Source organism: Hemitrygon akajei, chromosome 11, assembly GCF_048418815.1.
Source record: "Hemitrygon akajei chromosome 11, sHemAka1.3, whole genome shotgun sequence".
In the NCBI taxonomy this organism is placed as follows: domain Eukaryota; kingdom Metazoa; phylum Chordata; class Chondrichthyes; order Myliobatiformes; family Dasyatidae; genus Hemitrygon; species Hemitrygon akajei.
Window position 1 is genome coordinate 76,056,416 of NC_133134.1, and position 144,179 is coordinate 76,200,594.

Consider the following 144,179-nt stretch of genomic DNA (forward strand, 5'->3'; position numbering starts at 1 on the left):
AAAAGTCGACTGTTCGCTCTTTTCCACAGACGCTGCCTGACCTGCTGAGTCCCTCCAGCATGTCGTGTGCATTGCCCTGGATTTCCAGCATCTGCAGAATCTCTTGTGTCTGCCTGGATTAGAGAGTGTGAGCTACAAGCAGAGGCTGGACAAACTTGGGTTGTTTTCTCTGGAGCCGTGGAGGCTGAGGGGAGACCCGATAGGGGTTTATAAAGTTACGAGAGGTAGAGACAGAGTAGAGAGCCTCTTTCTCCCAGGGCTGGGATGTCTAGTATCAGAGGACATGCACTGAGGTGAGAGGGAGTAAGGTCAAAGGGGATGTACGGTGTCTGGAATATGCTGTCGGCAACGATCCCTCCAATTTTTTTTACGGCTGCAGGAAAGGTTTACGTGGCCTGAAACTGCGCGGTATTTAATAAAACGCAACCCCAGCTGGCGGTAACGAAGGAGCCTTTTGGCTACGGAGTGGCCATGTGCCTGTGTAGCTTAGAGAGGGCAGTGACCGCCGGGGGTGGTGGTGAGCCAGATGCAAGAGAGGCGTTTAAGGGGCACATGGATGTGGTTGGAATGGGGAGACATGGATCACGAGCACTCCGAACGGATTTTGGTTAATTTGCTGGAGAAGGGTGCGAGGTATGGGTTGGCGGGGAGCAAGGATGGTGGATTGAGGTGGGGGAATGGGAAGGAGTGGGAAGGGAGTGTGGGGATTGGGTGTGAAGGGCTACGGGGATGTGATTGTCCCAGTAATATAGGCCGAGGATTCCAGACAGCACCGTGCTGTGAGTAGGGCAACCTAATCAGATCCCTCCAAAGGTAACCCCTTCCAATTACCCTGATCTTGACGTGGGGGACCTGATTATGGGGGCTCGCCGTGCATCAGGACACAGAAAGCCTCTCGTTTTTTGTGAGGGTACTGGGCTGGCCCCGGGAAGGAGAGCAGAAGGATATCAACCCTTGATAGGCGTGTTCTCAGCTGGGCTGCCCCAGAAAACCAGAGGAACATGAGAGATTGCAGAGTGGTGGACCCCGCCACCCCCCCCATCGGTCGTATCTACAGGAGACACTGCCTCAACAAAGCCACGTCCATCATCAAAGATCCCCACCACCATCCGGGCCAGGCCATCTTCTCACAGCTCCCACCGGGCAGGAGGTACAGACGCCTGAAGTCCCACACCACCAGGTTCAGGAACAGTGACTTCCCTTCAACCATTCGGTTCCTGAACCGACCGGCACAACCCCGATCACCACCTCGGTACAGAAACACTGTGACCACTTTGCACTACAACATTCTAATTGTGTTTCCTTGTAAAAATGAGGCTAATTATGCCTTTCGTGAGCACGTTGTGTATCTGATGCGGTCAGCCTGTGGTGCTGCCGCAGGTTCTCCATCGTATCACAGACCTGTGCAGACGACAATAAACTCGACTTTCAGATACTCACAAGTGGCACAGCAGACAAAAACCTTCAGCCTCAGGCATGTCCGTCCATGGTGGTGTGTCGGTGTGGCTGAGGGGGCCGGAGAGGGAGAGGGGAGGGGGAGGGGGAGGAGAGGAAAGGGAGAGAGGGAATGAGAAGAGAGAGGGGAGAGGGGGAAGAGGAGAGAGGGGGAGGAGGGAGAGAGGGGAGGAGAGGAGAAGGAGGAGAGAGAGGAAGGAGGAGAGAAGGGAGGAGGGGAGGGGGTGAAAGGGGGAGAGGGAGAGTGGAGGAGTGTGGGGAGAGAGGGGAGGAAGGGTGAGGGGGTAAGAGGGAGGGGAGAGAGAGGAGGGGAGAGAAGGGGAGGGGAAGAGAGAGGGGAGAGGGAGGGGAAGGGGGAAAGAGAAGGGGAAAAGAGAGGCGGGAAAGAGAGGGGTGAGGGAGAGAGGGAGGGAGGGGGCAGAGAGGGGGAGGAGAGAGGGGGAAAAGACGAGTGGAGAGGGTGGAGAGAGATGAGAGAGGGGGAGAGAAGGGGGAGAGAGAGGGAGATAGCTGTGACCCCCATTAAGTACACAATATACCCTCCAGCTCCCCTTTCATTCTCTCAACCCTGTGCCCCCTCACCAGATCCACATCCCTTCCCTCTCTTTCACCTCACATCCCCTTGACAGCCTCTTCCCTCCCTACCTCCTCAAGCTCTCTGTCCCCCTTCCTGGTCTCCCCCTCCCTCTCAGAACTCTTTCCCTAATCAGCCCTCGACTCTCCACTTCACTTTCCCTCCCCGCTCAAACTCTCACCCCTCCCCGCTCTCATTCCCTCCTCATCTCTCACCCATCCTCACCTTCCTCCTCCCTACTCTCCTCTTACCTCCCCCTCCCTTACTCCCCTTTTCTTCTCACCTCTCCCCTCAATCTGGGCTTCCGTCCCCACTCCTTATTCCCCCACTTCATTCTTCCTCCCTCTCCTCTCATCCCCCCTCGTTCCCTCTCCCCTTCACTCACCCATCATCCCTCTTCCCTCGCTCCCCCTCCTCCTCCCTCCCTTTAACCTCTCCCACCTTCCCCACTGCCCACCGCTCTCCCCTCACTATCCCGTCCCTCTTTCCCCTCTGCACACTCACAGATGTAGTAGTACTCCTGCCCCACGTGAAACTCGTATCCCAGGGAGAAGGCGCTGTAGCGCTGGAATTTCTCGGAGAACTTGATGGGGTTGTGTGGAGAGTGCGACGGACTGCACTCCCAACGCTTGAAGCCCATCTTGTGGTTACAGGTCTTGTAGCCTTCGTAGTTCACCATGTAGAGCACGTAGCTCTCGGACCGGTGGTGGGGCCCGGAGCCATTGTAGTGTGGACAGTAAATGTCCAAGTAATCGTTCACGTTCACCATCACTGTGTACGCTTCAGACTTCAACCTACGCAGGGAGAGAGGGCAGAGACACACTCAGCACGGGCAATAGACCGAAACCCCTCTCCAGAGACCCCTAAAGAGAGGGAGGCAGAGAGAGAAACTGGTAATATACTGACCCTCCCCAGAGACCCTCAAAGGAGAGAGGGCAGAGACACACTCAGCACGGGCAATAGACCAAAACCCCTCCCCAGAGACCCCCAAAGAGAGGGGGCAGAGAGAGACACTGGTAATATACTGACCCTCCCCAGAAACCCCCCCAGAGAGGGGGCAGAGAGAGACACTGGTAATATACTGACCCTCCCCAGAGACCCCCAAAGAGAGAGGGGTAGAAACACACTCAGCACAGGCAATAGACCGAAACCCCTCCCCAGAGACCCCCAAAAGAGAGGGGGCAGAGAGAGGGACACTGGTAATAGACCAAAACCCCTCCCCAGAGACCCCCAAAAAGAGGCTTCCCTCAGAGTTAGCAATGGTCAGACTGGTTCAAGCTGACAGGAAGGGGACAGTAACTCAAATAACCACCCATTATGACAGAGCATCTCTGAACGCTCAACACGTTGAACGTTGAAGTGGACGAGCTACAGCAGCAGAAAACCACACCGGGTTCCTCTCCTGCGCCTAATACAGTGGCCACGAGCGTCCATTTACATGTATTAGGTGGAGTGTTGGCCAGGGTGTGACATGCAACATTTATAACGAATAAAGACTTAAATCAAAATAGCTAAAGTACAGGTATAGAATAAATGCATATGAACAGCAGTATAAAGTTCCAATATCAAACTATATGTGCTGTTTAATGTTGTAAAATCATTGGAGATACAATAAGTTTGTGCCCATGTGACCGATTACCCGGAGAAAACCCATAACGTGGGAGGAGCCCGGAGGCACCCAGAGGAAACCCATAACGTGGGAGGAGCCCGGAGCACCCAGAGGAAACCCATAACGTGGGAGGAGCCCGGAGCACCCAGAGGAAACTCGTGGTCACAGGGAGAACATGCGAACTCCTGACAGACAGCGGCAGGAATTGCTGGTGCTGGGATAGTGTTACGTTGCCATGCTGCAGTCCGCCCCCACCCCCCAGCAGTTTAAAGTGCAGCGAGGGGGCTGTGGGGGTACGGTCAATCAGATTAACTTCCTGGGAAAAGAAACCTTTCAGATGGCGTAAAGTTTCCTTTTGTTTCAATATCCCGGTAGCGCTTTCCCGGAGGGAGCGTTTGGAGGAAGCGGGTGTGCAGGGTGGGTAGTGTCCGCGGTGATTCTTCCTGCCTGTCCGACAGTGACGGTGGATTGCAGCCAGTGACCTTTCCTGCTGACCTGACCGTTCACTGTGGTTTTCAGTGTATTGTTAGAGGATGCTGCACCGGACTAGACGGTGTCGGCTGATGTCAGGGTGCCACTTTGATGGAAAATTGTCGTGGAGTGTCACAGAACAGACACTGGCCATTTGGCCCTTCTAGTGTGTACCTGACTATAACTCTGTCTAGTCTCATCAGCTGGTACCTGGACCACAGACCTACCAACCCCTCCCAACTACGTACAAATCCCTCCCAACTACGCACAAACCCCTCCCAACCACGCACAAACCCCTCCCAACCACGCACAAACCCCTCCCAACTACGTACAAACCCCTCCCAACCACGCACAAACCCCTCCCAACCACTCACCCAACTTCCCTCAAACATTAGAAGAGGGATGAACCAGGGAGGCTGTTTACAGTCAGCTTGGCTGAGACTTGAACTGGATGTCACGGGTTTATGGTGAAAGATGAAATATTTGAGGGTAACTTCCTCACTCAGAAGGGTAGTCAAGTGTGGAATGAACTCCCTCCACACCGTCCCATCACACACTTCCGGGGTCAGACACAGAGTGAAGCTCCCTCCACACCGTCCCATCACACACTCCCGGGGTCAGACACAGAGTGAAGCTCCCTCCACACCGTCCCCATCACACACTCCCGGGGTCAGACACAGAGTGAAACTCCTCCACACTGTCCCATCACACACTCCCGGGGTCAGACACAGAGTGAAGCTCCCTCCACGCCGTCCCATCACACACTCCCGGGGTCAGACACAGGTGAAAATCCCTCCACACTGTCCCATCACACACTCCCGGGGTCAGACACAGAGTGAAACTCCGTCCACACCGTCCCATCACACACTCCCGGGGTCAGACACAGAGTGAATCTCCCTCTACACTGTCTCATCACACACTCCCGGGGTCAGACACAGAGTGAAACTCCCTCCACACCAGTCCCATCACACACTCCCGGGGGTCAGACACAGAGTGAAACTCCCTCTACACTGTCCCATCACACACTCCCGGGGTCAGACACAGAGTGAACCTCCCTCCACGCCGTCCCATCACACACTCCCGGGGTCAGACACAGAGTGAAACTCCCTCCACACTGTCCCATCACACACTCCCGGGGTCAGACACAGAGTGAAACTCCCTCCACACTGTCCCATCACACACTCCCGGGGTCAGACACAGAGTGAAACTCCCTCCACACTGTCCCATCACACACTCCCGGGGTCAGACACAGAGTGAAGCTCCCTCTACACCGTCCCATCACACACTCCCGGGGTCAGACACAGAGTGAATCTCCCTCTACACTGTCCCATCACATACTCCCGGGGTCAGACACAGAGTGAAACTCCCTCCACACCGTCCCATCACACACTCCCGGGGTCAGACACAGAGTGAATCTCCCTCTACACTGTCTCATCACACACTCCCGGGGTCAGACAAGGTGAAACTCCCTCTACCCTAGTGGTTTCCAACCTTGCTTATGCCTGGACCGATACCATTAGCAAGGTTTTTGTAGACCCCAGGTTGGGAACCCCTGTTGTACACTCACAGAGGTGTATACGTGTACAAGTGGCTGTCTCTCTGTGTGCACACGTGTGTGTGTCTATGTGTAGATGTGACTTTGCCTGTGCGTGCTTATCTGTCAGCATGTGACAGAGTGCGTGCGTGTCTGTGTCAAAGTGTATCTGCACATGTGTACGTGTGTTTGTGACGCAAACTTGGTGCAATGCTACACACTGGTTCCACAGTCCACTGGCTTGATTGGACAATTGCCCGCACCGGGGACACTCCTTCCCCAGGTATCAGCTCCACCTCCTGCCCTCTCCCTGAACGTTCTGCTAGGCACGTTCACTCTCTGGGCACTGTCACTCTTGTTGGCATGGCGATCAGGCAGAGTGATCACGAGGAGGGCTGAGGCCAAGGCGGCAAACAGCTGTTGTAATTATCCTAAATTTTGCCCCCTCCCAAATTGTTCTTCTGTGGCCATCTCCCTCTCATCTGAATCCTCTCCCTCCCCTACACCACACATCTCCATCTCTGTATCTCTTTCCAGCCCTTCTCCATAATCCTCTCCCTCCCCTACACCTCTCCCTGACTCTGTAACCCCCTGTGGTCCCTACACCCCTCTCCATCACTGTAATCCTCTCCCTCCCCTAAACCTTTCCCTGTCTCTGTAAGCCCCCTGTGGTCCCGACACTTCTCCCTATCACTGTAATCTTCTTCCTCCCTAAACCTCTCCCTGTCTCTGTAACCCCCTGTGGTCCCGACACCTCCCCCTATCACTGTAATCCTCTCCCTCCCTAAACCTCTCCCTGTCTCTGTAACCCCCTGTGGTCCCGACACCTCTCCCTATCACTGTAATCCTCTCCCTCCCCTACACCTCTCCCTGTCTCTGTAACCCCCCTGTGGTCCCGACACTTCTCCCTATCACTGTAATCTTCTCCCTCCCCTACACCTCTCCCTGTCTCTGTAACCCCCCTGTGGTCCCGACACCTCCCCCTATCACTGTAATCCTCTCCCTCCCCTAAACATCTCCCTGTCTCTGTAAGCCCCCTGTGGTCCCGACACCTCTCCCTATCACTGTAGTCCTCTCCCTCCCCTACACCTCTCCCTATCACTGTAATCCTCTCCCTCCCCTACAACTCTCCCTGTCTCTGTAACCCCACTGTGGTCCCTACACCCCTCTCCCTATCACTGTAATCCTCTCCCTCCCCTACACCTCTCCCTATCACTGTAATCCTCTCCCTCCCCTACACCTCTCCCTATCACTGTAATCCTCTCCCTCCCCTAAAACCTCACCCTATCTCTGTAATCCTCTCCCTCCCCTACACCTCTCCCTATCACTGTAATCCTCTCCCTCCCTAAACCTCTCCCTGTCTCTGTAACCCCCCTGTGGTCCTGACACCCCTCTCCATCTTTGTAACCGCCCCCTCTCCCGGGAACCCTACACCTCTCCATTTCTCTGTATTCCTTTCCCTCCCTAAACCTCTTCCTGTCTCTGGCCCCTACACCCCTCCCTCTCAGAAACTTCTCCCCCTCTCTGTAACCCTCTCAGGTCTCAACACCCCTCCCCTCCACCCCTACACATCCCTGTGTCCCCTCCCCATCTTGGTAACCCTCTCCTGCCCACCATATCCGTCTGTAACCCTCTCTGACTCCCTACAACTTCCCGGTTTCCACGGCCCTGTCCGGCCTCTACGCCCCACCCCACCCCACCTGTGTTACTGTGCAGCACATGGGGGACATTCAGTCTCCTTCAGATCCACGAGATACCATGTACCGTACATGGAAGTTACCATAAACATAAAATCTCTCTCGCCATCCCCTTCTCATCAACCCCAGGAACTGATTTTTCATTAGAAGGTGCAGTCAGAGTGTGTCCGGGAAGAGAAAACTTAGTGCTATCCCCACAAATCAGAAGGTGCATCCCGAAAATCCCTCAAAAATCCCAGGAATTCTGAACGCAGCACTAACACTGCCACCGACTGGTGAATCAGCAGTACAGCAGCAGGAGAGACACAGAATCATAAAAAAAAATGATTAACACTATTTTGTGTTTTGTGCTTTTTGTGTTATGATTAACATTTATTTGCACAGGGAAATTTATTTAATTGAGAGCGGCGTTACATATCCTGACTGTTCCATCACACACTCCCGGGGTCAGACACAGAGTGAAGCTCCCTCCATACCGTCCCATCACACACTCCCGGGGTCAGACACAGAGTGAAACTCCGTCCTCACCGTCGAATCACACACTCCCGGGGTCAGACACAGAGTGAAACTCCCTCCACACCGTCCCATCACACACTCCCGGGGTCAAACACAGAGTGAAGCTCCCTCTACATTGTCCCATCACACACTCCCGGGGTCAGACACAGAGTGAAGATCCCTCTACATTGTCCCATCACACACTCCCGGGGTCAGATACAGAGTGAAACTCCCTCTACACCGTCCCATCAGACACTCCCGGGGTCAGACACAGAGTGAAGCTCCCTCTACACCGTCCCATCACACACTCCCGGGGTCAGACACAGAGTGAAACTCCCTCCACACCGTCCCATCACACACTCCCGGGGTCAGACACAGAGTGAAACTCCTCTACACCGTCCCATCACACACTCCCGGGGTCAGACACAGAGTGAAACTCCGTCCTCACCGTCGAATCACACACTCCCGGGGTCAGACACAGAGTGAAACTCCCTCCACACCGTCCCATCACACACTCCCGGGGTCAAACACAGAGTGAAGCTCCCTCTACATTGTCCCATCACACACTCCCGGGGTCAGACACAGAGTGAAGCTCCTCTACATTGTCCCATCACACACTCCCGGGGTCAGATACAGAGTGAAACTCCCTCTACACCGTCCCATCAGACACTCCCGGGGTCAGACACAGAGTGAAGCTCCCTCTACACCGTCCCATCACACACTCCCGGGGTCAGACACAGAGTGAAACTCCCTCACACCGTCCCATCACACACTCCCGGGGTCAGACACAGAGTGAAACTCCCTCTACACCGTCCCATCACACACTCCCGGGGTCAGACACAGAGTGAAACTCCCTCTACACCGTCCCATCACACACTCCTGGGGTCAGACACAGAGTGAATCTCCCTCTACACTGTCCCATCACACACTCCCGGGGTCAGGACACAGAGTGAAACTCCCTCCACACCGTCCCATCACACACTCCCGGGGTCACACACAGAGTGAAACTCCCCCCACACCGTCCCATCACCCACTCCCGGGGTCAGACACAGAGTGAAACTCCCACCACACCGTCCCATCACACACTCCCGGGGTCAGACACAGAGTGACCCCAACTCCCTCCACACCGTCCCATCACACACTCCCGGGGTCAGACACAGAGTGAAACTCCTCCCACACCGTCCCATCACACACTCCCGGGTCAGACACAGAGTGAAACTCCCTCCACACCGTCCCATCACACACTCCCGGGGTCAGACACAGAGTGAAACTCCCCTCCACACCGTCCCATCACACGCTCCCGGGGTCAGACACAGCGTGGAGCTCCTTTTATGGTGTTAAATAATTGTGTGTGTATGTGTGTGTAGAATTTGTCTGTACTGCGTATTAGTGTGTCAGTGTTTGCGTGCATACGTGTTTGTGTGTGTGAGTGTCCTGAATTCTCCGGAGTAGGGCTGCCCAGTTGGACAATGCCCTCACTGGGACACTCCCTCCCCAGGTATTTGGCTCCTCCTTCAGCCCTCTGCTTGACACTCAGCACGTACTCCCCCTGGGCACCGTCACGCTCGTTGGCATGGCGATATCACCGACTGATCACGAGGAGCGAAAGGCGGGAAAGGGTTACCGTAATTGTCACCCTTCCCCAATCGGGGAAGGAATTGAACCAGGGAGGTTTGCAACCTACACAATATTGCTTTGTTTTCCCTTTTGTTTTCTGACTGAAGTTATTTGTGCTTGCCCAACTGCATTTCTTTAACATCAGATTTTGTACCTCAGGGCCAATGAGGGTCCTTCTTTTCTTTCAGCCCTACTCAAGGCCAACTCCTCTAGGTCCTGCCATAGAAACTCCTGCACCAAGGCCCTCTCCAAATCGTGTACCTGTCCGTATCCCTCTAAACCTTTCCTATCCGTGTCCTGTCCGTATCCCTCTAAACCTTTCCTATCCGTGTACCTGTCCGTATCCCTCTAAAACCTTTCCTATCCGTGTACCTGTCCGTATCCCTCTAAACCTTTCCTATCCGTGTACCTGTCCGTATCCCTCTAAACCTTTCCTATCCGTGTACCTGTCCGTATCCCTCTAAACTTTTCCTATCCGTGTACCTGTCCGTATCCCTCAAAACCTTTCCTATCCGTGTACCTGTCCGTATCCCTCTAAACCTTTCCTATCCGTGTACCTGTCCGTATCCCTCTAAACCTTTCCTATCCGTGTACCTGCCCGTATCCCTCTAAACCTTTCCTATCCGTGTACCTGTCCGTATCACTTTAAACCTTTCCTATCCGTGTACCTGTCCGTATCCCTCTAAACCTTTCCTATCCGTGTACCTGTCCGTATCCCTCTAAACCTTTCCTATCCGTGTACCTCTCCGTATCCCTCTAATCCTTTCCTATCTGTGTACCTGTCCAATTTTCTTTTAAATATTGTTAATGTACCTGCCCCAACCACTTCCTCTGGCAGCTCGTTCCATCTACTGACCACCCTCTGAGTGAAAAACAGGCCCCCTTTTAAAACCTTCCTCTCGTACCTTAATCAGAATCAGGTTTATTATCATTGACGTGTTGTGAAACTTGTTACTCTGCAGTCGTAGAGTTGCCTCTTGTCCCACTCTCCCCTTGTCTACTGAAAAAAGTTACTATAGGTTACGGGAAGAAATATATATAAAAATTACCTCTTTTAAAGGAGAGCAAAATGGTGAGATGGTTACCACAGAATCATGGACCATTCAGAAATTTATTTTCATTATATTTAGGGATTCATCGGCACCACCCAGAAACCCACCTATTTAACCCCAGCCTAATCACAGGACAATTCTCAGTGACCAATTAATCTAACCGGTACGTATTTGGACTGAGGGAGGAAACCGGAGCTCCCGGAGGAAACCCACATGGTCACGGGGAGAACGTACAAACTCCGATGTCAGAATTTTCTGATGCCCCACTGTGCTGTAACAGCATCACGCCAACAGGCTACGCTACCGTGGTGCCCCTAATGGCTGAGGGGAGGAAAGCTGTTCCTAAAACGTTGCGTGTGAGTCTTCAGGCTCCTGGTGGCATCATGGAGAAACTGCCCAAATTTCTCTTACATGTTGGAATCGGACCTGCACACAGCAGTCCCTCTGGTAGCTCGCCCACCCTCTGAGCGAAGGAGTCTTCGTTCAGATTCCTCTTCAATATTTCACCTTTCACCCTCAACCTGTGACCTCAGAGGAAAAACCCTATCTCTACCCCTCATAATTTTGTATCTCTGTGAAATCTCCCCTCATTTTCCCACAAGGGAATAAAGCCCTAATCTTCCCCTCATTACAAATTTAATGTCTTTACCTTACAAATGGGAGACAAAGGGGGCACTAAAATTTGTAGTGAGGAGCTTAAGGGTAATAATACAGCACAGAAACAGACCATTCAGCCCAAACCTCTGCTAGTCCCAGTTGCCCCTGTTCGACAGCAGTGGGAAGAGCACATGTCCTGGATCTCTGGTTTTGAATCGCTTTACCCCGGGAAAAGACCGTGACAATTCACGTTATCTGTGCCCCTCATTAATTTGTAATGGGTCGGCAAAGCTCTACCATACTAGTGAGCCAGGGTTCAATCCCCACTGCCGTCTGTAAGCAGTCAGTGACTGTGTGGGTTTCCTCTCGCAGTCCAAAGACGTACCGGGCAGTGGGTTAATTCGTTATTGTAAATTGTCCTGTGATTAGGCTAGAGTTAAATCGGGGATCGCTGGGCAGCGCAGCTAAAAGGGCCGGAAGGGCCTGCCCTGCTTTGAGCTGTATCTCTAAATAAAATAAATTATCAGGTCACCTCTCAGACTCCAGTAAGAACTCAGCCCATCCACTCATCTCTGCAGAGGGACAAATGAAGGAGTGTACTGCGGTACCAGGGGCTGTCAGGAGGGGGAGCTAGTTGTCCAAGGCAGACTCGAAAATTGAGCGACATCTCCGTATTTCTCCACAATCTCCACAATTAAAAATCCTGCTTATATTCGTGTACTCTATGCGATAACTTCACACCCTCCCCAGGTCATACAGAGTGAAGTTCCCTCCACCAAATCCATCACACACTCCCGGGGTCAGATGCAGAGTGAATCTCCCTCCACACTGTCCCATCACACACTCCCAGGGTCAGACACAGAGTGAATCTCCCTCCACACTGTCACATCACACACTCCCAGGGTCAGACACAGAGTGAAGCTCCCTCCACACCGTCCCATCACACACTCCCGGGGTCAGACACAGAGTGAAGCTCCCTCCACACCGTCCCATCACACACTCCCGGGGTCAGACACAGAGTGAAGCTCCCTCCACACTGTCCCATCAGACACTCCCGGGGTCAGACACAGAGTGAAGCTCCCTCCACACTGTCCCATCACACACTCCCGGGGTCAGACACAGAGTGAAGCTCCCTCCACACCGTCCCATCAGACACTCCCGGGGTCAGACACAGAGTGAAGCTCCCTCTACACCGTCCCATCACACACTCCCGGGGTCAGACACAGAGTGAAACTCCCTCCACGCCGTCCCATCACACACTCCCGGGGTCAGACACAGAGTGAAGCTCCCTCCACACCGTCCCATCACACACTCCCGGGGTCAGACACAGAGTGAAACTCCCTCCACACCGTCCCATCACACACTCCCGGGGTCAGACACAGAGTGAAGCTCCCTATACACCATCCCATCACACATTCCCGGGGTCAGACACAGAGTGAAACTCCCTCTACACCGTCCCATCACACACTCCTGGGGTCAGACACAGAGTGAATCTCCCTCTACACTGTCCCATCACACACTCCCGGGGTCAGACACAGAGTGAAACTCCCTCTACACCGTCCCATCACACACTCCCGGGGTCACACACAGAGTGAAACTCCCTCCACAGCGTCCCATCACACACTCCCGGGGTCAGACACAGAGTGAAACTCCCTCCACACTATCCCATCACACACTGCCGGGGTTAGACACAGAGTGAAACTCCCTCCACACCGTCCCATCACACACTCCCGGGGTCAGACACAGAGTGAAGCTCCGTCCACACTGTCCCATCACACACTCCCGGGGTCAGACACAGAGTGAAACTCCCTCCACACCGTCCCATCACACACTCCCGGGGTCACACACAGAGTGAAACTCCCTCCACACCGTCCCATCACACACTCCCGGGGTCAGACACAGAGTGAAACTCCCTCTACACTGTCCCATCACACACTCCCGGGGTCAGACACAGAGTGAAGCTCCCTCCACACCGTCCCATCACACACTCCCGGGGTCAGACACAGAGTGAAACTCCCTCCACACCGTCCCATCACACACTCCCGGGGTCAGACACAGAGTGAAACTCCCTCCACACCGTCCCATCACACACTCCCGGGGTCAGACACAGAGTGAAACTCCCTCCACACCGTCCCATCACACACTCCCGGGGTCAGACACAGAGTGGAGCTCCTTTTATGGTGTTAAATAATTGTGTGTGTATGTGTGTGTAGAATTTGTCTGTACTGCGTATTAGTGTGTCAGTGTTTGCGTGCATACGTGTTTGTGTGTGTGAGTGTCCTGAATTCTCCGGAGTAGGGCTGCCCAGTTGGACAATGCCCTCACTGGGACACTCCCTCCCCAGGTATTTGGCTCCTCCTTCAGCCCTCTGCTTGACACTCAGCACGTACTCCCCCTGGGCACCGTCACGCTCGTTGGCATGGCGATATCACCGACTGATCACGAGGAGCGAAAGGCGGGAAAGGGTTACCGTAATTGTCACCCTTCCCCAATCGGGGGAAGGAATTGAACCAGGGAGGTTTGCAACCTACACAATATTGCTTTGTTTTCCCTTTTGTTTTCTGACTGAAGTTATTTGTGCTTGCCCAACTGCATTTCTTTAACATCAGATTTTGTACCTCAGGGCCAATGAGGGTCCTTCTTTTCTTTCAGCCCTACTCAAGGCCAACTCCTCTAGGTCCTGCCATAGAAACTCCTGCACCAAGGCCCTCTCCAAATCGTGTACCTGTCCGTATCCCTCTAAACCTTTCCTATCCGTGTACCTGTCCGTATCCCTCTAAACTTTTCCTATCCGTGTACCTGTCCGTATCCCTCAAAACCTTTCCTATCCGTGTACCTGTCCGTATCCCTCTAAACCTTTCCTATCCGTGTACCTGTCCGTATCCCTCTAAACCTTTCCTATCCGTGTACCTGTCCGTATCCCTCTAAACTTTTCCTATCCGTATCCCTCAAAACCTTTCCTATCCGTGTACCTGTCCGTATCCCTCTAAACCTTTCCTATCCGTGTACCTGCCCGTATCCCTCTAAACCTTTCCTATCCGTGTCCCTGTCCGTATCCCTCTAAACCTTTCCTATCCGTGTACCTGTCCGTATCCCTCTAAACCTTTCCTATCCGTGTACCTGTCCGTATCCCTCTAAACCTTTCCTATCTGTGTACCTGTCCGTATCCCTCTAAACTTTTCCTATCCGTATCCCTCAAAACCTTTCCTATCCGTGTACCTGTCCGTATCCCTCTAAACCTTTCCTATCCGTGTACCTGCCCGTATCCCTCTAAACCTTTCCTATCCGTGTACCTGTCTGTATCCCTCTAAACCTTTCCTATCCGTGTCCCTGTCCGTATCCCTCTAAACCTTTCCCATCCGTGTACCTGTCCGTATCACTTTAAACCTTTCCTATCCGTGTACCTCTCCGTATCCCTCTAATCCTTTCCTATCTGTGTACCTGTCCAATTTTCTTTTAAATATTGTTAATGTACCTGCCCCAACCACTTCCTCTGGCAGCTCGTTCCATCTACTGACCACCCTCTGAGTGAAAAACAGGCCCCCTTTTAAAACCTTCCTCTCTTACCTTAATCAGAATCAGAATCAGGTTTATTATCATTGACGTGTTGTGAAACTTGTTACTCTGCAGTCGTAGAGTTGCCTCTTGTCCCACTCTCCCCTTGTCTACTGAAAAAAGTTACTATAGGTTACGGGAAGAAATATATATAAAAATTACCTCTTTTAAAGGAGAGCAAAATGGTGAGATGGTTACCACAGAATCATGGACCATTCAGAAATTTATTTTCATTATATTTAGGGATTCATCGGCACCACCCAGAAACCCACCTATTTAACCCCAGCCTAATCACAGGACAATTCTCAGTGACCAATTAATCTAACCGGTACGTATTTGGACTGAGGGAGGAAACCGGAGCTCCCGGAGGAAACCCACATGGTCACGGGGAGAACGTACAAACTCCGATGTCAGAATTTTCTGATGCCCCACTGTGCTGTAACAGCATCACGCCAACAGGCTACGCTACCGTGGTGCCCCTAATGGCTGAGGGGAGGAAAGCTGTTCCTAAAACGTTGCGTGTGAGTCTTCAGGCTCCTGGTGGCATCATGGAGAAACTGCCCAAATTTCTCTTACATGTTGGAATCGGACCTGCACACAGCAGTCCCTCTGGTAGCTCGCCCACCCTCTGAGCGAAGGAGTCTTCGTTCAGATTCCTCTTCAATATTTCACCTTTCACCCTCAACCTGTGACCTCAGAGGAAAAACCCTATCTCTACCCCTCATAATTTTGTATCTCTGTGAAATCTCCCCTCATTTTCCCACAAGGGAATAAAGCCCTAATCTTCCCCTCATTACAAATTTAATGTCTTTACCTTACAAATGGGAGACAAAGGGGGCACTAAAATTTGTAGTGAGGAGCTTAAGGGTAATAATACAGCACAGAAACAGACCATTCAGCCCAAACCTCTGCTAGTCCCAGTTGCCCCTGTTCGACAGCAGTGGGAAGAGCACATGTCCTGGATCTCTGGTTTTGAATCGCTTTACCCCGGGAAAAGACCGTGACAATTCACGTTATCTGTGCCCCTCATTAATTTGTAATGGGTCGGCAAAGCTCTACCATACTAGTGAGCCAGGGTTCAATCCCCACTGCCGTCTGTAAGCAGTCAGTGACTGTGTGGGTTTCCTCTCGCAGTCCAAAGACGTACCGGGCAGTGGGTTAATTCGTTATTGTAAATTGTCCTGTGATTAGGCTAGAGTTAAATCGGGGATCGCTGGGCAGCGCAGCTAAAAGGGCCGGAAGGGCCTGCCCTGCTTTGAGCTGTATCTCTAAATAAAATAAATTATCAGGTCACCTCTCAGACTCCAGTAAGAACTCAGCCCATCCACTCATCTCTGCAGAGGGACAAATGAAGGAGTGTACTGCGGTACCAGGGGCTGTCAGGAGGGGGAGCTAGTTGTCCAAGGCAGACTCGAAAATTGAGCGACATCTCCGTATTTCTCCACAATCTCCACAATTAAAAATCCTGCTTATATTCGTGTACTCTATGCGATAACTTCACACCCTCCCCAGGTCATACAGAGTGAAGTTCCCTCCACCAAATCCATCACACACTCCCGGGGTCAGATGCAGAGTGAATCTCCCTCCACACTGTCCCATCACACACTCCCAGGGTCAGACACAGAGTGAATCTCCCTCCACACTGTCCCATCACACACTCCCAGGGTCAGACACAGAGTGAAGCTCCCTCCACACCGTCCCATCACACACTCCCGGGGTCAGACACAGAGTGAAGCTCCCTCCACAGTGTCCCACCACACACTCCCGGGGTCAGACACAGAGTGAAGCTCCCTCCACACTGTCCCATCACACACTCCCAGGGTCAGACACAGAGTGAAACTCCCTCTACACCGTCCCATCACACACTCCCGGGGTCAGACACAGAGTGAAACTCCCTCCACACTGTCCCATCACACACTCCCGGGGTCAGACACAGAGTGAAGCTCCCTCCACACTGTCCCATCACACACTCCCGGGGTCAGACACAGAGTGAAGCTCCCTCCACACTGTCCCATCACACACTCCCGGGGTCAGACACAGAGTGAAACTCCCTCCACACTGTCCCATCACACACTCCCGGGGTCAGACACAGAGTGAAACTCCCTCTAAACCGTCCCATCACACACTCCCAGGGTCAGACACAGAGTGAAGCTCCCTCCACACCGTCCCATCACACACTCCTGGGGTCAGACACAGAGTGAATCTCCCTCCACACTGTCCCATCGCACACTCCCAGGGTCAGACAGAGAGTGAAGCTCCCTCCACACCGTCCCATCACACACTCCCGGGGTCAGACACAGAGTGGAGCTCCTTTTATGGTGTTAAATAATTGTGTGTGTATGTGTGTGTAGAATTTGTCTGTACTGCGTATTAGTGTGTCAGTGTTTGCGTGCATACGTGTTTGTGTGTGTGTGTGTCCTGAATTCTCCGGAGTAGGGCTGCCCAGTTGGACAATGCCCTCACTGGGACACTCCCTCCCCAGGTATTTGGCTCCTCCTTCAGCCCTCTGCTTGACACTCAGCACGTACTCCCCCTGGGCACCGTCACGCTCGTTGGCATGGCGATATCACCGACTGATCACGAGGAGCGAAAGGCGGGAAAGGGTTACCGTAATTGTCACCCTTCCCCAATCGGGGGAAGGAATTGAACCAGGGAGGTTTGCAACCTACACAATATTGCTTTGTTTTCCCTTTTGTTTTCTGACTGAAGTTATTTGTGCTTGCCCAACTGCATTTCTTTAACATCAGATTTTGTACCTCAGGGCCAATGAGGGTCCCTCTTTTCTTTCAACCCTACTCAAGGCCAACTCCTCTCGGTCCTGCCATAGAAACTCCTGCACCAAGGCCCTCTCCAAATCGTGTACCTGTCCGTATCCCTCTAAACCTTTCCTATCCGTGTACCTGTCCGTATCCCTCTAAACCTTTCCTATCCGTGTCCCTGTCCGTATCCCTCTAAACCTTTCCTATCCGTGTACCTGTCCGTATCCCTCTAAACCTTTCCTATCTGTGTACCTGTCCGTATCCCTCTAAACTTTTCCTATCCGTATCCCTCAAAACCTTTCCTATCCGTGTACCTGTCCGTATCCCTCTAAACCTTTCCTATCCGTGTACCTGCCCGTATCCCTCTAAACCTTTCCTATCCGTGTCCCTGTCCGTATCCCTCTAAACCTTTCCTATCCGTGTACCTGTCCGTATCCCTCTAAACCTTTCCTATCCGTGTACCTGTCCGTATCCCTCTAAACCTTTCCTATCTGTGTACCTGTCCGTATCCCTCTAAACTTTTCCTATCCGTATCCCTCAAAACCTTTCCTATCCGTGTACCTGTCCGTATCCCTCTAAACCTTTCCTATCCGTGTACCTGCCCGTATCCCTCTAAACCTTTCCTATCCGTGTCCCTGTCCGTATCCCTCTAAACCTTTCCTATCCGTGTACCTGTCCGTATCCCTCTAAACCTTTCCTATCCGTGTACCTGTCCGTATCCCTCTAAACCTTTCCTATCTGTGTACCTGTCCGTATCCCTCTAAACTTTTCCTATCCGTATCCCTCAAAACCTTTCCTATCCGTGTACCTGTCCGTATCCCTCTAAACCTTTCCTATCCGTGTACCTGCCCGTATCCCTCTAAACCTTTCCTATCCGTGTACCTGTCTGTATCCCTCTAAACCTTTCCTATCCGTGTCCCTGTCCGTATCCCTCTAAACCTTTCCCATCCGTGTACCTGTCCGTATCACTTTAAACCTTTCCTATCCGTGTACCTCTCCGTATCCCTCTAATCCTTTCCTATCTGTGTACCTGTCCAATTTTCTTTTAAATATTGTTAATGTACCTGCCCCAACCACTTCCTCTGGCAGCTCGTTCCATCTACTGACCACCCTCTGAGTGAAAAACAGGCCCCCTTTTAAAACCTTCCTCTCTTACCTTAATCAGAATCAGAATCAGGTTTATTATCATTGACGTGTTGTGAAACTTGTTACTCTGCAGTCGTAGAGTTGCCTCTTGTCCCACTCTCCCCTTGTCTACTGAAAAAAGTTACTATAGGTTACGGGAAGAAATATATATAAAAATTACCTCTTTTAAAGGAGAGCAAAATGGTGAGATGGTTACCACAGAATCATGGACCATTCAGAAATTTATTTTCATTATATTTAGGGATTCATCGGCACCACCCAGAAACCCACCTATTTAACCCCAGCCTAATCACAGGACAATTCTCAGTGACCAATTAATCTAACCGGTACGTATTTGGACTGAGGGAGGAAACCGGAGCTCCCGGAGGAAACCCACATGGTCACGGGGAGAACGTACAAACTCCGATGTCAGAATTTTCTGATGCCCCACTGTGCTGTAACAGCATCACGCCAACAGGCTACGCTACCGTGGTGCCCCTAATGGCTGAGGGGAGGAAAGCTGTTCCTAAAACGTTGCGTGTGAGTCTTCAGGCTCCTGGTGGCATCATGGAGAAACTGCCCAAATTTCTCTTACATGTTGGAATCGGACCTGCACACAGCAGTCCCTCTGGTAGCTCGCCCACCCTCTGAGCGAAGGAGTCTTCGTTCAGATTCCTCTTCAATATTTCACCTTTCACCCTCAACCTGTGACCTCAGAGGAAAAACCCTATCTCTACCCCTCATAATTTTGTATCTCTGTGAAATCTCCCCTCATTTTCCCACAAGGGAATAAAGCCCTAATCTTCCCCTCATTACAAATTTAATGTCTTTACCTTACAAATGGGAGACAAAGGGGGCACTAAAATTTGTAGTGAGGAGCTTAAGGGTAATAATACAGCACAGAAACAGACCATTCAGCCCAAACCTCTGCTAGTCCCAGTTGCCCCTGTTCGACAGCAGTGGGAAGAGCACATGTCCTGGATCTCTGGTTTTGAATCGCTTTACCCCGGGAAAAGACCGTGACAATTCACGTTATCTGTGCCCCTCATTAATTTGTAATGGGTCGGCAAAGCTCTACCATACTAGTGAGCCAGGGTTCAATCCCCACTGCCGTCAGTAAGCAGTCAGTGACTGTGTGGGTTTCCTCTCGCAGTCCAAAGACGTACCGGGCAGTGGGTTAATTCGTTATTGTAAATTGTCCTGTGATTAGGCTAGAGTTAAATCGGGGATCGCTGGGCAGCGCAGCTCAAAGGGCCGGAAGGGCCTGCCCTGCTTTGAGCTGTATCTCTAAATAAAATAAATTATCAGGTCACCTCTCAGACTCCAGTAAGAACTCAGCCCATCCACTCATCTCTGTAGAGGGACAAATGAAGGAGTGTACTGCGGTACCAGGGGCTGTCAGGAGGGGGAGCTAGTTGTCCAAGGCAGACTCGAAAATTGAGCGACATCTCCGTATTTCTCCACAATCTCCACAATTAAAAATCCTGCTTATATTCGTGTACTCTATGCGATAACTTCACACCCTCCCCAGGTCATACAGAGTGAAGTTCCCTCCACCAAATCCATCACACACTCCCGGGGTCAGATGCAGAGTGAATCTCCCTCCACACTGTCCCATCACACACTCCCGGGGTCAGATGCAGAGTGAATCTCCCTCCACACCGTCCCATCACACACTCCCGGGGTCAGACACAGAGTGAAACTCCCTCCACACCGTCCCATCACACACTCCCGGGGTCAGATGCAGAGTGAATCTCCCTCCACACCGTCCCATCACACACTCCCGGGGTCAGACACAGAGTGAAACTCCCTCCACACCGTCCCATCACACACTCCCGGGGTCAGACACAGAGTGAAGCTCCCTCCACACCGTCCCATCACACACTCCCGGGGTCAGACACAGAGTGAAACTCCCTCTACACCGTCCCATCACACACTCCCGGGGTCAGACACAGAGTGAAACTCCCTCCACACCGTCCCATCACACACTCCCGGGGTCAGACACAGAGTGAAGTTCCCTCTACACCGTCCCATCACACACTCCCGGGGTCAGACACAGAGTGAAGTTCCCTCTACACCGTCCCATCACACACTCCCGGGGGCAGACACAGAGTGAAACTCCCTCCACACTGTCCCATCACACACTCCCGGGGTCAGACACAGAGTGAAGCTCCCTCTACACCGTCCCATCACACACTCCCGGGGTCAGACACAGAGTGAAACTCCCTCCACACCGTCCCATCACACACTCCCGGGGTCAGACACAGAGTGAAACTCCCTCCACACTGTCCCATCACACACTCCCGGGGTCAGACACAGAGTGAAACTCCCTCCACACTGTCTCATCACACTCTCCCGGGGTCAGACACAGAGTGAAACTCCCTCTAAACCGTCCCATCACACACTCCCGGGGTCAGACACAGAGTGAAACTCCCTCCACACCGTCCCATCACACACTCCCGGGGTCAGACACGGAGTGAAACTCCCTCCACACCGTCCCATCACACACTCCCGGGGTCAGACACGGAGTGAAACTCCCTCCACACCGTCCCATCACACACTCCCCGGGGTCAGACACGGAGTGAAACTCCCTCCACACCGTCCCATCACACACTCCCGGGGTCAGACACGGAGTGAAACTCCCTCCACACCGTCCCATCACACACTCCCGGGGTCAGACACGGAGTGAAACTCCCTCCACACCGTCCCATCACACACTCCCGGGGTCAGACACGGAGTGAAACTCCCTCCACACCGTCCCATCACACACTCCCGGGGTCAGACACGGAGTGAAACTCCCTCCACACCGTCTCATCACACACTCCCGGTGTCAGACACAGAGTGAAACTCCCTCCACACCGTCCCATCACACACTCCCGGGGTCAGACACAGAGTGAAACTCCCTCCACACCGTCCCATCACACACTCCCGGGATCAGACACAGAGTGAAACTCCCTCTACACCGTCCCATCACACACTCCCGGGGTCAGACACAGAGTGAAACTCCCTCTACACCGTCCCATCACACACTCCCGGGGTCAGACACAGAGTGAAACTCCCTCTACACCGTCCCATCACACACTCCCGGGGTCAGACACAGAGTGAAACTCCCTCTACACCGTCCCATCACACACTCCCGGGGTCAGACACAGAGTGAAACTCCCTCTACACCGTCCCATCACACACTCCCGGGGTCAGACACAGAGTGAAACTCCCTCTACACCGCCCTGTCCCATCACACACTCCCGGGATTAGACACAGAGTGAAACTCCCTCTACACCGTCCCATCACACACTCCCGGGGTCAGACACAGAGTGAAACTCCCTCCACACCGTCCCATCGCACACTCCCGGGGTCAGACACAGAGTGAAACTCCCTCCACACACTCCCGGGGTCAGACACAGAGTGAATCTCCCTCCACACCGTCCCATCACACACTCCCGGGGTCAGACACAGAGTGAAACTCCCTCCACACCGTCCCATCACACACTCCCGGGGTCAGACACAGAGTGAAACTCCCTCCACACCGTCCCATCACACACTCCCGGGGTCAGACACAGAGTGAAACTCCCTCCACACACTCCCGGGGTCAGACACAGTGTGAATCTCCCTCCACACCGTCCCATCACACACTCCCGGGGTCAGACACAGAGTGAAACTCCCTCCACACCATCCCATCACACACTCCCGGGGTCAGACACAGAGTGAAACTCCCTCCACACCGTCCCATCACACACTCCCGGGGTCAGACACAGAGTGAAACTCCCTCCACACACTCCCGGGGTCAGACACAGAGTGAATCTCCCTCCACACCGTCCCATCACACACTCCCGGGGTCAGACACAGAGTGAAACTCCCTCCACACCGTCCCATCACACACTCCCGGGGTCAGACACAGAGTGAAACTCCCTCCACACACTCCCGGGGTCAGACACAGAGTGAATCTCCCTCCACACCGTCCCATCACACACTCCCGGGGTCAGACACAGAGTGAAGCTCCCTCCACACTGTCCCATCACACACTCCCAGGGTCAGACACAGAGTGAAACTCCCTCTACACCGTCCCATCACACACTCCTGGGGTCAGACACAGAGTGAAACTCCCTCCACACCATCCCATCACACACTCCCGGGGTCAGACACAGAGTGAAACTCCCTCCACACCGTCCCATCACACACTCCCGGGGTCAGACACAGAGTGAAACTCCCTCCACACCGTCCCATCACACACTCCTGGGGTCAGACACAGAGTGAAACTCCCTCTACACCGTCCCATCACACACTCCCGGGGTCAGACACAGAGTGAAACTCCCTCCACACCGTCCCATCACACACTCCCGGGGTCAGACACAGCGTGGAGCTCCTTTTATGGTGTTAAATAATTGTGTGTGTATGTGTGTGTAGAATTTGTCTGTACTGCGTATTAGTGTGTCAGTGTTTGCGTGCATACGTGTTTGTGTGTGTGTGTGTCCTGAATTCTCCGGAGTAGGGCTGCCCAGTTGGACAATGCCCTCACTGGGACACTCCCTCCCCAGGTATTTGGCTCCTCCTTCAGCCCTCTGCTTGACACTCAGCACGTACTCCCCCTGGGCACCGTCACGCTCGTTGGCATGGCGATATCACCGACTGATCACGAGGAGCGAAAGGCGGGAAAGGGTTACCGTAATTGTCACCCTTCCCCAATCGGGGGAAGGAATTGAACCAGGGAGGTTTGCAACCTACACAATATTGCTTTGTTTTCCCTTTTGTTTTCTGACTGAAGTTATTTGTGCTTGCCCAACTGCATTTCTTTAACATCAGATTTTGTACCTCAGGGCCAATGAGGGTCCCTCTTTTCTTTCAACCCTACTCAAGGCCAACTCCTCTCGGTCCTGCCATAGAAACTCCTGCACCAAGGCCCTCTCCAAATCCAATTTGTCTCGTGCACAAATTTGTCATACCAGGCCTCTCCGACTAGGCCTTAATCCAAAAATATGCTGACTTGGGCCAAATTCAAAGACACAAGTAAACACGAGGAAATCTGCAGATGCTGGAAATTCAAGCAACGCACACGAAATGCAGGTGGCCGGCTGCATACCACCAGCATTTTGTGTGTGTTGCTCAGAGACACAAGTGTTGGAAATCTGGAGCAATAGACACAAAACACTGGAAGACTCAGCAGGTCAGGCCACGATTACGGAGGGGAACGGACAGTCAATATTTTGGGCTGAGACCCTTCATCAGGACTAGAAAGGAAAGGGGCAGGGCCAGAATTAGAAGCTGGGTTGCCCATGGACTAGCCACTTCAATTCCATTTCCCATCACCACACCAACATGTCTGTCCCCTCACAGAGTGAAACTCACTCTACATCCTCCCGTCACACACTCCTGGGATCAGAGACCATGGCGACTTGGCCAGGATACACTGACACTTCCGAACCCCGCTCCCTCTCCCACTCAAGGGTACAGAACCATGCACGGGTATCCTCTCTCAGAAGTACGTCAGCTGTTCATTTACCGCCACTTGGTCTGAATCCCAGAACTCGCTCCCCGACGACACCATGGGGGCACCTTCTCCCTATGGACTGAGTGGTTTAACCTCGCCCTCACGAGGGTCGGTGAGATCATACAAACTCCACACACGTGTTACACCAGAGGCCCGTCTCTGCGGCCGGGGAGAGTGGCTCTGTGCACTGTTTCCAGAATCGCAAGTTCCACTCTTTGCAAATGTGTTTCTGGAAGCACTGCGGGGCCAAACGGAACCAACGTGGCTCAGTTATCCGTGGTTTGGGAGTTTCCCCAGGGGACAGCCCAGGTCACCCAGCAGTGAGCGTAGCTGAGACTGGGAGGGGATGGAGGGGATGGGGAGGTTGGAGGGGATGGGAGGGGAAAGGAGGGGTTGGAGGGGCTGGGAGAGGATGGAGGGGATGGAGGGGTTGGAGGGGATGGGAGGGGATCGAGGGGTTGGAAGGGATGGAGGGGGTGGGGAGGTTGGAGGGGATGGGGAGGATGGAGGAGATGGAGGGGATAGAAGGGATGGAGGAGTTGGAGGAGATGGGGATGGAAGGGATGGAGGGAATGGGGTTTGGAGGGGAAGGACGAGATGGAGGGGATGGAGGGGTTGGGAGGGGATGGAGAGGTTGGAGGGGATGGAGAGGTTGGAGGGGATAGGAGCGGTTGAGAGGGGGTGGGAGGAGATGGAGGGGATGGGAGGGGATGGAGAGGATGGGGGAGGGGATGGAGGTGATGGTGGGATGGGGAGGGGGTGGAAGGGATGGGGGAGGGGTGGAGGGGATGGAAGGGATGGGGAGGATGGGGGGGAGAAGTACACTGACTGCTGTGTGCCTGGAGTGCTGTGAACATTTAGAGTTTCGGAGGAATTACAGGTGGATTTGACTCCAGGACAAGTATCTGTTGTGGGGATCCCCCCCCACACCAGCTCCCTTTGAAAGTCTTGTTGTGATGTTACTGCTGTATGAATCTACCCATCTGCACCCACCTACCCCACCAGCATCCCTGCCTCTGCTGGGAGTTGGTGTAGAACACAGGGCCACACACACACACACACGCTCACACACTCACACAGACAGAAACATACACACACACACACAGACAGACACACGCACAGCCAGACACTCACACACACTCAGACACACACTCACTCACACACACTCACACTCAGACACACACACTCACTCACTCACACACACACACACTCACTCACACTCACACACTCACTCACACACACACTCACTCACTCACTCACACACACACACACTCACTCACACTCACTCACACACACACACACACTCACTCACTCACACACACACACTCACTCACTCACAATCACACACACACACACTCACTCTCACACACACACTCACTCACTCACACACACACACACTCACTCACACCCCCCCCCCCCATCACTGGAGTTTATCAACACTATCACAGGTTTGCCCAGCTTGCATTAAAATGGGTGATTTTTTGGTTGCAATGGTATTGTTTCCTATGAGAAAGTGTGTGTGATTCCTGGTGCGAGTTGTGTACCCGATGCTGGATGCCTGTTTCACTGAACCTCTGCAGACGATAAACCTGACTTTGTCTTTGTTTGCAGGGCCCTGGCTTTCGGGAGGATGTCACTGACTTTCACACACACTCATTTTGGATGAGGAGAGAAAGCCAGACAGACTCAGGGAGGCAGTTCTGGAGCACGGGGTCCAAACAGCTAAAGGCACGGCCACCAGTGGTGGAGGGATTTTGGATTGGAGGGCAGAGATTGATGGGGTTACAGAGATGAGGAGGGGCGTAGGGGCTGGAACAGTTCACAGAGACAGTGAGGGGACGTGGGGGACGGTGGGCTTTACAGAGATGAGAGGTAATTTAGGGTCTGGAGGGGGTCACAGAGACAGGAGAGGGTGTAGGGGCCAGAAGGAGTCATAGATATGGAGTCGTAGATAGGGGCCCGAAGGGGGCACAGACAGAGAAGGGTGTTGGAGTCAGAGAGGGTCACAGAGATGGGGAGTGGTATGGGGGCCAGGCAGGGAAGCTTGTCAGGAGAGGGTGGGATCTCTTCCAATAGGAATGACCCATCTATCTCTCCAGCTTTTTCTATCACCCCATCAGGCAGAAGATTTAAAAAAAACTTGATAGCATCATCACAAGCTCAAGGACAGCTTCTGTCTCCCTGTTATCCGAGTCTCTCTCACACTAAAAAATGAACTTCTGATCTCCCAATCTGCCTGAAGGTGGCCCTTGCACCTTATTGTCTGTCTGCATTCCACTCTCTCTGTAACGCCTATTCTGCCTTTCTGGTCCTCGATGTACAGACTGATTTGTCTGGATGGCGCGCAGGCAAAAGCTTCTCGCTCTATCTCGGTACCTGCGACAATAACAAACCAATTCACCGCGTCGATTCATCACGTTATCCGATCTCTGGAGGACGTGACACCCTACCAAACCAAGATCCGTGAAAGTTTATTCTGAAAAATAAATCTCTTCTATGGAAGAAAGGCACATCCAGTCAGTGGCCACTTTATTTAGTACGCCCGCTCGTTAATGCAAATATCCAACCAGCCAATCAGGTGGCGGCAACTCAGTGCAGAAATGCATGCAGACGTGGTCACGAGGTTCCGCTGCTCAGACCAAACAGCAGAATGGAGAAAATTGTGATCTAAGTGACTTTGACTGTGGAATGATAATCCTCACCCTAACCCACTGAATCTCCAGTAACAAAATCTAGAAACACGAGGGATAATTTTCCCAGTGTCCTAGTCCTAATGCCAGACAGAGTTCAGCATTCAACACAATCATTCCTCAGCACCTGACTGCAAAGCCGAGCCTACTGGGCCTGAATACCTCCCTCTGCAACTGGAAGTCTAGGATCACACTGAGCATGGGGGCTCCCCAGGGTTGCGTGCTCAGTCCACTGCTGTTCACTCTGCTGACCCACGACTGTGCTGCAACACACAGCTCGAACCACATCATCAAGTTCGCCGATGACACGACCGTGGTGGGTCTCATCAGCAAGAAGGACGAGTCAGCTTACAGAGAGGAGGTGCAGCGGCTAACGGACTGGTGCAGAGCCAACAACCTGTCTCTTAATGTGAACAAAACAAAAGAGATGGTTGTTGACTTCAGGAGGGCATGGAGCGACCACTCCCCGCTGAACATCGACGGCTCCTCGGTAGAGATCGTAAAGAGCACCAAATTTCTTGGTGTTCACCTGGTGGAGAATCTCACCTGGTCCCTCAACACCAGCTCCATAGCAAAGAAAGCCCAGCAGCGTCTCTACGTTCTGCGAAGGCTGAGGAAAGTCCATCTCCCACCCCCCATCCTCATCACATTCTACAGGGGTTGTATTGAGAGCATCCTGAGCAACTGCATCACTGCCTGGTTCAGGAATTGCACCGTCTCGGATCGCAAGACCCTGCAGCGGATAGTGAGGTCAGCTGAGAAGATCATTGGGGTCTCACTTCTTGCCATTACAGACATTTACACCACATGCTGCACCTGCAAAGCTAACAGTATTGTGAAGGACCCCACGCACCCCTCCCCCCACACAAACTCTTCTCCCTCCTGCCATCTGGCAAAAGGTATCGAAGCATTCGGGCTCTCACAACCAGACTGTGCAACAGTTTCTTCCCCCAATCCATCAGACTCCTCAATACCCAGAGTCTAGACTGACTTCTCCATCATTTATTATTATATTGAAATCTGTCCTCTACTGTGCCTATTGTCTTGTTTATTAATTAATTAATTAATTAATTAATTATTGTACAGCCCTGCAATACAATACTGTTTTGTGCACTTTATGCAGTCCTATGTAGGTCTGTAGTCTAGTGCAGTTTTTGTGTTGTTTTACATAGTCTCGTGTAGCCTTGTGCTGTCTCACATAGTCTAGTGTAGTTCTGTGTTGTTTCATGTAGCACCAGGGTCCTAGAGGAACGTTGTTTCATTTTTACTGTGCACTGTACCAGCAGTTTATGGTCAAAATGACAATAAAAAGAGACTTGACTTGACTTGAGTGGTTTGAGTATCACAGAAACTGCTGATCTCCTGGGATTTTCACGCACAACAGTCTCTAGAATTTACAGAGAATGGTATGAGAAACAAAAAAAATCATCCAGTGGGCATCAGTTCTGTGCATGAGGACATCGTGTTAATGGGAGAGGTCAGACCGTCAGAGTGGTTGAAGCTGAAAGAAAGGTGACAGTAACTCAAATAACCGTGCGTTACGCAATGATGTGCAAGGAAACATCTCCGAACACACATGTTGAAGTGGATAGGCTACACTTCAAGAAGCAGAAGACCACGAACATAGAAAATGGCAGAAGGCCACTTTATTATTTACAGGAGTTACCTAATATGTGGCCACTGGGTGTGCATCCTACGCAAAAGAATTTAGAGAAACCTCGAGACAATATTGGGGGTGGGATTCACCAAGGTGTAAACAGAAACCTCTCCTAAATCTCTAATGATTTGGAGACTGGTGTTAGTATTTAGGATTGTGACGTGACACTCCCCACTTCCCTGGGTGGAGTTAGTCCATGCACTCAACATCCGCCACATTACCTCTCCCCCGTCTACAAGGTCAGGAGTGTGATGGGACACTCTCATAACGTCCCTGGGTGGAGTTAGTCCATGCACTCAACATCCGCCACATTATGTCTATGCACCTATCTACATCCTCTTCCTACTGGGGGCAATAACATCCCCCAAAGGGCAATAAAGAATGAAATATAAATGCTGGTCCTGACTGAAATTGCTTCCATTGAATATCCCCAGCCAGAAGGGGGAGGAGGAGGGTCAATGTATATTGAAACATCGAAGCACACAGTAAAATGTGTTCTTTGCATCAAATCAAATTAGTAAGAATGTGCTAGGGGCAGCCCACAAGTGTCGACACACTTCCGCTGCTGATATAGTACGCCCACAACTCACTAACCCTAACTCGTACGCCTTTGGAATGTGGGGGGATCTGGAGCACCCGCAGGAGAACAGGCAGATGCGGGAATTGAACCCCAACCACACCGGCTCTAATGGCAAAACCACCAGACTGCCCAGGAGGGGACAACAATTCCCTCCTGAAATGATCCATGGAAAAGATACAAGCGATCCAGGAACGGGTTATCAGTCACCTTACTGCTGAACGTTTCCCAGCTGAACTCAAACTCACACAAAGGTCCTGTTGATAAAGCGAAATCAATTCAATGCCTTTGTGCTGTGATTTATAAGAGGGTAAAGGTGCCGGGGTTAATCCTGCATCTGTGAACTTTTTTTAAAATTCTACTCTGGACCTCAACACTCATTATTCTCAATTTTTAACTTTAGCTTTTAATGCTTTCTGACCTTAATCCTTGTGTAAAAAAAACTAGAAATGTGAACGTTCTGTAGCTATGGCAGGCAAATGCGGGTTTTTGATGGGTGGTGAACGGTGTTTAATGTGATAATTGAAATCAAACATGGCTGGGAGAGATCCAGTGAAGTTCCCCAGCTAACCACGTGCAGACGGCGTGAGGGAACGTCTGTCCCTTCCTTCAGCCGGTACAGACGGCGTGACGGAGGCGGTCCCTTCCTTCAATCAGTGCAGACAGCATGAGGGAATGTCTGTCCCTTCCTTCAGCCGGTGCAGACGGGGTGACGGAGACGGTCCCTTCCTTCAGCCGGTGCAGACGGGGTGACGGAGACGGTCCCTTCCTTCAATCAGTGCAGACAGGATGAGGGAATGTCTGTCCCTTCCTTCAGCCGGTGCAGACGGGGTGACAGAGACGGTCCCTTCCTTCAGCCGGTGCAGACGGGGTGACGGAGACGGTCCCTTCCTTCAGCCGGTGCAGACGGGGTGACGGAGACGGTCCCTTCCTTCAGCTGGTGCAGACGGGGTGACGGAGACGGTCCCTTCCTTCAGCCGGTACAGACGGGGTAAGGGAATGTCTGTCCCTTCCTTCAGCCGGTGCAGACGGGGTGACGGAGATGGTCCCTTCCTTCAGCCGGTGCAGACGGGGTGACGGAGACGGTCCCTTCCTTCAGCCGGTACAGACGGGGTAAGGGAACGTCTGTCCCTTCCTTCAGCCGGTGCAGACGGGGTAAGGGAACGTCTGTCCCTTCCTTCAGCCGGTGCAGACGGGGTGACGGAGACGGTCCCTTCCTTCAGCCGGTGCAGACGGGATAAGGGAACGTCTGTCCCTTCCTTCAGCCGGTGCAGACGGGGTAAGGGAACGTCTGTCCCTTCCTTCAGCCGGTGCAGACGGGGTAAGGGAACGTCTGTCCCTTCCTTCAGCCGGTGCAGACGGGGTGACGGAGACGGTCCCTTCCTTCAGCCAGTGCAGACGGGGTAAGGGAACGTCTGTCACTTCCTTCAGCCGGTGCAGATGGGGTGACGGAGACGGTCCCTTCCTTCAGCCGGTGCAGACGGGGTGACGGAGACGGTCCCTTCCTTCAGCCGGTGCAGACGGGGTGACGGAGACGGTCCCTTCCTTCAGCCGGTGCAGACGGGGTAAGGGAACGTCTGTCCCTTCCTTCAGCCGGTGCAGACGGGGTGACGGAGACGGTCCCTTCCTTCAGCCGGTGCAGACGGGGTAAGGGAACGTCTGTCCCTTCCTTCAGCCGGTGCAGACGGGGTAAGGGAACGTCTGTCCCTTCCTTCAGCCGGTGCAGACGGGGTGACGGAGACGGTCCCTTCCTTCAGCCGGTGCAGACGGGGTAAGGGAACGTCTGTCCCTTCCTTCAGCCGGTGCAGACGGGGTGACGGAGACGGTCCCTTCCTTCAGCTGGTGCAGACGGGGTGACGGAGACGGTCCCTTCCTTCAGCCGGTGCAGACGGGGTAAGGGAACGTCTGTCCCTTCCTTCAGCCGGTGCAGACGGGGTGACGGAGACGGTCCCTTCCTTCAGCTGGTGCAGACGGGGTGACGGAGACGGTCCCTTCCTTCAGCCGGTGCAGACGGGGTAAGGGAACGTCTGTCCCTTCCTTCAGCCGGTGACTGCTTCTGTGCTATTCCAAACACGTTTGTTTGTTTATTATGTACCGATACATCACGGATTGCACTGGCCATTCAAGCCATTCTGCCCCAGTTGTCCCCCAAAACTCGACTAACCCCACCCTAATCACAGAGAATTTACAATGACCTATTAACTACCTGGCACAAACTGGGCAACCTGCAGGAAGCCCACACGTTCCACGGGAGGACGTACGGACACTCCTTACAGAATGACACTGTAATTGAACTCTGGACTCTGGGTAACCCCCAGCTATAATAGCGTCAAGCCAACCCCTATGCTACCATGGCGCCCCAATACCCGAGTCTCTCCACATTCCTGCATTCATTTCAAACTAATCCCACCTCCCCCTCTTTCCCCACAGCCCTGGATCAGTCCCTACGCTAATCCCACAGGTTAGGGTTAGTGAGTTGTGAGTGTGTTATGTTCCACTCCTTTTCAATCTCTTTGTGTCTTTCTCCCTCACTTTCACCTTCCCTTGTTCCCTTTCTCACCCTCTCCCTCTCACTTTCTCCTCCCAATCACCATGGTGGTCCCTGACCACTCTCCCCCCTTCTCTCACATACACACAGAAAGACAGACAGACAGACAGACACACACACACTCACACACACACACACACACACAGACACAGACAGACAGACACACAGACACACACAGGCACATACACACATACACACACACACAGACAGACACACACACACACACAGACACAGACACAGACAGACACAGGCACATACACACATACACACACACACAGACACAGACAGACAGACACACAGACACACACAGGCACATACACACATACACAGACACAGACAGACAGACAGACACATACACGGACACACACAGGCACATACACACACAGACGCACACACACACAAACACACGCAGACACACAGACAGACAGACAGACACACACACAGGCACACACGCGTGCGCGCACACACACAGACACACACAAACACATGCAGACACACACACAGACACAAACACAGGCACATACACACACACAAACACACGCAGACACACACACAGACAGACACACACAAGCACACACACACAATCTCACACACACAGGCACACAGACAGACAGACACACAGACACACACACAGGCACATACACACACACACAAACACACGCAGACACACACACTCACACACACCCCCACAGGAAGACACTCACACACACACACACACACATAGACACACACACAGACACAGACACACACACACACACACACACAGAGGCACATACACACACAGACACACACACACACATACACATACATACATACACAAACACAGACAGACAGACAGACACACACACACATGCAGACACACACATAATCTCTCTCACACACACAGAGGCAGACACACACACACAGGCACATACACACACACACAAACACATGCAGACACACAGACAGACACACACACATGCAGACATACACACACACACGCAGACACACACACAGAGGCAGACACACACACAGGCACACAGACAGACAGACACACACACAGGCACATACACACACAAACACACACAGACACACAGACAGACAGACAGACAGACACACACACACACACACACACTCACAGGCACATACACACGGACAGACAGACACACATACACAGACACACCCACCCACACACAGACACATACATACACAAACACAGGCAGACACACACACAGACAGACACACACACACAGAGGCAGACACACACACACACACACACACACACACACACAGAGGCAGACAGACACACAGACAGACAGACAGACAGACACACACACACACAGGCTCATACACACATACACACACACACAGACACACACACGCACACAGACACACACAGACACACATACACACATACACAAACACAGGCAGACACACACACAGGCACACGAACACACACACACAGACACACACACACACACACGTACACAGACACACACAGACACACATACACACACATACACAAACACAGGCAGACACACACACACAGGCACATGAACACACACACAGACACACACACAGGCACATAGACACACACACACAGGCACATAGACACACAGACACAGGCACATACACACACAGACAGACAGACACACACACAGGCACACAGACAGACACACACACAAACACACGCAGACACACAGACAGACACACTCACACCCCCCCCCACAGGAAGACACTCACACACACACACACACACACACACACACACACACACACACACACACACACACACACACACAGGCACATACACACACACACACACACACACACACACACACATACACACACAGACACACATACATACACAAACACAGGCAGACACACACACAGGCACACGAACACACACACAGACACACACAGGCACATAGACACACAGACACAGGCACATACACACACAGACAGACAGACACACACACACAGAGGCACATACACACACGCAGACACACATACACACAATCTGACACACACACACACACAGAGGCAGACACACACACACATACACAGGCACACAGACAGACACACACAGGCACACACACACACACGCAGACACACACACAGGCACATACACACACAAACACACGCAGACACACACAGACAGACAGACAGACAGACACACACACAGTGATGGAGACCCACATGAGGAGAGTAGATGGTTAAATTCACAGGGAATCTCAAAGGCAGCTCACTGAGGAAGTCAGGATAAATAATTCACAGGATCTCCAACTAAATATAGAACATGGTATCGGCGAGTGACTGTGTGTAGAATAGGGGAGCTGTAGATGGGGAAGATGATGGGGGGAGAAATGAGGGGTATGAGACAGGATAGAGACAGAGGGGAAGAGTCAGGAGAGAGATGGGGGGGGGGGGGTGAGGATACGGGGAGAGAGCCAGAGAAAGAGAAAGGGTGAGATGGGTGTGTGGCTGAGGGGACCTGGGGGTAGTTGGGACTAGGGGGACCTGGGGTAGGGGACCTTGGGGAAGATGGGGTAAGGGACCTCGGAAGATCAAGGGGGTGAGACCTGGGGGGTTTTGAAGGGGATTGGGGGAGATGCTGGGGAGGGGATGGGGGGACAGCGGGAGCACAGTGGGGTAGAGACTGGGGCGGGGGGAGACGGGTGAGAGCATTCACAAAGTAAGAAATGGCTAGAACGGATTCTGACCTTACACCCTTCCCCGTCTCTGTAACCCCCTCCGGCCCCTACACCCCTCCCCAGCTCTGTAACCCTCTCCAGTCCCTACACCCCTCCCTGTCTCTGTAACCCCCTCCAGTCCCTACACCCCTCTGTCTCTGTAACCCCCTCCAGTCCCTACACCCTTCCCCGTCTCTGTAACATCCTCCAGCCCTACACCCCTCCCTGTCTCTGTAACCCCCTCCAGCCCCTACACCCCTCCCCATCTCTGTAACCCCCTCCGGCCCCTACACCCCTCCCCGTCTCTGTAACCCCCTCCAGTCCCTACACCCTTCCCCGTCTCTGTAACCCCCTCCAGTCCCTACACCCTTCCTCGTCTCTGTAACCACTCCAGCCGCTACACCCTTCCCTGTCTCTGTAACCCCCTCCAGTCCCTACACCCTTCCCTGTCTCTGTAACCCCCTCCAGTCCCTACACCCTTCCCCATCTCTGTAACCCCCTCCAGTCCCTACACCCTTCCCCGTCTCTGTAACCACTCCAGCCCCTACACCCTCCGTGTCTCTGTAACCCCCACCAGCCCCTACACCCCTCCCCATCTCTGTAACCCCCTCCAGCCCCTACACCCTTCCCCGTCTCTGTAACCACTCCAGCCCCTACACCCCTCCCCGTCTCTATAACCCCCTCCAGCCCCTACACCCCTCCCCATCTCTGTAACCCCCTCCAGCCCCTACACCCCTCCCCGTCTCTGTAACCCTCTCCAGTTCCTACACCCTTCCCCGTCTCTGTAACCACTCCAGCCCCTACACCCCTCCCCATCTCTGTAACCCCCTCCAGCCCCTACACCCCTCCCCATCTCTGTAACCCCCTCCGGCCCCTACACCCCTCTCTGTCTCTGTAACCCCCTCCTCAGCCCCTACACCCCTCCCCATCTCTGTAACCCCCTCCAGCCCCTACACCCCTCCCCGTCTCTATAACTCCCTCCAGCCCCTACACTCCTCCCTGTCTCTGTGACACCCTCCAACCCCTACACCCCTCCCCATCTCTGTAACCCCCTCTGGCCCCTACACCCCTCCCCATCTCTGTAACCCCCTCCAGCCCCTACACCCCTCCCGTCTCTGTAACCCCCTCCAGCCCCTACACCCCTCCCTGTCTCTGTAACCCCCTCCAGCCCCTACACCCCTCCCCGTCTCTGTAACCCCCTCCAGCCCCTACACCCCTCCCGTCTCTGTAACCCCCTCCAGCCCCTACACCCCTCCCGTCTCTGTAACCCCCTCCAGCCCCTACACCCCTCCCCATCTCTGTAACCCCCTCCGGCCCCTACACCCCTCTCCGTCTCTGTAACCCCCTCCTCAGCCCCTACACCCCTCCCCATCTCTGTAACCCCCTCCAGCCCCTACACCCCTCCCCGTCTCTGTAACCCCCTCCAGCCCCTACACCCCTCCCCGTCTCTATAACCCCCTCCAGCCCCTACACTCCTCCCCATCTCTGTAACCCCCTCCAGCCCCTACATCCCTCCCCATCTCTGTAACCCCCTCCGGCCCCTACACCGCTCCCCGTCTCTGTAACCCCCTCCAGCCCCTACACCCCTCCCCGTCTCTGTAACCCCCTCCAGCCCCTACACCCCTCCCCGTCTCTGTAAACCCCTCCAGCCCCTACACATTTCTCCATCTCTGTAACTCTCTCTGGACCCTAAACCCCTTCCCATGTCCACGTTTAACTCCCCACAAACTATCCAATCCCTGCCTCCTTCCAGAGTTTTGCCCTGAAGGTCCCTGACGCCCAGTTCAGGCGTCGCTCACTCTGTTGGAGCGTTACAGTCACATGATTTTTATCACCCTGTACTTATTAGCATCTGAGGTAGGACTTGCCTGTGGGAGATAATTTCAAAGGCAACATGATATCATTACGAGAGTGAGGAAGGGATTGTTCCCTCTATTGCGATGGGATAATCAAATTACTTTCATCTTAATCAACAGAAACGTTTTCTCAACATTATTCACACCCCCATTGCTTGGGTTTTACAATCCAATAGGGGGCGACACAGTGGGCAGAGTCACTGTCTGTCAGCTTGAGTGAGACAGAAGAGTGAGGGGAGGGAGGGAGAGGGAGAGGAGAGAGTGAGGGGGAGAGAGAGAGAGTAAGAGGAAGAGAGCGATGGGGAGAGAGAATGAAAGAGTGGCAGACAGAGAAGAGAGAAAGAAGGAACAGAGAGGGAGAGGGAGAGGAAGAAGGAGAGAGAGAGAATGGGGCAGAGAGAGGGAAGGAGCATGGGAGAGGGGAGAGAAGGAGGGAGAAAGAGAGGGAGAGAGAGCGGGGAGAGAGGGAGGGGAGAGGAAAAGGGAAAGAGAGAAGGGAAAGAGAGAAGGGGAGGAGATGGGAAGAGAGAGTGAGTGAGTAAGAGATTGAGTGAGGGAGAGAGGGAGACAACTGAGTGAAAGAGAGGGAGAGTATGAGAGAAAGAGTGAGTGAGTGATTGGGAGAGTGAGGGAGTGAAGGAGTGAGAGGGTACAGAGAGAGGGAGGGAGGGAGGGAGAGAGTGAGTGAGTGATTGAGTAATCAATTGAATGAGTGAGTGATTCTGTGTGTGTGTGAAGCCCGGATGTTCTGCCTGGGACCGTCTGGGCTCCAGCCCCTCTCCACTCACGGTGCTCCAGTTCCCTCCCACATCCCAACGACATGTGATCCGACACTCCGAACCAGGACGGTGGGCAGCGGCGCCGGACGCAGACCTGGTGGGCTGAGGGCAATAAGAGGGCATTGGGTTAAGGGGGAAAGGAGAGCAAGGGGCAAGATTTGTCGCACAGAGAGCAGAGGTATCTGGGAATGGCAGAGGTGTTAGAATCACTAACAAGTCTGTAGACAGGCAAGGCATAGATGGAAACAGACATAAAGCAGGCCAGTGGGATCAGTACAGATGGACAAGGTCAGCGTGAACACACCTGTTGGATTAGACTGTATAATTGTTAATTTCTTTGCAGTTTAACTTCCCTATTCCCGCTTGTATTTTATATAATTATCTATGCACATGCAATTGTTCAGACTGTCCCCACGTGGTGGCAGTTCTTTGTATTATTCTGGAAGTTTCTTGGGCATCGCATTATTTGAATAGGAGCTATCTGATTGGTTAACTCTTATCTACAGATTTGAATGGAATGTCTGTTATCTTGTTCACATTGGTTCACCATCTTTCCTTCTCTTTGTTCTTTCTTGCTATTCTCCTTCCCCAATTCCTTTGTCCTACTTGTGCTTAATAGAATGATCAACAAGTTTTATGTCTCAGCCGAGACTTCTGAAAAGAACGCAGATCGAGAACATCAGAATCTAAAATAAACAATAACCCTTGGCCAGTCAGTGACCGGTGCAAGAAGGATCTGCAAGGTTAGGAAGACACCATCTCTCTCACACATCAGCTGACACAAACACCCTGCTCTAGGAGACGTGTGATTAAACTGCAAAGAGTGAAGAGGAGATTTAGGAGGATGTTCCCCGAACTTGAGGTCCTGAGATACAGAGAGAGAGGTTGAGCAAGGTGGGACTTCATTCCTTGGAGTCTAGGGGACTGAGTGGACACCATATATGGGTGTATAAAATCATGAGGGGTTTGGATAGGATGGACACATACGGTCTTTTCCCCAGAGCTGGGGAATCAAAAACCAGAGGCCACAGGTTGAAGGTGAGAGGGGAGAGGTTTAATAGGAAACTGAGGGGCAAATTCTTCACCCAGAGGGTGGTCAGTCTGTGGAATGAACTGCCAGAGGAAGTGGTTAGGAAAGGTTAATTAACAACATTTGAAATCACATGTACGTAGATAAGAAAGGTTTAGAGGGATATGGACAGGTACACGGATAGGAAAGGTTTAGAGGGATACGGACAGGTACACGGATAGGAAAGGTTCAGAGGGATACGGACAGGTACACGGATAGGAAAGGTTCAGAGGGATACGGACAGGTACACGGATAGGAAAGGTTCAGAGGGATACGGACAGGTACACGGATAGGAAAGGTTCAGAGGGATACGGACAGGTACACGGATAGGAAAGGTTTAGAGGGATATGGACAGGTACATGGATAGGAAAGGTTCAGAGGGATACGGACAGGGACACGGATAGGAAAGGTTTAGAGGGATACGGACAGGTACACGGATAGGAAAGGTTCAGAGGGATACGGACAGGTACACGGATAGGAAAGGTTTAGAGGGATACGGACAGGTACATGGATAGGAAAGGTTTAGAGGGATATGGACAGGTACACGGATAGGAAAGGTTTAGAGGGATAGGGATAGGTACACGGATAGGAAAGGTTTAGAGGGATAGGGATAGGTACACGGATAGGAAAGGTTTAGAGGGATAGGGATAGGTACATGAATAGGAAAGGTTTAGAGGGATAGGGATAAGTACATGGATAGGAAAGGTTTAGAGGGATATGGACAGGTACACGGATAGGAAAGGTTCAGAGGGATATGGACAGGTACACGGATAGGAAAGGTTTAGAAGGATATGGACAGGTATATGGATAGAAAAGGTTCAGAGGGATACGGACAGGTACACGGATAGGAAAGGTTCAGAGGGATACGGACAGGTACACGGATAGGAAAGGTTTAGAGGGATACGGACAGGTACACGGATAGGCAAGGTTCAGAGGGATACGGACAGGTACACGGATAGGAAAGGTTTAGAGGGATATGGACAGGTACACGGATAGGAAAGGTTCAGAGGGATAGGGACAGGTACACGGATAGGAAAGGTTTAGAGGGATACGGACAGGTACACGGATAGGAAAGGTTTAGAGGGATACGGACAGGTACACGGATAGGAAAGGTTCAGAGGGATACGGACAGGTACACGGATAGGAAAGGTTTAGAGGGATATGGACAGGTACACGGATAGGAAAGGTTTAGAGGGATAGGGACAGGTACACGGATAGGAAAGGTTTAGAGGGATACGGACAGGTACACGGATAGGAAAGGTTTAGAGGGATAGGGATAGGTACACGGATAGGAAAGGTTTAGAGGGATAGGGATAGGTACACGGATAGGAAAGGTTTAGAGGGATAGGGATAGGTACATGAATAGGAAAGGTTTAGAGGGATAGGGATAGGTACATGGATAGGAAAGGTTTAGAGGGATATGGACAGGTACACTGATAGGAAAAGTTCAGAGGGATACGGACAGGTACACGGATAGAAAAGGTTCAGAGGGATACGGACAGGTACACGGATAGGAAAGGTTCAGAGGGATACGGACAGGTACACGGATAGGAAAGGTTCAGAGGGCAAATGGGACAAGCTTAGATGGGAACTGGTCGTCATGGCTAAAATGGGCCGAAGGGTCTGTTTATGCCATGTGTGACTATAATCCAGTTTCCAAGGGCCTGTTCCCGTGATGAATTAGTTTATGATTTATGGTTATTGAGCAATACAGCAGGAGAACAGGCCTTTCAGCCCAACAACTCTGTGCTGACCACAAACCACTCATTTACACCCACCCCTATTTCATTCTCCCCTCATTCCCAACAGCTTCCCCTGGATTCTACACCTCACCCATAATTTACAGCAGCTGATTAACCACTGACCCCGCAAGTGGGAGTACCGGGGTGGGGGTGGGGGGTGGAATCCAGAGGGTCACAGGGCGACTGTGCGAACCACACACACACACACACACACAGACACACAGACACACACACTCACACACACACACACACACACACACACACACACACACCTCACACACACACTCACACACACACACACACACACACAAACACACACACACACACTCACACACAGACACAGACACACACACACACACACACACACTCACACACACACTCACACACACACACACACACACACTCACACACACACTCACACACACACACACACACACTCACACACACACACACACACACACACACACACACACACACACAGAGGTCAGGGTTGGATCTGGGTCTCTGGAGCCACAAGAAGCGACTCTACCCACTGTGCTGCTGTGCCCCCCCCCCCCCCCATTCAGAGAGGGATGTTAAGGTCAGTGTTTGGCTCAAGGACTGGCAAACCATTGTGGGCCAAAGGGCCTGACCGGTGCTGGTCTGTTCTTTGCTGTATGGAAGGGTAGCAGTGATCTGTAAGTATTCTCTTCACGACAGAACTGTGCAAGCAATGAAGCATTGTGTCTGGACGCATCACGGCTTGGTACAGCAACTGCTCCGCCCGTGACTGCAGAGAGTTATGGACAACAGCCTCCCCTCCACGGTCTCTGTCTCCTCTCCTCACTCCATCGGAACGGCAGCCAGTGTAATCGAAGGCCCTTCCCATCCTGGACATTCCCTCTTGTCCCCTCTCACACTGAGCAGAAGATACAAAATCCAGAAACCAGGCTCGAGGACAGCTTTCACCCCGCTGTTATGAGAGCGTAAGACCAAGAAGAGAGGAGTCGGCCATCTGGCCCGTCGAGCCTGCTCCACCATCCAGTAAGATCACACCTGCTCTGGCCTTGGACTCAGCTCAAAAACATCTGTCTTTCCCCTACAACCCTTAATTCCCTACCTGACCGAGTCTGTATGCAGAATATTCTGTGTACTACACTGGAATCCACGGTAATAAGACTATTGTTCCCTTGTGCGATAAGATGGGACACAAGACCTCCCAGTCTACCTCGTCATAACCTTGCACCTTATTGCCTGCCCGTACTGCACTCTCTCTGTAACTGCGACACTCTATTCTGCATTCTGTTGTTGCTTTACCTTTTACAACCTCAATGCTCTCTTGTGATGGAAGGATCTGTAAGGATAAAATCATAAAACATACATAAGAAATAGGATCAGGAGTTGGCCATCTGGGCTCTCGAGCCTGCTCCGCCATTCAGTAAGATCATGGCTGATCTGGCCATGGACTCATCTCCACCTACCTGCCTTTCCCCCAAAACCTTTAGTTCCCCTACTGTGCAAACATCTATCCAACCTTGTCTTCAATATATTTACTGAGGTAGCCTCCACTGCTTCCCTGGGCAGAGAATTCACTCTCTGGGAAAAGCAGTTCCTCCTCATCTCCATCCTAAATCTACTCCCCCGAATCTTGAGGCTACGTCCCCTGGTTCTTGTAACGCAAAACAAAGCTTTTCCACTGTACACGTGACCATAATGAATCGGTCGGGGGAAGAATTTGCTAATAGATCGTGGTGCAGCTGAAAGAGTCCAAATGAGCCACTCCTCATTAGAATAATGGAGGGGGAGGTGGTCAGTGGCTTTAAATTTGAGGTGGTAACATATCGGAGGATTAGTCCTGGGACCAGTGCGTGCCCTCACAAAGGCACAACAGTGCTTCTACATCCTTAGTGGTTTGTGTAGATTCAGCATGTCACAAACACTTTAACAAACTTCTAAAGATGCACAGTGGAGAGTACCCTGACTGGCTGCATCATGGCCTGGCGTGGAAGCACCAATGCCCTGGAACAGAACAGTCCACAGAAAGTGGTGGATCCAGCCCAGACCATCACAGGCACCCCACCACTGAGTACGTTCACATGGAGTGCTGCCACAGGAAAGCAGCGTCCACCGTCAAAGAACCCCACCATCCAGGCCACCCCCTCTTCTCACTTCTACCATCGGGCAGGAGCCACAGGAGCCTCAGGTCCCACAGCACCAGCTTCAGGGACAGTTATTACCCGATAGCCATCAGGCTTCTGAACCAGCATGGGATAACTTAATTCACCACCAATCTAAACTGATTCTGCGACCTACGGACTCCCTTTCAGGGGCTCTCTGACACTCGTGTTCTCAGTATTATTTTTTTATTTGCACAGTTTGTCTTCCTTTGCACACTGGCGGCTTGTCAGCCTTTGTCAGTTTTTTATAAACTCTATTGTATTTCCTTCTCCCTGTAAATTCCTGCAAGAAAACAAACCTCAAGGCAGAACATGGCATCAAAATCCTGTTTATCATCGCTGACACATGTCCAAAAATTTGTTGTTTTGCGGCAGCAACAATGCAATATATTAAATATACTCTCAATTCCAGTGAGAAACATATGTAAATAAAATTGGCTAAGCAAGAAAAGAGAGCCAAGTTAGTGAGGGAGTGTCCATGGGTTCATTGCCAGTTGAGAAATTTGATGGTAGAGGGGAACGAGCTGTTCCTAAAATGCTTAGGTATATATATCTAAGATGAGAGAGAGATAGAGCGAGAGAGAGAGAGAGAGAGAGCAAGAGAGCGAGAGAGAGATTAACATATACCTACTTGGATAATAAATTTAATTTATTATCTAATTTATTAACTCTCTCCTCTTTCAGCTTTACTCCACACAAGGCCTGACCCTCGCCAAGACAGCAATGCTCTGAAGTCAAAAGTCAAAGGGAAGTGAAGGTGGACAGAGCCTTCAGAGTCAATTTATTATCGAAGCACGTATATGTCACCATATACTAACCTGGGATTCACTTTCTTGTAGGCATTCAGGGTAGAACAAAGGATTACAATAGCCTCAATGAAAAACTACACTGACAAAAGAAATAAACTATGCCAATTAAAGAATATATGATACAGTCCATACAGTAAAAAGTATTCACTCTCCTTGGAGGTTTTCAAGTTTTATTGTTTTACAGCACAGAATTAGAGCGGATCTAATTTGGCTTTTTTTTAAACACTGATCAACAGAGAAAAAGACTCATGTCAAATTGAAAGCAGATATCTAGAAAGTGATCTAACTTAATTACAAATATAAAACACAAAATAATTGATTACATAAATATTCACCCCCCCCCCCTTTATTCTGACACCAAATTGTCACTGGTGCAGCCAATTAGTTGTAGAAGTCACATAATTAGTTAAATGGAGATCATCGTGTACAGTCAAGGTGTTTGAATTGATTATAGTAAAAATACATCTGTATTTGGAAGGTCTAACTGCTAGTGAGTCAGAATCCTGGCAAAAACTACAGCATGAACACAAACTCTGTAAAAAAGTTATTGAAAAGCACAAGTCAGGAGATGGATACAGGAAAATTTCCAAGTCACTGAATATCCTTGTACAGTTCAGTCAATCAGCAAGAAATGGAAGGAATATGGCACAGCTGTGAATCTGCCTAGAGCAGGCCATCCTCAAAACCAGAGTGATCGTGCAAGAAGGGGACGAGTGAGGGAGGCCACCAAGAGACCTATGACAACTCTGGAGGAGTGACAAGCTTCAGTGGCTGAGATGGGAGAGACTGCACATACAACAACTGTTGCCCGGGTGCTTCACCAGTCACAGTTTTATGGGAGAGTGGCAAAGAGAAAGCCACTGTTGAAAAAACTCACATGAAATCTCAGCTAGAGTTTGTCAGAAGGCATGTGGGAGACTCTGAAGTCAGCTGGAAAAAGGTTTTATGGTCTGATGAAACCAAAATGACCCCAAGCACAAAGCCAAAGCTACACAGGAGTGGCTTAAAAACAACAAAGTTAATGTCCTGGAGTGGCCAAGTCAGAGCCCAGACCTCAATCCGATTGAGAATTTGTGGCTGGACTTGAAAAGGACTGTTCACTTACAATCCCCATGCAATCTGACAGAGCTTGAGCTGTTTTGCAAAGAAGAATGGGGGGAAATTGCAATGTCCAGATGTGCAAAGCTGATAGAGACCGATCCACACAGACTCAAAGCTGTAATTGCTGTCAAAGGTGCATCTACTAAATACTGACTTGAAGGGGGTGAATATTTATGCAATCAATTATTATGCATTTTATATTTGTAATTAATTTAGATCATTTTGTAGAGTTCTGTTTTCACTTTGACATGAAAGTCCTTTCATGTTGATCAGTGTCAAAAAAGCCAAATTAAATCCACTGTGATTGAATGTTGTAAAACAATAAACCATGAAAACTTCCAGGAGGGGTGAATACCTTTTGCAGGCACTGTATGTCAATAAAAAATATTGAGAAGATGAGTTGTCAAGTCCTTGAAAGTGAGTCCATAGGTTGTGGAGTCAGTTTAGGGTTGAGATGGGGGAAGTCATCCACGCTGGTTCACCTAGTTGCCCAGTGAGATACCACGGCCTAGGTCTTGGAACTTATTGATTAGTTTGGAAAGGATGATAGTGTTAAATCTGAGCTGTAGTCAGTGAAGATGCACCTTCATTGTCCAAATGTTCCAGAGCTGTGTGAAGTGCCTGTGAAATGGCATCTGATGCTGACCTATTGTGACAGTAGGCAAATTCTTAGATTTGCAGACCCTCCGGGCTCTGAGCTCCCTCTTTGCTACAGCTTTTACTCTCCGTGGCCAGTCGGCAGGAAGGAATCCACATGTTTTATTCATAAAACAAACAAACACGCAGTTCCTTCATGTGCCATTGGGCAGAGAGCACTTGCCGGAGCACGGAAGCATCCTGTAACGAGGCGGCTCTCCGGGGAAAATCTATCAGCTGCTCGTGTGCAAGTTGTAGAGCATCTCCCTCTCTCACAGATACACACACACACACACACACACACACACACACACACACACACACACACACACACACACACACACACACACACACACACACACACACACACACACACACACACACACACACACAGAGTCAGAAGCAATCACATTCAGTCTAACAGAGGTCCGGACTGAAATCTCTCACCACCCCATCTCTGTAACCCTCTTCAGCCCCTACATCGATTCCTGTCTCTGGGCCTCTACGCCACTCCCTGTACCTCTCTGGCTCCTATGCCCCTCACTATCTCTGTAACCTCCTCCTGCCCTTACACCCCAACCCAACCCACCCTTCTCACATTCCAGCCTCGTTTCTGTCGTTCTGCCACTTGCCTTGAGCTTCCCAGATTCTGAGCTCTGGAATTTCCTCCGACTCCCTGATCTTCTCCCCCCACTCCTCAGCAAACCTCACCGCAGGGATTTACTTCACCGGAGCCTCCAAGGGGGAGAATATGTTGCCCCAGGCTGGATATGAGCTCAATAGAGAGCTGGGTGATGGGTCCCACCACATGAAGGCACTTGCGACTGAGCAAGTGACCAGCTCGTGCTGAAGCAGAGTTCAGCCAACAGGCAGTCGTGCAGATTAAGGGGTCCGATAAAAGATGAACTCGAGTGGTCCAGTGGTGGAACGCTTTACAGCACCAGCTGTAAGATCAGGGTTCAATTTCTGTGGTTTGTAAGGAGTTTGTATGTTCTCCTGTGACCGTATATGTTTCCTCTGCCTGCTCTGGTTCCCTCCTACAATCCAAGGATGTACAGGTTCGGGTTTGTAAGTTGCGGGCATGCGATGTTGCTGTCAGTAGAATGGCAACAGCACAATCTTCATGGATTTGATTTGACGCAAACAATGCCTTTCACTGTCTCTTCCCACGTACACGTGTAATCATCGAGATCTTTAACATGTACATTAAAACATACATGCGTTGCTTTGCACCAACCTCCCGGGGCCAATATAGCATGTTATGACTTCTTAACCCTAACTGGAATGTGGGAGGAAACCGGAGCCCCTGGAGGAAAACCGTGGGAGAACACACGAGCTCCTTACAGACCGCGATGGGAATTGGCTGCCACTGCAAAGAGCTACACTAACCGGTATGTGAGTGTGCAGGGAACCAGATGTGGGGCAATGGCAACAGCTTAAGGTCAGCGAGGACAGAACAAGGAGCAGGAAGGCTGTGGCATTCCCATCTGTTCTGAGAGAAGATTTATTTTTGAACCCACACACCAACATGATGTGAAATAATTTATTCAGAAAGCTGTGAGACCGGGTGAGGTCTATAGCATTTGACATCATTCCTTCAACTGTGAGTTGCTGAAAAAGACATGTCAGCTATAATTATGAGTTACAGTGTAGACAGTGTGAGACTTGTCCCCACCAGTACTGTACCCCGGTATTACACAGTGACAGACCCGTCCCCACCGGTACCGTACCCCGGTTTTATACAGTGACAGACCCGTCCCCACCGGTACCGTACCCCGGTTTTATACAGTGACAGACCCGTCCCCACCGGTACCGTACCCCGGTGTTATACAGTGACAGACCCGTCCCCACCAGTACTGTACCCCGGTATTACACAGTGACAGACCCGTCCCCACCGGTACCGTACCCCGGTTTTATACAGTGACAGACCCGTCCCCACCGGTACCGTACCCCGGTGTTATACAGTGACAGACCCGTCCCCACCAGTACTGTACCCCGGTATTACACAGTGACAGATCCGTCCCCACCAGTACTGTACCCCGGTGTTACACAGTGACAGACCCGTCCCCACCGGTACCATACCCCGGTTTTATACAGTGACAGACCCGTCCCCACCGGTACCGTACCCCGGTGTTACACAGTGACAGACCCGTCCCCACCGGTACCGTACCCCGGTTTTATACAGTGACAGACCCGTCCCCACCGGTACCGTACCCCGGTGTTATACAGTGACAGACCCATCCCCACCGGTACCGTACCCCGGTGTTATACAGCGACAGATCCGTCCCCACCGGTACTGTACCCCGGTATTACACAGTGACAGACCCGTCCCCACCGGTACCGTACCCCGGTTTTATACAGTGACAGACCCATCCCCACCGGTACCGTACCCCGGTTTTATACAGTGACAGACCCATCCCCACCGGTACCGTACCCCGGTGTTATACAGTGACAGACCCATCCCCACCGGTACCGTACCCCGGTGTTATACAGCGACAGATCCGTCCCCACCGGTACTGTACCCCGGTATTACACAGTGACAGACCCGTCCCCACCGGTACCGTACCCCGGTTTTATACAGTGACAGACCCATCCCCACCGGTACCGTACCCCGGTGTTATACAGCGACAGATCCGTCCCCACCGGTACTGTACCCCGGTATTACACAGTGACAGACCCGTCCCCACCGGTACCGTACCACGGTGTTACACAGTGACAGACCCGTCCCCACCGGTACCGTACCCCAGTATTATACAGTGACAGACCCGTCCCCACCGGTACCGTACCCCGGTGTTATACAGTGACAGACCCGTCCCCACCGGTACTGTACCCCGGTGTTACACAGTGACAGACCCGTCCCCACCGGTACCGTACCCTGGTGTTATACAGCGACAGACCCATCCCCACCAGTACTGTACCCTTGGCTCTACTGTGACTATCCTATCTCCACCGTTAATGTACCCTGGTGTTGTACAATGATAGACTCTCCCCATCTCTTCTATATAAGTCTTTATGATCAAATGTTCCCATGTCTCTCTCTCTCTATAGTGCCATTATTACCTCTGGTGTATGTGTCAGTCCTGGCTTTGCCGACCACTGTTTGTTTTGCTCACCCTCCACCCAGAAGTATAAGATGAGCCTTGCCCTCAGTTCCATTAAATGTCTTCTTTCAGTTGCCCACAGGTGGTGCTGTTTCAAAAGGCTGAATTCTCAACATAGCGTGTTTGCAAGGATTTGCAATAATCTTTCCCTGTACAAGTGAAGCCTCAGGGGAGGAGTAATTTTAGTCCCAGAGCTCAGAACTCTGGGGCAGGCTTGTGCGTTTCCCTAGAAACGGTAGGCCAAGAAGCCTACTACCAACACGCGTTCCAATGCCTGATCAATCTTTCCAACTTTATTTGGGACCCTTTCGGCAAGGATCCCCTTTCAGGAGATTCTGCATGGGCCTGTTTTGGGGCCTTTGCTCACGGAAGGAAAGAACTGTGTCTAATTTCCCTTGCACTGTTTACTGCTTAATCAGGCATTTGTCACCATCGATAGTCACACCCCAGTGGCTTTCCATGAAGAGATTTATACATTTTCCAACACACTGAATCTCTAATTATATCCCAGAGATGTCAAAATGGTTAATGGTACCAGTCATTGGAATAAATCCAGCGATAAATGATTAGGAACCTACTAGGCCGAAGAAGCCTTACTCTATTTTTAAAGTCATCCATATAATCCGTCAGTCCTGACAGGAACATTCTTGGTTGTCTGTTGATCTCAGTTATACTGCCTGCTGCCCCTCTGCTTCCATGGAAACGGATTCAATTACCGAATTCCCATTGGGCCGCGTAGAAGCCGAAACTCTTCTGCTTCCAGGTGCTAATTCGAATGGAGAACTGCTTCCCATTCTGCATTGAGCTACGGCCGTTTCTGGTTTACCGAATCTGCCCAGAGTTTTCACCTTCCCTCTCTGTCTCTGTAAACGCCTCTCGACCCTAAACTCTTCCCCGTCTCTAACTCCATCTGGCTTCTACACATTTCCACTCTCTGTGACACCCTCCCTCCCAAACACCGTCACCCATCTATATAACAACCTTCAGCTCCTACACCCCTCCCCATCTCCGTAATGCTATCAGGCCCCTCCAACCACCCTGTCTCTGTAACTCCTTCTAGTCCCTACACCATTCCCAATCTCTCTAACCCCCTCTGGCCCCTACACTCCACCCCATCTCTATACTCCCTCTGGCCCCTACACCCCTTCCCGTCTCTATACTCCCTCTGGCCCCTACACCCCTCCCTGTCTCTAACTCCCTCTAGCCCCTACACCCCTTCCTGTCTCTATACTCCCTCTGGCCCCTACACCCCTCCCCATCTCTAACTCCCTCTAGCCTCTACACCCCTCCCCGTCTCTATACTCCCTCTGGCCCCTACACTACACCCCTCCCTGTCTCTGTTACCTATGGCTTGCCCCTCCACATTTCTGTAACGCCCTTGGTCCCTATACCTCTCCCAGTCTCTATAAACCCCTCTGGCCCCTAATCCATTCTGTCAGGGTGACCCCCTGCCATCTCCATAAACTGCCTACCCTTCTCTACAGTCCTTCCGACCTCCCTGACTGCCTTTCTCCCCTGCACTCCTCTTTATCAACATGACGTCCTCCTGCCCCTATACTCCTCCCTGTCTCCGTGATCCCTTCTGGCCTCTTAGCTGTTGACTGTCCAGAATTTGCACACATTCTCCCTTTGAGATTAAACTCAAGGTACACGGTCATTTATTCAAAAAAAAATTCCACATTGAGAATGGTTGACCTGAGAGTTGGTTTAGGATCGGCTCCAGGTGAAAGGCTGAAGGTCAATCAGTGACCAATGGCTGATGAGATTTGTTGATGGAAAGTATGTCCTTTCTCCCATGAATGGAAGATGGATTAGCACCATCCAGATCTACAGACTTGGTCAAGGTGCTGGAACGTCATCCAGACAATCTCATTGACCCTTGAAGAGTCTGCTGAAGTGGGGATTCATCAACATTACCTCAAACGTGTTGAGGTCAGGAGGGTTCAGAGCTTCAAGTTCCTGGGGTGTGAACTTCACCAACAGCCTGTCCTGGTCCAACCTTGTGGACACTGTGACCAAGAAATCTCACCAATTCCTCTACTTCTTCAGGAGGCTAAGAAAATCCAACATGTCCCCGTTGACCTTTGCCAATTTTTACAGATTCACCACAGGAACCACAGGTACAGCAACTTGTGGCCACAAGAAACGGCAGAGAGTTGTGGACACGGAAACCAGCCTCCCCTCCATGGACTGCCTCAGTAAAACAGAATCAAAGGCCCCACCCACCAGGCATTCTCTCTTCTCATCCCTCCCATCAGGCAGAAGGTACAAAATCCTGAAAGCTTGCACCACCAGGATCAAGGACAGCATTTACACTGCTGTTACAACCAGAACCAGAATCAGGTTTAATATCACTGGCATATGTTGTGGAATTTGTTAACTTTGTGGCAGTAATACAATGCCATACATGATAATATATGAACAAACTGTGGATTACAGTATGAATATATATATTCAATGGTTAAATTAAGATTCAAAGTGCATTTATTATAATCACATATATAAATTCAACAACCTTCAGATTTGTTCGTTAACAGGCAGTCGCAAAGCAAAGAACCCAGACGAACCCAGTAATAAAAAGGACCAGCTCACAGTGCCCAGAGAGAGAGAGAGAGAAATAACACTAATCACGCAAACAACAGAAGCAAGCAACAACAATGGCATTCCGAACCAAACTGAGCCCTTAGATCCAAATTCCCCGGAGCAGCCCGGAGTAGGCCCAAAGTCTCGGTATTCAGTTTGTCATATTGGTGGGGCAAATCGCTGCAACGCTCACAGACACGAAGCACAGCAGCCGGGGCAGCCTCACAGCTTTAACGTGTGGAGAGAGGGGACCCCAGGACTATCTGCACTAGGAAATAGCGCACACTAGGAACCAGGCCCCTGCCACAGCGAATTGCTCCGGGCCTTGATTTTGCTGCCGGAGAAGCCATTCTCAACCTCTCCAAGTTGTCTCAGTGCCCAGAGTGATCCAGCCTCACACAACTCTGGACACCCAGCCTTTCCAGTCAACCGGCGTTTAGATTGTCCAAAAGGCATATAGTACCTCACATTAGGACCTGGGTCTTGCTGTGGCGAATCATTCCGGGCCTAGAGCTCGCTGCCCAGCGATTCACTTTGGACCGGGATTTAGCTGCTGACAAAGCCGCTCTCGACCTCACCAAATCGGCTCGGCGCTTAGAGCCACACCCACCCTTGCACCCGGGTATGCTGGAAGGGCATTGGAACTCCTCCATCCCACCTTCTCCCCTACAAATCGTCCACTCCAATCAGCACGGCTCCAAGTCCAAGTGGATCGATTTTACAGCACGCAGCAGGGCACATCTCTCGAGTTTGCTTTCCTGTCACTCGCCTTTCATTGCCACGATTTACTCCCAAAGAGTATGATCAGAGATGATTTTAAATCGAATTCATTTGCTTTCAAACTGCCAGTAAGCTGTCGCACATCTTTGGTAGCGCCATCTTAAATAAGTCGTGCAAAAATAAAAATTAAAAGCACAGTGAGGTGGTGTTCACGGGTTCAATGGCCATTCAGAAATCGGATGGCAGAGGGGAAGAAGCTGTTCCTGAGTCATTGAGTGTGTGCTTTCAGGCATCTGCACCTCCCTCCTGGGTGGTGGGGGTCCTTGATGATGGACGCTGCCTTTCTTAGACTTTGCTCCTTGAAGATATCTTGGATACTACAGAAGCTAGTGGCCACGATGGAGCTGATTAATTTTACAGTTCTTTGCAGCTTACTTTGATCCTGTGCAGTAGCCCCCCGCCCCCCCCCCCCCCGATACCAGACGGTGATGCAGCTGGTTAGAATGCTCTCCATAGTACATCTGTAGAAACAGACTATTCCAAAGTCCCTAGTACAACAAGATGGACGCTTGACCTCACAATCTACTTCCTGCAATAAGCTTTCTCTGTAGCTGTAACACTTTATTCTGCATTCTATTACTGTTTTGCGCTCCTTTCCACGATGTACTGATGCAATGAAATGATGTGTTTGGATGGCACGCAAAACAATGTTTTCCACTGTGACGTCAGTACGTGTGACAATAATAAACGAATTCCCCAATCCCCATTGGGGAAATTCCTGTCGCTGCCCAAAACAGTGTCACCAATACTCCAAGACGCAAAACTCACATACCGTTCGACTTTCAGCCACCGATATCGATTTTGGGAGTTCATTAGCATGAACCTCCTGAGAAAGGAAACGCACCTTCCTTACGATTGCAGTCTCACACGACATTAGGACGCGGGAGGGAACTGGAGCACCTCAGGGAAACCCACATGGTCACAGGGAGTACACGTGCAAACTTCACGCACACAGTGCCGGAGGCTGTGATCCAATCCGGAATACTGTGTTCGGTTCTGGTTGCCTCATTATAGGAAGGATGAGGAAGCTTCGGAGAGAGTGCAGAGGAGATTCACCTGGATTGGAGAGCATGTCTTATGAGGTTAGGCTGAGTGAGGTAGGGCTCTTGTCTTTGGAGTGAAGGGGGATGAGAGGTGACTGGATAGAGCAGTACAAGATGGTGAGGCATTGATAGAGCGGACCGCCAGAGATGGTGGCAGTGGCCTGAACGAGAGGACATACTTCTAAGGTGAGCGGAGTAAGGTTTAGAGGGGATGTCAGAGATAGGTGTTTTACATGGAGAGGGGCGGATGCAGGGTTGTTGGACATTTAAGAGACCCTTATATAGGCACAAGGATGAAAGAAAAGTGAGGGTTATGAGAGATTAGATTGATTGTGGATCAGTTGAAAAGGTTGGGATAACATTGTGGGCCATATGCTGTTCTATATTCTATGATTACATCCATGATTTGGGCCAAGACGTTAACACCCACGAGTTTAAAGCTGCCGACACTCTCCACTGCCAACCCTTCAATATAGACTGGTAAATGTTCCCACCCTCCTCCCCCCTTCCTGAAGCCAGCAACTGGCTCTTTCGCTTTGCGAGAGGTTGACGTTGCAGCACCACCCAGCCAGGTATTCTGCCTCACCGTTGGCATTCCTCTCCAGAGGGCACGAATGGAGAGGTAAGGGGTATCCTGCTGAGGCTCTGCAGACTGCATTTGGAATATTTGGGTCCTTGTACCTGAGCAAGGACGTGCTGGTCCTGGAGAGATAGTGAAGGACCCCTCCCATCTGGGCATTCTCTCAACCCTCCCCTCCCTCTGGGTGGAAGATACCACCAGGATCAAAGACACTCCTACTCTACTGTAATAAGACTACTGAACGGTTCCCTGGTACAACGAAGTGGTACTCTGTACATTGATTTCGCCAACTTCCACTAATTTCTCCCCCTCCCTCCTCCTCTCTTTTTCCATTCCCCCGCCCCGTCTGGTTTCTCTCTCACCCCTTCTTCTCTCCTCACCTGCCCATCACCTCCCTCTGGTTCCCCTCCTTCTTCCCTTCCTCTCCTATCGGATTCCTTCTTCTCCAGCCTCTTACCTCTTCCACTTATCACCCCTCCCCACCCATCCACTTCCCCCCTCACCTGGCAGCTTCTACTCCTCCCCCTCCCCCAACTTCTTAATCTGACTTCTTCCCTCTTCCTTTCCAGTACTGAGGAAGGGTCCTGGCCCAAAACATGGACTGTTTATTCTCCTCCATAGATGCTGGCTGACCAGCTGAGCATTTTGTGTGCACTCCTCAAGATGGACTCTGCCTCATCATAGCTCTTACACTTTATTCTCTGCCGATACTGCATCTTCTCTGGAACTGGGTCACTAACTTGCTCTGCCCTGTCCTACCTCAATGCACTGCTGTGACGGCATGGTTCTCACTGGACCTCAGTGGGTGTGAAAAACAGTCTACCAATTTACCTACCTCATTCAGCTTCCACTGCCTTTGGGCAATCGTCTGTTTGTTGCTTACGTGCCATGCCGTATGACGTGGGTGATCATGTCTTGAGCATGACTGCTCCTGGCAAATTTTTCTACAGAAGTGTTCTGCCATTCATTGCCATCCTCTGGGCAGTGTCTTCACAAGTCGGATGACTCCAGCCGTTATCGATTGACTGCCTGGCGTCAGTAGTCACATAACCAGGAATTGTGAGACGCATCGACTGCTTATACGACCATCCCATGACTTCACGTGACCTTGACTGGGGGGTGGGGAGGAGGGGGAGTTCTGAGCAGGGGTTACATCTTGCCCAAGGGTGACCTGCAGGCTAGCGGGGGGAAGGAGCTTCTGACACCTCCCTTGGTAGAGACGTATCTCCACCCTGCCAGTCACTTTGGGGAACTGAGTTCCAAATATTTGGCAAACAGGAAAAACATCTAATTTCTGACTTAATGTGGCCTCACCCTATCATTTTTAAACAGCAATGCCCCCCCCCCCAGTTTTAGATTTACAGGGGAAACGCCCAGCCCTCATGATCTTCAGTCTGTCCCCTCTGACTGCCCGAAACCCCCAGCGGTTAACTCAGACGGTTCTGCTTTTGTGAGGGATTAAGGATGAGCTGTGACAGTTACATGGATTAGAAACTTGCTGTGGTGCGGTGCAATAAACAACAATCTTCAACAAGAATAAAGAATTATATGCAAATATTGAATAAATGTGCAAAAATACACAAATACCAGCATGTATTTACAATGCATTAGAAAAGTGGTTTAAAATGTCTACAGGGCAGTGCATTGACAGGTAATACACCCTGCGGCCACTTTGTTGGATACCCCCTGTACCTAATAAAGTGGCCACCGAGTGTACGTTCATGGTTTTCTGCTGCTGTAGCTCGACCACTCCAATGTTCGACACGTTGTGCATTCAGAGATACTCCTCTGCGTACTGTTGTTGTAACACATTGCTATTTAAGTTACTGTCAGCTTGAACCAGTCTGGCCATTCTCCTCTGACCTCTCTGAGTAACAAAGCGATTTCACCCACAGAACTGTCGCTCACCGGACGATTTTTGTTTCTCACACCATTCTCTGTAAACACTAGAGACTGCTGTGTGTGAAAATCCTAGGAGATCAGCAGTTTCTGAGATACTCAAACCACCCCATCTGGCACCAACAATCATTCCATGGTCAAAGTCACTAAGATCACATTTCTTCCCCATTCTGATGTTTGGTCTGAATGGCAACTGAACCTCTGACTATATCTGCATGCTTTCGTGCACTGACGTTATCAAATCTGGACAATTTTGAGCTGCCTCTGTGTTGGAGGCGGAGGTTAAAAGCAAGAGGGGATTTGAGGGATAAATTTGAAAAGCATGCCCCTCGAATCCCCTGTTACCTTAATCCTGTGCCCCCTAGCTTTAGCCCCCCCCTACTCTGGGGCAAAGGCTGCGACCGTCCACATTGTATACACCCCTCCTAGTTTTACAGGCCTCTAACAGGTCACCCCTCAGCCTCGCCCGCCCTCAGGACAAACAATCTCGAGCCAGTGAAGTCTCTCCGAATAACCTCAGCTATCAGTAAGGCTGTCTTGATCTCGACGATTGCAGTACAGTCATGCACCACACGATAACTGCTGCTATTTATTTCTCTGCCCAGCTCTCCATGAGACAGAATTCCCCAGCCAAATGAATCCCACTGACTGGGTCAGGAATCCGAGCGTCAAGTCGCTAACTGCACCAGACACCACATCAATACAGCAGACACAGGCACACTCACATGCACACAGAGAGAAACACACACACACACACAGAGACACACACTCACACCCACACACACAAACACACACTCACACACATAGACACACTCACACACACACACACACACACAGAGACACTCACACACACAGACACAGACACACACAGAGACACATAGAGACACACACTCACAGACACACACACAGACACACATACAGAGACACACACCCACACACACAGACACACACACACACACAGACACAGACACACTCACACAGTGTAATAGTGAACCCTATTGTACACCCATTGCCAGTGAACATTTGCACCTTACGTCTACCTGTACGTTTTACACTTCTTTCTGCGTTCTGCCATTGTTTTACCCTGTTCTACTGTGTAATGATCTGGTTTGTATGAACAGTATCAGAATCAGGTTTAATATCACTGGCTTATACCATGAAATTTGTTAAATTTGCAGCAGCAGTACAATGCAATACATGATAATAGAGGGATAAAAGTGAATTACAGTATGAATTAAATAAGTAGTGCAAAAATAGAAATAAAAAGCAGTGAGGAGGTGGTGTTCATGGGTTCAACGTCCATTCAGAAATCTGCTGGCAGAGGAGAAGAAGCTGTTCCTGAATCACTGAGCGTGTGCCTTCAGGATCCTGTACCTCCTGCAGTGAGAACAGGAGTGTCCTGGGTGAAGGGGATCCTTAACGACGGACGTCACCTTCTTGAGATATTGCTCCTTGAAAATGTCCTGGATATTATGGAGCCTCGTACCCATGACAGAGCTGACAGAGTTTATAACTCTCTGCAGCTTGTTTTGAACAGTATGCACAAGCTTTTCACTGTATCTTGCTACCTGTGACAAGAGTAAAACAATTTACAAATCTATCAAGGATATCTCACATCATCTTTCTGCCCACCTGATTTCTTTAAGCGTATACCTACATCCTTTAGTCTTCTCAAGGAATGTGCTTGAACCCAGCTGTCTACAACCAGCATACACCTTTTTTCCTGACCAGAGACTCAATATAAACCACTTCCATTATCAATTTCCATTATCAACAGTGAAGTCCTGAAACATCAACATTACGCACGTGCCATTCGACCAGAAACATCCTGGCCCTAAGCTTTCCACATCTCATGTCCAAAAGCCCCCACCTATTTTCCATACTCCCTGCCTCTCCCAACCAGACTTTGCAAGTTCCTGTTTCAGTTTGGGATTAGACCATAAGATAGAGGAGCAGAAGAAGGCCACTTGGCCCATCGAGTCTGCTCCATCATTTCATCATGGCTGATCCATTTCCCTCTCAGACCCAATCTCCTGCCTTCTCAGGTAACCCTTCATTCCCTGACTAATCAAATATCTATTAACATCTGCCTTAAATATCCCCAATGACTTGGCCTCCACAGCCACCTCTGGCAATGAATTCCACAGATTCACCACTCCTGGCTAAAGAGACTCCTCATCATCTCCGTTCTAAGTGGATGTTCCTCTATTCTGAGGCTGTGCCCTCTAGTCCCAGACTCATACACTGTAGGAAACATCCTCTCCACATCCACTCTATCAAGGTCTTTCAATATTCGACAAGCTTCAATGAGAATCCCCTCATTCTTCTGAATTCCAGTGATACAGGCCCAGAAACATCAAAAGCTTTTTAAGCCTTTCAATCTTAGAATCTCCTTTGAACCCTCTCCAACATCAGCATATCCTTTCATAGATAAGGGGCCCAAAACTGCTCACGCTGCCCTGTGAGGCCTCACCAGTGCCTTATAAAACCTCAACATTACATCCTTGATTTTATGCTCTAGTCTTCTCGAAATGAATGCTAACATTGCATTTGTCTTCCTCACCGCTGACTGAAACCTGAAAATTACCCTATAGGGAATCCTGCATGTGTACTCCACATCCCTTTGCAGCTCAGAGTTTTGAATTTTCTCTCTATTTAGAAAATAGCCTACACTTTTATTTCTTCTACCAAAGTGCATGACCATACACTTCCCGACACTGTATTCCTTTGCCCATTTTCCTAATCTGTCTGTCCTACTGTAGCCTCCCTGCTTCCTCAAAACTACCTGCCCCTCCACCTATTTTCCTATCGTCCACAAAGCCATCAATTCTTTCATCCAAATCATTGACATATAACGTTAAAAAAAAATCGGTCCCAATACAGACCCCTGTGGAACACCACTAGTCACCAGCAGCCAGTCAGAAAGCGCTCCCTTTATTCCCTCTCTTTGCCTCCTGCCAGTCAGCCAGGCTAGAATCTTCCCTGTAATACTCCAGCCATTGCTGCTCTTCCGTCATCCCTCTAGTGTCCCCTTCCAATCAACTTTGGCCAACTCCTCTCTCATGCCTCTGTAATTCCCTTTACTCCACTGTAAACATAAAAACATAGAAAACCTACAACAGAATACAGGCCCTTCGTTCCACAAAGTTGTGCTGAACATGTCCCAACCTTAGAAATTACCAGGGTTACCCATAGCCCTCTATTTTTCTAAGCTCCATGTGCGGAGTCTCTTAAAAGACCCTATCATATCCGCCTCCACCACCGTTGCCGGCAGTCCATTCCACGCACTCACCACTCTCTGCGTAAAAAACTTACCCCTGACATCTCCTCTGTACCTACTTCCAAGCACCTTAAACCTGTGCCCTCTCATGCTAGCCATTTCAGCCCTGGGGAAAAAGCCTCTGACTATCCACACGATCAATGCCTCTCATTATCTTATACACCTCTATCAGGTCACCCCTCATCCTCCGTCGCTCCAAGGAGAAAAGGCTGAGTTCACTCAACCTATTCTCATAAGGCATGCTCCCCAATCCAGGCAACATCCTTGTAAATCACCTCTGCACCCTCTCTATGGCTTCCACATCCTTCCTGTCATGAGGTGACTAGAACTGAGCACAATACTCCAAGTGGGGTCTGACCAGGGTCCTATATAGCTGCAACACTACCTAAATTCATTTCCACGAGTGATGAAGGCCAATACACCGTACGCCTTCTTAACCGCAGCTGCTTTGAGTGTCCTATGGACTCGGACCCCAAGATCCCTCTGATCCTCCACACTGCCTTACCACTAATACTATTTTCTGCCATCATATTTGACCTACAATATTTGACCTCACACTTATTTGGGTTGAACTCCATCTGCCACTTCTCAGCCCAGTTTTGTATCCTATCAATGTCCCTCTGTAACCTCTGACAGCCTTCCACACTATCCACAACACCTCCAACCTTTGTGTCATCAGCAAACTTGCTAACCCATCCCTCCACTTCCTCGTCTGGGTCATTTATAAGAATCACGAAGAGTAAGGGTCCCAGTATTACAGTATCTGTAATACTGGTACATCTCACATCAGCATCTTCTTCTCAAATTGCAGGGTAAATTCTATCATATTATGACCACTGACCCCTAAGAGTTCCTTTACCTTAAGCTCTGTAATCAATTCCAGTTCATTGTACACCACCCAATCCACAATAGCTGAATCCCTAGTGGGCTCAACTACAAGCTACTCTGAAAAGCCCTCTTGTAGGCATTCTACAAATTCCCCCTCTTGGGATCCAACACATATCTGATTTTCCCAATCTACCTGCATTTGAAATCCCCCATGACTATTGTAATTTTGCCTGTTTGACATGAATTTTCTGTCTCTCGATGTAATCTGTAGCCCACGTCTTTGCTACTGTTCCGATGTCTGTCTACTCCCATCAGGGCCTTTTGTGATCCTGTGCTTTGGAGCCTCCATAGCGGGCAGTGATGGAAGCAGTCAAAATGCTCTCACCTGTATAGATGTAGAAATTTGCTACAATCTTTGGTGAAATACCGAATCTCCTCAAAATTCCTAATGAGTGTAGCTTCTTCATAAATGCATTAATGTGTTGGGCCCAGGATTGATCCCCTGAGATGCATATGCTCCAAGATTTTGAAGCTGTTCACCATTTCCACTGCTGACCCCACCCCATCAAAGAGGGGGGTCACCTTTAGATATAACTGTAGGGGTCTCAGTACCAGTAACAGAGGTGTTAACTGATCAGGCCAACAAAATGGCTTCTCTGTAATGTTACATAATGCTGTAATGGGTTTCTGTAGCTGGAATGTTTGGGTTATAACTGTAGGCAAGGGGGGAACTAACCAATGGAGAATTGTTATGCTATCTTGTATGTGTAAGCTGAACGGGAACTCATGGTCTTTTTCGGGAGGTGAGCGAGGAGGATGGACGTGTGAGGAGCGGACAGCGGTTCCAGGGCAGTGGATACTGGACATGGGTGGTTCGGACAGTGGCTGAAGGCTCATTGTGGATGGAACTGGAGGTGTGAGCTCCAACGTATTAAAATATGTGCACAAACGGATAAATTTACTGATTTGGCCCCTTCAGGTTATCTGTTTCTACTAACCCATCACTAAGAAATAACTATAAAGTTGTAATTATTTACTTGTTTTTGGGTATTGTCTGATATTTGTATTGTGAGCATGTACTGGGGGGGCATTACACTGTATTTACACTTAAGTATCGCACTATTGGCAGGGCAACGGCGGTTCACCCTAAGCGAACGGGAGTAAATTGGGGGCACAGACGTTACATAACTATTTTGAATTTAACAGAGTTATGGTCAATTGTTTTTGGCCTAAACATGGGCGGTAAGGGGTTGGCATACAGGATTGAAGTAGAACAGCTGGTACACAATACCAACTTCACCCTCAACACCAACAAAACCATTGACATAATCGTTGACTTCAGAAAGGAGCACAGTTAGAAAACCATGTGCCAGTTCACATTGCTGGGTCAGATGCAGAGAGGGGAGCAGTTTTAAGTTCCTGGGTGTTAACATCTGGGATGACCTGTCCTGGGCCCAGCACATAGATGCAATCATGAAGGCACGCCAGTGTCTTTGCTTTCGTAGAAGTCTAAGGAGTTTTGGCTTGTCACCAAACACTCCAACAACCTTCTACAGACGGACTATTGAATGCATCCTGACAGGTTGCATCACGACCTGGGGTGCCGAAGAGGACAGAGGACACAGTCCAGTCCGTCGCAGGCACAGCCCTCCCTACCACTGACAACACTCACAGGAGGCACTGCCTCAAGAAGGCAGCTCTGGGTCTGTACTCGCTGGAGTTCAGAACGGTGAAGGGAGATCTCACTGAAACCTATTGAAAGGGCTAGATAGAGTGGACAGGGAGAGGACATTTCCAATAGTGGGGGAAGTCTAGGACCAGAGGGTACAACCTCAAAATAGAAGAACATCCCTTTAGAACAGAGATGAGGAAGAATTTCTTTAACCGGGGGTGGTGAATCTGTGGAATTCATTGGCACAGACAGCTATGGTGGCCCAGTCATTGGTCATAGTTAAAGTGGAGATTGATAGGTTCTTCATTAGTGAGGGCATCGAAGATTATGGGGAGAAAGCTGGAGAATGGGATTGAGAGGGACAATAAATCAGCCATGATCAAGTGGCAGAGCAGACTCAATGGGCTGAATGGCCTAATTCTGGTCCTATGTCTCATGCCTTTTGGATCACCACCATCCACGCCACACCATCTTCTTGCTGCTCACACCACGCAGGAGGTACAGAAGCCTCAAGTTCCACACCTCCAGGTTCAGAAACAGCGACTTCCCTTCAACATTCAATACTTAAACTGACCTACACAAACATAATCACTGCCTGAGCAACAAAACACCTCTGGCACTGCTGTGGACGTCCCTGATTGCGTGGTTGCTGCCTGCACAGGCATTTTGCTCCAATGTCATGTGTTTGAAGTTTGAAGGCTTCCACCCCTCTCCCCCGCAAGGACAGCTACAAACTGCCTGCAAAAACTTTCTTGGAAACATTTGATCACTTTTAATATCTTAGCACAATGGAAGTCCAACTTGCCCAGAGTTCATAGAAAGATGTGATTTGTTAGTTCACACTTGTCTGATCTTTCTCTACAAGGGAGCCATATGTGAGATCACATCAGGTAGCTGCAACATTGCAGAGGGAGGTTCACTCTGTGTCTGACCCCGGGAGTGTGTGATGGGACGGTGTGGAGGGAGTTTCACTCTGTGTCTGACCCCGGGAGTGTGTGATGGGACGGTGTGGAGGGAGTTTCACTCTGTGTCTGACCCCGGGAGTGTGTGATGGGACGGTGTGGAGGGAGATTCACTCTGTGTCTGTCCCCGGGAGTGTGTGATGGGACGGTGTGGAGGGAGATTCACTCTGTGTCTGACCCCGGGAGTGTGTGATGGGACGGTGTGGAGGGAGTTTCACTCCGTGTCTTACCCCGGGAGTGTGTGATGGGACGGTGTGGAGGGAGTTTCACTCTGTGTCTGACCCCGGGAGTGTGTGATGGGACGGTGTAGAGGTAGTTTCACTCTGTGTCTGACCCCGGGAATGTGTGATGGGACAGTGTGGAGGGAGCTTCACTGTGTCTGACCCCGGGAGTGTGTGATGGGATGGTGTAGAGGGAGTTTCACTCTGTGTCTGACCCCGGGAGTATGTGATGGGACGGTGTAGAGGGAGTTTCACTCTGTGTCTGACCCCGGGAGTGTGTGATGGGACGGTGTGGAGGGAGTTTCACTCTGTGTCTGACCCCGGGAGTGTGTGATGGGACGGTGTAGAGGGAGTTTCACTCTGTGTCTGACCCCGGGAGTGTGTGATGGGACGGTGTGGAGGGAGTTTCACTCTGTGTCTGACCCCGGGAGTGTGTGATGGGACGGTGTAGAGGGAGTTTCACTCTGTGTCTGACCCCGGGAGTGTGTGATGGGACGGTGTAGAGGGAGTTTCACTCTGTGTCTGACCCCGGGGAGTGTGTGATGGGACGGTGTGGAGGGAGTTTCACTCTGTGTCTGACCCCGGGAGTGTGTGATGGGACGGTGTAGAGGGAGTTTCACTCTGTGTCTGACCCCGGGAGTGTGTGATGGGATGGTGTAGAGGGAGTTTCACTCTGTGTCCAACCCCAGGAGTGTGTGATGGGACAGTGTGGAGGGAGCTTCACTCTGTGTCTGACACCGGGAGTGTGTGATGGGACAGTGTGGAGGGAGATTCACTCTGTGTCTGACCCCGGGAATGTGTGATGGGACAGTGTGGAGGGAGCTTCACTTTGTCTGACCCCGGGAGTGTGTGATGGGATGGTGTAGAGGGAGTTTCACTCTGTGTCCGACCCCAGGAGTGTGTGATGGGACAGCGTGGAGGGAGCTTCACTCTGTGTCCGACCCCGGGAGTGTGTGATGGGACAGTGTAGAAGGAGCTTCACTCTGTGTCCGACCCCAGGAGTGTGTGATGGGATGGTGTAGAGGGAGTTTCACTCTGTGTCCAACCCCAGGAGTGTGTGATGGGACAGTGTGGAGGGAGCTTCACTCTGTGTCTGACCCCGGGAGTGTGTGATGGGACAGTGTAGAGGGAGCTTCACTCTGTGTCCGACCCCAGGAGTGTGTGATGGGACAGTGTGGAGGGAGCTTCACTCTGTGTCCGACCCCGGGAGTGTGTGATGGGACAGTGTAGAAGGAGCTTCACTCTGTGTCCGACCCCGGGAGTGTGTGATGGGACAGTGTAGAAGGAGCTTCACTCTGTGTCCGACCCCGGGAGTGTGTGATGGGATGGTGTAGAGGGAGTTTCACTCTGTGTCCGACCCCAGGAGTGTGTGATGGGACAGTGTGGAGGGAGCTTCACTCTGTGTCCGACCCCAGGAGTGTGTGATGGGACAGTGTGGAGGGAGCTTCACTCTGTGTCTGACCCCGGGAGTGTGTGATGGGACAGTGTAGAGGGAGCTTCACTCTGTGTCTGACCCCGGGAATGTGTGATGGGACGGTGTGGAGGGAGTTTCACTCTGTGTCTGACCCCGGGAGTGTGTGATGGGACGGTGTGGAGGGAGCTTCACTCTGTGTCAGACCCCGGGAGTGTGTGATGGGACGGTGTGGAGGGAGTTTCACTCTGTGTCTGACCCCGGGAGTGTGTGATGGGACGGTGTGGAGGGAGCTTCACTCTGTGTCAGACCCCGGGAGTGTGTGATGGGACGGTGTGGAGGGAGCTTCACTCTGTGTCCGACCCCGGGAGTGTGTGATGGGACAATGTAGAGGGAGTTTCACTCTGTGTCTGACCCCGGGAGTGTGTGATGGGACGGTGTAGAGGGAGTTTCACTCTGTATCTGACCCCGGGAGTGTGTGATGGGACGGTGTAGAGGGAGCTTCACTCTGTTTCTGACCCCGGGAGTGTGTGATGGGACGGTGTGGAGGGAACATCACTCTATGTAAGACCCTAGGCCATTTGGAAAATATGTGGGAACGCTTGAAGCTTCCAGAGGGACGTCATAAAGGTTGGAACAGTCCTTGAGGAAGGCCAGGCCTAAACAACTGCAGGCCCTATTCTCGCTTTACAATTAAAATAATTGGCTCGGGGAGAAGGTCTGTGATCCTACTGAGCCATCCATTATAACGTCAGGACGTTTCCCATCCACCATCCCACTTGGAGACCGGTTGCTAGGCAAACCCTAGTAACGGCAGCTCCCGAGACATGGAAAGTGCCTTTGATGGAGGAGACACACACAGTTCTCTTTCAAAAGGCGAAGAAAGTGAGAGAGACAGATTGGCCCGACATTAATTAAAGGAAGCAAAGTCAAAGGTCAAGGGCTTGGGAGCCTTGTTGGAGAGTTCTCCTTATCCGGGGTAACAGGAGCAGTATGGTGAGAGGGGAGCGTCGTGAGAGAGATGGTGAAGGGGGGGTTGCAGTGTGTCAAATCACTGAATAACCTTTGCTTGAACAGCATTGCAAGAGGGTGTTCAGCCTGTCGATCTGCTGTTTTTTTTACCCAAGTTTGCTGTACCCCACAGCTCGTTTTGCCCTTTGGTGTCAGTCTGTAACGCATTCCTGGGGTGCGTTTTACTGTAGAAGGGTGGCACGGCAGCGTAGCGGTCAGTGTAGTGCTTTTTAGCACCAGCTGTGAGACTGGGGGGGTTCAATTCCCACCACTGCCTGTAAGGAGTTTGTACGTTCTCCCCGTGACCGTGTGGGTTTCCTCCTGGTGCTCTGGTTTCCTCCCACAGTCCAAAGACACACAAGTTAGGGATAGTAGGTTCTAGGCATGATACATTGATACCAGGAGCAGGGCAACACTTGATGTCTTCTCCGAGACATCCTCAACTTATGCTGGTCATCAACACAAACGACGCATTTCACTCTCAAGTATGTTTCAATGTACATGTGACAAACGAAGTTAAGCTTCATCTTTATATATAAACCTACCAAACTCCTGGATTAGATCCCAGCCCATAACCCACTCCCAGTGATCTGTTATGCTATATATAAAACCCCGAACCGCTGGATTAGATCCCAGCCCGTATCCCACGCCTGGGGATCTGTTCCACATATACCAAACTAAGAGACAACCCTGCCATATAATTTATTTCCCTGGATGTCAAGTAATGCGATGCGTAAGTGCTGGCCATGTACCAGACTGTGAATACACGGTTGTGTTTCTCCACTGAGACTCAGGATGAGTTCTTCGCTTCAAGCTGCCGAACCGTCCCTGGGGAAAAGTCGTGCTCCTGTTTAAATTCTGCTCTTGCCTTTGCAGGGTTTCTGCTGGGGGAGCTGCAAACCGATGCAATTTCTGCTTCCTGGAGGCTTATTTTTAGATTGCAGGCAATCAGCAGTGCGAGAAGAGCTCTCCCACACGGAGCTGGAGGTGTTGCCTGTCTGTGTGGATGCCTGCCATGAGCAGCACCTCTCTGCTTTCCCTGGGAAACAAGGCCGAATGCCAGGCTAGGCCCTGTTGCCGAGGTAACAGTGGCCATCTTGCCTGAAACCTGGCAACTCTTGTATTGACTTTGACAACAGTATTGGAAGGGATTCCTTGTTTACACTCTTTCCGTCTCCTAATGCATAGTCTCGATGACAACAGGAGTCAACCTTCCGGAACTGGGAGAGGCCCAGGGCATTTGTCAAAGAAATAACACACCCAAAAACACAAGCAAGTGTTGGGTCTGAGGATGGGTTAGAGGGAGAGGAGGGAGAGGTGGAAAGGTCTGGGAAGGGATTATGGATGGTGGAAAGATGCGGGCCAAAGGCAGAAGGCTGGGAATGGACAGAATTTCCAAAGAGGTTTAGAGAAGGGAGGCCATGTCAGAGTGAGACTCTGTGGTAAAGAAGAGAGTGGAGGGCGGAGGGAGCTTCTGTGATTAAAAAGTTACAATGACCTTCTGTCCCCACTGGTACTGAACCCCGGTGTTACACTGTGACAGACCCGTCCCCTCCGGTACTGTACCCCGGTGTTATACAGTGACAGACCCATCCCCACTGGTACCGTACCCCGGTGTTATACAGTGACAGACCCGTCCCCACCGGTACCGTACCCCGGTGTTAAAACAGTGACAGACCCATCCCCACCGGTACCGTACCCCGGTGTTATACAGTGACAGACCCGTCCCCACCGGTACCGTACCCCGGTGTTATACAGTGACAGACCCATCCCCACTGGTACCGTACCCCGGTGTTATACTGTGACGGACCCATCCCCACCGGTACCGTACCCCGGTGTTACACTGTGACAGACCCGTCCCCTCCGGTACTGTACCCCGGTGTTATACAGTGACGGACCCATCCCCACTGGTACCGTACCCCGGTGTTATACTGTGACGGACCCATCCCCACCGGTACCGTACCCCGGTGTTATACTGTGACGGACCCATCCCCACCGGTACCGTACCCCGGTGTTACACTGTGACAGACCCGTCCCCTCCGGTACTGTACCCCGGTGTTATACAGTGACGGACCCATCCCCACTGGTACCGTACCCCGGTGTTATACTGTGACGGACCCATCCCCACCGGTACCGTACCCCGGTGTTACACAGTGACAGACCCGTCCCCACCGGTACCATACCCCGGTGTTATACAGTGACAGACCTGTCCCCACCGGTACCGTACCCCGGTGTTATACAGTGACAGACCCGTCCCCACCGGTACCGTACCCCGGTGTTATACAGTGACAGATCTGTCTCCACTGGTACCGTACCCCGGTGTTATACAGTGACAGACCCGTCCCCACCAATACTCTACAGAGTGTTAGTGGTGAATAAAGTTATCCATCCTGGTTTAGTAGCCTATTGTTTGCAGGGTAATACTGTTCCTGAAGCAGGTGTAAGATCTGAGGCTCCTCTGCTTCCTTCCTGATGGTAGCAGTGAGAGGAGAGCGTGGCCTGGCTGGTGGGGTCCCTGATGACGGATGCTGCTTTCCTGTAGCAGTGCTCTGTGTGGATGTACTCGGTAGTGGTACGCCTGTGACAGACTGGGCTGTATCCACTTTCTGTAGGATTTTTCATTGCCGGACATCGGCGTTTCCATACCAGGTCCTGACGTAACCAGTTTGGAAGAGGGGTGGGAGTGATGTCCCCTCTGCCCCCTCTCAACCACTTCCCCGACCTGCAGCTCAGCCCAGAGTAGGTGGAGGAGGAAAAACAATCAATCAGTGAACAAGCTGCAGAGTGAAATGTTGGTGTTGTGTTTGTACCATGCGACAAATCCTCTTTTCCAGAGGCATTTTATAATCAGGGTCAGGCAGGATTCATGTGTCGTGGGAGATTTGTGTTTGACTAACGCATTAGAGTTGTGCCAGGAGTTAGCAGGCGAGTCTCAATCGGGGGGGGGGGGGGCACGCTTGATGTCATATATCTGGATGCCAATAAAACAGGCCCTTCAGCCCAATACATCCGTACTGGGGAATGGGAGGCAGTGTTTGATGCCTTGCTAAGGGGCCAGTGACTCGCAACCTGGCACATTGCACTCAAAAGGACAAATGTGCGCGTCACGCCTGATTTCACCGCAGTGTTGAGTCAAAGAGTCAGGAAGTTATGTTGCAGCTTTGTAAAACTGGTTCGGCCGCATCACATGCATTTCTGGTTGTCGCATCACAGGAAGGGTGCGGAGGCTCTGGGGAGGGGGCAGAAGAGATTCACCAAGATGCTGCCTGGATTAGATGGCATGAGCAAAAAGGAGAAGTTGGACAAATTTGGGTTGCTTTCTCCAGCGCGTCGTAGGCTGAGAGGAGATGTGATAAAAGTTTAAAAAATTGTGAGAGAAAGAGATAGAGTAGACAGTCAGTCTTATTCCCCAGGGTAGAAATGTCAAGTACTAGAGGACATAGGTTTCTGTTCAGAGGCGAAACTTTGCAAGAGATGAGTTTTATTTTTAGACTGGGCGGTTGTTGCTTGGAACGGAGTGATGGTGGAGACAGATATGATAGTGGGGGTTAGACAAGCTGGGAATGGGGGGCATATGGACCACGTGCAGGCAGATGGGATTAGTATTGTGGGCATGCTGTTGCGTTGGAATGTGTGGCACCACTTGTGGGCTGCCCTCAGCACACCCTTGGGTGTGTTGGTTGTTAACACGTTTCACTGGTGCACATGTGATAAATAAATGATGGGAATCATGGTGCTCACAGACACGGTGGGCCAAATGGCCTGTTCCCTGCTGTACTATTCTGTCCTCCTCAGCAGAACTGAGAGACCAGTGACCTGTGTTGATGAGTGGCTGCGTGTACACGCACACACACAGACAGACAGACAGACACACACATACAGACACACACACACACAGACAGACACACGCACACACACAGACAGACACACACACACAGACACACATACAGACAGACACACACACAGACACACATACAGACACACACAGACAGACAGACACACACACACACACACAGACAGACACACATGCTCAGAGACACACACACACACACACACACACACACACACACACACACACACACACATATATATATACACACACAGACAGACACACACAGACAGACAGACAGACAGACACACACCCCTGTCCTGCTCAAATTCATGAGGAGTTTGAGGAGATTTTAAAACTTTAGCATATTCCTACAGATGAGACGTACGGTGAAGAGCATTCTGACCGGTCTCATCAACAGCTGGTGGGGAGGCTCCGATGCTCAGGGCCAGAAGAGGCTGCAGAGGGCTGTAGACTCAGTCAGTTTCATCAAGGGCACAACCCTCCCCTCCATCGAGCAGGCTGGTGCCTCAAGAGGCGGCATCCATCATTCAAGACCCTCACTCCCTGGGACATGCATCTTGTTGTCACTGCAAGAACAGGAGGCTGAAGATCCACACTCGATCATTTAGAAGCAGTTTCTTTGACTCTGCCGTCAGATTTAGGAACGGTCCACGTACACGAACACCGCCTCGTTAGTCCTCTTTTGCGCTATTTATTTTGTAATTTACAGTAATTCTTCATGCATTGCACGTACTGCTGCCGCCAAACAACAAATTTCACAATGTACTGTCTGTCACTGATAACAAACTGATTGGTTTCCCTCCATAGATGCTGCCCGACCTGCTGAGTTGCTCCAGCATCTTGTGAGTGTTTGATTCACACGATTTATTACAATGAAATACACCCAGTGAACACTTTCTTACTTCCTGTAGCTAATAAAGTGGCCACTGAGTATGCGTTTGTAGTCTGCTGGAGCCCATTCGCTTCAAGGTTCAATGCATAGTGCCCGCAGAGAAGCTCTTCTGCACACCACTGTTGTACGTGCGCGATTATTTGAGTGTCTGTCAGCTTGAACCAGTCTGGCCATTCTCCCCGACCTCTCTCATTAAATCTACTGCGCTGTACTGCAGCCGCAAAACAACGAGTTTCACTACATACGTCGATGCTAGTTTACGTTAGGACGGTGCCGTAGCGCAGTGATTGCCGTAGCAGGCGCCAGCTACCCGGGTCAGACCCTGCCGCTGCCCGGAGGAGGCTGTACGTCCTTCCTGTGACCGCGGGGGTCCCTCCGAGTTTCCGTTTCCTCGCACTGTCCAATGACGTGCCGGTTCATTGATCACATGGTGTGATTGGGAGGTGAAGGGGGAGTGAGACGGAGGGGAGGGAGTAGGGGCGAGATGTGGGAGTGGGGGAGAAAGAGGCAGATTGGGTGAGAGGGGTAAATTGGAGGAGTGGAGGAGAGAAGAGGGGCATGGACAGAGAGGGGGTATGGGGAGAAGAAGGGGAATGTGTTGGGGAAAGAAGAGGGGCCTTAGATAAGAGAAGGGGCGAGTGGAGGAGAAAAGGGGGAATGGGGAAGAGAGGTAGATTGGGGAGGGGGAGTTGGGGAGAGGGGCATAGTGAAGGAGAGGAAAGGGGAGTGCAGGAGAGAGGAGTGATTGGGGAGAGAGGAAGGATTCAAGAGGGAGTGGAGAGTGGGGAGAGAGGAGGGATTGGGGAAGATAGGGGAATGGGACATGGGGAGAGAGGGTGGAGTGGGTTGAGAAGGGGGAGGAGGAGAGACAAGGATTAGGGGAGAGAAGGGGGAGCGGGGAGAGTGGAATGAGTGGGAGAGGGGCTGAGGGGTGAGTTGGGGAGAGAGGGGATAAGTGAGAGAGGGTGTGGGAGAGCAGGGGAGCGGGGAAGAGAGGAGGGAGTGGGGGAGTAGGGGAGATTGGGGTGAGTAGGGGAGAGGCAGGAGTGGGGGAGTGGAGAAGAGAGGGGGAATGCGGGGGAATGTGGGGAGTTGGGGTGAGGGGGAGTGGGGAGAGTGGTGGGCGAGTGCTGGAAGTGGGGGACAGGGGGAGATTGGGGTGAGTGGGAGAGGGGGAGAGAGGGTGGAAGTAGAGGAGAGGTAGATTGGGTAGAGGAGGGGGAGTAGGGGAGAGTGGGGGAGTGGGGGAAGAGAGGAGGGAGTGGAGGAGTGGGGAGAGAGGGTGCGAGAGGAGAAAAGCAAAAGGATGTGAGGCAGCCCTGGGGAGCGGACGTCAGGGCCGGAAATAGCTGCTCCCCCCCCCCCCCCCCCCCCGCCCACTGGCATATTAAACTTTAAGCAGACTGTCGGACTGAATCGAGTCAGGAGCCGATTCCTCCTCCATTAGTGACAGGCAGCAAGGCGTAATGCTGTCCCTGTGGCCCCCACACTCACAGGGTGATTGTCTGTTTTCCTGCATCTGTCTGTGTGAGTGTGTCTGTGTGTGTGTGTGTGTGTGTGTGTGTCTGTCTGTGTCTGTGTGTGGGTGAGTATCTGGGTGTGAGTGAGTGAGTGTGTGTGAGTGTGTCTGTGTCTGTGTGTGTGTGGGTGTCTGGGTGTGAGTGAGTGAGTGTGTGTGAGTGTGTCTGTGTCTGTGTCTGGTTGAGTGTCTGGGTGTGAGTGAGTGAGTGTGTGTGAGTGTGTCTGTGTCTGTGTGTGGTTGAGTGTCTGGGTGTGAGTGAGTGAGTGTGTGTGAGTGTGTCTGTGTCTGTGTGTGTGTGGGTGTCTGTCTGTGTCTGTGTGTGTGTCTCTGTGTGTGTGTGTCTGTGTCTGTGTGTGGGTGAGTGTCTGGGTGTGAGTGAGTGAGTGTGTGTGAGTGTGTCTGTGTCTGTGTGGGTGTCTGTCTGTGTCTGTGTGTGGGTGAGTGTCTGTGTGTGAGTGAGTGTGCGTGTGTGTGTGTGTGAGAGAGAGAGGCAGTGAACGGGTGTGAACGAGGGACTGTGAGAAAGGGAGTGCAAGTCTGCCTCATTGACTCTGTCCCTATTTGTGTGGAAAGAGAGGGAGATGGGGAGCTGCCATCAGCCACTCTCTCCGTTAAGTGCGTGTCAGAGTGAGTGGTGTTGGTCTGAACCACCTGCGATGTGACAGCAGTCTGATTGCCCTCGTCAGGGATTCTCTGACCAAGCCAGCCCAGACTCACACCGCTTCACCCAGTGTCACAGGTGCCTCCAGGGGTGACTGGTCAATCCCCACAGGACCAAGTGCAGGGAGACTGGGGAGGGGCCAGAGATATGCTCTGCATATTTCACCCCAGAGGTAGACAGGATAGGGTCTGGACCCTTGTTGAAGAAATGCTCCAGAAACAGTGTGGGAGAGATGCACTGAGACAATTACTGTAACGACAGGGTTGTTCTATCGCATCACAAACGGCTGAAGAAGTTAGAGCCATAATCTTAATTTGTAATGGGACGGTGTAGAGGGAGCTTCACTCTGTGTCTGACCCCGGGAGTGTGTGATGGGACGGTGTAGAGGGCGTTTCACTCTGTGTCTGACCCTGCAAGTGTGTGATGGGACGGTGTAGAGGGAGCTTCACTCTGTGTCTGATCCCGGGAGTGTGTGATGGGACGGTGTGGAGGGAGTTTCACTCTGTGTCCGACCCCGGGAGTGTGTGACTGGACTGTGAATAGCTGAGTAGGACTTGGAGGGGGGGTGGGAAAGAATTCCTTTTGACCTTGGAATCGAATTAGCAGCTTGTTTAAACAGAGCGGATGCTGAATGTAGAATTTATGTAATCTCTGGCTGGAAAGATTAAATTCGATGAGAAGTTGGCATTTATTAATGTGACACTCCTGAGGGGGCAGACGACTGGCGGAAGGGTTTCTGTGGAAGGTCGGGAAATCAGCACCGCGTTGAAACATCGTTTGCTGCTCAAATCGACAGAGCACACAGCTCCCCCACAACATACATATCAGAAAGCAACTGACAATGAGGGGTGGATGAGCCGGAGAGGGTCACTGCAGCGAGGAGAGTGTAGGGCCTGAAAGGTACCAGAGAGGGACACTGGTGTAGGAGCCAAAGGGGATCACAGACACAGGAGGGGTGTAGGGGCTGGAGGGGGTTACAGAGACAGGGAGGGGTTTAGGGAGTATCTGTCGGACATCAGAATGTTGTTGGAAAACTGTAACCAGTTTACGACAGAGCACACAGCTCCCCCACAACATACATATCAGAAAGCAACTGGTACCCTTATAGAAGTTGAGAGTCAGTTGTTGTCAGAGCAAGGGCCAGAAGACCAATCAGTCACTGGATCAGACAGTTCCCGCAGAGCCGAGCAAAGAGAAACCTGGCAGCAATTTCAGAAACTGGACACAGCTTCACAGACACGACCTTCGGGAGGTTAAAGCTGATATCCACACAAAGATACAGACAACCGTGAATAAACAATTACTTTGTAAAGTAACACAGCAACTCTGTACGGTTACACAGTGAGTGACCCTCACCCTGAATAAACAGTGACTCTGTCCTGTTATACACTGACCCTCACCCTGAATAAACAGTGACTCTGTACAGTTACACAGTGACCCTCACCATGAATAAACAGTGACTCTGTACAGTTACACAGTGACACCCACCCTGAATAAACAGTGACTCTGTACAGTTACACAGTGACACCCACCCTGAATAAACAGTGACTCTGTACGGTTCCACAGTGAGTGACCCTCACCCTGAATAAACAGTGACTCTGTACAGTTACGCAGTGACCCTCACCCTGAATAAACAGTGACTCTGTACAGTTACACAGTGAGTGACCCTCACCCTGAATAAACAGTGACTCTGTACAGTTACGCAGTGACCCTCACCCTGAATAAACAGTGACTCTGTATAGTTACACAGTGAGTGACCCTCACCCTGAATAAACAGTGTCTCTGTACAGTTACACAGTGAGTGACCCTCACCCTGAATAAAGAGTGTCTCTGTACAGTTACACAGTGAGTGACCGTCACCCTGAATAAACAGTCACTCTGTACAGTTACACAGTGAGTGACCCTCACCCTGAATAAACAGTGACTCTGTCCTGTTACACACTGACCCTCACCCTGAATAAACAGTGACTCTGTACAGTTACGCAGTGACCCTCATCCTGAATAAACAGTGACTCTGTACAGTTACACAATGACCCTCACTCTCAAAAAGTCTGTCTCGGTACAGTTAGGCTATGAATGATGCTCACCCTGAAAAAACAGTGACTCTGTACAGTTACACATTGAGTGCGGCTCAACCTGAATAAACAGTTACTCTACAGTTACACACTGACCCTCACCCTGAATAAACAGTGACTCTGTATAGTTACACAGTGAGTGACCCTCACCCTGAATAAACAATGACTCTGTACAGTTACACAGTGACCCTCACCCTGAATAAACAGTGACTCTGTATAGTTACACAGTGAGTGACCCTCACCCTGAATAAACAATGACTCTGTACAGTTACACAGTGACCCTCACCCTGAATAAACAGTCACTCTGTACAGTTACACAGTGAGTGATCCTCACCCTGAATAAACAGTGACTCTGTACAGTTACACAGTGAGTGACCGTCACCCTGAATAAACAGTCACTCTGTACAGTTACACAGTGAGTGACCCTCACCCTGAATAAACAGTGACTCTGTACAGTTACACAGTGAGTGACCGTCACCCTGAATAAACAGTGACACTGTACAGTTACACAGTAAGTGACCCTCACCCTGAATAAACAGTGACTCTACAGTTACACAGTGAGTGACCCTCACCCTGAATAAACAGTGTCTCTGTACAGTTACACAGTGAGTGACCGTCACCCTGAATAAACAGTCACTCTGTATAGTTACACAGTGAGTGACCGTCACCCTGAATAAACAGTGACTCTGTACAGTTACACAGTGAGTGACCCTCACCCTGAACAAACAGTCACTCTGTACAGTTACACAGTGAGTGACCCTCACCCTGAACAAACAGTCACTCTGTATAGTTACACAGTGAGTGACCCTCACCCTGAATAAACAGTGACTCTGTACGGTTACACAGTGAGTGACCCTCACCCTGAATAAACAGTGACTGTGTACAGTTACACAGTGAGTGACCGTCACCCTGAATAAACAGTGACACTATACCCCGGTGTTGTACAGTGACAGACCCCTCCCCTCTGGTATTGTACCCTAGTGTTATACAGTGACAGACCCGTCCCCACCGGTACCGTACCCCGGTGTTACACAGTGACAGACCCGTCCCCACCGGTACCGTACCCCGGTGTTATACAGTGACGGACCCGTCCCCACCGGTACCGTGCCCCAGTGACAGACCCGTCCCCACCGGTACCGTACCCTGGTGTTATACAGTGACAGACCCATCCCTACCAGTACCGTACCCCGGTGTTATACAGTGACAGTCCCGTCCCCACCGGTACTGTACCCCAGTGTTATACAGTGACAGACCCGTCCCCACCGGTACCGTACCCCGGTGTTACATAGTGACGGACCCGTCCCCACCGGTACCGTACCCCGGTGTTATACAGTGTCGGACCCGTCCCCACCGGTACCGTACCCCGGTGTTACACAGTGACAGACCCGTCCCCACCGGTACCGTACCCCGGTGTTACACAGTGACAAACCCGTCCCCACCGGTACTGTACCCCGGTGTTACACAGTGACAGACCCGTCCCCACCGGTACCATACCCCGGTGTTACACAGTGACAGACCCATCCCCACCGGTACCGTACTCCTGTGTTATACAGTGACAGACCCATCCCCACCGGTACCGTACCCCGGTGTTGCACAGCGACAGGCCCATCCCCACCGGTACCGTACCCCGGTGTTATACAGTGACAGTCCCGTCCCCACCGGTACTGTACCCCAGTGTTATACAGTGACAGACCCGTCCCCACCGGTACCGTACCCCGGTGTTACACAGTGACAGACCCATCCCCACCGGTACCGTACCCCGGTGTTACACAGTGACAGACCCGTCCCCACCGGTACCGTACCCCGGTGTTACACAGTGACGGACCCGTCCCCACCGGTACCGTACCCCGGTGTTACACAGTGACAGACCCGTCCCCACAGGTACCGTACCCCAGTGTTATACAGAGACAGACTTGTGCCCACCATTACTGTATATTTTTAAGACCAAAATCCTCTTCCAAATTGCTGAATATTTCAAAATTCATTATCATTTTGATTCAGTAACAAAAAAAGTACTTAAAAGATATAAATACTGAACATTTCATGTAATATTAGTCCATGAATTAACATTAGTGCTTATAAAAGTTACATGCACTTACGCACTTCAACTTTAAACTGATTTATTTTCCAATTTGAAGCTCATTTTACAGGCCTCCTGCTTTATTGGATGTGTTAAGAGTCCACTGGAGGCTGGAGATGGCCGGTCCTGGGGTTGTCGGTTGGTTAGTGTTTGTGTGAGTGGAGGGAGATCAGGCTTTGCTTTACTCCTGTTGCCCGTGTTGTTGTGCTCAGCATTGGGAACATGCTATGTTGGGCGTTGGGATGTGTGTAGCTGCTTCCCCATCCCCTGGTCGTGTTGGTGGTTAACACAAACGACAATTTTCTGTGTGTTCCCATGTCCCTGCATTAAGTAAATAAATCTGATTGTGTAATAGATGCTTAAGGATCACTGCTCGTTATAGAACAGAAATCATGCAACTCGATATATCTTGAGGGATAATTAAGGCCCAGATATCTGTCAAGTCAACTCTCATCATCCTTCACTGCAAACAGAAAAGCCTGAGCTCACTCAACCTTTTCTTATGAGACACGCCCTGTAGTTCTGCTGGTGCTGTTCTGGCAGGCGTTGTGGCCATTCTGACGCTGGTGCCGATATGTGTGGCAACGTTTGCGGGCCGCTGCTGGTCGTTAACGCAAACAGTGCATCTCACTGCGCACCTGATAAATCACTCCCAACCTGAGAGACGAAGGCGTTTGGCATGCTTGCCCTCAAAGGTCACCCCACCAGGTTCAGGAAAAGATACTTCCCTTCAACCGTTCGGTTCCTGAACCAACTGCGCATCCCTCATCACGAGCTCCGCAAGGGAACACTGCGAACCATCTTTTACACCACTGCGGAGTTGCGTCTGACAGGTTGCATCACTGCCTGGTATCGATGCACAGGATCACAAGAGGTTGCAGACTGAGCCAGCTGTGACACAGGTACAAACCTCCCAACCATCAAGCACATCTTCAAAATGCCATACCTCAAGGTGGCAGCATCCTTCAGCACCCGGGACATACCCACTTCTCACTACTACCACCAATCAGGAGGAACAGGACACTCAACAATACTGTGTTCAGTTCTGGTCACCTCATTATAGGAAGGATGTGGAAGCTATGGAGAGGGTGCAGAGGAGATTTACCAGGAGAACAAGTCATATGAAGCAAGGTTTGCAGAGCTGGGACTTTTCTCTTTGGAGCGTAGAAGAATAAGAGGGGACTTGATAGAGGTCTATGAGATTATGAGAGGCGTAGATAGGGTGGATAGTCAGTACCTGTTTCCCAGGGCACCAATAGCAAACACCAGAGTGCATATGTACAAAATTAAGGGAGGGAGGTTTAGGGGAGACATCGGGGTAAGTTTTTTTACATAGAGGGTTGTGAATGCTTCGAATGACTTGCCAGGGATGGTGGTGGAGGCTAAAACATTAGGGGTATTTAAGAGCCTCTTGGACAGGCACACGGATGAAAGAAAAATAGAGGGTTATAGAGTTGTGTGGGTTTAGTACTTTTTTAAAAGGATTATATGGGTCGGCACAACATGGAGGGCTGAAGGGCCTGTACTGTACTGTAGTGTTCTATGGTTCTATGGTTCTAATTCAGTAACATCTTCTTGTCCTCTACCAACAGACTTCAGAAAGGTCCACAAACCCATGAACACCACCTCACTATCCCTCTGTCATCAGATTTCTGACAGTCCATGAACCTATGAACAACACCTCACTATCCCTCTGTCATCAGATTTCTGACAGTCCATGAACACCACCTCACTATCCCTCTGTCATCAGATTTCTGACAGTCCCTGAACACCACCTCACTATCCCTCTGTCATCAGATTTCTGACAGTCCCTGAACACCACCTCACTATCCCTCTGCCATCAGATTTCTGACAGTCCATGAACCCATGAACAACACCTCACTATCCCTCTGTCATCAGATTTCTGACAGTCCATGAACACCACATCACTATCCCTCTGCCATCAGATTTCTGACAGTCCATGAACCCATGAACAACCCCTCACTATCCCTCTGTCATCAGATTTCTGACAGTCCCTGAACACCACCTCACTATCCCTCTGCCATCAGATTTCTGACAGTCCATGAACCCATGAACAACCCCTCACTATCCCTCTGTCATCAGATTTCTGACAGTCCCTGAACACCACCTCACTATCCCTCTGCCATCAGATTTCTGACAGTCCATGAACCCATGAACAACACCTCACTATCCCTCTGTCATCAGATTTCTGACAGTCCATGAACAACCCCTCACTATCCCTCTGTCATCAGATTTCTGACAGTCCATGAACAACACCTCACTATCCCTCTGTCATCAGATTTCTGACAGTCCATGAACAACCCCTCACTATCCCTCTGTCATCAGATTTCTGACAGTCCATGAACAACCCCTCATTATCCCTCTGTCATCAGATTTCTGACAGTCCATGAACACATGAACACCACCTCACTATCCCTCGGTCATCAGGTTTCTGACAGTCCATGAACACCACCTCACTATCCCTCTGTCATCAGATTTCTGACAGTCCATGAACACCACCTCACTATCCCTCTGTCATCAGATTTCTGACAGTCCATGAACAACCCCTCATTATCCATCTGTCATCAGATTTCTGACAGTCCATGAACAACCCCTCACTATCCATCTGTCATCAGATTTCTGACAGTCCATGAACACCACCTCACTATCCCTCTGTCATCAGATTTCTGACAGTCCATGAACACCACCTCACTATCCCTCTGTCATCAGATTTCTGACAGTCCATGAACACCACCTCACTATCCCTCTGTCATCAGATTTCTGACAGTCCATGAACACCACCTCACTATCCCTCTGTCATCAGATTTCTGACAGTCCATGAACACCACCTCACTATCCCTCTGTCATCAGATTTCTGACAGTCCATGAACACCACCTCACTATCCCTCTGTCATCAGATTTCTGTCAGTCCATGAACAACAACTCACTATCCCTCTGTCATCAGATTTCTGACAGTCCATGAACAACCCCTCATTATCCCTCTGTCATCAGATTTCTGACTGTCCATGAACCCATGAACAACACCTCACTATCCCTCTGTCATCAGATTTCTGACAGTCCATGAACCCATGAACAACACCTCACTATCCCTCTGTCATCAGATTTCTGACTGTCCATGAACCCATGAACAACACCTCACTATCCCTCTGTCATCAGATTTCTGACAGTCCATGAACCCGTGAACATCACCTCACTATCCCTCTGTCATCAGATTTCTGACAGTCCATGAACACCACCTCACTATCCCTCTGTCATCAGATTTCTGACAGTCCATGAACCCGTGAACATCACCTCACTATCCCTCTGTCATCAGATTTCTGACAGTCCATGAACACCACCTCACTATCCCTCTGTCATCAGATTTCTGACAGTCCATGAACAACCCCTCATTATCCCTCTGTCATCAGATTTCTGACTGTCCATGAACCCATGAACAACACCTCACTATCCCTCTGTCATCAGATTTCTGACAGTCCATGAACCCATGAACAACACCTCACTATCCCTCTGTCATCAGATTTCTGACTGTCCATGAACCCATGAACAACACCTCACTATCCCTCTGTCATCAGATTTCTGACAGTCCATGAACCCGTGAACATCAGCTCACTATCCCTCTGTCATCAGATTTCTGACAGTCCATGAACACCACCTCACTATCCCTCTGTCATCAGATTTCTGACAGTCCATGAACCTGTGAACATCACCTCACTATCCCTCTGTCATCAGATTTCTGACAGTCCATGAACACCACCTCACTATCCCTCTGTCATCAGATTTCTGACAGTCCATGAACACCACCTCACTATCCCTCTGTCATCAGATTTCTGACAGTCCATGAACCCGTGAACATCACCTCACTATCCCTCTGTCATCAGATTTCTGACAGTCCATGAACCCGTGAACATCACCTCACTATCCCTCTGTCATCAGATTTCTGACAGTCCATGAACACCACCTCACTATCCCTCTGTCATCAGATTTCTGACAGTCCATGAACACCACCTCACTATCCCTCTGTCATCAGATTTCTGTCAGTCCATGAACAACAACTCACTATCCCTCTGTCATCAGATTTCTGACAGTCCATGAACAACCCCTCATTATCCCTCTGTCATCAGATTTCTGACTGTCCATGAACCCATGAACAACACCTCACTATCCCTCTGTCATCAGATTTCTGACAGTCCATGAACCCATGAACAACACCTCACTATCCCTCTGTCATCAGATTTCTGACTGTCCATGAACCCATGAACAACACCTCACTATCCCTCTGTCATCAGATTTCTGACAGTCCATGAACCCGTGAACATCACCTCACTATCCCTCTGTCATCAGATTTCTGACAGTCCATGAACACCACCTCACTATCCCTCTGTCATCAGATTTCTGACAGTCCATGAACACCACCTCACTATCCCTCTGTCATCAGATTTCTGACAGTCCATGAACCCGTGAACATCACCTCACTATCCCTCTGTCATCAGATTTCTGACAGTCCATGAACCCGTGAACATCACCTCACTATCCCTCTGTCATCAGATTTCTGACAGTCCATGAACACCACCTCACTATCCCTCTGTCATCAGATTTCTGACAGTCCATGAACCCATGAACACCACCTCACTATCCCTCTGTCATCAGATTTCTGATGGTCCATGAACCCACGAACACCACCTCACTATCTCTTCTTTACAGCACTTAGTTCTAATTGTAACTTTTGGTATATTTTATGTCTTGTACTGTACTGCTGTCACAAAACCACAACATTCACAACTTATATGAGCGACAAAAAACCTGATTCTGGTGAACGTCTGTATCTACTTGCCTGCGACACCGCTACAAGCTAGTTTCCATTGCAGCTGTACCTACTGTGCACTTAACAAGAAACTTTTCTTGTCTTTCGCCTACTGGTTTAGAAGTGATGTCCACCACCCAACATGTGCTCTGCACGCCAGACTCCTCAGTCCTCTGGGAGAGGTCCCACCATCGCCCCGATTTCCCCGCGCAAGTTCCGTCACAGACAGACGTGTTGGCAAAGGCAGCAGTTGGCACTCTGACCAGGGCACCGACCAGAGGTGATGGGACGCTATGGTGCAGATGTAGGAGATGCTGGCAAGGCTGCACGGGAGGTGCTGTGTATCACCAGGTTATAGCAAAGGCAGCTTTCAGCTGGATGGGGCACTGAGGAGATTTAGAAGGAAATTCTTGGGACTGAGTCGGGGGGAGAGTTTGAACAGGCTGGGACTGAGTGGAGGAGACTGAGGGGCAGACTCATAGCAGTGAATAACATCACAAGGAGCCCAGAGAGGGTGAATACTCACAGTCTTTTCCCCTGGGTTGGAAAATCAAGAACTAGAGGGCTCAGGTTTAAGGTGAGATGGGGAGAGATTTAATAGGAATCTGAGGGGCAACTTCACACAGAAGGTGGTGGTATACAGAAAGAACTGCTTCAGACACTTGGACTCCAGACATCAGGCTCCTTATCCGGGGAAGATATCCTGCCAACACCATCTCCCCAGTAGACAGGATGGTGTAGAAGACATTTGGCCCGCTGGGCACCGAGTACAGGAGTTGGGACGTTCTGTTGCAGTTGTAGAAAACTCTGGCGAGGCTGCATTCGAAGTACTGTGTAGAGTCCTGGTTACCCTGTTATAAGGAAGACTTTACTGAACTGGAAAGAGTGGCAGTGAAGGAGGTCCCAGTGGGGTCCTCCTCCTTCACATTGGGGTCCTGGGATGGAAAGAGATGCATGGAGCAGGATCACAGAACAGTTTAACGAGCCTCAGGAGCTTAGGGCAGCAAGGTAGCACAGGGGTTAGTGCAATGGCCTTGCAGCGGCACCAGCCGGAGAAATCAGGGTTCAATTCCCACCACATTCCGCCTGTGACTGTGTGGGTTTCCTCCGGGTGCTCGAGTTTCCGCCCACAGACCATAGGTGTACTAGTCAGGGCTAGTGAGTTGCGGGCTGTCCCCAGCCCATCCTCAGACTGCGTTGGTTGTTGAAACAAAAAGACGCATTTCACAGTGCTTCGATGTGCATATGAGAGATAAAGCCAGTCTTTTCTTTTTAGTCTTCCCCAGCCTTCTATCATTTCTTTGGCAGGGAGAAGACAGGGTGCCACGTGGATACAGAGGGTGAGAGGCTGCAGCCTCTGCTAGAGGATCTGAAGGAGTTCTGGTTTCACTTCAGTCCTGTGCTCGGTCACCCGATAAGGAGTGAGGTGGGGCACTCGGTGGGGGGGGGGGGGGGGTCCTCTGGGTCAACCTGCAAATGGGCCAGGCCTAACTGTGGCCATTCACAGTCCCAGCTGAGGACTAAAGCCAACCGCCTGCCTCCCTTCCTGGGTTATGTTTGTACTTGGGTGTTCGTGGAGAAGGAGAATGCAGTGTCCACAGTTACAACGGAGGCATTGCTGTGACATGTAGCTATTTGAATGAACTTCTGTATTTGATAAAATTAGTATGACAAAGATTTATAAGGATGTTGCCAGAACTCGGGCTCCTGAGTTCCAGTGAGGGGTTGGACGGGCTGGGGCTGTCTGACTGTAGGAAACTGCGGTGGTTCAAGATGGAGGCTTGCTTCCACACCCCACACCCCCTGCCCACTCAACGGGCAGCGAGGGATGGGAAATAAAAGCTGGCCTTGCTGATGACAACGTAGAGCTAGAAAATTAACTTTAAACGGATAGTCTCTTATAGCATCAAGGATTAGCGATGAGCTTTTTTTTGCCAACTGTGCATTGCAACTTACATTGATAGATGCGCCCGTAAAGTCTGAGGAGGTGCTGCGGGCGGCCTGCAAGTGTCGCCACACTTCTGCTGCCAAGATAGCATGCCTGCAGTTTACTAACCGTATGTTGCTGGAAGGTGGGAGGAAACTGGAGCGCCCGGAGGTCACGGGGAGAATGTACAAACTCCTTATAGACAGCAGCAGGATTCGAACCCCAAACTTAGAACCGGCACTGCGCTGACTGCTGTGTTACCCTATTGCCTGTACTTCCGATGCATTAAAATCTTCCCTTAAGAAGAACAACACTGTGCAGCGTGTTCAGGAAGAGGCGAACGAATACCCCACAGAGAAGTCCCCAGAAAGCCTTGACCTATAAAACGCGACTTTACGGAAATACTCCCAAAAGCGCTTTGTTGGCCTCACAAATAACATTTTATTTTGTGGCATTACTACTGGTAAGAAGGTGACATGATCAGACACAGCAGCTCCCCGGTCTCCAAACAAGTTTGTCCTGGTTACCTTTTTACAATCGCAAGACACAGTTGGATATTAAGAACATCAATGACAGTGGCCTACCCCATTGGCAGGTTGCCCGACAGCAGGGCAGCCAGTCTTGTTGTGCACTGCGTTGCAGCCTGTTTCAGCTGCCTAGACGATGTGCGGCCCTACAAACAGTGGAAAGGATTGGCTTGGGTGTTTTAATTGTGATCGCAAGACCCTGTTGGACATTGGTAATGTAGAATACTGCGAGATCAATTCACTGGCTCATTGGTGAGACCGATGTTACGGGGGGAGATGCGTAGCCTTTGTGGTTGTGCAGACAAAGCCCTTGTGCTTCACAGTTGCCAGTGACGGAGACACTGTGTACCAGTGGATTCTATACCGGGGTGGGGGCTGGCCCCTCCAGTCTTTGCCCCCCCGCCCCCCCCCCGCCGGGAAGACAAGCTGGACTACCTTCGCCTGCGATCGCACAAAATCAGAAACTGCTGCGTGCTTATTCTTGCAGAACCGTGGCTCCAGGACAACATCTCACGCACCATCAATCTACAGGCCATGACGCTCAGGGACTTGGGCTCTATCATTATTAATTTTTAATACATATTTTTGTAACTATGTTTTCCTGCTAACATAATTACATGTGCTATCTGCTGTGTGTGACTGTTGACCCCACAGGAACTCCACTTCATTTGGCTGTATTCCTGGGCTTGTTTGAATGACAAGTCAATTTGAGTTGGATAGAGTATACGCTCAGTGGCCACTTTAATAGGTGTATCTGTTCGTTAATGCGAATATTTAATCAGCCTGGCAACTCGATGCATACAGACGTGCTCGAAAGGTTCAGTTGTTGTTCAGATCAAACATCAGAATGGGGAAGAAATGTGACCTAAGTTTCTTTGACTGTGGAATGATTGTTGGTGCCAGATGGGGTGGTTTGAGTATTTCAGAATCTGCTGATTGCCGGGGATTTTCACGCACAACAGTCTCTAGAGTTTACAGAGAGTGGTGTGAGAAACAAAACATCAAGTGAGTGGTTCAGTGGGTGAAAACACCTTGTTAATGAGAGAGGCTAATGGCCAGACTGGTTCAGGTTGTCAGGAAGGCGACAGTAACTCAAGTAACTGCACATTTACAACAGTGGGGTGCAGGAGAGCATCTCTGAATGCACCACACATCGAACCTTGACATGGACGGGCTACTTGAGTCCTGAAGTGCCCAGTGAGTGTTTAGCCACTTTGAAGAAGCCATGTTTCCTCTGTTTCATCAGCTCTGATAAGGATCCTGCCATTATCAATGGTGTTGGTGCTGATTCTCCCAAAGCACAGTACTGACGGACTGGGTCTGTTCCACCACAGTTGATAATACCAACGAGAACAGGAATTCAGATACCAGAGGTGCAAAGGGACTTTGCGGTCCTTGTGCGGGATTCTCTAAAGGTTAACTTGCAGGTTTAGTTGGTGGTAAGGAAGGCAAATGCCACGTTAGCATTAATTTCAAGAGGATTAGAATGTAAAAAAGCAAGAATATAATGCTGAGACTTTATAAGGCACTAGCCGAACCACACTTGGAGAATAATGAGCAGTTTTGGGCCCCTTATCTGAGAAAGAATAGTCGCACATCGGAGAGGGTCCAGAGCATGTTCATGAGAACGATCCCCAGAATCAAAGGGTTAACATATGAGGAGCGTTTGACGGCTCTAGGCCTATACTCACTGAAAATGGTGGGTGGGTGGCGAATCTCATTGAAACCTATTAAACATTGAAAGGCCTAGATAGAGTAGAGGTGGAGAGAATGTTTCCTACAGCAGAGAAGTCTAGCACCAGAGGGCACAGCCTCAGATTAGAGGGTTGGCCTTTTAGAACAGAGATGAGGAGGACTTCCTTTAGCCCGGGGGCGATGAATCTGTGGAATTCATCGCCACGGACAGCTGTGGAGGACAAGTCACTGGGTATGTTTAAACCTTGATTAGGAAGGACGTCAAAGATTAGGGAGAGAAGGTAGGAGAATGGGGTTGAGAGAGAGATATATTAGATCTGGCATGATGGAATGGTGGAGCAGACTTGATGGGCTGAATGGCCTAATTCTGCACCCATGTCTAATAGTCTTATTCATCCGTTTAATTTAATTATGAGAACACAGAAGATATTCAGTGAAATTAAAGAACGACAGGAGCGATACAAAAGAGAAAACACACAACTGCATCAAGCTCTTGGTCATCAGTATCTTGGAGCATCTATATGGGCCAACACATTGATGCAATCATGAAGAAAGCCACACTTGGTTTAGAGCTGAGGAGATCAGAATCAGGTTTATTATCACTGATATAATATATGTTGTGAAACTTGTTGGTTGTGGCATTGGTACATTACAACACATAAAAAAATTACTTTGAGTTATGAAGAAAATGAATAGTTCAAAAGAGATTTGGTATGTCACTAAAGACTCTTAAAAACTTCTACAGATCTACATGGAGAGCAGAAGAAAATAAACTGTGCAAATACAAATGAAAAAATAATAACAGTAATAAATAAGTAAGCAATAAATATAAAGATATGAGATGAAGAGTTTTTGAAAATGAGTCCATAGGCTGTGGGCACTGCTCAGTGCTGGGATGAGTAAAGTTACCCCTGCTGGTTCAGGTCCCTGATGATTGAGGGGTAATAACTGTTCCTGAACCTGGTGGTGTGAGTCGTGAGGCTCCTGCACCTTCTTCCTGATGGCAGCAACAAGATGAGAACATGTCCTGGTGGTGGAGGGTCCCTGCTGATGGATGCTGCTTTCCTTTGACAACGTTTGATGTGGTGGAGCGGGCTTTACCCGTGTCAGACTGGGACATATCCCCAACTTTTTGTAGGATTTTCCATTCAAGGGCACTGGGGTTTCCATGCCAGGCTGTGGTGCAGCCAGCCAGTATATCTGCACAGCCCTAATTGCTACCTCAGAAATGGAACACGTTGGACCTCCTGGACTACCACATTGGCTCTGTGCTGGTTTTGCACTAATGTTTTGTCTTGTAGGCTTGTATCACAGCCCGGCGTGGAGGCTCCAATGCACGGGGCTACAAGAGGCTGCGGAGGGTTGTGGAGTCAGTCAGCTCCAGCATGGGCACAACCCTCCTCACCATCGAGAAGGTGGCATCCATCATTAAAGACCCTCACAACCTGAGACATGCCCTTATCTTGGAGGAGGAGGTACAGCAGCCACACTCAACACATTCTTCCCATTTCTAAAAGCTCCACGAGCCCGTGACCACCAGCTTGTTATTCCTTTTGTTTTGCACTATTTATTTTGTAATTTATAGTAATTTTATGTCTTTGCTCTGTACAGCTGCTGCGAAACAAGAAATTTCACGTTATCTGTCAGTGATAATAAAGCTGATTCTGATTCTAATCTGCGTGATGAATTACTGTGTGAAAACAAAATTTTACATCAGGCGTGGAGTCACACAGCTCAGAAGCAGGCCCTTCGGCCCAAATCACCTCTGCTCTCCAAGGAATAAACACTGACAATATTCTTTATAATAGAAGATTAATGCCTTTCCCGATCACTCCCGCTGTACACAATCATCTAATCCTGCAGCCCAACTCTACCACGCCAACCTTTTCTTAGTCATAGATTCAAACAGCACGGGAACAGACCCATCAACCCAAAGGCCCATGCCAACCAAGATTCCCACCTAAGCTCATTCCACCTGTCTGCTTGGCCCACATCCCTCTGAACGAGAGGGGTTCCCATCCTGGGCTCCATGGACCCATCAGTTAATGCCATAAAAAAGGTTGGGAACCGCTGCTCTAAACCTTTTCCATGCCTGTACCTGTCCAAGTGCCTTTTAAAAGTTGTTAACGTACCTGTCTCAACCACTTCCTCCGGCAGCTCGTTCCGTACCGACCACCCTCTGGGTGAAGAAGTTGCCCCTCAGGTTCCTGTCCTCTCCCCTTTCACCTTCAACCTGTGCCCTCTGGTTCCAATGTGCACCTTCACTCCAGCTACACTTCATGGTTTTACACAATCTCCTACGCTCCAAGGAATAAAGTCGCAACTTGCTGAACCTCTCTCCATAACTCAGTCCCTCGAGTCCTGGCAACATCCTGGTAAATCTCCTCAGCACTCTTGCCAGCTTAGTAACTATTGCTTATAACAGGGCGAGCACTCTAGGTGCAGACTCACCAGTGCCTTGCAGAGCTGGGAAACCTCCGGCACAGGACCGCCCAGAATGGAGAAGTGTTTGGGGATAGAAACTAGGTGCCTGAGGTTCTAAGTCGATCACGCAGATGGCTGTGTGAAGTGGTGGAAGCTGTGACTGTCTCACCAACTGTCTGAACAATGGCTGATTGCTTGCCAATCGTTGTTTGTGTGTAGTCTTTCATTGATTTTATTATGTTCCTTTGTTCTACTAAGAACGCCTGCAAGAAAATGAATCTCAGGGTAGATTATAGTGACGGATACACACTTTGACAATAAACTTTGAACTTTAAAATCCAGAACAACGTACACAGCTACCTTCTGACCAATCAGTGGAAGAATACGTGCGTCCCAATCACAATCTTTCCCCTGGATATAGGTATCCGTTAGTCTTGTGAGACCATGGATTTGTGCCTTGGAAGGTTTCTAATCTGGGCAGGGTTGTATAGAAGACCGGCAGTTGCCCAAGCTGCAAGCCTTCCCCTCTCCACGCCACCAATGTTGTCCAAGGGAAGGGCACTAGGACCCAAGCAGCTTGGCACCGGTGACATCGCAGAGCAATGTGTTGTTAAGTGCCTTGCTCAAGGACACAACACGCTGCCTCAGCTGAGGCTCGAACCAGTGACCTTCAGATCACTAGATCGATGCCTTATCCACTAGGCCACGCACCAACACCCCCGGATAGCAATGTCTAATACTAGAGGGTAAAATTTAAGACGGCAGGGGGAAGGTTTAAAAGAGATGTGCGGGGGTGAGGACATCCTTTGAGAGTGATCAGACAAAAGTTTAGTGGTGGATGTCAGATACGTTTAGTTACACGGAGTGCGGTGGGAGTCTGCAACTGGGAGCCAGGGGTGGTGGCAGAAACAGATACAATGCAGCCATTTCAGACACTCTTACATGGATGAAAGAAAAATGGAGGCTAAGTGGATTGATCTTGGAATAGATAAGCGTGGCGGTTGGTGCAACGCTATTGTAGCTCGGGTGGTCGGAGCTAGGAGTTCAATCCTGGTGTCCTCTGTAAGGAGTTTGAACATCCTCCCCATGGAACGTGTGGGCTTTCCCTGAGTGCTCTGGTTTCCTCCCGCTGTCCAACATGGTTAACTGGTCATTTTAAATTGTCCCGAGATTAGGTTAGGGTTAAATTGGGGTTATCGGCGGCTGCTGGGCGGTGTGGCTTGAATGTGCAGAATTCTGCGCTGTAAGGTCCAACATTGTGGGCCGAAGGGCCTGTACTGTGCTATATTCTATGCACCATTATCCCACTTCATTCCCCCCCAGCATCTCTCCCCAGGTACGATAGGGCTGTTGTTCAAGGCTCGCAGATAAGCACATCAACGTGCTGGGAAGTGAGGGATATGGACATTGTGCACGGAAATCATGCACCGTGTTCCGTTGGAAAGAGTGCAGAGGGGATTTACGAGGACATTCCCTGAAAGGCCCGTTCCTCTGCCGATAGGCACACAGAACCCGTGGAGTGGAAGGCCTGCTCTTGTACTGAAAGGCACCGTGTTCACGGATACCGTGTTCTAAGCCGGAAAGAGTGCAGAGGGGATTTACGAGGACATTCCCTGAAAGGCACTGTGTTCACGGATACCGTGGGCTGAAAGGCTTGGCCCTCTGCAGCAAGGTGCCGTGTTCCGTCGGAAAGAGTGCAGAGGGGATTTACGAGGACATTCCCTGAAAGGCACTGTGTTCACGGATACCGTGGGCTGAAAGGCTTGGCCCTCTGCAGCAAGGTGCCGTGTTCCGTCGGAAAGAGTGCAGAGGGGATTCATGAGGATACTCCCTGGACCCAGGGGCCTAAGTTCAGGGAGAGGTTGGACAGGCTGAGAGTTTATCCCTTGGAGTGCAGGAGACGAGGGAAGGTGTATAAAATCATGAGGGGTGTTGATAGGATGAACGCATGCAGTCTGTACCAGCAGGGCTGGGGAAATTGAGAACTAAAGGGCACAGATTGAAGGTGAGAGGGGAGAGATTTAACAGGAACCTGAGGGGCAACTTCTTCACCCAGTGGGTAGTCAGTCTATGGAGTGAGCTGCCAGAGGAGGTGGTACATTAACATTATTTAAAGGACACAGGCAGGTATATGGATAGGACAGGTTTGGGATGATGGGAAATGGACAGAATGGACGAGTTTGGCTGAAGGGTCTTTTCCCATGATGCAATGCTGTTCCTTGAACCTCAGGATCCAGGGAAGCAGTGTCTCTGTGACTGGGGGCGGTGGGGGGACCGGACAAAGAGGAGACTAACACTCCAGTGCAGGGATGATTCACAGCTGCGGAGAGAGGATTCATTCTCTCCATAATATGTGACAGTCGGAAAAGCAACAGGATTGCCAAGCATCCCACCATGGACATCTCCTCTTTTCTCCCCTCCCAAACCTGAAAAGCTTTTCACTGCAGCTCGGTATATGTGCCAATTATAAACCGATTTACCATTTGGTTCAGAGTCCATAACTGAACAATTCCCCAACAATTTTCTGCACTCCGACTAGCTCCACACACACACACACACACACACACACTCACACACACACACACACACAGACACACACACACACACACACACACACACACACACACACACACACACACACACACACACACACATCGGGATCACACTTGCTTTCTTACACATGAACACACCAGTCCCTCTCTTTGCTTCTCTCTCACCCACACTTCCTTTCACATATTCTCTCTCTCTCTCTTCCCCTTTTGCTCTCACAACCCCTCTCTCCCTCTCACGCACACCTCCCTCACAGATGTACACACACAGAACCTCTTTCCCTCACAGACAGACAGACACACACACACTTCTCCGTCTTCCCCTCTCTTTTCACACACCTCTCATCTCTACCTCTTTTTCTCTCACACTTCTCCCCTCCTCTTTTTCTCACACAATCATCTCACAAATGTGTGCTCACACACAAACAACACTTCTATCCCCTTCTTTCCTCACACTCACAAACATCATCACTCCCGTTCACACACATACACCTACATCTCTCACAGTCATGTATACACACAGAACATTGAACCCCCGTACACAGCCCTCTCACTCTTCTCCCCTCCCTCACACACAAACAGCATCCCTCTCCCTCACAGATGTGCACACACACACACACACCTCTCTCTCGCACACAAGCACATATCGACAGATCTGATCTCCCCCTCTTTCTCACACACTCACAAACAGCACTTCTCTCCCTCTCACTGACACACACCGCTCTCACACAGACATGTGTGTGGGCGAACACACACACACACATGCCTCTCCCCCCTCTGTCTGTCTCTCCCACGCAACCACACACCCACATGAACGAGCCATGCTGAGGTATCTGCACCCTTGCCCGAGATACCTGCCGCGGGACACCCCTGAAGCAAGTCGAGGCAGAGGCGTCAGACGCTCCAAATGGAACTCAAGATGCCTAGACGGGAGGCTGGAACGTACCAAACCTTCCCTATGAATAACACTCAACAACCCACCCACCCATCACCCCGGAAAAACTCCCTGTGAAAAGGCACTAGACCCAAGACGAGAACCTCACTCCTGATCGGTACCCGTCCCCCTGAGGCTTCTATCTCAAATTCAGCATTGAAGAAACACAGAAATTGACAATAAGCACACTTGGAACAGGATAGCAGAGATGGAGGGGTGGGGGGTGGATGTTCTCTGAGTGACAACATATCAGCAATACGAATGCTCCCTTCTCCTTCACCCCTCCCTGTATGCCTCAGGGATTAGACACATTATGAAATTACATAGTGTAGCTGCAACCGAGACAAAGAAAACTGCTCCGATTTCCCAACCATATTCTGAACCGTCCAATGCAAGGAGCAAAAATGACTATTATTTCTCTGTTAGTACACCAATTTAATGAGATTAAAAAGATTGCTTTAAACAGTCAATGCGAATCTATATGGTATATCTATGAGTGGGAGAGGATTCAGACACGGAATGAGGTGGGGAGGGGGAATCTAACCACGGTAGCTAACATAATTTGCTCGCAATCAGATTGGAAAGAAATTAATACAACAAACACTTGTGTAAAGATGCAATTCACACCCAACATCGGGTCAAACTCTTTGAAGTGTAACTTTTCATAATGACAAACAGACCTTCAAATAATAACACTGATACTGAAATATAGTGTACAAAATGCAGGGATTCAGGGAAGGAGATGGAAAGAATTGGAAAGGGGGGGGGGGAAGAGGAAGGTATAGGGGAATGTGGACAGGAGGATCGGAGGGGATGTGCAGAGGGAGGGATGGAGGGTCGGAGGGGAGGGGGAGAGGGATGGAGAGGGAAGGGAGGAGAGTGCGATGAAGGGGAGGGAGGAGGGGGAAGGATGGGGAGGTGGTGAAGAAAGGATGGAGGGGAAGGGTGAGAGAAGGATGGAGGAGAGGAGTGGGGAAGAGTGGCGACAGAGGAGGAGGGGGACAGAGGAGTGAAGAGGGAGGGACGGAGTGGATGGGAATAGGAAAGGCAGAGGTGAGAAGGAGAGGGAAGGAGGGATAGGAGGGGAGATGGAGGGACAGGGTGGAAGAGGGAAGAATGGAGGGGAGAGGGAGGGAGGGAGGGAGTAAGAGGGAGAGAGAGATGGGTTTGGATGGAAGGATGGCCAAGGGGTAGCGAGGGATAGACTGGGGGGTAGGGACAAATAGAGTGGGGGGTGGGCAAAGGACAGACTGGGGATGTGAAGGGAAAGAGTGGGTGTTGGGGAGGGATAGAGGGGGTAGAGAAAGATAGCAGAGGTGGAGAGGGATAGAATGGGGGTAGGAAGGATAGGGGGAAAGGAGATGAGAGGTCTATTTTATTTTTCCAAATGTCCAACACCACTCCCTCCTCCCCTCCCTCCTTCTCTCCCCAATTTCCTCCCCTCCATCTTCTGCAGCTACCTCACTCCTTACTCCTCATCTCCCTCCCCTTCTTCTCCCCATCTCTCACCCCTCCTTCTCCCCCAGCCACCTTGCTGCCTTCTCCCCTCTCCCTCACTCCTCATCTCCATGCACCTCCTTCTCCCCATCTCCCTCACCCTCCCTCTCTTCCATCTCTCCCCTCATCTCCTTCCTCCCTCTCCTCCTCCATCTTTCTCTCCTCCTCTCCCCATTCCCCTTCCATCACTCTACATCCTTCTCTCCCTCCTCATCCCTCTGCCCCATCACTCTCTTCCCCTCTCCTTCCTCTTTTTTCCTTCTCCTCCCACCCTTTCTTCACCCCTCTTTTCCCCATCCCTCTGTCTGTCCCTCTCCATCTCTTCCCCTCTCCTCTCCCCATCCCTCTGCCTACCTTCCCCCAATCTTCCCCTCTCTACTCCCCACCCTCTGTCTGCCTCCCTCTTCCCCTCTCCTCTCTCTTTCCCTCGGCCCACCTACCTCCCTCTCTTTACCACTATTCTCCCCATCCCTCTGCCTGTCTGCCCCCTCTCTTCCCCTTTTCCCTTCCCATCTCTCTGCCACCCTCTCTCTCCCCCCCCTCCTCTCCCCATCCCTCTGCCTCCGTCCTTCCCCTCTCCTCCCTCCCTCCTCTCCCCATCCCTCTCATCCCCTCACCACTCCCATCCCTCCGCCGGATTCCCCCTCCTCTCCCCTCCCGCACAAACACGGACTTACTGCGCGTTGCTGCTGTTCCAGTGGACGGAGTGCCGGTTGCACCGAATGGACCGGGAGAGAGTTAGGAGGATCCCGCTGACCGCCAGCACTCCAAAGACCAGGGACATGTTGGTGGAGTCCCCGTCCTCCCCTTCCGCCTCTGCCTCCTCCCGCGGCCGGTAAGGAGATCAGCGCACCGGGCTGCTCCCGGACGGAGGGCAGCGATCTGACAGACGGCGCGGGCTCGCAGCGGTTCCAGCTTCCCGGCTGCGGCGCGGCGCGGCGCGGCGCGCTCCTGGCCTGGCGCGTGCACGCCGGAGGCGGGCGGGCGGGCGGACGGGGAGAGGGGCTGCTGCGCGGGCACGGCGTCCGCGCGCTCCACCGCCCACCAGCGTGCACGGAGGCGATGGCTCACGCACATCCATCATGCACAGAACCCCCCGCCCCCCACCAACACACACAGATATACCCCTACACACACATAGCCCCCTACCTACATACACATACACCCCCACAGACACATACACCCCCACACACGCATACACCCCCCCACACACATACACCCCCCACACACGCATACACCCACACACACACACACACCCCACACACGCATACACCCCCACACACACACATACACCCCCCACACACGCATACACCCCCCACACACACATACACCCACACACACACACACCCCACACACACATACACCCCCCACACACACATACACCCCCCCCACACACATACATCCCCCACACACATACCTCTCATACACACATACACCCCCACACACACATACACCCCCCAAACACATATACACTCCCACAGACACATATACAACCCACACACACATACACCCCACACACATATACACACCAACACAAACACATCTACACCCCGACATACACCCCACACAGACACAGATGTTCATCACACACAAGTACATCCCAAACACACCCACATGCAGACACATACTCACACACACATACAACACACCCCACAGACACACGCACACTCAGACACATGCACGCACAGAGACAGTGACACACGCACACACACACACACACACACACACACTCACTCACGAATACACCCACACACACACACACTCACTCACGAATACACACACACACACACACACACACACACACACACACACACACACACACACACACACACACACACACACACACACACACACACACACCAAACCCCGATTCAGTATATCAGCAAAGTGGAAGATGTTTCTCCTTTTCCTGACATCATCTGCCTCTGTACAGAAATGGACACTGATAGTAAGAATTACCCCCGCTGGGCCAACACACCCACTAATCTGTGGCTGGGGTTGTGTAACAGCCTTGATGGTTTGCGGTAATAACCCCTATCAGCTTACCCAGAGGTTGCCTGGGGAATTGCTCCTGGGACCAAGGTGTTAGAGGCACCTGTTAACAACACAGTCTGCCTGAGAGAGGGTGGGGATACTGGCTTAGCATGCAAGGTGTCTATGTATACGACATAAATCATGGTGATCCCTTGTCACCGACCCCAACCCCTCACTCCCTCCTCACAGCCCCTCCCAACGCTCCCTCACCATCACAGCTTCCACAATATGGCGCTCCTTTCTCCTCGCCTCTCCTACAGCGCCAGGGTTCAGGGGGTATATACAATAAACCTGGGAGAGGGTTACAGGCTGGGGCTATTCCAGGGGTTTGGGGACGAGGTACATGGAATAACTGATCGTTAACAGCGTGTGGATTTGGTTACACTCACTGACGACTGTCAGAATCGCTGTAACTACAGAGGTGAGCTTTCGATATACCCCGAGGCTCCGCGCAGAATCTGTCCCTCTTGCCTGCATGGCATTTTCCCATGGAATGGGCCTGACAGGAAATCCCTTCTCACCTTTGGGAATGTGGCAGTATGACAGGAGAGGTAGGAGCCGGGGGGGCGGGGTGGTGCTGTGGTGGGGGAGGGCCTTTGTGTCAAACCGCAGCACATACAGAGATTGGAAATAGAACAGGGGACCGGTAATCGGGAGAATATATGGCATACGAAGGAATGCAGGGGGCAAGACAGCTGGAATTCGGAGTGACTGTAAACACTGAATTCATCCCAAGAAACCCCGAACAGGGAGACGGGACAGACGCATTGTGAGGGTCACTCACTGAATAACTGTACAGAGACAGGATGAAGGTCACTGTGTAACTGTACAGAGTCACTGTTTATTCAGGGTGAGGGTCAGTGTGTAACTGTACAGAGTCACTGTTTATTCAAGGTGAGGGTCACTCACTGTGTAACTGTACAGAGTCACTGTTTATTCAGGGTGAGGGTCACTCTCTGTGTAACTGTACAGAGTCACTGTTTATTCAGGGTGAGGGTCCCTCACTGTGTAACTGTAGAGTCACTGTTTATTCAGGGTGAGGGTCAGTGTGTAACTGTACAGAGTCACTGTTTATTCAAGGTGAGGGTCACTCACTGTGTAACTGTACAGAGTCACTGTTTATTCAGGGTGAGGGTCACTCTCTGTGTAACTGTACAGAGTCACTGTTTATTCAGGGTGAGGGTCACTCACTGTGTAACTGTACAGAGTCACTGTTTATTCAGGGTGAGGGTCAGTGTGTAACTGTACAGACTCACTGTTTATTCAGGATGAAGGTCACTGTGTAACTGTACAGAGTCACTGTTTATTCAGGGTGAGGGTCAGTGTGTAACTGTACAGAGTCACTGTTTATTCAGGGTGAGGGTCACTCACTGTAACTGTACAGAGTCACTTTTATTCAGGGTGAGGGTCAGTGTGTAACTGTACAGAGTCACTGTTTATTCAGGGTGAGGGTCACTCACTGTAAATGTACAGAGTCACTTTTATTCAGGGTGAGGGTCAGTGTGTAACTGTACAGTCACTGTTTATTCAGGGTGACGGTTACAGTTTAACTGTACAGAGTCACTGTTTATTCAGGGTGAGGGTCAGTGTGTAACTGTACAGAGTCACTGTTTATTCAGGGTGAGGGTCACTGTGTAACTATACAGAATCACTGTTGATGCAGGGTGAGGGTCAGTGTGTAACTGTACTGTGTCACTGTTTATTCAGGGTGAGGGTCAGTGTGTAACTGTACTGTGACACTGTTTATTCAAGCTGAGGGTCAGTGTGTAACTGTACAGAGTCACTGTTTATTCAGGGTGACGGTTACTCACTGTGTAACTGTACAGAGTCACTGTTTAATCAGGTAGAAGGTCACTCACTGTATAACTGTACAGAGTCACTGTTTATTCAGGGTTAAGGTCAGTCACTGTGTAACTGTACAGAGTCACTGTTTATTCAGGGTGAGGGTCAGTGTGTAACTGTACAGAGTGACTGTTTATTCAGGGTGAGGGTCAGTGTGTAACTGTACTGTGTCACTGTTTATTCAGGGTGAGGGTCACTCACTGTAACTGTACAGAGTCACTTTTATTCAGGGTGAGGGTCACTCACTGTGTAACTGTACAGAGTCACTGTTTATTCAGTGTGAGGGTCAGTGTGTAACTGTACTGTGTCACTGTTTATTCAGGGTGAGGGTCAGTGTGTAACTGTACAGAGTCACTGTTTATTCAGGGTGTGCGTCACTCTGTGTGCAACTGTACAGAGTCATTGTTTATTCAGGGTGAGGGTTACTCACTGTGTAACTGTACAGAGTCACTGTTTATTCAGGGTGAGGGTCAGTGTGTGACTGTACAGAGTCACTGTTTATTCAGGGTGAGGGTCAGTGTGTAACTGTACAGAGTCACTGTTTATTCAGTGTGAGGGTCAGTGTGTAACTGTACTGTGTCACTGTTTATTCAGGGTGAGGGTCACTGTGTAACTGTACAGAGTCACTGTTTATTCAGTGTGAGGGTCAGTGTGTAACTGTACTGTGTCACTGTTTATTCAGGGTGAGGGTCAGTGTGTAACTGTACAGAGTCACTGTTTATTCAGGGTGTGCGTCACTCTGTGTGCAACAGTACAGAGTCATTGTTTATTCAGGGTCAGGGTTACTCACTGTGTAACTGTACAGAGTCACTGTTTATTCAGGGTGAGGGTTACTCACTGTGTAAGTGTACATAGTCACTGTGTATTCAGGGTGAACTCACTGTGTAACTGTACAGAGTCACTGATTATTGAGGGTGAGGGTCACTCACTGTGTAACTGTACAGAGTCATTGTTTATTCAGGGTGAGGGTTACTCGCAGTGTATCTGTACAGTGTCACTCTTTATTCAGGGTTAAGGTCACTCACTGTGTAACTGTAGAGAGTCACTGTTTATTCAGGGTGAGGGTCACTGTCTAACTACAGAGTCACTGTTTATTCAGGATGAAGGTCACTGTGTAACTGTACAGAGTCACTGGTTATTCAGGGTTAAGGTCACTCACTGTGTAACTGGACAGAGTCTGTTTATTCAGGGTGAGGGTCACTGTATAACTACAGAGTCAATGTTTATTCAGGGTGAAGGTCACTGTCTAACTGTACAGAGTCACTGTTTATTCAGGTTGAGGGTCAGTGTGTAACTGTACAGAGTCACTGTTTATTCAGGGTGAGGGTCACTCACTGTAACTGTACAGAGTCACTGTTTATTCAGGGTGAGTGTCGCTGTGTAACTGTACAGAGTCACTGCTTATTCAGGGTGAGAGTCTCATTGTAACTGTACAGAGTCACTGTTTATTCAGGGTGAAGGTCACTCACTGTAACTGTACAGAGTCACTGTTTATTCAGGGTGAGGGTCAGTGTGTAACTGTACAGAGTCACTATTTATGCAGGGTGATGGTCACTCACTGTGCAACTGTACAGAGTAATTATTTATTCAGTGTTAGGGTCAGTGTGTAACTGTACAGAGTCACTGTTCATTCAGGGTGAGGGTTACAGTTTAACTGTACAGAGTCACTTTTATTCAGGGTGAGGGTCAGTGTGTAACTGTACAGAGTCACTGTTTATTCAGGCTGAGGGTTACAGTTTAACTGCACAGAGTCACTGTTTAGTCAGGGTGAGGGTCACTGTGTGTGTAACTGTACAGAGTCACAGTTTATTCAGGGTGAGGGTCAATGTGTAACTGCACAGAGTCACTCGTTGATTCAGGCTATGGTCTTTGTGTAACTGTAAAGAGTCACTGTTTATACAGGGTGAGAGTCACTGTGTAACTGTACAGAGTCACTGTTTATTCGGGTGAGGGTCAGTGTGTAACTGTACAGAGTCACTGTTTATTCAGTGCGATGATCAGTGTGTAACTGTACAGAGTCACTTTTATTCAGGGTGAGGGTTACTGTGTAACTGTACAGAGTCACTGTTTATTCAGGGTGAGGGTCACTCACTGTAACTGTACAGAGTCACTTTTATTCAGGGTGAGGGTCAGTGTGTAACTGTACAGAGTCACTGTTTATTCAGGGTGAGGGTCAGTGTGTAACTGTACAGACTCACTGTTTATTCAGGATGAAGGTCACTGTGTAACTGTACAGAGTCACTGTTTATTCAGGGTGAGGGTCAGTGTGTAACTGTACAGAGTCACTGTTTATTCAGGGTGAGGGTCACTCACTGTAACTGTACAGAGTCACTTTTATTCAGGGTGAGGGTCAGTGTGTAACTGTACAGAGTCACTGTTTATTCAGGGTGAGGGTCACTCACTGTAAATGTACAGAGTCACTTTTATTCAGGGTGAGGGTCAGTGTGTAACTGTACAGTCACTGTTTATTCAGGGTGACGGTTACAGTTTAACTGTACAGAGTCACTGTTTATTCAGGGTGAGGGTCAGTGTGTAACTGTACAGAGTCACTGTTTATTCAGGGTGAGGGTCACTGTGTAACTATACAGAATCACTGTTGATGCAGGGTGAGGGTCAGTGTGTAACTGTACCGTGTCACTGTTTATTCAGGGTGAGGGTCAGTGTGTAACTGTACTGTGACACTGTTTATTCAAGCTGAGGGTCAGTGTGTAACTGTACAGAGTCACTGTTTATTCAGGGTGACGGTTACTCACTGTGTAACTGTACAGAGTCACTGTTTAATCAGGTAGAAGGTCACTCACTGTATAACTGTACAGAGTCACTGTTTATTCAGGGTTAAGGTCAGTCACTGTGTAACTGTACAGAGTCACTGTTTATTCAGGGTGAGGGTCAGTGTGTAACTGTACAGAGTGACTGTTTATTCAGGGTGAGGGTCAGTGTGTAACTGTACAGAGTCACTTTTATTCAGGGTGAGGGTTACTGTGTAACTGTACAGAGTCACTGTTTATTCAGGGTGAGGGTCACTCACTGTAACTGTACAGAGTCACTTTTATTCAGGGTGAGGGTCACTCACTGTGTAACTGTACAGAGTCACTGTTTATTCAGTGTGAGGGTCAGTGTGTAACTGTACTGTGTCACTGTTTATTCAGGGTGAGGGTCAGTGTGTAACTGTACAGAGTCACTGTTTATTCAGGGTGTGCGTCACTCTGTGTGCAACTGTACAGAGTCATTGTTTATTCAGGGTGAGGGTTACTCACTGTGTAACTGTACAGAGTCACTGTTTATTCAGGGTGAGGGTTACTCACTGTGTAACTGTACAGAGTCACTGTTTATTCAGGGTGATGGTTACTCACTGTGTAAGTGTACATAGTCACTGTGTATTCAGGGTGAACTCACTGTGTAACTGTACAGAGTCACTGTTTATTCAGGGTGAGGGTCAGTGTGTAACTGTACAGAGTGACTGTTTATTCAGGGTGAGGGTCAGTGTGTAACTGTACAGAGTCACTTTTATTCAGGGTGAGGGTTACTGTGTAACTGTACAGAGTCACTGTTTATTCAGGGTGAGGGTCACTCACTGTAACTGTACAGAGTCACTTTTATTCAGGGTGAGGGTCACTCACTGTGTAACTGTACAGAGTCACTGTTTATTCAGTGTGAGGGTCAGTGTGTAACTGTACTGTGTCACTGTTTATTCAGGGTGAGGGTCAGTGTGTAACTGTACAGAGTCACTGTTTATTCAGGGTGTGCGTCACTCTGTGTGCAACTGTACAGAGTCATTGTTTATTCAGGGTGAGGGTTACTCACTGTGTAACTGTACAGAGTCACTGTTTATTCAGGGTGAGGGTTACTCACTGTGTAACTGTACAGAGTCACTGTTTATTCAGGGTGATGGTTACTCACTGTGTAAGTGTACATAGTCACTGTGTATTCAGGGTGAACTCACTGTGTAACTGTACAGAGTCACTGATTATTGAGGGTGAGGGTCACTCACTGTGTAACTGTACAGAGTCATTGTTTATTCAGGGTGAGGGTTACTCGCAGTGTATCTGTACAGTGTCACTGGTTATTCAGGGTTAAGGTCACTCACTGTGTAACTGGACAGAGTCTGTTTATTCAGGGTGAGGGTCACTGTATAACTACAGAGTCAATGTTTATTCAGGGTGAAGGTCACTGTCTAACTGTACAGAGTCACTGTTTATTCAGGTTGAGGGTCAGTGTGTAACTGTACAGAGTCACTGTTTATTCAGGGTGAGGGTCACTCACTGTAACTGTACAGAGTCACTGTTTATTCAGGGTGAGTGTCGCTGTGTAACTGTACAGAGTCACTGTTTATTCAGGGTGAGAGTCTCATTGTAACTGTACAGAGTCACTGTTTATTCAGGGTGAAGGTCACTCACTGTAACTGTACAGAGTCACTGTTTATTCAGGGTGAGGGTCAGTGTGTAACTGTACAGAGTCACTATTTATGCAGGGTGAAGGTCACTCACTGTGCAACTGTACAGAGTAATTATTTATTCAGTGTTAGGGTCAGTGTGTAACTGTACAGAGTCACTGTTCATTCAGGGTGAGGGTTACAGTTTAACTGTACAGAGTCACTTTTATTCAGGGTGAGGGTCAGTGTGTAACTGTACAGAGTCACTGTTTATTCAGGCTGAGGGTTACAGTTTAACTGCACAGAGTCACTGTTTAGTCAGGGTGAGGGTCACTGTGTGTGTAACTGTACAGAGTCACAGTTTATTCAGGGTGAGGGTCAATGTGTAACTGCACAGAGTCACTCGTTGATTCAGGCTATGGTCTTTGTGTAACTGTAAAGAGTCACTGTTTATACAGGGTGAGAGTCACTGTGTAACTGTACAGAGTCACTGTTTATTCGGGTGAGGGTCACTTACTGTAACTGTACAGAGTCTCTCTTTATTCAGGGTGAGGGTTACAGTTTAACTGTACAGAGTCACTTTTATTCAGGGTGAGTGTCACTGTGTAACTGTACAGAGTCACTGTTTATTCAGGGTGAGGGTCAGTGTGTAACTGTACAGAGTCACTGTTTATTCAGGGTGAGGGTCACTCACTGTAACTGTACAGAGTCACTTTTATTCAGGGTGAGGGTCAGTGTGTAACTGTACAGAGTCACTGTTTATTCAGGGTGAGGGTCACTGAGTAACTGTACAGTTACTGTTTATTCAGGGTGAGGGTCAGTGTGCAACTGTACATAGATAGATAGATAGATAGATAGATAGATAGATAGATAGATACTTTATTCATCCCCATGGGGAAATTCAACTTTTTTTCCAATGTCCCATACACTTGTTGTAGCAAAACTAATTACATACAATACTTAACTCAGTAAAAAATATGATATGCATCTAAATGACTATCTCAAAAAGCATTAATAATAGCTTTTAAAAAGTTCTTAAGTCCTGGCGGTTGAATTGTAAAGCCTAATGGCATTGGGGAGTATTGACCTCTTCATCATGTCTGAGGAGCATTGCATCGATAGTAGCCTGTCACTGAAACTGCTTCTCTGTCTCTGGATGGTGCTATGTAGAGGATGTTCAGAGTTTTCCATAATTGACCGTAGCCTACTCAGCGCCCTTCGCTCAGCTACCGATGTTAAACTCTCCAGTACTTTGCCCACGACAGAGCCCGCCTTCCTTACCAGCTTATTAAGACGTGAGGCATCCCTCTTCTTAATGCTTCCTCCCCAACACGCCACCACAAAGAAGAGGGCGCTCTCCACAACTGACCTATAGAACATCTTCAGCATCTCACTACAGACATTGAATGACGCCAACCTTCTAAGGAAGTACAGTCGACTCTGTGCCTTCCTGCACAAGGCATCTGTGTTGGCAGTCCAGTCTAGCTTCTCGTCTAACTGTACTCCCAGATACTTGTAGGTCTTAACCTGCTCCACACATTCTCCATTAATGATCACTGGCTCCATATGAGGCCTAGATCTCCTAAAGTCCAGCACCATCTCTTTGGTCTTGGTGATATTGAGACGCAGGTAGTTTGAGTTGCACCATATCACAAAGTCCTGTATCAGTTTCCTATACTCCTCCTCCTGTCCATTCCTGACACACCCCACTATGGCCGTGTCATCAGCGAACTTCTGCACATGGCAGGACTCCGAGTTATATTGGAAGTCTGATGTGTACAGGGTGAACAGGACCGGAGAGAGTACGGTTCCCTGCGGCGCTCCTGTGCTGCTGACCACCGTGTCAGACCTACAGTCTCCCAACCGCACATACTGAGGTCTATCTGTCAAGTAGTCCACTATCCAATCCACCATGTGAGAGTCTACTCCCATCTCCGTTAGTTTGTGCCTTAAGATCTTGGGCTGGATGGTGTTAAAGGCACTAGAGAAGTCAAGGAATGTAATCCTCACAGCACAACTGACCCCCTCTAGGTGAGAGAGTGATTTGTGCAGCAAATACGTGATAGCATCCTCCACTCCCACCTTCTCCTTATACGCAAACTGAAGAGGATCCTGGGCGTGCCTGGTTTGTGGCCTCAGATTCTGTATTATCAGCCGCTCCATGGTCTTCATCACGTGCGACGTCAAGGCAACAGGTCTGAAGTCATTCAACTCCTTTGGTTGTGGTTTCTTCGGTACCGGGACAATACAGGATGTTTTCCACTGTCTGGGTACTCTTCTCTGCTCCAGGCTCATGTTGAAGATGAGCTGTAGTGGTTCTCCCAGCTCAGTCGCACAGGCCCTCAGTAATCGTGGGGAAACTCCATCCGGTCCCGCCGCCTTGCTGGTACAGATCTTCCTCAGTTGACCTTCCACCTGTGCAGCCGTAATCCTGGACGTGGGCAAGGTCTCCTGTGAGTGGCTATTTTCCTGTGAGGGAAGTAAGCCTGGTGTGGAGTTCTGCGGTGAGGATGAGATTGTGCTGTCGAACCTATTGAAGAAGTTGTTCAGCTGGTTCGCTTTCTCCACATCTCCACTTATGTTTGCCCCCCGCTTTGCACCGCATCCGGTGATGATCTTCATCCCATCCCACACCTCCTTCATGCTTTTTTTCTGCAGCTTTTGTTCTAGCTTCCTCCTATACTGCTCCTTTGCCCCCCTTATCTGTACTCTGAGTTCCTTCTGAACTCTTTTAAGCTCCAACCGATCACCATCTTTAAAGGCCCTCTTCTTCTGGTTTAGGAGGCCTTTGATGTGACTAGTGATCCAGGGCTTATTATTGGGATAGCAGCGAACAGTTCTAACAGGGACAATGGCATCCACACAAAAGTTAATATAGTCCGTTGTGCATTCAGTGACCTCCTCAACGCCCCCACAGAGCCCCCCTTGCAGTACATCCCAGTTAGTAGTACCGAAGCAGTCTCTCAGGGCCTGTTCAGATTCAGGAGTCGACTTCCTAAAAGAGCGTGTGGTAGTGGGATGCCTCATCACAATTGATTTATATCTGGGCTGTAACAAAACCAGGTTGTGATCAGCTTTCCCCAATGAAGGCAGTGGGGATGCACTATATGTTTATTCAGGGTGAGGGTCAGTGTGTAACTGTACAGAGTCACTGTTTATTCAGGGTGAGGGTCAGTGTGTAACTGTACTGTGTCACTGTTAATTCACGGTGAGGGTCAGTGTGTAACTGTACTGTGTCACTGTTTATTCAGGGTGAGGGTCACTCACTGTAACTGTACAGAGTCACTTTTATTCAGGGTGAGGGTCAGTGTGTAACTGTACAGTCACTGTCTATTCAGGGTGAGGGTTACAGTTTAACTGTACAGAGTCACTGTCTATTCAGGGTGAGGGTCTCTGTGTAACTGTACTGTGACACTGTTTATTCAAGCTGAGGGTCAGTGTGTAACTGTACAGAGTCACTGTTTATTCAGGGTGAGGTTCAGTGTGTAACTGTACTGTGTCACTGTTAATTCAGGGTGAGGGTCAGTGTGTAACTGTACTGTGTCACTGTTTATTCAGGGTGAGGGTCACTCACTGTAACTGTACAGAGTCACTTTTATTCAGGGTGAGGGTCAGTGTGTAACTGTACAGAGTCACTGTTTATTCAGGGTGAGGGTCACTGAGTAACTGTACAGTCACTGTTTATTCAGGGTGAGGGTCAGTGGGTAACTGTACAGTCACTGTTTATTCAGGGTGAGGGTTACAGTTTAACTGTACAGAGTCACTGTTTATTCAGGGTGAGGGTCACTCACTGTGTAACAGTAGAGTCACTGTTTATTCAGGGTGAGGGTTACTCTCAGTGTATCTGTACAGTGTCACTGTTTACTCAGGGTTAAGGTCACTCACTGTGTAACTGTACAGAGTCACTGATTATTCAGGGTGAACTCACTGTGTAACTGTACAGAGTCACTGATTATTGAGGGTGAGGGTCACTCACTGTGTAACTGTACAGAGTCACAGTTTATTCAGGGTGAGGGTCACTCACTGTAACTGTACAGAGTCACTGTTTATTCAGGGAGAGGGTCAGTGTGTAACTGTACAGAGTCACTTTTATTCAGGGTGAGGGTCAGTGTGTAACTGCACAGAGTCACTCGTTGATTCAGGCTATGGTCTTTGTGTAACTGTAAAGAGTCACTGTTTATACAGGGTGAGAGTCACTGTGTAACTGTACAGAGTCACTGTTTATTCGGGTGAGGGTTACAGTTTAACTGTACAGAGTCACTTTTATTCAGGGTGAGTGTCACTGTGTAACTGTACAGAGTCACTGTTTATTCAGGGTGAGGGTCAGTGTGTAACTGTACAGAGTCACTGTTTATGCAGGGTGAAGGTCACTCACTGTGTAACTGTACAGAGTAATTGTTTATTCAGGGTGAGGGTCAGTGTGTAACTGTACAGAGTCACTGTTTATTCAGTGCGATGGTCAGTGTGTAACTGTACAGAGTCACTTTTATTCAGGGTGAGGGTTACTGTGTAACTGTACAGAGTCACTGTCTATTCAGGGTGAGGGTCTCTGTGTAACTGTACTGTGACACTGTTTATTCAAGCTGAGGGTCAGTGTGTAACTGTACAGAGTCACTGTTTATTCAGGGTGAGGTTCAGTGTGTAACTGTACTGTGTCACTGTTAATTCAGGGTGAGGGTCAGTGTGTAACTGTACTGTGTCACTGTTTATTCAGGGTGAGGGTCACTCACTGTAACTGTACAGAGTCACTTTTATTCAGGGTGAGGGTCAGTGTGTAACTGTACAGAGTCACTGTTTATTCAGGGTGAGGGTCACTGAGTAACTGTACAGTCACTGTTTATTCAGGGTGAGGGTCAGTGGGTAACTGTACAGTCATTGTTTATTCAGGGTGAGGGTTACAGTTTAACTGTACAGAGTCACTGTTTATTCAGGGTGAGGGTCACTCACTGTGTAACAGTAGAGTCACTGTTTATTCAGGGTGAGGGTTACTCTCAGTGTATCTGTACAGTGTCACTGTTTACTCAGGGTTAAGGTCACTCACTGTGTAACTGTACAGAGTCACTGATTATTCAGGGTGAACTCACTGTGTAACTGTACAGAGTCACTGATTATTGAGGGTGAGGGTCACTCACTGTGTAACTGTACAGAGTCACAGTTTATTCAGGGTGAGGGTCACTCACTGTAACTGTACAGAGTCACTGTTTATTCAGGGAGAGGGTCAGTGTGTAACTGTACAGAGTCACTTTTATTCAGGGTGAGGGTCAGTGTGTAACTGCACAGAGTCACTCGTTGATTCAGGCTATGGTCTTTGTGTAACTGTAAAGAGTCACTGTTTATACAGGGTGAGAGTCACTGTGTAACTGTACAGAGTCACTGTTTATTCGGGTGAGGGTTACAGTTTAACTGTACAGAGTCACTTTTATTCAGGGTGAGTGTCACTGTGTAACTGTACAGAGTCACTGTTTATTCAGGGTGAGGGTCAGTGTGTAACTGTACAGAGTCACTGTTTATGCAGGGTGAAGGTCACTCACTGTGTAACTGTACAGAGTAATTGTTTATTCAGGGTGAGGGTCAGTGTGTAACTGTACAGAGTCACTGTTTATTCAGTGCGATGGTCAGTGTGTAACTGTACAGAGTCACTTTTATTCAGGGTGAGGGTTACTGTGTAACTGTACAGAGTCACTGTCTATTCAGGGTGAGGGTCTCTGTGTAACTGTACTGTGACACTGTTTATTCAAGCTGAGGGTCAGTGTGTAACTGTACAGAGTCACTGTTTATTCAGGGTGAGGTTCAGTGTGTAACTGTACTGTGTCACTGTTAATTCAGGGTGAGGGTCAGTGTGTAACTGTACAGAGTCACTGTTTATTCAGGGTGAGGGTCACTCACTGTAACTGTACAGAGTCACTTTTATTCAGGGTGAGGGTCAGTGTGTAACTGTACAGAGTCACTGTTTATTCAGGGTGAGGTTCAGTGTGTAACTGTACTGTGTCACTGTTAATTCAGGGTGAGGGTCAGTGTGTAACTGTACAGAGTCACTGTTTATTCAGGGTGAGGGTCACTCACTGTAACTGTACAGAGTCACTGTTTATTCAGGTTGAGGGTCAGTGTGTAACTGTACAGAGTCACTGTTTATTCAGGGTGAGGGTCACTCACTGTAACTGTACAGAGTCACTTTTATTCAGGGTGAGGGTCAGTGTGTAACTGTACAGAGTCACTGTTTATTCAGGGTGAGGGTCACTGAGTAACTGTACAGTCACTGTTTATTCAGGGTGAGGGTCAGTGGGTAACTGTACAGTCACTGTTTATTCAGGGTGAGGGTTACAGTTTAACTGTACAGAGTCACTGTTTATTCAGGGTGAGGGTCACTCACTGTGTAACAGTAGAGTCACTGTTTATTCAGGGTGAGGGTTACTCTCAGTGTATCTGTACAGTGTCACTGTTTACTCAGGGTTAAGGTCACTCACTGTGTAACTGTACAGAGTCACTGATTATTCAGGGTGAACTCACTGTGTAACTGTACAGAGTCACTGATTATTGAGGGTGAGGGTCACTCACTGTGTAACTGTACAGAGTCACAGTTTATTCAGGGTGAGGGTCACTCACTGTAACTGTACAGAGTCACTGTTTATTCAGGGAGAGGGTCAGTGTGTAACTGTACAGAGTCACTTTTATTCAGGGTGAGGGTCAGTGTGTAACTGCACAGAGTCACTCGTTGATTCAGGCTATGGTCTTTGTGTAACTGTAAAGAGTCACTGTTTATACAGGGTGAGAGTCACTGTGTAACTGTACAGAGTCACTGTTTATTCGGGTGAGGGTTACAGTTTAACTGTACAGAGTCACTTTTATTCAGGGTGAGTGTCACTGTGTAACTGTACAGAGTCACTGTTTATTCAGGGTGAGGGTCAGTGTGTAACTGTACAGAGTCACTGTTTATGCAGGGTGAAGGTCACTCACTGTGTAACTGTACAGAGTAATTGTTTATTCAGGGTGAGGGTCAGTGTGTAACTGTACAGAGTCACTGTTTATTCAGTGCGATGGTCAGTGTGTAACTGTACAGAGTCACTTTTATTCAGGGTGAGGGTTACTGTGTAACTGTACAGAGTCACTGTTTATTCAGGGTGAGGGTCACTCACTGTAACTGTACAGAGTCACTTTTATTCAGGGTGAGGGTCAGTGTGCAACTGTACATAGATAGATAGATAGATAGATAGATAGATAGATAGATAGATAGATAGATAGATAGATACTTTATTCATCCCCATGGGGAAATTCAACTTTTTTTCCAATGTCCCATACACTTGTTGTAGCAAAACTAATTACATACAATACTTAACTCAGTAAAAAATATGATATGCATCTAAATGACTATCTCAAAAAGCATTAATAATAGCTTTTAAAAAGTTCTTAAGTCCTGGCGGTTGAATTGTAAAGCCTAATGGCATTGGGGAGTATTGACCTCTCCATCATGTCTGAGGAGCATTGCATCGATAGTAGCCTGTCACTGAAACTGCTTCTCTGTCTCTGGATGGTGCTATGTAGAGGATGTTCAGAGTTTTCCATAATTGACCGTAGCCTACTCAGCGCCCTTCGCTCAGCTACCGATGTTAAACTCTCCAGTACTTTGCCCACGACAGAGCCCGCCTTCCTTACCAGCTTATTAAGACGTGAGGCATCCCTCTTCTTAATGCTTCCTCCCCAACACGCCACCACAAAGAAGAGGGCGCTCTCCACAACTGACCTATAGAACATCTTCAGCATCTCACTACAGACATTGAATGACGCCAACCTTCTAAGGAAGTACAGTCGACTCTGTGCCTTCCTGCACAAGGCATCTGTGTTGGCAGTCCAGTCTAGCTTCTCGTCTAACTGTACTCCCAGATACTTGTAGGTCTTAACCTGCTCCACACATTCTCCATTAATGATCACTGGCTCCATATGAGGCCTAGATCTCCTAAAGTCCAGCACCATCTCTTTGGTCTTGGTGATATTGAGACGCAGGTAGTTTGAGTTGCACCATATCACAAAGTCCTGTATCAGTTTCCTATACTCCTCCTCCTGTCCATTCCTGACACACCCCACTATGGCCGTGTCATCAGCGAACTTCTGCACATGGCAGGACTCCGAGTTATATTGGAAGTCTGATGTGTACAGGGTGAACAGGACCGGAGAGAGTACGGTTCCCTGCGGCGCTCCTGTGCTGCTGACCACCGTGTCAGACCTACAGTCTCCCAACCGCACATACTGAGGTCTATCTGTCAAGTAGTCCACTATCCAATCCACCATGTGAGAGTCTACTCCCATCTCCGTTAGTTTGTGCCTTAAGATCTTGGGCTGGATGGTGTTAAAGGCACTAGAGAAGTCAAGGAATGTAATCCTCACAGCACAACTGACCCCCTCTAGGTGAGAGAGTGATTTGTGCAGCAAATACGTGATAGCATCCTCCACTCCCACCTTCTCCTTATACGCAAACTGAAGAGGATCCTGGGCGTGCCTGGTTTGTGGCCTCAGATTCTGTATTATCAGCCGCTCCATGGTCTTCATCACGTGCGACGTCAAGGCAACAGGTCTGAAGTCATTCAACTCCTTTGGTTGTGGTTTCTTCGGTACCGGGACAATACAGGATGTTTTCCACTGTCTGGGTACTCTTCTCTGCTCCAGGCTCATGTTGAAGATGAGCTGTAGTGGTTCTCCCAGCTCAGTCGCACAGGCCCTCAGTAATCGTGGGGAAACTCCATCCGGTCCCGCCGCCTTGCTGGTACAGATCTTCCTCAGTTGACCTTCCACCTGTGCAGCCGTAATCCTGGACGTGGGCAAGGTCTCCTGTGAGTGGCTATTTTCCTGTGAGGGAAGTAAGCCTGGTGTGGAGTTCTGCGGTGAGGATGAGATTGTGCTGTCGAACCTATTGAAGAAGTTGTTCAGCTGGTTCGCTTTCTCCACATCTCCACTTATGTTTGCCCCCCGCTTTGCACCGCATCCGGTGATGATCTTCATCCCATCCCACACCTCCTTCATGCTTTTTTTCTGCAGCTTTTGTTCTAGCTTCCTCCTATACTGCTCCTTTGCCCCCCTTATCTGTACTCTGAGTTCCTTCTGAACTCTTTTAAGCTCCAACCGATCACCATCTTTAAAGGCCCTCTTCTTCTGGTTTAGGAGGCCTTTGATGTGACTAGTGATCCAGGGCTTATTATTGGGATAGCAGCGAACAGTTCTAACAGGGACAATGGCATCCACACAAAAGTTAATATAGTCCGTTGTGCATTCAGTGACCTCCTCAACGCCCCCACAGAGCCCCCCTTGCAGTACATCCCAGTTAGTAGTACCGAAGCAGTCTCTCAGGGCCTGTTCAGATTCAGGAGTCGACTTCCTAAAAGAGCGTGTGGTAGTGGGATGCCTCATCACAATTGATTTATATCTGGGCTGTAACAAATCCAGGTTGTGATCAGCTTTCCCCAATGAAGGCAGTGGGGATGCACTATATGTTTATTCAGGGTGAGGGTCAGTGTGTAACTGTACAGAGTCACTGTTTATTCAGGGTGAGGGTCAGTGTGTAACTGTACTGTGTCACTGTTAATTCACGGTGAGGGTCAGTGTGTAACTGTACTGTGTCACTGTTTATTCAGGGTGAGGGTCACTCACTGTAACTGTACAGAGTCACTTTTATTCAGGGTGAGGGTCAGTGTGTAACTGTACAGAGTCACTGTTTATTCAGGGTGAGGGTCACTGAGTAACTGTACAGTCACTGTTTATTCAGGGTGAGGGTCAGTGTGTAACTGTACAGTCACTGTTTATTCAGGGTGAGGGTCACTGAGTAACTGTACAGTCACTGTTTATTCAGGGTGAGGGTCAGTGTGTAACTGTACAGAGTCACTGTTTATTCAGGGTGAGGGTCAGTGTGTAACTGTACAGAGTCACTGTTTATTCAGTGTGAGGGTCAGTGTGTAACTGTACAGTCACTGTCTATTCAGGGTGAGGGTTACAGTTTAACTGTACAGAGTCACTGTCTATTCAGGGTGAGGGTCTCTGTGTAACTGTACTGTGACACTGTTTATTCAAGCTGAGGGTCAGTGTGTAACTGTACAGAGTCACTGTTTATTCAGGGTGAGGTTCAGTGTGTAACTGTACTGTGTCACTGTTAATTCAGGGTGAGGGTCAGTGTGTAACTGTACTGTGTCACTGTTTATTCAGGGTGAGGGTCACTCACTGTAACTGTACAGAGTCACTTTTATTCAGGGTGAGGGTCAGTGTATAACTGTACAGAGTCACTGTTTATTCAGGGTGAGGGTCACTGAGTAACTGTACAGTCACTGTTTATTCAGGGTGAGGGTCAGTGGGTAACTGTACAGTCACTGTTTATTCAGGGTGAGGGTTACAGTTTAACTGTACAGAGTCACAGTTTATTCAGGGTGAGGGTCACTCACTATAACTGTACAGAGTCACTGTTTATTCAGGGTGAGGGTCACTGTGTAACTGCACGGAGTCACTGTTTATTCAGGGTGAGTGTCGCTGTGTAACTGTACAGGGTCACTTTTATTCAGGGTGAGGGTCAGTGTGTAACTGCACAGAGTCACTGTTTATTCAGGGTGTGCGTCACTCTGTGTGCAACTGTACAGAGTCACTTTTTATTCAGGGTGAGAGTCTCATTGTAACTGTACAGAGTCACTGTTTATTCAGGGTGAGGGTCACTGTGTAACTGTACAGAGTCACTGTTTATTCAGGGTGAGGGTCAGTGTGTAACTGTACAGACTCACTGTTTATTCAGGATGAAGGTCACTGTGTAACTGTAAAGAGTCACTGTTTATTCAGGGTGAGGTTCACTCACTGTGTATCTGCACAGAGTCATTGTTTATTCAGGGTGAGGGTTACTCTCAGTGTATCTGTACAGTGTCACTGTTTACTCAGGGTTAAGGTCACTCACTGTGTAACTGTACAGAGTCACTGATTATTCAGGGTGAACTCACTGTGTAACTGTACAGAGTCACTGATTATTGAGGGTGAGGGTCACTCACTGTGTAACTGTACAGAGTCACAGTTTATTCAGGGTGAGTGTCACTCACTATAACTGTACAGAGTCACTGTTTATTCAGGGTGAGGGTCACTGTGTAACTGTACAGGGTCACTTTTATTCAGGGTGAGGGTCAGTGTGTAACTGCACAGAGTCTGTTTATTCAGGGTGTGCGTCACACTGTGTGCAACTGTACAGAGTCACTTTTTATTCAGGGTGAGACTCTCATTGTAACTGTACAGAGTCACTGTTTATTCAGGGTGAGGGTCACTGTGTAACTGTACAGAGTCACTGTTTATTCAGGGTGAGGGTCAGTGTGTAACTGTACTGTGTCACTGTTTATTCAGGGTGAGGGTCAGTGTGTAACTGTACAGAGTCACTGTTTACTCAGGGTGAGAGTCTCATTGTAACTGTACAGAGTCACTGTTTATTCAGGGTGAGGGTCACTGTGTAACTGTACAGAGTCACTGTTTATTCAGGGTGAGGGTCAGTGTGTAACTGTACAGACTCGCTGTTTATTCAGGATGAAGGTCACTGTGTAACTGTACAGAGTCACTGTTTATTCAGGGTGAGGGTCTCTGTGTAACTGTACTGTGACACTGTTTATTCAAGCTGAGGGTCAGTGTGTAACTGTACAGAGTCACTGTTTATTCAGGGTGAGGTTCAGTGTGTAACTGTACTGTGTCACTGTTTATTCAGGTTGAGGGTCAGTGTGTAACTGTACAGAGTCACTGTTTATTCAGGGTGAGGGTCACTGAGTAACTGTACAGTCACTGTTTATTCAGGGTGAGGGTCAGTGTGTAACTGTACAGTCACTGTTTATTCAGGGTGAGGGTTACAGTTTAACTGTACAGAGTCACTGTTTATTCAGGGTGAGGGTCACTCACTGTGTAACTGCACAGAGTCATTGTTTATTCAGGGTGAGGGTTACTCTCAGTGTATCTGTACAGTGTCACTGTTTACTCAGGGTTAAGTTCACTCACTGTGTAACTGTACAGAGTCACTGATTATTCAGGGTGAACTCACTGTGTAACTGTACAGAGTCACTTTTATTCAGGGTGAGGGTCAGTGTGTAACTGTACAGAGTCATTGTTTATTCAGGGTGAGGGTCACTGTGTAACTGCACGGAGTCACTGTTTATTCAGGGTGAGTGTCGCTGTGTAACTGTACAGGGTCACTTTTATTCAGGGTGAGGGTCAGTGTGTAACTGCACAGAGTCACTGTTTATTCAGGGTGTGCGTCACTCTGTGTGCAACTGTACAGAGTCACTTTTTATTCAGGGTGAGAGTCTCATTGTAACTGTACAGAGTCACTGTTTATTCAGGGTGAGGGTCACTGTGTAACTGTACAGAGTCACTTTTTATTCAGGGTGAGGGTCAGTGTGTAACTGTACAGACTCACTGTTTATTCAGGATGAAGGTCACTGTGTAACTGTACAGAGTCACTGTTTATTCAGGGTGAGGGTCACTCACAGTGTAACTGTACTGTGTCACTGTTTATTCAGGGTGAGGGTCAGTGTGTAACTGTACAGAGTCACTGTTTATTCAGGGTGAGGGTCACTCACTGTGTAACTGTACTGTGTCACTGTTTATTCAGGGTGAGGGTCAGTGTGTAACTGTACAGAGTCACTGTTTATTCAGGGTGAGGGTCAGTGTGTAACTGTACTGTGACACTGTTTATTCAAACTGAGGGTCACTGTGTAACTGTACTGTGTCAGTTTTTATTCAGGGTGAGGGTTACTCACTGTGTAACTGTACTGAGTCACTGTTTATTCAGCGAGAGGGTCACTGTGTAACTGTAGAGTCACTGTTTATTCAGGGTGAGGGTCAGTGTGTAACTGTACTGTGACACTGTTTATTCAAACTGAGGGTCAGTGTGTAACTGTACAGAGTCACTGTTTATTCAGGGTGAGGGTTACTCACTGTGTAACTGTACAGAGTCACTGTTTATTCAGGTAGAAGGTCACTCACTGTATAACTGTACAGAGTCACTGTTTATTCAGGGTCAGGGTTACTCACTGTGTAAGTGTAGATGGTCACTGTTTATTCAGCGTGAACTCACTGTGTAACTGTACAGAGTCATTGTTTATTCAGGGTGAGGGTTACTCGCAGTGTATCTGTACAGTGTCACTCTTTATTCAGGGTTAAGGTCACTCACTCTGTAACTGTACAGTGTCACTGTTTATTCAGGGTGAAGGTCAGTGTGTAACTGTACTGTGTCACTGTTTATTCAGGGTGAGGGTCACTCACTGTAACTGTACAGAGTCACTTTTATTCAGGTGAGGGTCTGTGTGTAACTGTACAGAGTCACTGTTTATTCAGGGTGAGGGTCACTGAGTAACTGTACAGTCACTGTTTATTCAGAGTGAGGGTCAGTGTGTAACTGTACAGTCACTGTTTATTCAGGGTGAGGGTCACTGAGTAACTGTACAGTCACTGTTTATTCAGGGTGAGGGTCAGTGTGTAACTGTACAGTCACTGTCTATTCAGGGTGAGGGTTACAGTTTAACTGTACAGAGTCACTGTCTATTCAGGGTGAGGGTCTCTGTGTAACTGTACTGTGACACTGTTTATTCAAGCTGAGGGTCAGTGTGTAACTGTACAGAGTCACTGTTTATTCAGGGTGAGGTTCAGTGTGTAACTGTACTGTGTCACTGTTAATTCAGGGTGAGGGTCAGTGTGTAACTGTACTGTGTCACTGTTTATTCAGGGTGAGGGTCACTCACTGTAACTGTACAGAGTCACTTTTATTCAGGGTGAGGGTCAGTGTGTAACTGTACAGAGTCACTGTTTATTCAGGGTGAGGGTCACTGAGTAACTGTACAGTCACTGTTTATTCAGGGTGAGGGTCAGTGGGTAACTGTACAGTCACTGTTTATTCAGGGTGAGGGTTACAGTTTAACTGTACAGAGTCACTGTTTATTCAGGGTGAGGGTCACTCACTGTGTAACTGCACAGAGTCTTTGTTTATTCAGGGTGAGGGTTACTCTCAGTGTATCTGTACAGTGTCACTGTTTACTCAGGGTTAAGGTCACTCACTGTGTAACTGTACAGAGTCACTGATTATTCAGGGTGAACTCACTGTGTAACTGTACAGAGTCACTGATTATTGAGGGTGAGGGTCACTCACTGTGTAACTGTACAGAGTCACTGTTTATTCAGGGAGAGGGTCAGTGTGTAACTGTACAGAGTCACTTTTATTCAGGGTGAGGGTCAGTGTGTAACTGCACAGAGTCACTCGTTGATTCAGGCTATGGTCTTTGTGTAACTGTAAAGAGTCACTGTTTATACAGGGTGAGAGTCACTGTGTAACTGTACAGAGTCACTGTTTATTCGGGTGAGGGTTACAGTTTAACTGTACAGAGTCACTTTTATTCAGGGTGAGTGTCACTGTGTAACTGTACAGAGTCACTGTTTATTCAGGGTGAGGGTCAGTGTGTAACTGTACAGAGTCACTGTTTATGCAGGGTGAAGGTCACTCACTGTGTAACTGTACAGAGTAATTGTTTATTCAGGGTGAGGGTCAGTGTGTAACTGTACAGAGTCACTGTTTATTCAGTGCGATGGTCAGTGTGTAACTGTACAGAGTCACTTTTATTCAGGGTGAGGGTTACTGTGTAACTGTACAGAGTCACTGTTTATTCAGGGTGAGGGTCACTCACTGTAACTGTACAGAGTCACTTTTATTCAGGGTGAGGGTCAGTGTGCAACTGTACATAGATAGATAGATAGATAGATAGATAGATAGATAGATAGATAGATAGATAGATAGATACTTTATTCATCCCCATGGGGAAATTCAACTTTTTTTCCAATGTCCCATACACTTGTTGTAGCAAAACTAATTACATACAATACTTAACTCAGTAAAAAATATGATATGCATCTAAATGACTATCTCAAAAAGCATTAATAATAGCTTTTAAAAAGTTCTTAAGTCCTGGCGGTTGAATTGTAAAGCCTAATGGCATTGGGGAGTATTGACCTCTTCATCATGTCTGAGGAGCATTGCATCGATAGTAGCCTGTCACTGAAACTGCTTCTCTGTCTCTGGATGGTGCTATGTAGAGGATGTTCAGAGTTTTCCATAATTGACCGTAGCCTACTCAGCGCCCTTCGCTCAGCTACCGATGTTAAACTCTCCAGTACTTTGCCCACGACAGAGCCCGCCTTCCTTACCAGCTTATTAAGACGTGAGGCATCCCTCTTCTTAATGCTTCCTCCCCAACACGCCACCACAAAGAAGAGGGCGCTCTCCACAACTGACCTATAGAACATCTTCAGCATCTCACTACAGACATTGAATGACGCCAACCTTCTAAGGAAGTACAGTCGACTCTGTGCCTTCCTGCACAAGGCATCTGTGTTGGCAGTCCAGTCTAGCTTCTCGTCTAACTGTACTCCCAGATACTTGTAGGTCTTAACCTGCTCCACACATTCTCCATTAATGATCACTGGCTCCATATGAGGCCTAGATCTCCTAAAGTCCAGCACCATCTCTTTGGTCTTGGTGATATTGAGACGCAGGTAGTTTGAGTTGCACCATATCACAAAGTCCTGTATCAGTTTCCTATACTCCTCCTCCTGTCCATTCCTGACACACCCCACTATGGCCGTGTCATCAGCGAACTTCTGCACATGGCAGGACTCCGAGTTATATTGGAAGTCTGATGTGTACAGGGTGAACAGGACCGGAGAGAGTACGGTTCCCTGCGGCGCTCCTGTGCTGCTGACCACCGTGTCAGACCTACAGTCTCCCAACCGCACATACTGAGGTCTATCTGTCAAGTAGTCCACTATCCAATCCACCATGTGAGAGTCTACTCCCATCTCCGTTAGTTTGTGCCTTAAGATCTTGGGCTGGATGGTGTTAAAGGCACTAGAGAAGTCAAGGAATGTAATCCTCACAGCACAACTGACCCCATCTAGGTGAGAGAGTGATTTGTGCAGCAAATACGTGATAGCATCCTCCACTCCCACCTTCTCCTTATACGCAAACTGAAGAGGATCCTGGGCGTGCCTGGTTTGTGGCCTCAGATTCTGTATTATCAGCCGCTCCATGGTCTTCATCACGTGCGACGTCAAGGCAACAGGTCTGAAGTCATTCAACTCCTTTGGTTGTGGTTTCTTCGGTACCGGGACAATACAGGATGTTTTCCACTGTCTGGGTACTCTTCTCTGCTCCAGGCTCATGTTGAAGATGAGCTGTAGTGGTTCTCCCAGCTCAGTCGCACAGGCCCTCAGTAATCGTGGGGAAACTCCATCCGGTCCCGCCGCCTTGCTGGTACAGATCTTCCTCAGTTGACCTTCCACCTGTGCAGCCGTAATCCTGGACGTGGGCAAGGTCTCCTGTGAGTGGCTATTTTCCTGTGAGGGAAGTAAGCCTGGTGTGGAGTTCTGCGGTGAGGATGAGATTGTGCTGTCGAACCTATTGAAGAAGTTGTTCAGCTGGTTCGCTTTCTCCACATCTCCACTTATGTTTGCCCCCCGCTTTGCACCGCATCCGGTGATGATCTTCATCCCATCCCACACCTCCTTCATGCTTTTTTTCTGCAGCTTTTGTTCTAGCTTCCTCCTATACTGCTCCTTTGCCCCCCTTATCTGTACTCTGAGTTCCTTCTGAACTCTTTTAAGCTCCAACCGATCACCATCTTTAAAGGCCCTCTTCTTCTGGTTTAGGAGGCCTTTGATGTGACTAGTGATCCAGGGCTTATTATTGGGATAGCAGCGAACAGTTCTAACAGGGACAATGGCATCCACACAAAAGTTAATATAGTCCGTTGTGCATTCAGTGACCTCCTCAACGCCCCCACAGAGCCCCCCTTGCAGTACATCCCAGTTAGTAGTACCGAAGCAGTCTCTCAGGGCCTGTTCAGATTCAGGAGTCGACTTCCTAAAAGAGCGTGTGGTAGTGGGATGCCTCATCACAATTGATTTATATCTGGGCTGTAACAAATCCAGGTTGTGATCAGCTTTCCCCAATGAAGGCAGTGGGGATGCACTATATGTTTATTCAGGGTGAGGGTCAGTGTGTAACTGTACAGAGTCACTGTTTATTCAGGGTGAGGGTCAGTGTGTAACTGTACTGTGTCACTGTTAATTCACGGTGAGGGTCAGTGTGTAACTGTACTGTGTCACTGTTTATTCAGGGTGAGGGTCACTCAATGTAACTGTACAGAGTCACTTTTATTCAGGGTGAGGGTCAGTGTGTAACTGTACAGAGTCACTGTTTATTCAGGGTGAGGGTCACTGAGTAACTGTACAGTCACTGTTTATTCAGGGTGAGGGTCAGTGTGTAACTGTACAGTCACTGTTTATTCAGGGTGAGGGTCACTGAGTAACTGTACAGTCACTGTTTATTCAGGGTGAGGGTCAGTGTGTAACTGTACAGTCACTGTCTATTCAGGGTGAGGGTTACAGTTTAACTGTACAGAGTCACTGTCTATTCAGGGTGAGGGTCTCTGTGTAACTGTACTGTGACACTGTTTATTCAAGCTGAGGGTCAGTGTGTAACTGTACAGAGTCACTGTTTATTCAGGGTGAGGTTCAGTGTGTAACTGTACTGTGTCACTGTTAATTCAGGGTGAGGGTCAGTGTGTAACTGTACTGTGTCACTGTTTATTCAGGGTGAGGGTCACTCACTGTAACTGTACAGAGTCACTTTTATTCAGGGTGAGGGTCAGTGTATAACTGTACAGAGTCACTGTTTATTCAGGGTGAGGGTCACTGAGTAACTGTACAGTCACTGTTTATTCAGGGTGAGGGTCAGTGGGTAACTGTACAGTCACTGTTTATTCAGGGTGAGGGTTACAGTTTAACTGTACAGAGTCACTGTTTATTCAGGGTGAGGGTCACTCACTGTGTAACTGCACAGAGTCATTGTTTATTCAGGGTGAGGGTTACTCTCAGTGTATCTGTACAGTGTCACTGTTTACTCAGGGTTAAGGTCACTCACTGTGTAACTGTACAGAGTCACTGATTATTCAGGGTGAACTCACTGTGTAACTGTACAGAGTCACTGATTATTGAGGGTGAGGGTCACTCACTGTGTAACTGTACAGAGTCACAGTTTATTCAGGGTGAGGGTCACTCACTATAACTGTACAGAGTCACTGTTTATTCAGGGTGAGGGTCACTCACTATAACTGTACAGAGTCACAGTTTATTCAGGGTGAGGGTCACTCACTATAACTGTACAGAGTCACTGTTTATTCAGGGAGAGGGTCAGTGTGTAACTGTACAGAGTCACTGTTTATTCAGGGTGTGCGTCACTCTGTGTGCAACTGTACAGAGTCACTTTTTATTCAGGGTGAGAGTCTCATTGTAACTGTACAGAATCACTGTTTATTCAGGGTGAGGGTCACTGTGTAACTGTACAGAGTCACTGTTTATTCAGGGTGAGGGTCAGTGTGTAACTGTACAGACTCACTGTTTATTCAGGATGAAGGTCACTGTGTAACTGTACAGAGTCACTGTTTATTCAGGGTGAGGGTCTCTGTGTAACTGTACTGTGACACTGTTTATTCAAGCTGAGGGTCAGTGTGTAACTGTACAGAGTCACTGTTTATTCAGGGTGAGGTTCAGTGTGTAACTGTACTGTGTCACTGTTTATTCAGGGTGAGGGTCAGTGTGTAACTGTACAGAGTCACTGTTTATTCAGGGTGAGGGTCACTGAGTAACTGTACAGTCACTGTTTATTCAGGGTGAGGGTCAGTGTGTAACTGTACAGTCACTGTTTATTCAGGGTGAGGGTTACAGTTTAACTGTACAGAGTCACTGTTTATTCAGGGTGAGGGTCACTCACTGTGTAACTGCACAGAGTCATTGTTTATTCAGGGTGAGGGTTACTCTCAGTGTATCTGTACAGTGTCACTGTTTACTCAGGGTTAAGGTCACTCACTGTGTAACTGTACAGAGTCACTGATTATTCAGGGTGAACTCACTGTGTAACTGTACAGAGTCACTTTTATTCAGGGTGAGGGTCAGTGTGTAACTGTACAGAGTCATTGTTTATTCAGGGTGAGGGTCACTGTGTAACTGCACGGAGTCACTGTTTATTCAGGGTGAGTGTCGCTGTGTAACTGTACAGGGTCACTTTTATTCAGGGTGAGGGTCAGTGTGTAACTGCACAGAGTCACTGTTTATTCAGGGTGTGCGTCACTCTGTGTGCAACTGTACAGAGTCACTTTTTATTCAGGGTGAGAGTCTCATTGTAACTGTACAGAGTCACTGTTTATTCAGGGTGAGGGTCACTGTGTAACTGTACAGAGTCACTTTTTATTCAGGGTGAGGGTCAGTGTGTAACTGTACAGACTCACTGTTTATTCAGGATGAAGGTCACTGTGTAACTGTACAGAGTCACTGTTTATTCAGGGTGAGGGTCACTCACAGTGTAACTGTACTGTGTCACTGTTTATTCAGGGTGAGGGTCAGTGTGTAACTGTACAGAGTCACTGTTTATTCAGGGTGAGGGTCACTCACTGTGTAACTGTACTGTGTCACTGTTTATTCAGGGTGAGGGTCAGTGTGTAACTGTACAGAGTCACTGTTTATTCAGGGTGAGGGTCAGTGTGTAACTGTACTGTGACACTGTTTATTCAAACTGAGGGTCACTGTGTAACTGTACTGTGTCAGTTTTTATTCAGGGTGAGGGTTACTCACTGTGTAACTGTACTGAGTCACTGTTTATTCAGCGAGAGGGTCACTGTGTAACTGTAGAGTCACTGTTTATTCAGGGTGAGGGTCAGTGTGTAACTGTACTGTGACACTGTTTATTCAAACTGAGGGTCAGTGTGTAACTGTACAGAGTCACTGTTTATTCAGGGTGAGGGTTACTCACTGTGTAACTGTACAGAGTCACTGTTTATTCAGGTAGAAGGTCACTCACTGTATAACTGTACAGAGTCACTGTTTATTCAGGGTCAGGGTTACTCACTGTGTAAGTGTAGATGGTCACTGTTTATTCAGCGTGAACTCACTGTGTAACTGTAGAGAGTCATTGTTTATTCAGGGTGAGGGTTACTCGCAGTGTATCTGTACAGTGTCACTCTTTATTCAGGGTTAAGGTCACTCACTGTGTAACTGTACAGTGTCACTGTTTATTCAGGGTGAGGGTCAGTGTGTAACTGTACAGTCACTGTTTATTCAGGGTGAGGGTCACTGAGTAACTGTACAGTCACTGTTTATTCAGGGTGAGGGTCAGTGTGTAACTGTACAGTCACTGTTTATTCAGGGTGAGGGTCACTGAGTAACTGTACAGTCACTGTTTATTCAGGGTGAGGGTCAGTGTGTAACTGTACAGTCACTGTCTATTCAGGGTGAGGGTTACAGTTTAACTGTACAGAGTCACTGTCTATTCAGGGTGAGGGTCTCTGTGTAACTGTACTGTGACACTGTTTATTCAAGCTGAGGGTCAGTGTGTAACTGTACAGAGTCACTGTTTATTCAGGGTGAGGTTCAGTGTGTAACTGTACTGTGTCACTGTTAATTCAGGGTGAGGGTCAGTGTGTAACTGTACTGTGTCACTGTTTATTCAGGGTGAGGGTCACTCACTGTAACTGTACAGAGTCACTTTTATTCAGGGTGAGGGTCAGTGTATAACTGTACAGAGTCACTGTTTATTCAGGGTGAGGGTCACTGAGTAACTGTACAGTCACTGTTTATTCAGGGTGAGGGTCAGTGGGTAACTGTACAGTCACTGTTTATTCAGGGTGAGGGTTACAGTTTAACTGTACAGAGTCACTGTTTATTCAGGGTGAGGGTCACTCACTGTGTAACTGCACAGAGTCATTGTTTATTCAGGGTGAGGGTTACTCTCAGTGTATCTGTACAGTGTCACTGTTTACTCAGGGTTAAGGTCACTCACTGTGTAACTGTACAGAGTCACTGATTATTCAGGGTGAACTCACTGTGTAACTGTACAGAGTCACTGATTATTGAGGGTGAGGGTCACTCACTGTGTAACTGTACAGAGTCACAGTTTATTCAGGGTGAGGGTCACTCACTATAACTGTACAGAGTCACTGTTTATTCAGGGTGAGGGTCACTGTGTAACTGCACGGAGTCACTGTTTATTCAGGGTGAGTGTCGCTGTGTAACTGTACAGGGTCACTTTTATTCAGGGTGAGGGTCAGTGTGTAACTGTACAGAGTCACTTTTTATTCAGGGTGAGAGTCTCATTGTAACTGTACAGAGTCACTGTTTATTCAGGGTGAGGGTCACTGTGTAACTGTACAGAGTCACTGTTTATTCAGGGTGAGGGTCAGTGTGTAACTGTACAGACTCACTGTTTATTCAGGATGAAGGTCACTGTGTAACTGTACTGTGTCACTGTTAATTCAGGGTGAGGGTCAGTGTGTAACTGTACTGTGTCACTGTTTATTCAGGGTGAGGGTCACTCACTGTAACTGTACAGAGTCACTTTTATTCAGGGTGAGGGTCAGTGTGTAACTGTACAGAGTCACTGTTTATTCAGGGTGAGGGTCACTGAGTAACTGTACAGTCACTGTTTATTCAGGGTGAGGGTCAGTGGGTAACTGTACAGTCACTGTTTATTCAGGGTGAGGGTTACAGTTTAACTGTACAGAGTCACTGTTTATTCAGGGTGAGGGTCACTCACTGTGTAACTGCACAGAGTCTTTGTTTATTCAGGGTGAGGGTTACTCTCAGTGTATCTGTACAGTGTCACTGTTTACTCAGGGTTAAGGTCACTCACTGTGTAACTGTACAGAGTCACTGATTATTCAGGGTGAACTCACTGTGTAACTGTACAGAGTCACTGATTATTGAGGGTGAGGGTCACTCACTGTGTAACTGTACAGAGTCACTGTTTATTCAGGGAGAGGGTCAGTGTGTAACTGTACAGAGTCACTTTTATTCAGGGTGAGGGTCAGTGTGTAACTGCACAGAGTCACTCGTTGATTCAGGCTATGGTCTTTGTGTAACTGTAAAGAGTCACTGTTTATACAGGGTGAGAGTCACTGTGTAACTGTACAGAGTCACTGTTTATTCGGGTGAGGGTTACAGTTTAACTGTACAGAGTCACTTTTATTCAGGGTGAGTGTCACTGTGTAACTGTACAGAGTCACTGTTTATTCAGGGTGAGGGTCAGTGTGTAACTGTACAGAGTCACTGTTTATGCAGGGTGAAGGTCACTCACTGTGTAACTGTACAGAGTAATTGTTTATTCAGGGTGAGGGTCAGTGTGTAACTGTACAGAGTCACTGTTTATTCAGTGCGATGGTCAGTGTGTAACTGTACAGAGTCACTTTTATTCAGGGTGAGGGTTACTGTGTAACTGTACAGAGTCACTGTTTATTCAGGGTGAGGGTCACTCACTGTAACTGTACAGAGTCACTTTTATTCAGGGTGAGGGTCAGTGTGCAACTGTACATAGATAGATAGATAGATAGATAGATAGATAGATAGATAGATAGATAGATAGATAGATAGATAGATAGATACTTTATTCATCCCCATGGGGAAATTCAACTTTTTTTCCAATGTCCCATACACTTGTTGTAGCAAAACTAATTACATACAATACTTAACTCAGTAAAAAATATGATATGCATCTAAATGACTATCTCAAAAAGCATTAATAATAGCTTTTAAAAAGTTCTTAAGTCCTGGCGGTTGAATTGTAAAGCCTAATGGCATTGGGGAGTATTGACCTCTTCATCATGTCTGAGGAGCATTGCATCGATAGTAGCCTGTCACTGAAACTGCTTCTCTGTCTCTGGATGGTGCTATGTAGAGGATGTTCAGAGTTTTCCATAATTGACCGTAGCCTACTCAGCGCCCTTCGCTCAGCTACCGATGTTAAACTCTCCAGTACTTTGCCCACGACAGAGCCCGCCTTCCTTACCAGCTTATTAAGACGTGAGGCATCCCTCTTCTTAATGCTTCCTCCCCAACACGCCACCACAAAGAAGAGGGCGCTCTCCACAACTGACCTATAGAACATCTTCAGCATCTCACTACAGACATTGAATGACGCCAACCTTCTAAGGAAGTACAGTCGACTCTGTGCCTTCCTGCACAAGGCATCTGTGTTGGCAGTCCAGTCTAGCTTCTCGTCTAACTGTACTCCCAGATACTTGTAGGTCTTAACCTGCTCCACACATTCTCCATTAATGATCACTGGCTCCATATGAGGCCTAGATCTCCTAAAGTCCAGCACCATCTCTTTGGTCTTGGTGATATTGAGACGCAGGTAGTTTGAGTTGCACCATATCACAAAGTCCTGTATCAGTTTCCTATACTCCTCCTCCTGTCCATTCCTGACACACCCCACTATGGCCGTGTCATCAGCGAACTTCTGCACATGGCAGGACTCCGAGTTATATTGGAAGTCTGATGTGTACAGGGTGAACAGGACCGGAGAGAGTACGGTTCCCTGCGGCGCTCCTGTGCTGCTGACCACCGTGTCAGACCTACAGTCTCCCAACCGCACATACTGAGGTCTATCTGTCAAGTAGTCCACTATCCAATCCACCATGTGAGAGTCTACTCCCATCTCCGTTAGTTTGTGCCTTAAGATCTTGGGCTGGATGGTGTTAAAGGCACTAGAGAAGTCAAGGAATGTAATCCTCACAGCACAACTGACCCCATCTAGGTGAGAGAGTGATTTGTGCAGCAAATACGTGATAGCATCCTCCACTCCCACCTTCTCCTTATACGCAAACTGAAGAGGATCCTGGGCGTGCCTGGTTTGTGGCCTCAGATTCTGTATTATCAGCCGCTCCATGGTCTTCATCACGTGCGACGTCAAGGCAACAGGTCTGAAGTCATTCAACTCCTTTGGTTGTGGTTTCTTCGGTACCGGGACAATACAGGATGTTTTCCACTGTCTGGGTACTCTTCTCTGCTCCAGGCTCATGTTGAAGATGAGCTGTAGTGGTTCTCCCAGCTCAGTCGCACAGGCCCTCAGTAATCGTGGGGAAACTCCATCCGGTCCCGCCGCCTTGCTGGTACAGATCTTCCTCAGTTGACCTTCCACCTGTGCAGCCGTAATCCTGGACGTGGGCAAGGTCTCCTGTGAGTGGCTATTTTCCTGTGAGGGAAGTAAGCCTGGTGTGGAGTTCTGCGGTGAGGATGAGATTGTGCTGTCGAACCTATTGAAGAAGTTGTTCAGCTGGTTCGCTTTCTCCACATCTCCACTTATGTTTGCCCCCCGCTTTGCACCGCATCCGGTGATGATCTTCATCCCATCCCACACCTCCTTCATGCTTTTTTTCTGCAGCTTTTGTTCTAGCTTCCTCCTATACTGCTCCTTTGCCCCCCTTATCTGTACTCTGAGTTCCTTCTGAACTCTTTTAAGCTCCAACCGATCACCATCTTTAAAGGCCCTCTTCTTCTGGTTTAGGAGGCCTTTGATGTGACTAGTGATCCAGGGCTTATTATTGGGATAGCAGCGAACAGTTCTAACAGGGACAATGGCATCCACACAAAAGTTAATATAGTCCGTTGTGCATTCAGTGACCTCCTCAACGCCCCCACAGAGCCCCCCTTGCAGTACATCCCAGTTAGTAGTACCGAAGCAGTCTCTCAGGGCCTGTTCAGATTCAGGAGTCGACTTCCTAAAAGAGCGTGTGGTAGTGGGATGCCTCATCACAATTGATTTATATCTGGGCTGTAACAAATCCAGGTTGTGATCAGCTTTCCCCAATGAAGGCAGTGGGGATGCACTATATGTTTATTCAGGGTGAGGGTCAGTGTGTAACTGTACAGAGTCACTGTTTATTCAGGGTGAGGGTCAGTGTGTAACTGTACTGTGTCACTGTTAATTCACGGTGAGGGTCAGTGTGTAACTGTACTGTGTCACTGTTTATTCAGGGTGAGGGTCACTCAATGTAACTGTACAGAGTCACTTTTATTCAGGGTGAGGGTCAGTGTGTAACTGTACAGAGTCACTGTTTATTCAGGGTGAGGGTCACTGAGTAACTGTACAGTCACTGTTTATTCAGGGTGAGGGTCAGTGTGTAACTGTACAGTCACTGTTTATTCAGGGTGAGGGTCACTGAGTAACTGTACAGTCACTGTTTATTCAGGGTGAGGGTCAGTGTGTAACTGTACAGTCACTGTCTATTCAGGGTGAGGGTTACAGTTTAACTGTACAGAGTCACTGTCTATTCAGGGTGAGGGTCTCTGTGTAACTGTACTGTGACACTGTTTATTCAAGCTGAGGGTCAGTGTGTAACTGTACAGAGTCACTGTTTATTCAGGGTGAGGTTCAGTGTGTAACTGTACTGTGTCACTGTTAATTCAGGGTGAGGGTCAGTGTGTAACTGTACTGTGTCACTGTTTATTCAGGGTGAGGGTCACTCACTGTAACTGTACAGAGTCACTTTTATTCAGGGTGAGGGTCAGTGTATAACTGTACAGAGTCACTGTTTATTCAGGGTGAGGGTCACTGAGTAACTGTACAGTCACTGTTTATTCAGGGTGAGGGTCAGTGGGTAACTGTACAGTCACTGTTTATTCAGGGTGAGGGTTACAGTTTAACTGTACAGAGTCACTGTTTATTCAGGGTGAGGGTCACTCACTGTGTAACTGCACAGAGTCATTGTTTATTCAGGGTGAGGGTTACTCTCAGTGTATCTGTACAGTGTCACTGTTTACTCAGGGTTAAGGTCACTCACTGTGTAACTGTACAGAGTCACTGATTATTCAGGGTGAACTCACTGTGTAACTGTACAGAGTCACTGATTATTGAGGGTGAGGGTCACTCACTGTGTAACTGTACAGAGTCACAGTTTATTCAGGGTGAGGGTCACTCACTATAACTGTACAGAGTCACTGTTTATTCAGGGTGAGGGTCACTCACTATAACTGTACAGAGTCACAGTTTATTCAGGGTGAGGGTCACTCACTATAACTGTACAGAGTCACTGTTTATTCAGGGAGAGGGTCAGTGTGTAACTGTACAGAGTCACTGTTTATTCAGGGTGTGCGTCACTCTGTGTGCAACTGTACAGAGTCACTTTTTATTCAGGGTGAGAGTCTCATTGTAACTGTACAGAATCACTGTTTATTCAGGGTGAGGGTCACTGTGTAACTGTACAGAGTCACTGTTTATTCAGGGTGAGGGTCAGTGTGTAACTGTACAGACTCACTGTTTATTCAGGATGAAGGTCACTGTGTAACTGTACAGAGTCACTGTTTATTCAGGGTGAGGGTCTCTGTGTAACTGTACTGTGACACTGTTTATTCAAGCTGAGGGTCAGTGTGTAACTGTACAGAGTCACTGTTTATTCAGGGTGAGGTTCAGTGTGTAACTGTACTGTGTCACTGTTTATTCAGGGTGAGGGTCAGTGTGTAACTGTACAGAGTCACTGTTTATTCAGGGTGAGGGTCACTGAGTAACTGTACAGTCACTGTTTATTCAGGGTGAGGGTCAGTGTGTAACTGTACAGTCACTGTTTATTCAGGGTGAGGGTTACAGTTTAACTGTACAGAGTCACTGTTTATTCAGGGTGAGGGTCACTCACTGTGTAACTGCACAGAGTCATTGTTTATTCAGGGTGAGGGTTACTCTCAGTGTATCTGTACAGTGTCACTGTTTACTCAGGGTTAAGGTCACTCACTGTGTAACTGTACAGAGTCACTGATTATTCAGGGTGAACTCACTGTGTAACTGTACAGAGTCACTTTTATTCAGGGTGAGGGTCAGTGTGTAACTGTACAGAGTCATTGTTTATTCAGGGTGAGGGTCACTGTGTAACTGCACGGAGTCACTGTTTATTCAGGGTGAGTGTCGCTGTGTAACTGTACAGGGTCACTTTTATTCAGGGTGAGGGTCAGTGTGTAACTGCACAGAGTCACTGTTTATTCAGGGTGTGCGTCACTCTGTGTGCAACTGTACAGAGTCACTTTTTATTCAGGGTGAGAGTCTCATTGTAACTGTACAGAGTCACTGTTTATTCAGGGTGAGGGTCACTGTGTAACTGTACAGAGTCACTTTTTATTCAGGGTGAGGGTCAGTGTGTAACTGTACAGACTCACTGTTTATTCAGGATGAAGGTCACTGTGTAACTGTACAGAGTCACTGTTTATTCAGGGTGAGGGTCACTCACAGTGTAACTGTACTGTGTCACTGTTTATTCAGGGTGAGGGTCAGTGTGTAACTGTACAGAGTCACTGTTTATTCAGGGTGAGGGTCACTCACTGTGTAACTGTACTGTGTCACTGTTTATTCAGGGTGAGGGTCAGTGTGTAACTGTACAGAGTCACTGTTTATTCAGGGTGAGGGTCAGTGTGTAACTGTACTGTGACACTGTTTATTCAAACTGAGGGTCACTGTGTAACTGTACTGTGTCAGTTTTTATTCAGGGTGAGGGTTACTCACTGTGTAACTGTACTGAGTCACTGTTTATTCAGCGAGAGGGTCACTGTGTAACTGTAGAGTCACTGTTTATTCAGGGTGAGGGTCAGTGTGTAACTGTACTGTGACACTGTTTATTCAAACTGAGGGTCAGTGTGTAACTGTACAGAGTCACTGTTTATTCAGGGTGAGGGTTACTCACTGTGTAACTGTACAGAGTCACTGTTTATTCAGGTAGAAGGTCACTCACTGTATAACTGTACAGAGTCACTGTTTATTCAGGGTCAGGGTTACTCACTGTGTAAGTGTAGATGGTCACTGTTTATTCAGCGTGAACTCACTGTGTAACTGTAGAGAGTCATTGTTTATTCAGGGTGAGGGTTACTCGCAGTGTATCTGTACAGTGTCACTCTTTATTCAGGGTTAAGGTCACTCACTGTGTAACTGTACAGTGTCACTGTTTATTCAGGGTGAGGGTCAGTGTGTAACTGTACAGTCACTGTTTATTCAGGGTGAGGGTCACTGAGTAACTGTACAGTCACTGTTTATTCAGGGTGAGGGTCAGTGTGTAACTGTACAGTCACTGTTTATTCAGGGTGAGGGTCACTGAGTAACTGTACAGTCACTGTTTATTCAGGGTGAGGGTCAGTGTGTAACTGTACAGTCACTGTCTATTCAGGGTGAGGGTTACAGTTTAACTGTACAGAGTCACTGTCTATTCAGGGTGAGGGTCTCTGTGTAACTGTACTGTGACACTGTTTATTCAAGCTGAGGGTCAGTGTGTAACTGTACAGAGTCACTGTTTATTCAGGGTGAGGTTCAGTGTGTAACTGTACTGTGTCACTGTTAATTCAGGGTGAGGGTCAGTGTGTAACTGTACTGTGTCACTGTTTATTCAGGGTGAGGGTCACTCACTGTAACTGTACAGAGTCACTTTTATTCAGGGTGAGGGTCAGTGTATAACTGTACAGAGTCACTGTTTATTCAGGGTGAGGGTCACTGAGTAACTGTACAGTCACTGATTATTCAGGGTGAGGGTCAGTGGGTAACTGTACAGTCACTGTTTATTCAGGGTGAGGGTTACAGTTTAACTGTACAGAGTCACTGTTTATTCAGGGTGAGGGTCACTCACTGTGTAACTGCACAGAGTCATTGTTTATTCAGGGTGAGGGTTACTCTCAGTGTATCTGTACAGTGTCACTGTTTACTCAGGGTTAAGGTCACTCACTGTGTAACTGTACAGAGTCACTGATTATTCAGGGTGAACTCACTGTGTAACTGTACAGAGTCACTGATTATTGAGGGTGAGGGTCACTCACTGTGTAACTGTACAGAGTCACAGTTTATTCAGGGTGAGGGTCACTCACTATAACTGTACAGAGTCACTGTTTATTCAGGGTGAGGGTCACTGTGTAACTGCACGGAGTCACTGTTTATTCAGGGTGAGTGTCGCTGTGTAACTGTACAGGGTCACTTTTATTCAGGGTGAGGGTCAGTGTGTAACTGTACAGAGTCACTTTTTATTCAGGGTGAGAGTCTCATTGTAACTGTACAGAGTCACTGTTTATTCAGGGTGAGGGTCACTGTGTAACTGTACAGAGTCACTGTTTATTCAGGGTGAGGGTCAGTGTGTAACTGTACAGACTCACTGTTTATTCAGGATGAAGGTCACTGTGTAACTGTAAAGAGTCACTGTTTATTCAGGGTGAGGTTCACTCACAGTGTAACTGTACTGTGTCACTGTTTATTCAGGGTAAGGGTCAGTGTGTAACTGTACAGAGTCACTGTTTATTCAGGGTGAGTGTCACTGAGTAACTGTACAGTCACTGTTTATTCAGGGTGAGGGTCAGTGTGTAACTGTACAGTCACTGTTTATTCAGGGTGAGGGTTACAGTTTAACTGTACAGAGTCACTGTTTATTCAGGGTGAGGGTCACTCACTGTGTAACTGCACAGAGTCATTGTTTATTCAGGGTGAGGGTTACTCTCAGTGTATCTGTACAGTGTCACTGTTTACTCAGGGTTAAGGTCACTCACTGTGTAACTGTACAGAGTCACTGATTATTCAGGGTGAACTCACTGTGTAACTGTACAGAGTCACTGATTATTGAGGGTGAGGGTCACTCACTGTGTAACTGTACAGAGTCACAGTTTATTCAGGGTGAGGGTCACTCACTATAACTGTACAGAGTCACTGTTTATTCAGGGTGAGGGTCACTGTGTAACTGTACAGGGTCACTTTTATTCAGGGTGAGGGTCAGTGTGTAACTGCACAGAGTCTGTTTATTCAGGGTGTGCGTCACACTGTGTGCAACTGTACAGAGTCACTTTTTATTCAGGGTGAGACTCTCATTGTAACTGTACAGAGTCACTGTTTATTCAGGGTGAGGGTCACCTTGTAACTGTACAGAGTCACTGTTTATTCAGGGTGAGGGTCAGTGTGTAACTGTACAGACTCACTGTTTATTCAGGATGAAGGTCACTGTGTAACTGTACAGAGTCACTGTTTATTCAGGGTGAGGGTCTCTGTGTAACTGTACTGTGACACTGTTTATTCAAGCTGAGGGTCAGTGTGTAACTGTACAGAGTCACTGTTTATTCAGGGTGAGGTTCAGTGTGTAACTGTACTGTGTCACTGTTTATTCAGGGTGAGGGTCAGTGTGTAACTGTACAGAGTCACTGTTTATTCAGGGTGAGAGTCTCATTGTAACTGTACAGAGTCACTGTTTATTCAGGGTGAGGGTCACTGTGTAACTGTACAGAGTCACTGTTTATTCAGGGTGAGGGTCAGTGTGTAACTGTACAGACTCGCTGTTTATTCAGGATGAAGGTCACTGTGTAACTGTACAGAGTCACTGTTTATTCAGGGTGAGGGTCTCTGTGTAACTGTACTGTGACACTGTTTATTCAAGCTGAGGGTCAGTGTGTAACTGTACAGAGTCACTGTTTATTCAGGGTGAGGTTCAGTGTGTAACTGTACTGTGTCACTGTTTATTCAGGGTGAGGGTCAGTGTGTAACTGTACAGAGTCACTGTTTATTCAGGGTGAGGGTCACTGAGTAACTGTACAGTCACTGTTTATTCAGGGTGAGGGTCAGTGTGTAACTGTACAGTCACTGTTTATTCAGGGTGAGGGTTACAGTTTAACTGTACAGAGTCACTGTTTATTCAGGGTGAGGGTCACTCACTGTGTAACTGCACAGAGTCATTGTTTATTCAGGGTGAGGGTTACTCTCAGTGTATCTGTACAGTGTCACTGTTTACTCAGGGTTAAGGTCACTCACTGTGTAACTGTACAGAGTCACTGATTATTCAGGGTGAACTCACTGTGTAACTGTACAGAGTCACTTTTATTCAGGGTGAGGGTCAGTGTGTAACTGTACAGAGTCATTGTTTATTCAGGGTGAGGGTCACTGTGTAACTGCACGGAGTCACTGTTTATTCAGGGTGAGTGTCGCTGTGTAACTGTACAGGGTCACTTTTATTCAGGGTGAGGGTCAGTGTGTAACTGCACAGAGTCACTGTTTATTCAGGGTGTGCGTCACTCTGTGTGCAACTGTACAGAGTCACTTTTTATTCAGGGTGAGAGTCTCATTGTAACTGTACAGAGTCACTGTTTATTCAGGGTGAGGGTCACTGTGTAACTGTACAGAGTCACTTTTTATTCAGGGTGAGGGTCAGTGTGTAACTGTACAGACTCACTGTTTATTCAGGATGAAGGTCACTGTGTAACTGTACAGAGTCACTGTTTATTCAGGGTGAGGGTCACTCACAGTGTAACTGTACTGTGTCACTGTTTATTCAGGGTGAGGGTCAGTGTGTAACTGTACAGAGTCACTGTTTATTCAGGGTGAGGGTCACTCACTGTGTAACTGTACTGTGTCACTGTTTATTCAGGGTGAGGGTCAGTGTGTAACTGTACAGAGTCACTGTTTATTCAGGGTGAGGGTCAGTGTGTAACTGTACTGTGACACTGTTTATTCAAACTGAGGGTCACTGTGTAACTGTACTGTGTCAGTTTTTATTCAGGGTGAGGGTTACTCACTGTGTAACTGTACTGAGTCACTGTTTATTCAGCGAGAGGGTCACTGTGTAACTGTAGAGTCACTGTTTATTCAGGGTGAGGGTCAGTGTGTAACTGTACTGTGACACTGTTTATTCAAACTGAGGGTCAGTGTGTAACTGTACAGAGTCACTGTTTATTCAGGGTGAGGGTTACTCACTGTATAACTGTACAGAGTCACTGTTTATTCAGGGTCAGGGTTACTCACTGTGTAAGTGTAGATGGTCACTGTTTATTCAGCGTGAACTCACTGTGTAACTGTACAGAGTCATTGTTTATTCAGGGTGAGGGTTACTCGCAGTGTATCTGTACAGTGTCACTCTTTATTCAGGGTTAAGGTCACTCACTCTGTAACTGTACAGTGTCACTGTTTATTCAGGGTGAAGGTCAGTGTGTAACTGTACAGAGTCACTGTTTATTCAGGGTGAGGGTCACTGAGTAACTGTACAGTCACTGTTTATTCAGGGTGAGGGTCAGTGTGTAACTGTACAGTCACTGTTTATTCAGGGTGAGGGTCACTGAGTAACTGTACAGTCACTGTTTATTCAGGGTGAGGGTTACAGTTTAACTGTACAGAGTCACTGTCTATTCAGGGTGAGGGTCTCTGTGTAACTGTACTGTGACACTGTTTATTCAAGCTGAGGGTCAGTGTGTAACTGTACAGAGTCACTGTTTATTCAGGGTGAGGTTCAGTGTGTAACTGTACTGTGTCACTGTTAATTCAGGGTGAGGGTCAGTGTGTAACTGTACTGTGTCACTGTTTATTCAGGGTGAGGGTCACTCACTGTAACTGTACAGAGTCACTTTTATTCAGGGTGAGGGTCAGTGTATAACTGTACAGAGTCACTGTTTATTCAGGGTGAGGGTCACTGAGTAACTGTACAGTCACTGTTTATTCAGGGTGAGGGTCAGTGGGTAACTGTACAGTCACTGTTTATTCAGGGTGAGGGTTACAGTTTAACTGTACAGAGTCACTGTTTATTCAGGGTGAGGGTCACTCACTGTGTAACTGCACAGAGTCATTGTTTATTCAGGGTGAGGGTTACTCTCAGTGTATCTGTACAGTGTCACTGTTTACTCAGGGTTAAGGTCACTCACTGTGTAACTGTACAGAGTCACTGATTATTCAGGGTGAACTCACTGTGTAACTGTACAGAGTCACTGATTATTGAGGGTGAGGGTCACTCACTGTGTAACTGTACAGAGTCACTGTTTATTCAGGGTGAGGGTCACTGTGTAACTGCACGGAGTCACTGTTTATTCAGGGTGAGTTTCGCTGTGTAACTGTACAGGGTCACTTTTATTCAGGGTGAGGGTCAGTGTGTAACTGCACAGAGTCACTGTTTATTCAGGGTGTGCGTCACTCTGTGTGCAACTGTACAGAGTCACTTTTTATTCAGGGTGAGAGTCTCATTGTAACTGTACAGAGTCACTGTTTATTCAGGGTGAGGGTCACTGTGTAACTGTACAGAGTCACTGTTTATTCAGGGTGAGGGTCAGTGTGTAACTGTACAGACTCACTGTTTATTCAGGATGAAGGTCACTGTGTAACTGTAAAGAGTCACTGTTTATTCAGGGTGAGGTTCACTCACAGTGTAACTGTACTGTGTCACTGTTTATTCAGGGTAAGGGTCAGTGTGTAACTGTACAGAGTCACTGTTTATTCAGGGTGAGAGTCACTGAGTAACTGTACAGTCACTGTTTATTCAGGGTGAGGGTCAGTGTGTAACTGTACAGTCACTGTTTATTCAGGGTGAGGGTTACAGTTTAACTGTACAGAGTCACTGTTTATTCAGGGTGAGGGTCACTCACTGTGTAACTGCACAGAGTCATTGTTTATTCAGGGTGAGGGTTACTCTCAGTGTATCTGTACAGTGTCACTGTTTACTCAGGGTTAAGGTCACTCACTGTGTAACTGTACAGAGTCACTGATTATTCAGGGTGAACTCACTGTGTAACTGTACAGAGTCACTGATTATTGAGGGTGAGGGTCACTCACTGTGTAACTGTACAGAGTCACAGTTTATTCAGGGTGAGGGTCACTCACTATAACTGTACAGAGTCACTGTTTATTCAGGGTGAGGGTCACTGTGTAACTGTACAGGGTCACTTTTATTCAGGGTGAGGGTCAGTGTGCAACTGTACAGAGTCACTTTTTATTCAGGGTGAGAGTCTCATTGTAACTGTACAGAGTCACTGTTTATTCAGGGTGAGGGTCACTGTGTAACTGTACAGAGTCACTGTTTATTCAGGGTGAGGGTCAGTGTGTAACTGTACAGACTCACTGTTTATTCAGGATGAAGGTCACTGTGTAACTGTACAGAGTCACTGTTTATTCAGGGTGAGGGTCTCTGTGTAACTGTACTGTGACACTGTTTATTCAAGCTGAGGGTCAGTGTGTAACTGTATAGAGTCACTGTTTATTCAGGGTGAGGTTCAGTGTGTAACTGTACTGTGTCACTGTTTATTCAGGGTGAGGGTCAGTGTGTAACTGTACAGAGTCACTGTTTATTCAGGGTGAGGGTCACTGAGTAACTGTACAGTCACTGTTTATTCAGGGTGAGGGTCAGTGTGTAACTGTACAGTCACTGTTTATTCAGGGTGAGGGTTACAGTTTAACTGTACAGAGTCACTGTTTATTCAGGGTGAGGGTCACTCACTGTGTAACTGCACAGAGTCATTGTTTATTCAGGGTGAGGGTTACTCTCAGTGTATCTGTACAGTGTCACTGTTTACTCAGGGTTAAGGTCACTCACTGTGTAACTGTACAGAGTCACTGATTATTCAGGGTGAACTCACTGTGTAACTGTACAGAGTCACTTTTATTCAGGGTGAGGGTCAGTGTGTAACTGTACAGAGTCATTGTTTATTCAGGGTGAGGGTCACTGTGTAACTGCACGGAGTCACTGTTTATTCAGGGTGAGTGTCACTGTGTAACTGTACAGGGTCACTTTTATTCAGGGTGAGGGTCAGTGTGTAACTGCACAGAGTCACTGTTTATTCAGGGTGTGCGTCACTCTGTGTGCAACTGTACAGAGTCACTTTTTATTCAGGGTGAGAGTCTCATTGTAACTGTACAGAGTCACTGTTTATTCAGGGTGAGGGTCACTGTGTAACTGTACAGAGTCACTTTTTATTCAGGGTGAGGGTCAGTGTGTAACTGTACAGACTCACTGTTTATTCAGGATGAAGGTCACTGTGTAACTGTACAGAGTCACTGTTTATTCAGGGTGAGGGTCACTCACAGTGTAACTGTACTGTGTCACTGTTTATTCAGGGTGAGGGTCAGTGTGTAACTGTACAGAGTCACTGTTTATTCAGGGTGAGGGTAACTCACTGTGTAACTGTACTGTGTCACTGTTTATTCAGGCTGAGGGTCAGTGTGTAACTGTACAGAGTCACTGTTTATTCAGGGTGAGGGTCAGTGTGTAACTGTACTGTGACACTGTTTATTCAAACTGAGGGTCACTGTGTAACTGTACTGTGTCAGTTTTTATTCAGGGTGAGGGTTACTCACTGTGTAACTGTACTGAGTCACTGTTTATTCAGCGAGAGGGTCACTGTGTAACTGTAGAGTCACTGTTTATTCAGGGTGAGGGTCAGTGTGTAACTGTACTGTGACACTGTTTATTCAAACTGAGGGTCAGTGTGTAACTGTACAGAGTCACTGTTTATTCAGGGTGAGGGTTACTCACTGTGTAACTGTACAGAGTCACTGTTTATTCAGGTAGAAGGTCACTCACTGTATAACTGTACAGAGTCACTGTTTATTCAGGGTCAGGGTTACTCACTATGTAAGTGTAGATGGTCACTGTTTATTCAGCGTGAACTCACTGTGTAACTGTACAGAGTCATTGTTTATTCATGGTGAGGGTTACTCGCAATGTATCTGTACAGTGTCACTCTTTATTCAGGGTTAAGGTCACTCACTGTGTAACTGTACAGTGTCACTGTTTATTCAGGGTGAAGGTCAGTGTGTAACTGTACAGAGTCACTGTTCAGTCAGGGTGATGGTTACAGTTTAACTGTACAGAGTCACTTTTATTCAGGGTGAGGGTCAGTGTGTAACTGTACAGAGTCATTGTTTATTCAGGGTGAGGGTCAGTGTGTAACTGTACAGAGTCACTGTTTATTCAGGGTGAACTCACTGTGTAACTGTACAGAGTCACTGATTATTGAGGGTGAGGGTCACTCACTGTGTAACTGCACAGAGTCATTGTTTATTCAGGGTGAGGGTTACTCTCAGTGTATCTGTACAGTGTCACTGTTTACTCAGGGTTAAGGTCACTCACTGTGTAACTGTACAGAGTCTCTGATTATTCAGGGTGAACTCACTGTGTAACTGTACAGAGTCACTGATTATTGAGGGTGAGGGTCACTCACTGTGTAACTGTACAGAGTCACAGTTTATTCAGGTTGAGGGTCACTCACTATAACTGTACAGAGTCACTGTTTATTCAGGGTGAGGGTCACTGTGTAACTGTACGGAGTCACTGTTTATTCAGGGTGAGTGTCGCTGTATAACTGTACAGGGTCACTTTTATTCAGGGTGAGGGTCAGTGTGTAACTGCACAGAGTCACTGTTTATTCAGGGTGTGCGTCACTCTGTGTGCAACTGTACAGAGTCACTTTTTATTCAGGGTGAGAGTCTCATTGTAACTGTACAGAGTCACTGTTTATTCAGTGTGAGGGTCACTGTGTAACTGTACAGAGTCACTGTTTATTCAGGGTGAGGGTCAGTGTGTAACTGTACAGACTCACTGTTTATTCAGGATGAAGGTCACTGTGTAACTGTACAGAGTCACTATTTATTCAGGGTGAGGGTCACTCACAGTGTAACTGTACTGTGTCACTGTTTATTCATGGTGAGGGTCAGTGTGTAACTGTACAGAGTCACTGTTTATTCATGGTGATGGTCACTGTCTGTGTAACTGTACTGTGTCACTGTTTATTCAGGGTGAGGGTCACTGTGTAACTGCACGGAGTCACTGTTTATTCAGGGTGAGTGTCGCTGTGTAACTGTACAGGGTCACTTTTATTCAGGGTGTGCGTCACTCTGTGTGCAACTGTACAGAGTCACTTTTTATTCAGGGTGAGAGTCTCATTGTAACTGTACAGAGTCACTGTTTATTCAGGGTGAGGGTCACTGTGTAACTGTACAGAGTCACTGTTTATTCAGGGTGAAGGTCACTCACAGTGTAACTGTACTGTGTCACTGTTTATTCAGGGTGAGGGTCAGTGTGTAACTGTACAGAGTCACTGTTTATTCAGGGTGAGGGTCACTCACTGTGTAACTGTACTGTGTCACTGTTTATTCAGGGTGAGGGTCAGTGTGTAACTGTACTGTGTCACTGTTTATTCAGGGTGAGGGTCAGTGTGTAACAGTACAGAGTCACTGTTTGTTCAGGGTGAGGGTCAGTGTGTAACTGTACTGTGTCACTGTTTATTCAGGGTGAGGGTTACTCACTGTGTAACTGTACAGAGTCATTGTTTATTCAGGGTGAGGGTTACTCACTGTGTAACTGTACTGAGTCACTGTTTATTCAGGGTGAGGGTTACTCACTGTGTAACTGTACTGAGTCACTGTTTATTCAGGGTGAGGGTCAGTGTGTAACTGTACTGTGTCACTGTTTATTCAGGGTGAGGGTTACTCACTGTGTAACTGTACAGAATCATTGTTTATTCAGGGTGAGGGTTACTCACTGTGTAACTGTACAGAGTCACTGTCTATTCAGGGTGAGGGTTACTCACTGTGTAACTGTACAGAGTCACTGTTTATACAGGTAGAAGGTCACTCACTGTATAACTGTACAGAGTCACTGTTTATTCAGGGTCAGGGTTACTCACTGTGTAACTGTACAGAGTCACTGTTTATTCAGGTAGAAAGTCACTCACTCTATAACTGTACAGAGTCACTGTTTATTCAGGGTGAGGGTTACTCACTGTGTAAGTGTAGATAGTCACTGTTTATACAGGTAGAAGGTCACTCACTGTATAACTGTACAGAGTCACTGTTTATTCAGGGTCAGGGTTACTCACTGTGTAACTGTACAGAGTCACTGTTTATTCAGGTAGAAAGTCACTCACTGTATAACTGTACAGAGTCACTGTTTATTCAGGGTGAGGGTTACTCACTGTGTAAGTGTAGATAGTCACTGTTTATTCAGCGTGAACTCACTGTGTAACTGTACAGAGTCATTGTTTATTCAGGGTGAGGGTTACTCGCAGTGTATCTGTACAGTGTCATTCTTTATTCAGGGTTAAGGTCACTCACTGTGTAACTGTACAGTGTCACTGTTTATTCAGGGTGAGGGTCACTGTGTAACTGTAGAGTCACTGTTTATTCAGGGTGAAGGTCAGTGTGTAACTGTACAGAGTCACTTTTATTCAGGGTGAGGGTCAGTGTGTAACTGTACAGAGTCATTGTTTATTCAGGGTGAGGGTCAGTGTGTAACTGTACAGAGTCACTGTTTATTCAGGGCGAACTCACTGTGTAACTGTACAGAGTCACTGATTATTGAGGGTGAGGGTCACTCACTGTTTAACTGCACAGAGTCACTGTTTATTCAGGGTGAGGGTCAGTGTGTAACTGTACTGTGACAATGTTTATTCAAACTGAGGGTCTGTGTGTAACTGTACAGAGTCACTGTTTATTCAGGGTCAGGGTTACTCACTGTGTAACTGTACAGAGTCACTGTTTATTCAGGGTCAGGGTTACTCACTGTGTAACTGTACAGAGTCACTGTTTATTCAGGTAGAAAGTCACTCACTCTATAACTGTACAGAGTCACTGTTTATTCAGCGTGAGGGTCACTGTGTAACTGCACGGAGTCACTGTTTATTCAGGGTGAGTGTCGCTGTGTAACTGTACAGAGTCACTGTTTATTCAGGGTGAACTCACTGTGTAACTGTACAGAGTCACTGATTATTGAGGGTGAGGGTCACTCACTGTGTAACTGCACAGAGTCATTGTTTATTCGGGGTGAGGGTTACTCTCAGTGTATCTGTACAGTGTCACTGTTTACTCAGGGTTAAGGTCACTCACTGTGTAACTGTACAGAGTCTCTGATTATTCAGGGTGAACTCACTGTGTAACTGTACAGAGTCACTGATTATTGAGGGTGAGGGTCACTCACTGTGTAACTGTACAGAGTCACAGTTTATTCAGGTTGAGTGTCACTCACTATAACTGTACAGAGTCACTGTTTATTCAGGGTGAGGGTCACTGTGTAACTGCACGGTGTCACTGTTTATTCAGGGTGAGTGTCGCTGTGTAACTGTACAGGGTCACTTTTATTCAGGGTGAGTGTCAGTGTGTAACTGCACAGAGTCACTGTTTATTCAGGGTGTGCGTCACTCTGTGTGCAACTGTACAGAGTCACTTTTTATTCAGGGTGAGCGTCTCATTGTAACTGCACAGAGTCACTGTTTATTCAGGGTGAGGGTCACAGTGTAACTGTACAGAGTCACTGTTTAATCAGGGTGAGGGTCAGTGTTTAACTGTACAGACTCACTGTTTATTCAGGATGAAGGTCACTGTGTAACTGTACAGAGTCACTGTTTATTCAGGGTGAGGGTCACTCACAGTGTAACTGTACTGTGTCACTGTTTATTCAGGGTGAGGGTCAGTGTGTAACTGTACAGAGTCACTATTTATTCAGGGTGAGGGTCACTCACTGTGTAACTGTACTGTGTCACTGTTTATTCAGGGTGAGGGTCACTGTGTAACTGCACGGAGTCACTGTTTATTCAGGGTGAGTGTCGCTGTGTAACTGTACAGGGTCACTTTTATTCAGGGTGAGGGTCAGTGTGTAACTGCACAGAGTCTCTGTTTATTCAGGGTGTGCGTCACTCTGTGTGCAACTGTACAGAGTCACTTTTTATTCAGGGTGAGAGTCTTATTGTAACTGTACAGAGTCACTGTTTATTCAGGGTGAGGGTCACTGTGTAACTGTACAGAGTCACTGTTTATTCAGGGTGAGGGTCACTCACAGTGTAACTGTACTGTGTCACTGTTTATTCAGGGTGAGGGTCAGTGTGTAACTGTACAGAGTCACTGTTTATTCAGGGTGAGGGTCACTCACTGTGTAACTGTACTGTGTCACTGTTTATTCAGGGTGAGGGTCAGTGTGTAACTGTACTGTGTCACTGTTTATTCAGGGTGAGGGTTAGTGTGTAACAGTACAGAGTCACTGTTTGTTGAGGGTGAGGGTCAGTGTGTAACTGTACTGTGTCACTGTTTATTCAGGGTGAGGGTTACTCACTGTGTAACTGTACAGAGTCATTGTTTATTCAGGGTGAGGGTTACTCACTGTGTAACTGTACTGAGTCACTGTTTATTCAGGGAGAGGGTCACTGTGTAACTGTAGAGTCACTGTTTATTCAGGGTGAGGGTCAGTGTGTAACTGTACTGTGACAATGTTTATTCAAACTGAGGGTCAGTGTGTAACTGTACAGAGTCACTGTCTATTCAGGGTGAGGGTTACTCACTGTGTAACTGTACAGAGTCACTGTTTATACAGGTAGAAGGTCACTCACTGTATAACTGTACAGAGTCACTGTTTGTTCAGGGTCTGGGTTACTCACTGTGTAACTGTACAGAGTCACTGTTTATTCAGGTAGAAAGTCACTCACTCTATAACTGTACAGAGTCACTGTTTATTCAGGGTGAGGGTCACTGTGTAACTGTCGAGTCACTGTTTATTCAGGGTGAGGGTCACTGTGTAACTGTAGAGAGTCACTGTTTATTCAGGGTGAAGGTCAGTGTGTAACTGTACAGAGTCACTGTTCATTCAGGGTGATGGTTACAGTTTAACTGTACAGAGTCACTTTTATTCAGGGTGAGGGTCAGTGTGTAACTGTACAGAGTCATTGTTTATTCAGGGTGAGGGTCAGTGTGTAACTGTACTGAGTCACTGTTTATTCAGGGCTAACTCACTGTGTAACTGTACAGAGTCATTGTTTATTCAGGGTGAGGGTCAGTGTGTAACTGTACTGAGTCACTGTTTATTCAGGGCGAACTCACTGTGTAACTGTACAGAGTCACTGATTATTGAGGGTGAGGGTCACTCACTGTGTAACTGTACAGAGTCTCTGATTATTCAGGGTGAACTCACTGTGAAACTGTACAGAGTTACTGATTATTGAGGGTGAGGGTCACTCACTGTGTAACTGTACAGAGTCACTGTTTATTCAGGGTGAGGGTCACTGTGTAACTGCACGGAGTCACTGTTTATTCAGGGTGAGGGTTACTCACTGTGTAACTGTACAGAGTCATTGTTTATTCAGGGTGAGGGTTACTCACTGTGTAACTGTACTGAGTCACTGCTTATTCAGGGAGAGGGTCAATGTGTAACTGTAGAGTCACTGTTTATTCAGGGTGAGGGTCAGTGTGTAACTGTACTGTGACAATGTTTATTCAAACTGAGGGTCAGTGTGTAACTGTACAGAGTCACTGTCTATTCAGGGTGAGGGTTACTCACTGTGTAACTGTACAGAGTCACTGTTTATTCAGGGTCAGGGTTACTCACTGTGTAACTGTACAGAGTCACTGTTTATTCAGGTAGAAAGTCACTCACTGTATAACTGTACAGAGTCACTGTTTATTCAGGGTGAGGGTTACTCACTGTGTAAGTGTAGATAGTCACTGTTTATTCAGCGTGAACTCACTGTGTAACTGTACAGAGTCATTGTTTATTCAGGGTGAGGGTTACTCGCAGTGTATCTGTACAGTGTCATTCTTTATTCAGGGTTAAGGTCACTCACTGTGTAACTGTACAGTGTCACTGTTTATTCAGGGTGAGGGTCAGTGTGTAACTGTACAGAGTCACTGTTTATTCAGGGTGAGGGTCACTCACTGTGTAACTGTACAGAGTCACTGTTTATTCATGGTGAGGGTCAGTGTGTAACTGTAGAGTCACTGTTTATTCATGGTGAGGGTCAGTGTGTAACTGTAGAGTCACTGTTTATTCAGGGTGAAGTTCAGTGTGTAACTGTACAGAGTCACTGTTCATTCAGGGTGATGGTTACAGTTTAACTGTACAGAGTCACTTTTATTCAGGGTGAGGGTCAGTGTGTAACTGTACAGAGTCATTGTTTATTCAGGGTGAGGGTCAGTGTGTAACTGTACAGAGTCACTGTTTATTCAGGGCGAACTCACTGTGTAACTGTACAGGGTCACTGATTATTGAGGGTGAGGGTCACTGTGTAACTGTACAGAGTCACTGTTTATTCAGGGTGAAGGTCACTCACAGTGTAACTGTACTGTGTCACTGTTTATTCAGGGTGAGGGTCAGTGTGTAACTGTACAGAGTCACTGTTTATTCAGGGTGAGGGTCACTCACTGTGTAACTGTACTGTGTCACTGTTTATTCAGGGTGAGGGTCAGTGTGTAACTGTACTGTGTCACTGATTATTCAGGGTGAGGGTTACTCACTGTGTAACTGTACAGAGTCTCTGATTATTCAGGGTGAACTCACTGTGAAACTGTACAGAGTTACTGATTATTGAGGGTGAGGGTCACTCACTGTGTAACTGTACAGAGTCACTGTTTATTCAGGGTGAGGGTCACTGTGTAACTGCAGGGAGTCACTGTTTATTCAGGGTGAGGGTTACTCACTGTGTAACTGTACAGAGTCATTGTTTATTCAGGGTGAGGGTTACTCACTGTGTAACTGTACTGAGTCACTGTTTATTCAGGGAGAGGGTCACTGTGTAACTGTAGAGTCACTGTTTATTCAGGTAGAAAGTCACTCACTGTATAACTGTACAGAGTCACTGTTTATTCAGGCTGAGGGTCTCTGTGTAACTGTAGAGTCACTGTTTATTCAGGGTGAAGTTCAGTGTGTAACTGTACAGAGTCACTGTTCATTCAGGGTGATGGTTACAGTTTAACTGTACAGAGTCACCTTTATTCAGGGTGATGGTCAGTGTGTAACTGTACAGAGTCATTGTTTATTCAGGGTGAGGGTCAGTGTGTAACTGTACAGAGTCACTGTTTATTCAGGGCGAACTCACTGTGTAACTGTACAGAGTCACTGATTATTGAGGGTGAGGGTCACTGTGTAACTGTACAGAGTCACTGTTTATTCAGGGTGAAGGTCACTCACAGTGTAACTGTACTGTGTCACTGTTTATTCAGGGTGAGGGTCAGTGTGTAACTGTACAGAGTCACTGTTTATTCAGGGTGAGGGTCACTCACTGTGTAACTGTACTGTGTCACTGTTTATTCAGGGTGAGGGTCAGTGTGTAACTGTACTGTGTCACTGTTTATTCAGGGTGAGGGTTACTCACTGTGTAACTGTACAGAGTCATTGTTTATTCAGGGTGAGGGTTATTCACTGTGTAACTGTACTGAGTCACTGTTTATTCAGGGAGAGGGTCACTGTGTAACTGTAGAGTCACTGTTTATTCAGGGTGAGGGTCAGTGTGTAACTGTACTGTGACAATGTTTATTCAAACTGAGGGTCTGTGTGTAACTGTACAGAGTCACTGTTTATTCAGGGTGAGGGTTACTCACTGTGTAACTGTACAGAGTCACTGTTTATACAGGTAGAAGGTCACTCACTGTATAACTGTACAGAGTCACTGTTTATTCAGGGTCAGGGTTACTCACTGTGTAACTGTACAGAGTCACTGTTTATTCAGGTAGAAAGTCACTCACTCTATAACTGTACAGAGTCACTGTTTATTCAGGGTGGGGGTCACTGTGTAACTGCATGGAGTCACTGTTTATTCAGGGTGAGTGTGGCTGTGTAACTGTACAGGGTCACTTTTATTCAGGGTGAGGGTCAGTGTGTAACTGCACAGAGTCACTGTTTATTCAGGGTGTGCGTCACTCTGTGTGCAACTGTACAGAGTCACTTTTTATTCAGGGTGAGAGTCTCATTGTAACTGTACAGAGTCACTGTTTATTCAGGGTGAGGGTTACTCACTGTGTAACTGTACAGAGTCACTGTTTATACAGGTAGAAGGTCACTCACTGTATAACTGTACAGAGTCACTGTTTATTCAGGGTGAAGGTCACTCACAGTGTAACTGTACTGTGTCACTGTTTATTCAGGGTGAGGGTCAGTGTGTAACTGTACAGAGTCACTGTTTATTCAGGGTGAGGGTCACTCACTGTGTAACTGTACTGTGTCACTGTTTGTTCAGGGTGAGGGTCAGTGTGTAACTGTACTGTGTCACTGTTTATTCAGGGTGAGGGTTACTCACTGTGTAACTGTACAGAGTCTCTGATTATTCAGGGTGAACTCACTGTGAAACTGTACAGAGTTACTGATTATTGAGGGTGAGGGTCACTCACTCTGTAACTGTACAGAGTCACTGTTTATTCAGGGTGAGGGTCACTGTGTAACTGCACGGAGTCACTTTTTATTCAGGGTGAGGGTTACTCACTGTGTAACTGTACAGAGTCATTGTTTATTCAGGGTGAGGGTTACTCACTGTGTAACTGTACTGAGTCACTGTTTATTCAGGGAGAGGGTCACTGTGTAACTGTAGAGTCACTGTTTATTCAGGTAGAAAGTCACTCACTGTATAACTGTACAGAGTCACTGTTTATTCAGGCTGAGGGTCTCTGTGTAACTGTAGAGTCACTGTTTATTCAGGGTGAAGTTCAGTGTGTAACTGTACAGAGTCACTGTTCATTCAGGGTGATGGTTACAGTTTAACTGTACAGAGTCACCTTTATTCAGGGTGATGGTCAGTGTGTAACTGTACAGAGTCATTGTTTATTCAGGGTGAGGGTCAGTGTGTAACTGTACAGAGTCACTGTTTATTCAGGGCGAACTCACTGTGTAACTGTACAGAGTCACTGATTATTGAGGGTGAGGGTCACTGTGTAACTGTACAGAGTCACTGTTTATTCAGGGTGAAGGTCACTCACAGTGTAACTGTACTGTGTCACTGTTTATTCAGGGTGAGGGTCAGTGTGTAACTGTACAGAGTCACTGTTTATTCAGGGTGAGGGTCACTCACTGTGTAACTGTACTGTGTCACTGTTTATTCAGGGTGTGGGTCAGTGTGTAACTGTACTGTGTCACTGTTTATTCAGGGTGAGGGTTACTCACTGTGTAACTGTACAGAGTCATTGTTTATTCAGGGTGAGGGTTACTCACTGTGTAACTGTACTGAGTCACTGTTTATTCAGGGAGAGGGTCACTGTGTAACTGTAGAGTCACTGTTTATTCAGGGTGAGGGTCAGTGTGTAACTGTACTGTGACAATGTTTATTCAAACTGAGGGTCTGTGTGTAACTGTACAGAGTCACTGTTTATTCAGGGTGAGGGTTACTCACTGTGTAACTGTACAGAGTCACTGTTTATACAGGTAGAAGGTCACTCACTGTATAACTGTACAGAGTCACTGTTTATTCAGGGTCAGGGTTACTCACTGTGTAA

At 48.7% G+C, this 144,179-nt stretch overlaps 1 protein-coding gene across 1 annotated transcript; it reads right to left on the reverse strand.

Moving 5' to 3' along the window:
• Positions 1-1,182: 1,182 nt before the first annotated feature.
• Positions 1,183-92,072, reverse strand: LOC140735121 (ephrin-A3-like). Its single transcript, XM_073059914.1, has 3 exons — positions 91,824-92,072; positions 2,534-2,823; positions 1,183-1,506 (listed from the first exon to the last, which is right to left on the reverse strand). The coding sequence occupies exons 1-3, from the start codon at positions 91,928-91,930 to the stop codon at positions 1,394-1,396; spliced, it is 510 nt and encodes a 169-aa protein (XP_072916015.1). The 5' UTR covers positions 91,931-92,072; the 3' UTR covers positions 1,183-1,393.
• Between the last annotated feature and the right edge of the window lie 52,107 nt (positions 92,073-144,179).

Excerpts from the sequence above, each read along its gene's own strand:
- LOC140735121 (XM_073059914.1), bottom strand. The coding sequence starts at position 91,930 with ATGTCCCTGGTCTTTGGAGTGCTGGCGGTCAGCGGGATCCTCCTAACT. Across the intron at positions 2,824-91,823 it reads TGGAACAGCAGCAACGCGCA|GTTGAAGTCTGAAGCGTACA; the intron begins GTAAGTCCGTGT and ends CTCCCTGCGTAG. Across the intron at positions 1,507-2,533 it reads GCAGGAGTACTACTACATCT|CCACACCGACACACCACCAT; the intron begins GTGAGTGTGCAG and ends CGGCCCCCTCAG.